Source organism: Balaenoptera borealis (genome assembly GCF_965194805.1).
Source record: "Balaenoptera borealis genome assembly, chromosome: X".
NCBI lineage: Eukaryota > Metazoa > Chordata > Mammalia > Artiodactyla > Balaenopteridae > Balaenoptera > Balaenoptera borealis.
The window spans coordinates 85,147,182-85,291,360 of NC_138881.1; the positions used below are offsets into that span (position 1 = coordinate 85,147,182).

A 144,179-nucleotide genomic window follows, 5' to 3' on the forward strand; every position below is an offset into this window, starting at 1 on the left:
TTATTAGGAATTTATCCATGTTTCCCTCTAGAAGTCTTATAGTTTTAGCTTTTATGTTTATGTCTATGGTACATTTTGAGTTACTTTTTGTATGTGTTGTAAAGGTCAAATTCATTTTTAGTGTATGGACATATAAATTCTGCTATTAATTCTTGAAAATATATTTTTTTCATATTGGTTTTCCTTGAAGCCTTTGTCAAGCATCAATGGGCTCATCAATATGTGAGCTATTCATAGTCTCTCTATTCTGTTATCTTTATTATATGTCCATCACAGGGCTGGTTTTCAAGTCTTCTGTGTAGCTGGGCTAGTGGGGATGGAAATAGAGCAAGTTAAAATGCCACACATCTCACTATTCTTATCAGGATTAAGCCAGTTTTCTTGAGTAAATATTTCATGGATTGTTAATTCTTTGGTTAGTATCCAGAGTTCTAAAAATGTTGACTCATACCTTTTTCCAGTGTTAGTTTTTTTATGGAGCGGGTTTTCAGAGGTCCTTAATTTGCTTTTCCCTGTGCTGTCCACTGGGGCCTTTTTTTTACATGCCTCCCCTCCCCCCGCATTCTTATCTCCACTTACCTAATCTATCACCAAATCCTGATGACTATTTGTTCATAGTATTTCTTGTATTACTTTACTTTTCTCTATATCTTCTATCAAAACTCTAATCCAAGTAATCAGAATCTCTGGCCTGGAAGACAGCAGTGGACTCCTATTACTTCCCCCCACAATCCTTCTGTGTGCCCTCCCCAGTCCACCTTACCACTGTGGCCAGAAAAAATATTTTAATGCCAAGTCCCTGCTTAATACCTGTTCATTGCTTCCCATTACATCTAGGAATACAATATAAAATCCTTAATATGACCTACAAGATGCTTAAGGATCTGGCTCTAACCTACTTCTCTGACCTTATCTAAAACTACTGTTCATCTTCATGTTCTGTCCTTCAGTCATATTAATAATCTTTCAATTTCCAGAATATGCCAGATACTTTTCCACCTTTGTACCTTTATTTACGCCAAATGTCAACAGCACATTTTCTCTCACTGTTTGGCTGGATAAATCTTACTTATTTTTACTAGTTTCAGTTTACATATCACATCTTCATAAGAGACCTCATATGAGTTTTCAAACAAAAGCAGGTGTCCACTATTATTCTTTCTCTTTCCCATAATGAATCTTCAGGGATATTTTTTCCGTTTATAATAGCTCAGAATATAATATTAATGTTGAAGAACTAACTCAATATCTCCTCTAGAAATTCATCCAAACTGGCCACAAAGAATGCAATTTGCACACACCTATTTCCAGGGTAAGGTACTGTAGCACACCTATATAGGTTGCACTTTAATAATAGTACAGAACAAGTTTAGAGAATTTTAGAAATCATGTAACACAATGTACTGTTACTTCCAATAGTTTCTGGTATTTTATTTTTTTCATTCCTGGGCTTTTATTTGAGTCCAATACATAAACAGTAGGGATGGAAAGGAAGAGCTTGGATAGGCTGGATAGTATTCTTAAATGTTTGTTTTTATGTTTCTTTTTATAAGGAATCTGAACTTGAAAAGTCATGACAATTCTGCATGGATATTACTCCAGCAACCCACCATTCAACTTAGTTGACTTTGGTACGTTTTAGTATCAGTCAATCCAGTATGACTTTACTATTAATGGCAACATTCCATAAATTCTTGATTAAATCTCAGAGAGAAAAATGTTAGGATTATTTTGTGTTCTTGGATTCAGATAACAGTTACTTTTTACTAGACGTTTCATATCAAATTACTGGATACTAACCTCTAAGACACGAAAAACAGCAGGAAATTAAAATGTTGAATAAAGAAACACTTTTTCATACATTGAGGTTTACTGAAAGCTGTGTTACAAGTAGTGGTTTGTGGTTATGGCATTCTTTAAAGCACCCATATTTAAACTTCCCTTGGTCAGAAATGCGAGAAGCTTTTATATTTGAGTGGTATCAATGGATAATGTTAAATATATTCATCTTTTTCTTTGTATCTATCTATCTATCATCTATCTATTTATATAGATTGAAAGGTCTATAATATTTGTATAATTCTGCCAAGAACCAAAAATGAAGTAATGCATCTGAGTCCTAATCTGCCAGAATGTGAGTCTTCAGAGAAAAAGGAACTCCACAAACCTGGAGGATAAGCTAGGCTTAAAAGGCAGAATCTCAAGAGATATCATGATATAAAAGTGTAGTCCCTTTCATTGATTTGTAAGTTAACAGGAGCCCAACACTAAATGGTATGAAAGGTCAAAGAGAGACATATACTTCTTTGTGTTTAACACTTAATTTTCAGATGACAACTAAATATATACATCATTGTACCTAATTAAATTAAAAGTAATATAGAATGCTTTATAGGGCCAAATTCTTCCCCCACGTACCACTTGTGATTATTGAAGAACTAATTTTGGCTCATTGTTTTCAAATGACAATATTTAAATCAATTTTTGTAATCTTAAACAATTTAAAAAATATAAAAATTTTATTAATCTCATTTATTTTAGATTTGAAAAATAGAATGATACGTTCCAAGGGGCATGGAAGAAAGAATTCACACTCTTACAAACACACACTAGCTCTTCCAGCCTGGACTTTACATGTAAAACAGGAACACAAATAGAGATATATTGCCATTCAACCAACACTCATTTTCAGTGCTAATCTGAATATTTCTCATATAAGTGGCTTGGAGGACTGTCATATCACCACCGAAAAATATTCAGGAAATGTGTATGGCTTTCAAAAGCCCTGTGTTCAGTGAAATTTAAACCGGAGTCTTCTTTCATTACCAGCTTCCTTTCATTTCATATATTGATGCATAAACCCAAGAAAATCTTCCCTCAGGTTTGTACTGGTCCAAGAATGACAATTATTAATGCTGAATGCAAATCATCCACTAATTATATACCACAAAAATTGAGCAAGAATCTGCTAGATGAGGAAGCTACTCCAAGGATACTCAGGGGGCACATTGGGCTACTAGGAAAGTATGTAGAACAATGTAGAATCAAGCTAATAAAAAGGTGATGTGTGAAAAGATATTTCAATGGCTAGCATCTGGCTTCCAAATGTGTTAATCCTCCTTACATATTTATGAAAGAAATGAGTAGAAAGCAGTGTTTCCCTACTTTGTGAGCTGAAAAGCAGATGTGCAGAGACAATAGAAGATTGTCTCCCCATGACTTAGTGACAAATGCAGGGGTAGAATTCATGCCATTTATTTCTCAATCTGAACCTCTGTGGCTAGGCTGAGCAACTTCGGAATAATGAAGGAATCTGAGAGCACCTGATTTACTCTAGTGACAATATTCACATTAAAAGCATTTTGGATGCAATTTATAGCCTCTGCCTGGGCTATGAAATGAAAAAGAACAAGAGGTGAAAAGGATCATAACCTGAATCCTGCTGATCACAATGACATTGGTTTATATTATTTATTTTTCTTTCTCCCTGGTGTGCATACTTGAGTGAACCCTGGAATAGCTCCAGCTAATGTACAATAGAGCAGTCTACTTGAAGAGCAATATGAGCTATAGGGATAAAAGCACTGTACTGTATTTGCTCCATTAAATTTAACACAACTCATAGACTGTTATGGAGGAATTTCTATGTTCACAGCACAGTGCTAGATATTGAGGTAGGTACAATAATCACTGAAAAATGGCCCTTGCTCCTACAGGAATACTGACTTCTGAGTAAGCTAAAGATTTGGGATCCTCTTAGAATAATGCTTTTCTGATATTTATCCCACTCTGGCTCTTGTCTTCAAGCAGAAATATTCACTGAATGATTTCAGTCATCTATCCATCCATTCATTCACTCTAAATCATTTCTGTGGCACCCATCATGTTCCAGGGTCTCGGTGATGTGCTGGGAATGAGAAGCACAGACACTGTTCTAAAGATACTCAGTCTATTAGAAAAGGTCAGATAACATAAAAAGTAACCTTACACAATGTATTAAATTTTAGAACACATTATATACATAAACATTTGCACGTATATTTGATCAGAGAATATGCTATCCATTATATATTGACTTCTTCATAAATAAATTAACTAGATCATTCAATGTGTGTGTTATTTTCTTCTTATCAGATTGAATTCTGAAAAAAAAGACAGTTTAAAAATAGATACATTCTGATATTTTATTTGGAGTAAGTCCAGATAAAATCCTCATGATTGGCCTCCCATGGACCACATCTAATTTTGCTCCCAAACAGCCTTATCTTTAATAATCTTTTTTATTTATTCTGACTTAGACTATAAAGGGGATAATTATTTCTCCAAAAATATAGTTGGTACACATTTGGCATAATGATATCATATTAATTCAGTAAAATCTACTTCTAAGTGTTTATAATAACCCACAGAGGAGCTTTTCTATATATATGCCACTTTGCCATATTTGAAAAGAAACAAATAATAGTTGAATAGATGTAGTGCCTTATAGTTTTCTTTAAAAACAATTTTTTATAATTTTGAAATATTTAAAAAACATATAACAGTAGAATAATTTATTGAATAAGTTCCATTCAAGAAGATCTCTCTCCTTGAACAATTTCTTCAGATGATCTCCTAGCTTACATGGTAAATTTCACGTATATTAAGTCCAGCTTAATCTGAATAAAAAGCTTAAATCTCACAATAAATTCAAAGTGTATTCCTACAGTGAGAGATATTGCCCCGAATCAGGTTCAACAACTTAAAGTAAAAAGAGAGAATGGCCTGTATCTAACCATCCTGCTACACCCCTTCTACAACTTGATCTGCTATTTCTGTTTTCTCCAGGTTCAGGGTGGAGAGGAAAGGGAAGCAGAAAAATTGAAAAAGTATTATCTGACTAACTGTAATCTATATTTGTGATTACAGGCATACCTCATTTTATATTGCACTTCACTTTATTGTGCTTCACATAGACTGTTTTCTTTTTACAAACTGAAGGTTTAGGGCAACACTGTATTGGGCAAATCTCTGGCACCATTTTTCCAACATCATTTGCTCACTTCGTGTCTCTGTGTCACATTTTGATAATTCTTACAATATTCTAATGTGATTCATTATTATTACATTTGTTATGGTGATCTGTGGTCATTGATCTTTGGTATTACTATTGTAATTGTTTTGGGACACAATGAAGCATGCCCATATAAGACAGCTAACTTAACTGATAAATGTTTGTGTTCTGACTGCTCCACCAACTGGCTGTTCCACATCTCTCTCCCTACTCTCAGGCCTCCCTATTCCCTGAGGCAAAAAAAAAAATTGAAATTAGGCCATTTAATAACCCTACCATGGCCTCTAAGTGTTCAGGCAAAAGGAAGAATCACACATCTCTCACTTTAAATTAAAAGCTAGATATAATTAAGCTTAGTGAGGAAGGCAGGTTGAAAGCTGAGATAGGCCCAAAGCCTGGCTTCCTGTGCTAAACAGTTACCCAAGTTATGAAACCAAAGGAAAAATTTTTGAAGAAAAGTCAAAGTGCTATTCTATGAACTCACAAATGTTAAGAAAGCAAAAAAGCCTTATTGCTGTTATAGAGAAAGTTTTCATGGTCTGGATATAAGATCAAACCAGCCACAACATTCCCGTAAGCCAATTCAGAGCAAGGCCCTAACTCTCTTCAATTCTGTAAAGGTTGAGATAAGTGAGGAAACTGAAGAAGAAAAGTTTGAAATTAGCAGAGCTTGGTGCATAAATTTGAAGGAAAGAAGCCATCTCCATAGCATAAATGTGCAAGAGGAAGCAGCAAGTACTAATATAGAAGCTTCAGCAAGTTATCTAGAAGATCTAGCTAGGACAATTAAGGAAGGTGGTTAAACTAAACAACAAATTTTCAAGGTCGTTTAAACAGCCTTATATTGGAAGAAGATGCTATCTAGGACTTCATAGACAGAGAGAAGTCAATGCCTGGCTTCAAAACTTCAAAGAACAGGATAACTGTCTTGTTAGGGGCTGATGCACCTGGTGACTAAGTTGAAGACAATGCTTATTCTGAAAACCCTAGGGCCCTTAATAATTACACTAAATCTACTCTGCCTATGCTCTATAAATTGAACAACAAAGCCTGGACAACAGCACATCTGTTTACAACATGGTTTATTTTAAGCCAACTGTTGAAACCTACTGCTCAGAAAAATAATTTTTTCTTGCAAAATATTACTGCTCATTGACAATCCCAACTAGTCACCTAAGAGTTCTGGTGAAGATGTACAATGAGGTTAATGTTGTTTTCATGCCTGTTAACACATCCATTTGGCAGCCGATGGATCAAGGAGTAATTTCAACTTTCTAGTCTTATTATATAAGAAATACATTTTGTAAGGCTACAACTGCCATAGATAGTGATTCCTCAATGGATCTGGGTGAAGTAAATTGAAAACCTTCTCTGGATACAATTCACCATCCTAGATGCTATTAAGAACATTCGTGATTCATGGGAAGAAGTCAAGATATAAACATCCACATAAGTTTGGAGGAAGTTGATTCTAACTCTCATGGATGATGTTGAGGGGTTTAAAACTTCAGTGGAGGAAGTAATTGCAAATGTGGTAAAAATAGCAAGAGAACTAGAATCAGAAATGGAGCCTGAAGAAGGGACTGAATTTCTGCAATCTCATGATAAAACTTGAATGGATGTGGAGTTGCTTCTTACGGATGAGCAAAGAAAGTGGTTTCTTGAGATGGAAACTACTCCAGAGGAAGATGCTGTGAAGACTGTTGAGTTGACAACAAAGACTTAGAATTTTACATAATCTCAGTTGATAAAGCAGTGGCAAGGTTTGAGAGGACTGACTCCAACTTTGAAAGAAGTTCTATTGTGGGTAAAATGCTATCAAACAGCATTGCATTCTACAGAGAAGTCTTTTGTGAAAGGAAGAGTCAAACAATGTGGAAAACTTCATTGTTGTCTTATTTTAAGAAATTGCCACATCCACCCCAACATTCAGCAACCACCACCCTGATCAGTCAGTAGCCACCAATATTGAGGTAAAACCCTCCACCGGCAAAAATATTATGTCTCACTGAAGGCTCAATTGATGGTTAGTGTATTTTTAGCAAAGTATTTTTAATTAAGTATTTTTAGATACAATGCTATTGCACACCTAATATGCTACAGTATAGTGTAAACATAACTTTTATATGCACAATGAAATCAAAACACTTGCATGTGACTTGCTTTATTGCAATACTTGCTTTATTGTAGTGGTCTGGAAGCAGACCTGCAATATCTTCAAGGTATGCCTGTATCATGTTGTGATCTGGAATTGATGCTCTCTGCAGGACAGATGCCTGGACTCTGGCCTTTTGTTTATGTAGTGATTTCATTGGAGAAAGCCTGTGGGAGCGTCCATTATACTATTATTTGAAAAGGCAATTTGCTCTTTGTTTACTGTCACTAGCCCCCCTTAGATCCTGGTTCTGACAGTAAATTCAGATCAGATCTGTCTGTTGGGTTTATTACACTGTGGCAGATAATTTTCTTGGGGTGAGATGCTGGTTAAGATGGTGTATGCCCAGCTACATTCATTAATGCACAGTCTGGCCCAAGAGAGGCATGGACCACTCCTTATTCACGCCTTAACCCAGGCCCTGGCAACCAATAATTTACTTTCTGCCTCTGAATTGGCTTATTCTGGACATTTCATATAAATGGAATTGTACAATATGTGGCTTTTTGTTTCTGACTTCTTTCACTGAGCATACTGTTTACAAGGTTTATTCATATTGCAACATGTTTCAGACCCTCATGTTTTAAATTGCTAAATAGTATTCCATTGTATGGATTCACCACATTTTGTATACCCAATCATCAGTTGATATTTAGCTTGCTTCTGCCTTTTGGATATTATGAAAAATGCTGCTACAGATATCAGTGTACAAGTTTTTGTGTGGACCCGTGGTTTATATACGTACGAGTAGAATTGTTGGGTTGTTTAGTTAATCAGTTAAACTATTTGAGTAACCATCAATCTGTTTTCCACCATTTTGCATTCCCGTCAGCAATGTATGAGGGTTCCAATTCTACAATTTTGCCAATACCTCTTATTGTCTGTCTTTTTCATTTTAGCCATCCTAGTGGATGTGAAGTGGTATTTCATCATGTTTTAATCTGTTTCCCATTGACTAATGATACTGAACATCTTTTCATGTGCTGTTTGGCCGCTTGTATATCTTCTTTAGAGAAATGCCTCCTCAAATGATTTGCCTATTATTTAAACTTGTTATATTTTTATTGTTGAGTTGTAAGTGTTCTTTACATATTCTGAATACAAACCCCTTAGACATAAAATTTGCAAATATTCTCTCCCATTCTGTGGGTTGTCTTTTCACTTTCTTGAGGTATTTTAAAACACAGAAGTTTTAAATTTTGACGAAGTCTAATTTATGTTTTTTCCTTTTTCATTTGTGCTTATTGTATTATATCTAAGAAACTATTGCTTAATCTTAGGTCATGAAGATTTACTTCTATGTTTTCTTATAAAAGTTTTAGTTTTAGTTCTTACATTTAGGTGTATAATCCATCTTGAGTTCATTTTTGTATAGGATGTGAGGCATGGATCCAAGTCCGTTCTTGGCTATTCTGGGTCCAATGAATTTCCGTATGTATTGCAGAATCAGCTAGCCAATTCCTGCATAAAAGGCAGCTGGGATTTTCACTGTGATTATGTTGAATCTCTACGTCAATCGGGAGTATTGCCGTTCTAACAATTTGTGTTTCTGTGCATGAACATGGCATGGTCTTAGATTTAGTTAGGTCCTTAAAAATTAGCTCAAAGATGCTTTGGAGTTTTAAGGGTACAGCACTTATAATTCTTTTATTAAATGTATTCCTCATTTTATGTTATTGTAACTTAGATTATCATAATTTAATTTTTACATTGTTCATCACTAGTGTAAAGAAAAACAATTGTTTTTTTATACATTAATCTTTAAATATTATATATTTATACATTATGTTATATTATAATATGTATAGTATCTCTGCCTCTATATCTGTATCTATCCATCTATCTATCTATATACATACACATACACACACACACACAGAGGGAGGGAGGGAGAGGAAGAGAGAGAGAGAGATGAACTTGATTTCTTTTTCTTGCTTGTCTAATTGTTCTGGATAGATCTGCTAGTACAGTTGGCTCTCCATATCGGTGGGTTTCGCATCCATGGATATGGAGGGCTGAATGTAAGGGACTTGAACATCTGTGGAATTTGGTATCCAGAGGGTATCCTGGAACCAATCCCCTGTAGGTACTCAGGAAGGAGTGTACAATGCTGAAAAAAAAGTGGCAAAAATGAATATCCTTTTTTTTTTGAACTAATGAAGAAAGCATTGTCTTTCATCATTAACTATGATGTTAGGTGTGGGGTTTTTGTAGATGCCTTTCATAAAATTGCAGAAGTTGTCTTCTATTCCTAGTTTGTTGAATGTTTTTTAATCAGGAAAATTTGTTGTGTATGGTCAAATGCTTTTTCTGCTCCTATTGATATGATAAAGTGGAGTTTGACGTTCATTCTATTAAATACTGTATTACATTGATTGATTTTCAAGTGTGATAGCAACCTTGCATTCCTAGGGTAAATCTTACTTGGATCCAGTGTGTAATCCTTTTTATATGTTGCTAGATATTATTTACTCATATTTTGTTGAAGATTTTTTATCTATATAAGGGATATTGATCTATAGTTTTCTTGTGATAGCTGTCAGATACTGATATCAGTAATACTGTCATCAAAGAATGAGCTGAGAGATGTTCCTCTTCAATTTTGGAAGAGTTTGTGAAAGATTGTTGTTAGTGTTTCTTTAAACATTTGATAGAACTCAGCAGTAAAATCATCTGGTCCTTCACTTTTCTTTGTGGGAGATTTTTTATTGCTAATTTAATATCTCTGTACTTATAGATCTACTCAGATTTTCTTTTTCTACTTGAGCTAGTTTTGTTATTTTGTATGTTTCAAGGATTTCTTCATATCATCTAGGTTATCTAATATATTGAAATGCATTTTTTCATAGTATTTAGTTAGCATTTTGTCAATTTTTCTAATCTTTTGAAATAATCAACTTTTGTTTTATAGGTTTTCTTATTTTTTCCTATTCTGTCCATATTTTATTTCTTCCAAATCTTTATCACTTCACTTCACCTGCTTGATTTGTGTTTAGCTTGCTCTTTCTTCTCTAGTATTATGTTAGAAGATTAAGTTATTAATTTCAGATATTTGTTCTTTTAAAATATATTTATTTAAGCTACAAATTTTCCTTTGAGCGCAGGCTCTGCTGCATCCCATACACTTTGTATATGATGTTTCCATTTCATATCTCTGAAAATGATCTCTTATTTATTTTGTGATTTCTTCTTTAAACCACTAGTTATTTAACAATGTGTTCCTAAATTTCCACAAATTTGTGAATTGCCAAAAATTCTTTGTTATTAATTTCTGGCTTGATTCCAATATGGTTAGAGCTCATACTTTGCATTATTTCAATTCTTATAAGTGTATTTAGATTTGTTTTCTGGACTAACATATAGTAATTTTGGAGAATGTTATATGTGCATTTGACAATAACCTGTGTGTGCTTTCTACTGTTGTTGGATGGGGTGTATATAGGGGTCTGTTAGGTCTAGTTGGTTATAGGATTGTTCAAGTATTTTATTACTTTGTTGATTTTCTGCCTAGTTGTTCTAATCGTTATTGAAAATAGGGTATTAAAATGTCCAAACATTCTGCATGAATGTTCTACTTGCACCTTCAATTTTGTAAGTTTGGGTTCTTTTTTTAAAAATGTTTATTGGAGTACAGTTGCTTTACTATATTGTGTTAGTTTCTGCTGTACAGCAAAGTGAATCAGTTATATATATATATCTCCACTCTTTTTTAGATTTCCTTCCCATTTAGGTCACCACAGATTATTGAGTAGGATTCCCTGTGCTAAACAGTAGGTTTTTATTAGTTATCTATTTTATACATAGTAATGTATATATGTCAGTCTCAATCTCCCAATTCGTCCCACACCTGTCTTCTCCCCTTGGTAACCATAAGTTTGTTCACTACATCTGTGACTCTATTTCTGCTTTGCAAATAAGTTCATCTGTATCATTTTTCTAGATTCCACATATATGCATTAATATGTGATATTAGTTTTTCTCTACCTGGCTTCACTCTGTATGACAGTCTCTAGGTCCATCCACATCTCTGCAAATGAAACTGGTTCTTTTTTGTCTGGTACAAAGATGTTTATAATTGTTAGGTCTTCAAGATTGATTGATTCTTTTCTGGAGGGTGTTAAATTATTTTGATGTCTGATTTACACACTCATTTATTTATTCATTCATTCATTTTTAATTGAGATATACTTGCTATATAACATTGTGTAACTTTAACATGTACAACATGTTGATTTGACAAATTTATATATTGCAGTATGATTTTAACTATAGTGTTAGCTAACATCTAGCACATGTTCATGATGGGAACATTTAAGATTTAGTCTCTTAGCAATTTTAAAGTATATGATACCATTTTTTTACTATAATTATTATGCTGTGCATTAGATCTCCAGAACTTATTCATCTTCTCGTTGCAACTGTGTATTCTCTGACATAATTTGCTCTCTGTTGTTCAGATTGTGTAATTTCTATTGTTCTATCTTTAAGTTTACTCTTTCCTATGTCCTCTCTAGTCTGCTGTTGAGTTGTTTTAGTTTGGTTAAAGTATTTTTCAGTTTTTAAATATACATTTGGTTTTTCTTTATATCTCCTTTTTCTTTGCTGAGATGTTTCTTTGTTGAGATTTACCTTGTCACTTAATTTCAGTCTTGCTCAAATTCATATTGAAGCATTTTTATAACTGTTTTAAATTTGTCAGATAATTTCAATATTTGTATTATCTTCATAGTTCAAAGCATCTTTTGAATTGCTTTTCTCCTTCAAGTTGTGACTGGTTCTTTGTATGACAATTGAGTTTGATTGTATCCTGGATATTTTGGATATTACACCATGAAACACTTAATATAAATCCTCTGTGTTAGTAGGCATCTTCTAAAATAACACTGGCTAAGAAAGGAAAGAGGGAATGTTGTCTCTTTACTTCCAAGTGGGAGTGAAAAGTCTGGATTCCTCGTTCAGCCTTCACTGATACTCCAGGGTGGGAGGAGCACCTCATTACTCCGGGGTGGGGTTGAAGGTTCAGGCACTGTTTTAGGCCTCTGATGACACTACCCTGTCTTGTTGAGGGAGAGATACTTATTTACTGCTCTCCACATGGCCTCCATTGGCATTGCAAAAAGGGGAATCTCATTACTGCTTAACAGTGGTACATGTTATAGCTCTTCTTTATGCCCCTTCTGACAACACAATGGTGTAGAGTGGTGCCTCATTACTGCCAATTGTGGTGTGGAAATCCAGGTTCTCCACATCTTCTCCACTGATGCCATAGGCTGGGTGGTGAAGGTGCTCCATTACCATCTGGCAGAGATGAAAGTTCCAGTTTACCACTAGTTCTTCTCTGACACAACCCTCGTGGAGTGTATGGTGGAGGAGATGTTTGCCTCCTTGTAGCAGGGCAAAGGTGGAATTCTAGTCCCCTTCTTTGTTTTTGCTGATTAATTAGGGGTAAGACTACTGGGTTTTTTTGTTTGTTTGTTTGTTTGTTTTGTTTTTTCTGTATTGTTTGGCTACAGTAGGATGAATGTGGTCTCAAAGTTTTCTTATTAAATTCTCCACCATGGTACTTTAGCTATTGAGAATAGACTTTTGTTGGGGCTATTTTTGTCATATATATTGGTGTTCCTGGGCTGCTGCATTCTCTAGCATACAGTCTGGGATATATGAGGTGAAAAAGAAAACCCAAGGATATAACAATAGTATTATTCTTTGTATTCGTAGTTCCTTAGCTACTTTACCTTTTTCTCTTATCCTTTAAGAGTCTCCTCATATCTCTTTTATATATAATATCCAGGGTTTTTTATAACTGTACTTGAAGAGAGGAATAAGAAGTATGTATACTCCATCTTGTCTATAACCTGTTGGATCAAAATATCTAATTATTTATTAAATACAAGACTAAACTCAGTCACAAGGATACAATTTTTATATAACCTATTTTTCCTTTGCTTTCCAAATATATGCACTGAAAAGTGTTGTGTGTCTGAACAGACAGATTATCTCTGGAAGAAAATCATTTTTACTATAGTATCACTTAGAAAATTGCTTGCCTGTTGCACCAAATTATTGTTAGAAAAAAATTAATGTTCCTTTAAGCTTCCTAATTTGCTCTTTAGAATTAGGTGAGGCTGTAAGATGTTCTCATTGAATAAAAATGAAAAAAAGGTGACTAAAGGTAAATTATAAGTTCACTTGCAGGCTAACTGTTCTGTGAAATATATATTTTCTTACTGCAGGATATTTAGGAAATGGGAAAAAGCATGAGAAACAGTACTGGAATAAAAGTATGTCCATCCTGGAATATTTACAACAAATCATAAAATCATTCTGCTTATCATGGATGTAATTAACTCCAACATGTTCTCTCTCTCTCTCTCTCTCTCTCTCTCTCTCTCTCTCTCTATATATATATATATATATATACATATGCATACATACACATATACAATATATATATATCTGAATAATAAAAATTGCTCTATAACTGTAACTATCTAAAAAATAAAATTAATACTTTTCCAATCATAAATAATAATAGATATTTACTATAAAACATTATAATACCTGGAAGGGCAAACAGAAGAAAGTATGAACTCACTGCAATCCCATTTTTGTTGTGTCCATCAGACCCTTTCACATGTATATTGTAAAAGGAAACTGAAATCATACTATGCATGCTATTCTTTTACTTATTTTTTAACTTAACTATGAGACCAACTTTCAATAGCTATAACCATATTTACATATATATTCCCTACAGATTGTGGATATTTTATTACTATTATTATTATTATTATTGAATAAATACTATGTTGTTGGACTTTAAGGTTGTTTCTAGGTTTTCACTACCATATACTACTGTACAACATTATTGAAACCATACCAAACCCTCTGAACCTGACAGCTGTTTTCCCTAAATACTATTTGGTATTTAATTAGCTTAATCTTATTAACAAAAGTTTCCAAAACTTTCTTCATGGTTTCCTTATTTACCAGAACTTTTTATTTGTAGGATATTATTCTTTTCTTTTTCTCAATTGTCTTGAACAACATCTATTTCATAAAGAGTCTTGGATAACATTATTTCCTCTTCTAATCCTCCTGTGTTCTTTCCTTCTACCTCATGTTTATAGGTAAACTTAAATTGACTTACTTCCTAGTGGATTCATGCTGATTACTAATGAAATCCCCTGTGTTATGTGTTTTACATGAATTAGTTGTTGAACAAATATTCATTGAATAGAAATCAATCAGTCACTATTTAAGTACCAATACTATTCAAGTTGGAACAGTGAATGAAGAGATTTACAATTTATACCCTTTCACTTTCATAGAGCTAACAGATTAATTGAAGTAGTAGCTAATAGCTTACATTGAAAAACCACTATGTTTCTAGTGTATTTTTAAGGATTTTATATGCATTAACTATTTTAATAATCATAACAATCTCATGAGGTAGAATCTATTATTTTCTTTGATGGATGAAGACATCAAAGCACAGAGAAATTAATTAATATGTCTGAGATCACACATCTGGTAAGTATCACAGCTGACATTTAAACCCATAAAAATCTAAGTTTAGAACCCATACTTCTCTCTTTATTGTACTTTAACATGATGTAGGATATGCCTACATAGAATAGTCATGTACTGTCTTGTATTTGTTTTAAGCATATTCAGAAAGACATTTAACAAGTTTTAATATAAGATGCTGATCAAGATGGAGAAATACACTCTGGATGACAGTTCAATTATGAAGTTTGTTTTTTGTTTTTAATAGTCTTTCTATCAGACTTACATAATATTCATAAATGGATTCCTATCACCCAGGAATTTGGTTTCTCAAGATATCTTTTGGCCTCAACATTTTTTATCAGTCACAAAAAGAAGATGTAACAAGCATAGTTTTTCAATCTGCTGAAGGCACAAAACTTGAAGAAAAAATAAATATACTAGAAATCAGAAATAGCATTGCAAAGTGATTGTAAATATTTATAATCTAAAATATATTTTATTTGGTTTTGGATTTTACTATTCAATTTGAAATGTCTAACAGATAGTTACACATTCAGATTACATCATTTGGCAGGTGTTCACTGTATGGATACACAAGAAAAATAAGGAGACGTGACATCATTGGTTATTCATTTCTTCAACAGCAACATAAGTCTCAGCAGTCACATAGTCAGGCTTCATAAAGATGGGAATGCTAGTCAAGCTACAACAGTAATCTCCTTGTCTGAAAACAGATCTTTGAGCCAGCAATAGCCAATAAAGTCATTCTTTTAGAAATGATACACTTAAAAATTAGAAATGAGAATCCATTGCTTTCTATATTAGAAAATCACCATACTTAATGATTCAGCTTATGCCTGTCTCTGATATTACTTCATCTTCCACTACAGGCTAACTTCTATCTTACACTTACAATTTCTGTTTTATCCATAGTACCTGTGATCTCGTGGACTCTTTTCATGGTTGATAACATAAGATAGAACAAGGATCATGGGTAAGTAAGATCATCAGAGATGCTCATTGTAACTTAATATGGGAAATAACTCTGTTGTGCTACACAAAGATGAAATTGACTGCCTCACAAAGTAGTGAGTTCCCTATGACTGATGGTGTCAAATAAAAGTTGGATGACTGACAAAATTTAAGCATGCTATAGAATTTCATGATCATCAAATAGATTATTAGACTAGATGACTTTTAAATTCCAACCTAACCACGTGATTCTATGACTGATTAAAAAGTCAGTAAAACACTGTATATGTTCAGAATAGGGTTTGAAAACTGTGGTATTGGGTTGGTCATGGAACAGGTAGAATTTAAAACTGTCCTTGAGAGGGATACAATTTTAGAGAAGTGGATAGTATTGTAGAAATTCATTTCATTAGAGTGCAATAATTTGACCAAAGGGAGTTCATCAGCTTATGCCAGAGTTTTGTTGATGCAAAGATACATTTTGAGAGTTGTTGAGAATTCTTTAACTGAAATTCTAGAATTGTTACTTTTAGTACAGTAAGTGTAATTCTGCACAGAAAGATTTTTGTCTTGGAAAATGGCATTCATGAGGAGTATTTAGGAATGGTCATTTATGGACTGTAGATAAGATGGGATGGGAAGAAGGAAAGATATGGACTATACTATACATAGGAAGACCTGTTAAGGAATATTAGAAGGTCCCTTCTTATAAAGGACCCAAATCAGTGCTGTGACAGTAGGAATGTAATGTAAAGAATAGGTATGTGAGGAAAAATTAAGCATCATTATTTGGAAACTGATTGGTTGTGAAGGTGGACCAGGATAATACATTTTAAATCCAGGTTTATCATTGATTTCTGGGTAACAAGGGAGGAAATAGGTCTTTGGAAAGAAACCAGCTCTGTGTTAGATGTTAGTACAAGGAGAGAGGGAAGATAAAACACAAGAGATGAGCTAATTCCATCCTCCATTGACAACCAAAAATTCATTGATCATGAGAGTTCTCACACATAAATCAAAGCAGGCCACAAAAGTAATTCTGAGTGAGCCAAAGACTGCTCCCATGCCTTTCAGTTCCATAAAAGCAAGAAACAGGATCTATTATTTTATTTTGTTTTATTTATTGGCTGTGCTGAATAACTTGCAGGATCTTAGTTCCCTGACCAGGGATTGAACCCGGACCCCTGGCAGTTAGAGCTAGGAGTCTTAACCACTGGACTGCTGGGGAATTCCAGGGTCTATTCTCTACTCAGTCTCTCATAGTAATATCTGCTTGTTCTACATGATATTCCACTTGATTATATTCTGCTGGGTGGGTCTCTAGTCCCATATTTCTGAGTAGATGCTTTTAGGACTGAAGTACAAGAATATAGTAGATCATAACTCAAATTCTAAAGTCAGACAGACTGAGTTTGAATCCAGGCTCTGCTACTTACTAGTTGTATGATCTTGAAAAAGGTACTTTTTTATACCTCAAATTGTTCATCTTTAAAATCAATATAATATTTGGTTCTACTTCATAGAGTTGCTTGAAAATAAAAGTAATAAGCTTAACACAGGGCCTGGCACACAATTAGTGTTAGTATTTTCATATTTCTTTTGGTTTCCCATGATTCTTACCATAGTATTAAATGTATACTAGAGGCTTTATAAAACCCTTTCTAATTGAATTATTATTTGAACTGACTTATTAACAAAATTTAATTGCTTTAGACCTAATTTTTATAAGAAGGTATACCTCTTTTTCTCAAGTTTAGAATCTATTGTTACACTGATGCTTCATCTACCCAGCAACCAACATGTAGATATTGCAATATAGCCAGATAACTGATGAAATTGTTTCATTTTATCCAGATGTTTGGCACCATGTGAGCACATTCATAGTCTATTGGGACAAAAGTCATGTTTTATTTCCACTGTAAAATCATATAACACAGAAGAATAAATATTCAAACAAACTTTGACTATAAACTGGAATTGCTTGTATGCTCAGTTTAGTTCAGATGCAACAGAGATAACAAGAAAAATAACTATCTTGGAGATTATAAATTTTCCTTATTTAAAAAGTGCATCTTTATAACAACACTTTTCTTGAAGAGTCTTGATAAAAAAGTAAATAATAAATGTTGTGCTGCAATAATCTCCATATATGTATGTGAATTAGTAAGAAAAGCAATATGGAAAATAATCTCATCAATAAACATAACAAAACTGACTGAGATGTTCACATTACTGTTTGGAAAACTAATGCCATTATTGTAAATCACTGCACATACAATACTGCTACAAAAATGGCAAATAGTTGCCTCAGATTTGCACTCTCAGTAGTACTGTTTTATCGTCATCCTATTTCAATGCAATATCATATTATAATTTTAGGAATGGGTAGAGTAGAAAGAATTTGAAATGACTTTAAAGGCATTTAACTTGAAAGACTCTAAAGTTTTCAATTTTAGAATCCTTCTGAAAGTCCGCTTCAAACATATCCAGCAGCCTTTAACAAAAACTTTGCGATTCAAATACACTCTCACCCAGCCACAGAAAAACAAACAAACAAACTTCTTCTGTTTCTTTAGTCTAATTTTGCCAAAAACATTTGAAAATTCTGTTGACCCTATTGGGGAACATGGCTTTGTAAAGAATTTCTAAGCCCCAAATTTTACTTAGCACAGACTTTCAGTTCCAAGCACATTCTTCTTGATGGCCATGCACTGATTTAGACTTATAAGAAATCAGTTGCAGAATCAAGGAAATGTTCTTCCATGTACTTATAAAAAGTTGACTACAGGGCTTCCCTGGTGGCGCAGTGGTTGAGAATCTGCCTGCCAATGCAGGGGACACGGGTTCGAGCCCTGGTCTGGGAAGATCCCACATGCCGCGGAGCGACTGGGCCCGTGAGCCACAACTACTGAGCCTGCGCGTCTGGAGCCTGTGCTCCGCAACAAGAGAGGCCGCGACAGTGAGAGGCCCGCGCACCGCGATGAAGAGTGGCCCCCGCTCGCCACAACTAGAGAAAGCCCTCACACAGAAACGAAGACCCAACACAGCCATAAATAAATTAATTATAAAAAAAAAAAAAAAAAAAAAAAAAAAAAAGTTGACTACTGAGTAACCCTGCTATTAATCAGTAATCTTGGTAGTTTACTTCATTCTTGAAGCATCTTCCAATATTCCTGATCTAGAAAAATGCTTTCCTTCATCCCCGCTTAGCTTCTTCTATTGTTGTTTTTTCCATTTCTCTACTTTTCAAATTTCTTGTTGTTATGGTTCCTTTTCTAAATTTTTTCTCTTTATGCATTAAATTTTTTGTCATATTTCCACCCACTACTGTAGGGAAATCATTCTATGTAACCTTATCAGTTATGTTTATACAATTAAAATAGAGTTCACATTCTATTTTAAAATAAAAAAGAAGTTACATGTATAATATACAATGGTTAAACATAACTAGTATATGACAGTTAAATAGATATGATAGAGGGAGGACCTTAGATAGCAGAAGAGTAAGACGTGGAGATCACCTTCCTCCCCAAAACTACATCAAAAATACATCTACATGGGGAACAAGTCATACAGAACACCTACTGAATGCTGGCAGAAGACCTCAGACTTCCCAAAAGGCAAGAAACTCCCCATGTACCCGGGTAGGGCAAAAGAAAAAAGAAAAACCAGACACAAAAGAATAGGGATGGGACCAACACCTCTGGGAGGGAGCTGTGAAGGAAGAAAAGTTTCCACACACTAGGAAGCCCCTTCACTGGTGGAAATGGGGTGTGTGGGGGGGGAATCTTCAGAGCCACAGAGGAGAGCACAACAGCAGGGATGCAGAGGGCAAAGTGGAGAGATCCCCACACAGACGATTGGTACCAACCAGCACTCACCAGCCTGAGAGGCTTTTCTGCTCACCTGCCAGGTCGGGTGGGGGCTCGGAGCTGAGGCTTGGGTTTCGGAGTTCAGATCCCAGGGAGAGGACTGGGGTTGGCTGCGTGAACACAGCCTGAAGGAGGCTAGTGCACCAAAGCTAGCCAGGAGGGAGTCTGGGAAAAAGTCTGGACCTGCCTAAGAGTAAAGAGACCATTGTTTCGAGGTGCACAAAGAGAGGAGATTCAGAACAATGCCTAAACGAGCTTCAGAGACGGGTGATAGCTGCGGCTATCAGCGCAGACACCAGAGACAGGCATGAAATGCTAAGGCTGCTGCTGCAACCACCAAGAATCCTGTGTGCAAGCACAGGTCACCATCCACACCTCCCCTCCTGGGAGCCTGTGCAGCCTGCCACTGCCAAGGTCCCTTGATCAAGTGACAACAACCCCGGGAGAAAACACAGCAGGCCTCAGGCTGTTGCAATGTCAAAAAGGCCTCTGCCCCTCCGAGCTTGCCCCTCCAAGCTCACCCTGCATTCCGTACCCCTCACTCCCCCTGGCCTGAGTGAGCCAGAGCCCCCTAATCAGCTGCTCCTTTAACCCCGTCCTCTCTGGGTGAAGAATAGACGCCAGAGGGGGACCTGCATGCAGAAGCGGGGTTAAAACCAAAGCTGAATCCCAGGAGCTGTGCAAGCGAAGAAGAGAAAGGGAAATCTTTCTGTGCAGCCTCAGGAGCAGCGGATTAAATCTCCACAATCAACTTGTTGTACCCTGCATCTGAGGAATACCTGAATAGACAATGAATCACCCCAAAATTGAAACTGTGGACTTTGGGAGCATATGTAGACTTAAGGTTTACTGCATGTGACTGACTAGTTTCAGATTTTTATGCTTATCTTAAAATAGTTTTTAGTGCTTGTTATCATTGGTGGATTTGTTTACTGGTTTGGTTGCTCTCTGTTGTTACTTTTTATTCTTTTTATTTCAATAATATGTATATTTTTATTTTAATAACTTTATTTTATTTTATTTTAAAATTTTGTTTTCTTTCTACTTTTTCTCCCTTTTCTTCTGAGCCGTGTGGCTGACAAGGTCTCGGTGCTCCAGCCAGTTGTCAGCCCTGAGCCTCTGAGGTGGGAGAGGCACGTTCAGGACATTGGACCACCAGAGACTTCCCAGACCCAAGTAATATCAATCAGTGAGAGCTCTCCCAGAGATCTCCATCTCAACACTAAGAGTCAGGTCCACTCAATGGCCAGCAAGCTCCAGTGCTGGACACCCAATGCCAAACAACTAGTAAGACAGGGACACAACACCACCCATTAGCAGAGAGGCTGCCTAAAATAATAATAAGGTCACAGACACCCCAAAACACACTACTGGATGCAGTCCTGCCCATCGGAAAGACAAGATCCAGCCTCATCCACAACAAGAACACAGACACCAATCACCTCCACCAGGAAGCCTACACAACCCACTGAACCAATTATCCACTGGGGGCAGACACCAAAAACAACAGGGACTATGAACCTGCATCCTGTGAAAAAGAGACCACAAACACAGTAAGTTAAGCAAAATGAGAAGACAGAGAAATACACAACAGATGAAGGAGCAAAGAAAGAACCCACCAGACCAAAAAAATGAAGAGGAAATAGGCAGTCTACCTGAAAAAGAATTCAGAATAATGATAGTAAAGATGATCCAAAATCTTGGAAATAGAATGGAGAAAATACAAGAACATTTAACAAGGAACTAGAAGAATGAAAGAGCAAACTAACAACGATGAACAACACAAAAAATGAAATTAAAAATTCTCTAGAAGGAATTAATAGCAGAATAACTGAGGGAGAAGAGGGGATAAGTAACCCAGAATATAAAATAGGGGGAAAAACTACACCAGAGCAGAATAAAGAAAAAAGAATGAAAAGAATTGAGGACAGTCCCAGAGACCTCTGGGAAAACATTAAACACACCAACATTTGAATTATAGGGATCCAAGAAGAAGAAGAGAAAAAGGAAGGGACTGAGAAAATATTTGAAGAGATTATAGTTGTAAACTTCCCTAATATGGGAAAGGAAATAGTCAATCAAGTCCAGGGACCACAGAGAGTCCCATACAGGATAAATCCAAGGAGAAACAGGGCAAGACACATATTAATCAAACTATCAAAAATTGAATACAAAGAAAAAATATTAAAAGCAGCAAGGGAAAAGCAACAAATAACATACAAGAGACTCCCCATAAGGTTAACGGCAGATCTTTCAGCAGAAACTGCAAGCCCCAAGGGAGTGGCAGGACATACGTAAAGTGATGAAAGGGAAAAACCTACAACCAAGATTACTCTACCCAGCAAGGATCTCATTCAGATTCGATGGAGAAATTAAAACCTTAACAGAAAAGCAAAAGCTAAGAGAATTCAGCACCACCAAACCAGCTTTACAACAAATGGTAAACAAAATGCTGTAGGCAGGAAAAACAAGAGAATGAAAAGACCTACAAAAACAAACCCAAAACAATTAAGAAAATGTTAATAGTGACATACATATCAATACTTACCTGAAATGTAAATGGACTAAATGCTCCAATCAAAAGACATACACTGGCTGAATGGATACAAAAACAAGACCTGTACATATGCTGTCCACAAGAGACCCACCTCAGACCTAGGGACACAACATACTTCTGAAAGTGAGGGGATAGAAAAAGATATTCCATGTAAATGGAAATCAAAAGAAAGCTGGAGTAGCAATTCTCATATGAGACAAAATATACTTTAAAATAAAGACTATTATAAGAGACAAAAAATGATACTGCATAATGTGCAAAGGATCAATCCAAGAAGACATAACAATTGTGAATATTTATGCACCCTACATAGGAGCACCACAAAACATAAGGCAAATGCTAACAGCCATAAAAGGGGAAATCAACAGAAACATAATAATAATAGGGGACTTTAACACCCCACTTTCACCAATGGACAGATCATCCAAAACGAAAATAAATAAGGAAACACAAGCTTTAAATGACACATTATCAAGATGGACTTAATTGATATTTATAGGACATTCCATCCAAAAACAACAGAATACACTTTCTTCTCAAGTGCTCAGGGAACATTCTACAGTATACATCATATCTTGGGTAACAAATCAAGCCTTGGTAAATTTAAGAAAATTGAAATTGTATCAAGTATCTTTTCTGACCACAACGCTATGAGACTAGGTATCAATTACAGGAAAAAAAGAACTGTAAAAACTACAAAAACATGGAGGCTAAACAATAAGCTATTAAATAACCAAGAGATTACTGAAGAAATCAAAGAGGAAATCAAAAATACTTAGAAACAAATGACAATGAAAACATGATGACGCAAAACCTATGGGATGCAGCAAAAGCAGTTCTAAGAGGGAAGATTATCACAATAAAATCCTACCTCAGGAAACGAGACAAATCTCAAATAAACAACCTAACATTACACCCAAAGCAATTAGAAAAAGAAGAACAAAAAAACCCCAAAGTTAGCAGAAGGAGAGAAATCATAAAGTTCAGATAAGAAATAAATGAAAAAGAAATGAAGGAAACAATAGCAAAGACGAATAAAACTAAAAGCAGGTTCTTTGAGAAGATAAACAAAATTGATAAACCATTAGCCAGACTCATCAAGAAAATAAAGGGACAAGACTGAAATCAACAAAATTAGAAATGAAAAAGGAGACATAACAAATGACACTGCAGAAATACAAAGTATCATGAGAGATTACTACAAGGAACTATAAGCCAATAAATTGGACAACCTGGAAGAAATGGACAAATTCTTAGAAAAGCACAACTTTCTGAGACTGAACCTGCAAGAAATAGAAAATATGAACAGACCAATCACAAGCACTGAAATTGAAATGGTGATTTAAAATCTTCCAACAAACAAAAGCCCAGGACCAGATGGCTTCACAGGTGAATTCTATCAAACATTTAGAGAAGAGCTAACACCCATCCTTCTCAAACTCTTCCAAAATATAGCAGAGGGAGGAACACTCCTAAACTCATTCTACAAGGCCACCATCACCCTGATACCAAAACCAGACAAACATGCCACAAAGAAAGAAAACTACAGGCCAATATCACTGATTAACACAGATGCAAAAATACTCAACAAAATACTAGAAAACAAAATCCAACAGCACATTAAAAGGATCATAGAGCATGATCAAGTGGGGTTTATCCCAGTAATGCAAGGATTCTTCAATATACTCGAATCAATCACTGCTATATAGCATATTAAAAAATTGAAGGATAAGAGCATATGATAATCTTAATATATGTAGAAAAAGCTTTCAACAAAATTCAGCACCCATTTATGATAAAAACCCTCCAGAAAGTAGGCACAGAGGGAGCCTATCTCAACATAATAAAGACCATATATGACAAACCCACAGCCAACATCATTCTCAATGGCAAAAAACTAAAATCGTTCCCACTAAGAAAGGAACAAGACAAGGTTGCCCACTTTCCCCACTATTATTCAATATAGCTTTGGAAGTTTTAGCTACAGCAATCATAGAAGAAAAAGAAATAAAAGGAATCTAAATGAGAGAAGAAGTAGAACTGTCATTGCAGATGACATGATACTATACATAGAGAATCCTAAAGATGCTATCAGAAAAATACGTGAGCTAATCAATGAATTTGGTAAAACAGCAGGATACAAAATGAATGCACAGAAATCTCTTGCATTCCTATACACTAATGAAGAAAAATCTGAAAGTGAAATTAAGAAAACATTCCCATTTACCATTGCAACAAAAAGACTAAAATACCTAGGAAAAAACCCACCTCAGACGACAAAAGATCTGTATGTAGAAAACTATAAGACACTAATGAAAGAAATTAAAGATGATACAAACAGATGGAAAGATATACCATGTTCTTGGATTGGAAGAATCAACATTGTGAAAATGTTTATACCAACAAAAGCAATCTACAGATTCAATGCATCCCTATCAAATTACTAATGGTATTTTTCACAGAAGAAGAAAAAAGAATTTCACAACTTCTGTAAAAACAAAAACGACCCTGAATAGCCAAAACAATCTTGAGAAAGAAAAATGGAGCTGGAGGAATCAGGCTCTTTGTCTTCAGACTATACTACAAAGCTACAGTAACCAAAACAGTATGCTACTGACACAAAAACAGAAATATTGTTCAATGGAACAGGATAGAAAGCCCAGACATAAACCCACACCTTTTATGGTCACCTTATATTTGATAAAGGAAGCAAGAATATACAATGTAGAAAGACAGCCTCTTCAACAAGTGGTGCTGAGCAAACTGGACAGCTACATGGAAAAGAATGAAATTAGAACAGTCCCTAACACCATACACAAAAATAAACTCAAAATGGATTAAAGACCTAAATGTAAGGCCAGACACTATAAAACTCTTAGAGGAGAACACAGGCAGAACACTCTATGGCATAAATCATAGCAAGATCCTTTTCGACCCACCTCCTAGAGAAATGGAAATAAAAACCAAAATAAATAAATGAGACCTAATGAAACTTCAAAGCTTTTGCCCAGCAAAAGAATCCATAATCAAGATGAAAAGACAACCCTCAGAATGGGAGAAAGTATTTGTAAATGAAGCAACTGACAAAGGATTAATCTCCAAAATTTACAAGCAGCTCATGCAGCTCAATATCAAAAAAACAAACAACCCAATCCAATAATGGGCAGAAGACCTAAATAGACATATCGCCAAGGAAGATATACAGATTGACAACAAACACACAAAAGTATGCTCAACATCGCTAATTGTTAGAGAAATGCAAATCAAGACTATAATGAAGTATCACCTCTCACCGGTCAGAATGGCCATCATCAAAATATCTACAAACGATAAATGCTGGAGCGGGTGTGGAGAAAAGCAAACCCTTTTGCACTGTTGGTGGGAATGTAAATTGATACAGCCACTATGGAGAACAGTATGGTGGTTCCTTAAAAACCTAAAAATAGAACTATCATATGAGCCAGCAATGCCACTACTGGTCATATACCCTGAGAAAACCATAATTCAAAAAATCATGTACCACAGTGTTCATTGCAGCTCTATTTACAATAGCCAGGACGTGAAAACAACCTATGTGTCCATAGACAGATGGATGGATAAAGAAGATGTGGCACATATATACAATGGTATATTACTCAGCTATAAAAAGAAAAGGTACTGAGTTATTTTTAGTGAGGTGGATGGAACTAGAATCTGTCATACAGAGTGAAGTAAGTCAGAAAGAGAAAAACAAATAATGTATGTTAACACATATATATGGATTCTAAAAAAAAAAAATGTTTCTGAAGCACCTAGGGGCAGGACAGGAATAAAGATGCAGCCGTAAGGACTGGACTTGAGGACACAGGGAGGGTGAAGGGTAAGCTAGGACGAAGTGAGAGAGTGGCATTAACATATATACACTACCAAATGTAAAATAGGTAGTGGGAAGCAGCCACATAGCACAGGGAGATCAGCTCAGTGCTTTGTGACCACATAGAGGGGTGGGATAGTGAGGGTGGGAGGGAGATGCAAGAGGGAGGGCATATGCAGATATATGTATATGTATAGCTGATTCACTTTGTTATACAGCATAAACAAACACAAGATTGTAATGCAATCATACTCCAGTAAATATGTTTAAAATATATATATATGATATTTAATGATTATATATCATATATATATACACAACATGGTTATATATGAGTTATATGTTAATGATCACATACCATTTAGAGTTTTAATATCATTATTCCATATCAATATGTAGGTTAATGTATTTTTTTAAATTGAACTATAGTTGATTTACAATATTGTGTTAGTTTCAGTGGTATAGCAGAGTGATTCAGTTATACATATATATATAATTAATACTCTTTTAAGCATTAATAAATCTGAAGTTGAAGAACACCAAGTAACATTTAAATCCTATATGACTATTGCAGTCAAGATGTTCACAAGCAGAGAAACAAAACCAGGTAAGTTGCCACCACATAGAATGTTGCTTTAGCAAGATTTATTTCTGTACAAGTAAACTATGCATGCCACTGTCACCTATATGATTAAGTTTAGAAGAAATAAATTTATCGGAAGATATCTAATAAAAATAGAGTCTGTTGTTGAATAGAGTCTGAACAACAAATCTTTGGGTTTTTCTTAAGCTTTGTCATTCATTTTGTACCTTCAATAAATACTCTATCCTCTAATATACAGTTGCCTTCTTGGTGTTTCCATTTGAAAGTTTCAAAGCATTCTCAAACTTAAAATATCTGAAGTAGTGGAAGAAGCCAAGATGACAGAGTAAGGAGTAGGAAGACTTTGAGCTCACTTTCTCCCATGGGCACAGCAAACTTACAACTATTTACAGAGAAACTATTGATAAGAAATGCCAGAATTTTAATTGAAAATATCTTCTACAACTAAAGGTATAAAGCATAAACCACAATGACACAAGTAGGAGGGGCATAGATAAGACCCATAACCCCTGGTGGGTGACTCAAAAACAGGAGAATAGTTACAATTGCAGAGGTTCTCCCCAAGGAGTGAGGAGTCTGAGCCTCACATCAGACTCCCCAGCCTGGGGGCTCTGTACCAGGAAGACAAGCCCTTGGAACATTTGGCTTTAAGGGTCAGTGGAGCTTACTTTCAGGAGAAACAGAAAGCTGTAGGAAATAGAGACTCCACACTTAAAGACCACACACAAAATCTCACATGCTCTGAGACACAGGGCAAAAGCAGTTATTTAAAAGAAGCTTTGGTCAGATCCACCTGCTGATCTTGGAGTGCCTTCCCAGAAGCAGGAGGAAAGGAGCTCACATAGATACTGGTGGCAGCCAATTTTGGAGCTCATTGTACCACAAAGCACAGGTGCTGGCAAGTGCCATTTTGGAATCCTCCCTGTAGCTTATTAGCACCGGCAACCAGCCCCACACTGTTACTGGGATGCCTCAAGCCAAACAGCTAGCCTAGGAATGAAACAGCCCCACCCAACAGCAGGACAGCTGCCTTGAGATCTCCTGTCCCACCAGCCACTCCATGATACCACCCTGTCCACCAGAGGGCCCAGGACACAGACCTGCCCACCAATGTACAGGCACTAGCCCTGGGACTACCTGGGTCCCACAGCCAGGCTTGGAGATCTTTCCCCATCCATAAAATGGCCAATACCAACTCTAGGACCCTGAGGGCCCTGCAGCCAGGGACCCTAGGATCCAGCTCTGTCGACCAATGAGCCAGCACCAGTACCTCTGCAACAAGTAGCCAGAGAACTCAGGACATGGCTCCACCAATGAGTGGCCAGCTCTCTCCCCACATGACCTCACCCACCAGTGGATGTACACCAGCCCCAGGATACCCTGGACACCTCCTCCACACAATGGTGGTAGGTTAACAGCACCAGAAACAATGCAGTCCCACAGCCTGCTATACCCCATCTTACTAATCAGCAGGCCAGCACAAACATGAGGACCCCCTGAACCCCAGCACCACCCACCAGCGGGCCAACACCAACACTGGGACACCTTGGGCCATTCAGCCAGCTGACCTCGGATCTGGCCCCACCCACTAGCAAGCTGACACAAGCTTTTGAACACCATGGACTTTGTAGCCAGTGATGTCAGGAACCAGTCCTGCACACCAGCATGTCAACTCCAGCTCTGGGATCCCCAGGGGCCTGCAGCCAGAAACCTCGGGACTAGGTTCAAACCACCAGTGAACCAGCACTAGCCATGGGACACCCTGGTGGTCCACAGCCAGCTGCCTTGTGACCTGGCCCCACTTACCAGTTGCTAGCAGGCCCCACAAGGCAGAGTCTAGCAATCAACTGGACCAGGGGTCAGCCACTCCTACCAGATTGCCCACAGTAGTGAGCCCACCATATCAGGAAGACACATGCAGCCCATATAAAGGGTACCCCTGGAACATATACCTCTGGTTATCAGAGAGGGGTATGCTGCTAGGACCCACAGGAATCTCCTACAAAATGTGACTTCTCCAAGGTTGGGAAATGTAACTGAATACACAAAAATAAAAACAACAAATTAGGCAAAATGAGGAAAAAGAGGAATATGTTCCAAATGAAGTAAGAAGATAAAACTCCAGAGGAAGAACTAAGTGAAGTGAAGGTAAGAAATCTACCAGATAAAGATTTCAAGGTACTGATCTAAAGATGTTCAAAGAACTTGGGAAAAAATAGATTAACAGAGTGAGAAGAAAGACGTTTATTAGAGTTAGAAAATATGAAGAACAAAACAGAGGTGAGGAATACAGTCACCGAAATGAAAAATACACTAGAAGGGAACAACTGTAGACTATGTAATAAAGAGGAATGAAACAGTGAACTAAAGACAGAGTACTGGAAATCATGGAAGTTGAAGAGAAAAAAGAAATAAAGAATTTTTAAAATGAGGACAGTTTAAGAGACCTCTGGGACAACATCAAGCACACTAACCTTCTCATTATGGGGGTCCCAGAAGGAGAAGAGAGAGAGAAAGGGGCAAAATACATATTTGAAGACATAAAAGCTGAAAAGTTCCCTAACCTGGGAAATGAAACAAACATCCAAGTCCAGAAAGTCTCAAATAGGATCAACCCAAAAAGGACCACACCAAGACATACTGTATGTAAAATGGCAAAACTGAAAGATAAAGAGAGAAGTGGGAGCTTCAAGGTGGCGGAAGAGTAAGACGTGGAGATCACCTTCCTCCCCACAAATACATCAGAAATACATCTACATGTGGAATAACGCCTACAGAACACCTACTGAACGCTGGCAGAAGACCTCAGACCTCCCAAAAGGCAAGAAACTCCCCCACGTACATGGGTAGGGGAAAAGAAAAAAGAAAAAAAACAGAGACAAAAGAATAGGGATGGGGCCTGCACTAGTGGGAGGGAGCTGTGAAGGAGGAAAGGTTTCCACACACTAGGAAGCCCCTTTGCGGGCGGAGACTGCAGGTGGAGGGGGAACGTAAGCTTCGGAGCCACGGAGGAAAGTACAGCAACAGAGGTGTGGGGGGCAAAAGAGAGAGATTCCCACACAGAGGATCTGTGCAGACCAGCACTCACAAGCCCGAGAGGCTTCTCTGCTCACACGCCAGGATGGGTGGGGGCTGGGAGCTGAGGCTCGGGCTTTGGAGGTCAGACCCAGGGAGAGGACTGGGGTTGGTTGCGTGAACAGAGCCTGAAGGGGGCTAGTGCACCACAGCTAGGCGGGAGGGAGTCCGGGAAAAGGCCTGGAGCTGCCGAAGAGGCAAGAGACAATTGTTTTGGGGTGCACGAGGAGAGGGGATTCAGAGCACCGCCTAAACGAGCTCCAGAGACAGGCGCGACCACGGCTATCAGCACGGAACCTACTTCAACATGATAAAGACCATATACGACAAACCCACAGCAAACATAATTCTCAATGGTGAAAAACTGAAAGCATTTCCTCTAAGATCAAGAACAAGAAAAAGATGTCCACTGTCACCACTCTTCTTCTACAAAGTTTTGGAAGTCCTAGCCACGGCAATCAAGAAGAAAAATAAATAAAAGGAATACAATTTGGAAAAGAAGAAGTAAAACTGTCACTGTTTGCAGATGACATGATACTATACATAGAGAATCCTAAAGATGCTACCAGAAAATTACTAGAGCTAATCAATGAATTTGGTAAAGTAGCAGGATACAAAATTAATGCACAGAAATCTCTTGCATTCCTATACACTAATGATGAAAAATCTGAAAATGAAACCAAGAAAACACTCCCATTTACCATTGCAACAAAAAGAATAAAATACCTAGGAATAAACCTACCAAAGGAGACAAAAGACCTGTATGCAGAAAATTATAAGACAGTGATGAAAGAAATTAAAGATGATACAAATAGATGGAGAGATATACCATGTTCTTGGATTGGAAGAATCAACATTTTGAAAATGACTCTACTACCCAAAGCAATCTACAGATTCAAAGCAATCCCTTTCAAACTACCACTGGCATTTTTCACAGAACTAGAACAAAAAATTTCACAATTTGTATGGAAACACAAAAGACCCCAAATAGCCAAAGCAATCTTGAGAAAGAAAAAAGGAGCAGGAGGAATCAGGCTCCCTGACTTCAGACTAAACAACAAAGCTACAGTAATCCAGACAGTATGGTACTGACACAAAAAGAGAAATATAGATCAATGGAACAGGATAGAAAGCCCAGAGATAAACCCACGCACATATGGTCACCTTATCTTTGATAAAGGAGGCAAGAATATACAGTGGAGAAAAGACAGTCTCTTCAATAAGTGGTGCTGGGAAAACTGGACAGCTACATGTAAAAGAATGAAATTAGAACACTCCCTAACACCATACACAAAAATAAACTCAAAATGGATTAGAGACCTAAACGAAAGACCAGACACTATCAAACTCTTAGGGGAAAACATAGGAAGAACACTCTATGACATAAATCACTGCAAGATCCTTTTTGACCTGCCTCCTAGAGAAATGGAAATAAAAACAGAAATAAACAAATGGGACCTAATGAAACTTAAAAGCTTTTGCACAGCAAAGGAAACCATAAACAAGACCAAAAGACAACCCTCAGAATAGGAGAAAATATTTGCAAACGAAGCAACTGACAAAGGATTAATCTCCAAAATTTACAAGCAGCTCATGCAGCTCAATATGAATAAAACAAACAACCCAATCCAAAAATGGGCAGAAGACCTAAATAGACATTTCCCCAAAGAAGATATACAGATTGCCCACAAGTACATGAAAGAATGCTCAACATCATTAATCATTAGAGAAATGCAAACCAAAACTACAATGAGATATCACCTCACACCAGTCAGAATGGCCATCATCAAAAAATCTACAAACAATAAATGCTGGAGAGGGTTGGAGAAAAGGGAACCCTCTTGCACTGTTGGTGGGAATGTAAATTGATACAGCCACTATGGAGAACAGTATGGACGTTCCTTAAAAAACTAAAAATAGAACTACCATTCGACCTAGAAATCCCACTACTGGGCATATACCCTGAGAATACCATAATTCAAAAAGAGCCATGTACCAAAATGTTCATTGCAGCTCTATTTACAATAGCCAGGACATGGAAGCAACCAAAGTGTCCATCAACAGATGAATGGATAAAGAAGATGTGGCACATATATACAATGGAATATTACTCAGCCATCAAAAGAAACGAAATTGAGTTATTTGTAGTGAGGTGGATGGACCTAGTGTCTGTCATACAGAGTGAAGTAAGTCAGAAAGTGAAAAACAAATACCGTATGCTTACACATATATATGGAATATAAAAAAAAAAAGAAAGAAAAAAAAAATGGTCATGAAGAACCTAGGGACAAGATGGGAATAAAGACACAGACATCCTAGAGAATGGACTTGAGGATATGGGGTGGGGGAAGGGTTAGCTGGGACAAAATGAGTGTGGCATGGCCATATATACACTACCAAACGTAAAACTGATAGCTAGTGGGAAGCAGCCGCATAGTACAGGGAAATCAGCTCAGTGCTTTGTGATCACCTAGAGGGGTGGGATAGGAGGGTGGGCAGGAGGGAGATGCAAGAGGGAAGAGATATGGGGACATATGTATATGTATAACTGACTCACTTTGTTATGAAACAGAAACTAACACACCATTGTAAAGCAATTATACTCCAATAAAGATGTTATTAAAAAAAATAGATAAAGAGAGAATATTAAAAGCATCAGGGGAAAAGCAACAATGGAAAACAGTACGGAGGTTACTCAAAATGTTAAAAATTACACTACCATATGATCCAGCAATTCCACCCTTAAGTATTTATCTGAATAAAATAAAAACACTAATTATAAAAGATATATGCACCTCTATGTTCACTGCAGCATTATTTACAATAACCAAGATATGGAAGTCTCCTAAGTGCTCATCAATAGATGAATGAATAAAGAAGTTGTAGTGTATATACAATGAAATATTACTCAGCCATAAAAAGAATGAAATCTTGCCATTTGCAAAAACATGTATAGACCTGGAGGGTATTATGCTAAGTGAAATAATTCAGACAGAGAAAGACAAATACTGTATGATATCACTTATATGTGGAATCTAAAAAACTAAACAAATAAACAAACATAACAAAATGGAAACAGAATTATAGATACAGAGAAGATGTAGATGTTTGCCAGAGGGGAGGTTCATTGGGTTGGGGGAAGCAATAGGTGAAGAATATTAAGAGTTACAAACTTTCAGTTGCAAAAGGAATGAGCCATGTGTATGAATTGCTGTTTGGGAAATATAGTCAATAAATATGTCATATTTTTTTATGGTGTCATATGTCATATCATAACTAGACATCGTGGTGATCATTTTGAAACGTATAGAAATATCAAACCAGTATGTTGTGTAACAGGAACTAACGTAGTTTTGTAGGTCAATAATATTCCAAAAACAAACTCATAGAAAGAGAGATCTGACTTGTGGTTACCAGGGGCAGGGTATACGAGGAGGGGGAATTGGATAAAGACAGTCAAAATGTATAAGCTTCCAGTAATAAGTTAAATGTAATCTACAACATGATCTATATAATTAACACCACTTCATGTTACATATGAAAGTTGTTAAGTGAAGAAACCTGAGTTCTCATTACAAGGAAAAATACTTTTTTCTGTTTCTTTAATGTTGTGCCTACATCAGATGATGGATATTCATGAAATTTATTGTGATAATCATTTCATGATGTATGTAAGTCAATGATTGTGTTGTACACCTTAAACTTATACAGTGCTGTATGTCAATTTTATGTCAATAAAACTGGAAAAAACCTTTTTTTGAGTTAAGCAACCCAAATGCCCATCAACAAATGAATGGATAAACAAAATATGGTATATACATGCAGTAGAATATTATTTAGCCTTGAAAAGGAAGGAAATCCTGTCACATGTATTGACTTTGAAAAGAAAATACTGTGTTATTCCACTTATATGAAGTACCTGAAGTAATCAAATTCATAGAAAAAAATAGAATGGTGGTTACCAGGGGCTAGGTGGAGTGGGATATAGGAAGTTGTTAAGTGGATTTAGAGTTTCAGTTTTATAAGATGAAAAAGTTCTAGAGATCTTTTGCACTAAAATGTTAATATACTAAATACTGCTGAGGTGTACATTTAAAAAGGGTTAAGATGGTTCACTTTATAATTTTTTCATAATTAAAATTAAAATATACATGAAATTAAATTTGTATTCGTCACTCCAAAGTTACTTTTTCTTTAGTCTTCTCCATCTCTCCAGCATGACCCAGCTGAACAAACCATACACTTGTGAGTCAAATGATAAATATCTCCCCTTTACTTCCCACAAGCAATCCATCATCAATTCCTGCTAACTCAACCTCTAAAATATTTCTTGAATATGTCCATGTGTTTTTAATTCCACTGCTCCAAACTTGATGTAAGCCATTATTATTTCTTATGTAGACTCCCAATCTGTTTCCTAACACTCAGTTTTGCTGTACTCCAACACAGTGTCCTTACAGCATATGATATTTTTAAAATAGCAGTAATTTGGAATACGTCATGTCACTCATTAAAATTCTTCTATGGCTTCTCCTTACTCTTGGGATAATGTTCATAATTCTTAACATGGTCTTCAGGGCTGTACATCAGCTTCATCTCATGTCATTCTCACTCTTAATCTTGACATTCCTGCCAGATTGGTCTCCTTTCATTTCCTCCAAAATGTCATTTTTTTTTTCTCTTCAAGGATTTCATGCATGGTGTTTCCTCTGCATTACTCTCTTCTGGTAAAATGTCATATTCATCTTTAGGTCATACCTAAAATGATGACTTCCTCAGAATGTCTTTGTTTAACCACTAAGCAATTGCTTAAAAACATGCATAGAAAAAGTGCATGTATCATAAGTGTAGAGCTCAATGAATTTTTAGATCCTTGAAAACAACCATATTACTAACAACTATATCAAGAAACAGAAGGTCCCTTATGCTCATTTCTGGTCATAAACCCTATCCTAAACAGTATAAATCAGTTTTGCCTGTATTTGAATTGTATATAAATGGAATGATAAAATATATACCCTCTTGTGGATAGTTTATGCTTAATATTTTGTTCAAAAATTTCATGCATATTGTTATTCTTGTTATTGTCTATTTTAATTGCTGCATTGTATCTTATTGTTTGGATAAACCCAAATGTATTAATCTATTCTACTCTAGATGGACTTTCCAGTTGTTTCCATGTTTGCCTATCATGAATAATGCTGCTATGCACATTTATAGCATTGTTGTGTGTGTGTTTGTGAACAAATGTACAAATTTCTGTTGGATATTTGCTGAGGAGTGAAATTCCTATTTCATAGTATAGGATGCCTCGTTCATCTTTAGTAATAGTGCCAAATAGTTTTCTTAAACAGTTATACCAATTTACACTCCCAGAATTATTAATGAGGATTACAATTTCTCCAGATCCACACCAACAATTGGTATTTACTGTCTTTTTCATTTTAGCAATTCTGGTGTGTATGTTGTTAAAGTTCGCATTCTTAATTTTTGAAGAATCTCCAATACTGGATAAAGAAGCTATGGCATATATATATATATATATATATATATATATATATATATATATATATATATATATATATATTCAATGGAATACTACTCAGTCCTTAAAAAAATGAACCTTGCCATTTGTGACAATGTGGATGAAATTTGAGGGTATTATGCTAAGTGAAATAAATCAGAGGGAAAAAGACAAAATACGTATCATTTCACTCATCTGTGGAATATAAAAAAATAAAAATAAATGAACAAATCAAACCAAACAGAAACAAACACATAGTTACAGAGAACAGAGTAGTGGTTACCAGAGAAGAAAAGGGGTAGGTAAAGGGGGTCAACTGTATGCTGATTAATGGAAACTAAATCTTTGGTAGTGAGCAAGCTGTAGTGTATACAGAAGTCAAAGTATAATATTTTATACATAAAACTTATATAATGTTATAAACCAATGTTACCTCAATAAGAAAACTAGTGTTTTCCTGTTGACTAGTGAAATTGAGCACCTTTTTATATGTGTATTTGTTATTAGGATGAACGTTTTCTGAAGGATTTGTTAAGGATTTTTCCCCTTATTTCTATGGGATTTTCTGCTTTTTTCTTTCTTTTTGAAATGTTCTTTTTCTTATAGAATTCAAAGAGTTTTTTTAAAATATATTTTGGATATAAGTTTTCTATTGAGTATAGGTGTAAAAATACCTTCTCACACTATACAACTTCCATTTTCACGATCTGCACAGTGTTTTTGATAAAGGAAAATTCTTTTTTATAATTTATTTTATTGAAGTATAGTTGATTTACAGTGTTGTGTTAGTTTCTGTTGTGCAGCAAAGTAATTCAGTTATACACATATATAATAGTTTGCATCTGCCAATCCTAAACTCCCAACCGATTCCTCTCTCACCCCCTTCTCCCCCCTTGGCAACCACAAGTATGTTCTCTACACCTGTGAGTCTGTTTCTGTTTCATAGATAAGTTCATTTATGTCATATTTTAGATTCCACATATAAGTGATATCATATGGTGTTTGGCTTTGTCTGACTTACTTCACTTAATACGATAATCTCTAGGTGCATCCATGTGGTTGCAAATGGCATTATTTCATTCAATTTTATGGCTGAGTAGTATTCCTTTATATATATATATCTCACATCTTCTTTATTCATCTGTCAATGGACATTTATATTATTTCCATGTTTTGGCTATTGTAAATAGTGCTGCTATGAACATAGGGGTGCATATATCTTTTCAAATTATAGTTTTGTCCAGATATATGCCCAGGAGTGGTATTGCTGGATCATACAGTAACTCTATTTTTAGTTTTTTGAGGAACCTCCATACTCTTTTCCATAGTGGCTGCACCAATTTACATGCTCACCAACAGTGTAGGAGGGTTCCCTTTTCTCTACACCCTCTCCAGCATTTATTAACTGTAGATTTTTTAATGGTGGCCATTCTGACCGGTTTGAGGTGGTATCTCACTGAAGTTTTGATTTACATTTCTTTAATAATTAGCGATGCTGAACATCTTTTCATGCACCTATTGACCCTCTATATGTCTCCTTTGGAGAAACGTCTATTTAGGTTTTCTACCCATTTTTTCTATTGGGTTGTTTGTCTTGTTTTGTTATTGAGTTGTATGAGCTGTTTGTATATTTTGGTAATTAAGCCCTTGATTTGATTTGTTAATGTATTGCTTAAAATATTTGCATTCATATTCATGAGAGAGAAATTTTCTAGAATCTCTTTTCTTCTCAAATTTTGGACTCCAATTTATACTGCCTCATAAATGAAATGAGAAGTAGTCTCTCTTTTTCTTTTCCTTTGGAAAAGTTTGAGAAAGATTGGTATAGTTTTTTACTAAAATGTGTACAAAAACTCACCACTTAAGCCAGGTGAGTATGGTGTGTTTTGTTTGTTTGTTGCTTGCTTTGTTTTTTTGTTTTTTGTTTTGTTTTTGGAGAGAAAGGATCTTATTAGCAGAATCGTTTCATTTAATAGACATAGATCAAAGTACTCTGATTTTCTATTTCTAATAGTTTAGTAAGTTGTCTTTTTAAGGACCTTACTCATGTTATTTAATTTGTCAAAATTATTGATATAAAATTTTTTCACAGTTTTGTCTTATCCTTTTCTTGTTTGTAGGATCTATAGCAATGTGCCCTTTTTCATTCATGAAATTGGTGATTTTTGTTTCCTCTCTTCATTTCTTGACTTATCTTGCCAAAGTCCCATCAATTTTATAAATAATATAAGGCAACTTTTGCTTTATTCATGCTATATGAGAAAAAAATAACAAACATTATATAATAAATATTTTTCTCTCCCTCATGTACTTGTAGATTGGCTCTATTTCATTCCCTGGGTCAGCTAGGCTTAGTCCAGTCTGCAAGTAGGAATTGACTTTGGTCCACATTTCTCCTCATTTTTCTTAAACTAGCAAACACTCTGGGCATATTCTACTTGTGTCAGAATACAAAAGTGCAAGTGGGAGAGTAGAGAATTGCTATTTTTTTAAAGACTTAGATTTGGAACACTCACAGTGTTGTTTCTACCCACATTCTCTTGGCCGAAGAAAGTAATAAGGCCAAATGCATTCATGTGGTGGGGAAGTAATACTTGCTCACAGTGGAAGGGGCTGTAAAATCACAAAGCAATGGATATGAATGCATAATTCTCTTACATGAGAGAGAGGAGTTAGCAGCAACAATGTAATTTATCACATTATTCTTATCAAAGAATTAAATTTTGGCTTTGTTTTCTCTGTTGAACATTTGTATTTTGTTTTATGGATTTAAAAAAAAATCCAATTTTTCAGCCTTTTATATATTCATGAATATGAAAATATATGCATGAAAGAACATAAATTTCCCTCAAAAAGTTTATCTGTATTCCATAACTTCGGATGTGTTGTATCATTATTATTACTCAGTTCAAAATATTTTCTAATTTCTCTTGAAATATTTTTAAATTTAATTTATTTTTTATACAGCAGGTTCTTATTAGTTATCTATTTTATACGTATTAGTGTATATATGTCATTGAAGTGCTTAATTTGCCTTTATTTGTTTGATCATTTGGGATGAGTATATAGCTCAATTTCCAAGCATTTGGTGATTTCCTAATTATGCTTTTCATTATCAGTGTCCAGCCTAATACTACTGTATCAGAGAACACTTTTGAATAATTTTACTTATAAGATGTGCTTTAAAATCCAGCACGTAGTTATTTTTAAATGTTCCATGTGGACTTGAAAATATGTATATTCTGAATTTGTTGGGTCCTGTGTTCTGTGTATTTCTTTATTGCAAGTTTGTTAATTGTATTGCTCATTTTTTCATCCATGTGTTAAAATATCCAACTATCATTGTGAATTTGTCTATTTCTTCTTTCATAGCTATAATTTATGTTTTTCTTTATCTATTTTGAGCTGTTATTGGGTGAAGTTTTAAAATTGAATCACTTTTCTTTTGAACTAATCATTTTATGATTACCGAATGTCACACCGTATCTCCAGTAATGCTTAAGTATATATTGTGTTATATTGAATAAGCATTCTTCTTTTATTAGTATCCTTTTCCACTCTTTTTTACATCTCTGAATCCCTATATTAAGGGTATGTATCTTTTAGGCAGCATAGGTTTTTAAAATTTTCTTTTGTTTTTTTCAAATTCTTTTTAATTTGATAATCTTAGATTTTACTTATTTAGTCTATTTATATTTAATAAAATTACTGATATATTTGGATTTATATCTAGTATCATACCATTTATTTTCTATTTACCATATTTGCTATGGCTTACCAGTCTACTTTATCTTGTCTTTTTTTTTTTTGCCTTCTTACAGTTTTATATTTTTCCTTTTTCCTTCTATTAACTTTATACCTATTTATTCAGTTAGTATTATTTTAGTTGCTATCCTAGAGATTACAACATGTACTCTGTATTTATTAGAGCCTAATACAAATTATTACTTTACTATTTTTCTGATAATGTTAGAACCTTAGAACACTTTATTTCCTTTTACCACATTCTTGCCTTTTGTATTATTTTTCATAGATTTTAATTCTACATATATTTAGTGGCTTTCAGTATAATGCACATAACATATAACTCACAAATTTAAAGTATACAAGTATATTCACAAACTTGTGCAAAAGTAAACACAAACTAAATTTAGAACATTATAATTCTCCCTCCCCAAATAAACCTTAGACCCATAGTGGTCACACCTGATTACCTCCCACCCCACTGCCAGACCTAGGCAACCATTAATTTACTCTCTCCCTCGACGTATTTTCCTCTTACCGCATTTTCATATGAATGATACCATGTAATATGTGGTTTTAATAGCTGGTTTTATTTCCAATCTCTCAATTCTACTCTGTTTATCTCTATGCCTATGCTTATACCAGTACCATGCTCTCTTGAATATTGTAGCTCTGTAGTAAGTTTTGGAATATGTGATATCTGAGTCCTACAAATTATTTCTTTTTTAAAATTGTTTTGGCTATTCTGAGTTCCTTGTATTCTCATATGTATTTAGGATCATGTTGTCCACTTCTACAAAAACCTGGCCCAGATTTTGATGGGGATTGTGATGAATCTGTAAATAAGTTTGGAGAATATTGCCATTTTAACAATATTAAGTCTTTATATCCTTAAACATGGGCTGCCTTTCCATTTCTTTGTCTTCTATACTTTCTTTCAATGATATTTTATAATTTTCAGTGTATAAGCCTTATACTCCTTGTGTTAAATTTCTTCCTATTTATTTTATTTTTAGGCTATTTTAAAAGGAATATTTTTGTTTTAATTTCCTTTTTGTATTTTTCATTGACAGTATATAGAAATATAATTGATCTTTATATATTGATCTTATATTCTGCATCCTTGAAGAACATACTTAATAGTTTTTAAAGATTTATTGTGGATTCCTCTATTGTAAGGCCTAAAATTTCAAGTGCTGCCTTTGACATCTTTGAGCCTCAGGACCCCAAATATATAACCACAACTTCTCCTACTCTCACCAGATATGCTCCACATCCAGTAGGAAGGGTCCCCCACCTGGCTGGTTCTCCTATCAACTGGACCAGATCCACCCCACCCAGTCCTCAACCTAATGTGTTTCACCTCCCTGCCAGCTCGTAAAAACATTCAAATAAGCCAATCACTTGCTCCATTGGGAATCAGGGACACCTCACTTCTTGGTTCCTATAAAGCCTGCCTTACATAGTTACTGCTGTTTCACTCTGCACCCAGGTATAACATCTGTGTGGCCCTGCATGGTGTATGGTGTCCTCCTTGCTCCAGCTGTGAGTATACTGCATTAATGAACGGCTGCCAATTTCATCTGTACAGTGTTTGGTGTCATGTGTTCAACTATCTTACACTGTTTAGGGCAGGGGATCCCTCCTTCACTAATGGAGTGAATAAGAGGTGGTTATAACAATTTTCTAAGATTTTCTATATACAAGATAATGTCAACTGACAATAGAGAGAGTTTTACTTCTATTCTAATCTGGATGTCTTTTGTTTTATTTCCTTGCCTAATTACTCTGCTTGGAACCTCCAATACAAAGTGGAATAGAAGCAATGAGAGTGGATACTTTTGTCTTGTACCTAATCTTAAAGAACATAATTCAACATTTCGCCATTAAGTTAGTTGTGGGTTTCGTAGATACCTTTTATCAGGCTGAGGAAGTCCCCTTGTACTTTTAATTTGTTAAGTGTTTTTATCATGAAATGGAGTTAGATTTTGTCAGTGCTTCTTTTTGCATTTACAGTAAGTCCCCTACATACAAATGAGTTCCATTCCGAGAGTGCGTTCATAAGTCCAATTTGTTCGTAACTCCAACAAAGTTAGCCTAGGTACCCAACTAACACAATCGGCTATATAGTACTTTATTGTAATAGGTTTAGAAAACTTTTCACACAAATAATACATTAAAAAAAAAACAAACACAAAAAATAAAGAAAACATTTTTAATCTTACAGTTCAGTACCTTGAAAAGTATTGTACAGTAGTACAGTATAGCAGCTGGCATGCAGGGGCTGGCATTGAGAGAACAGGCAAAAAGAGTTACTGACTGGAGGAGGGAGAGGAGGTAGGAGATGGTAGAACTGAAAAATCATCAGCAATATGAGATGGAGGGGAAGCTGCAATTTCACTGACGCCTGACGTTGATTGCACAGGTTCTGGTTCCTTGCTGGATTCAATTTTATCTACCCTCCTGAAAAAACAATCCAGTGATATCTGGGTAGTAGTTCATTTTTCCCATCATAGATGACACGGTAGCACTGTATTGCATTCTGAATGGCTGCTGCAACCTTCATGTACCGTTTTACATTCAGGTCCTGTGCCTCAATAACTAACAGTGCCTCCTCAAATAAAGAAAATGCCCTTGCCATTTCCTGAATCGTGAATCTCTTCAGTTCTTCAGTTACTTCTTCTTCCTCTTGTCTCTCTACATTCTTTCTCTGGGCCTCCAATTCCATCAGGTATTCATTAGTATGCTCCTCGTGTTGCACAGCAAGGAGTTCAATGAAGTCATCCTCTTGCAGATCTACCTCCAGGTTCTCGCTGAGGGTCACTAAGTTGCTGAAGACCTCTTTGGACTCCTCATCCACCTTCTCAAATCCACAAAAATTGTGAATAAACTGCAGGCAAAATTTCTTCCAAACCTCCTTCGTGGAGATGGCCATAACCTCATGCCAAGCAAAGTCAATGTTTTTTATGGCCTTGTAGATGTTATAGTCCTTCCAAAATTGTTACAAGGTTGTTCCTGATTCATCACTCACCTTTACTGCCTGACAAAAAGTGTGACGTAAATAATATTTCTTGAAAGTCGCTATGTTATAGTGACTATATTATATCCCTTGTCCATAGGTTGTATGAGCGATGTAGCATTCAGTAGCAGATGCATTACTTTGACCTTGGGATGAAAGTCGTCCATGAATGGAGGGTGGCCCAGAGCATTGTCGAGCAGCAAAAGAATGTTGAATGTAATGTCCTTCTCCAAGCAATATTTCTCTACCTCCAGGAAAAAGTGGTGGAAAAACCAGTACTGGAAAATGGCCCGTGTAACCCAGGCTTTGGGGTTACTCTTCCACACAACAGGAAGAGAGCCTTTGGCTATGTATTTAAGGGCTCTCGGGTTCTCTGAATGATAAACTAAGGGAGGCTTCAGCTTCATATCGCCGGAAGCATTGCCACCAAACCACAGTTAGCCTTTAGTTAGTATGCTTTATAGCCTGGTATCAACTTTTCCTCCTTACTGATGTAACTTTGGTCTGGCATCCTTTTCCAGTACAATCCTGTCTCGTCCACATTAAAAACCTGCTCAGGTAAATATGCGCCTTCATCAATAATTTCTCAAAGTGTTTCGGGAAATTCCTAGGCAGCTGCCATATCTGCACTCACTGTATCGCCACTTACTTTTACCGTGTGAAGGTTGGCTCTAGCCTTGACCTGATGAAACTAACCATGGCTGGCATTAAAAGATGTGCCCTCTGATTCTTCACTGTGTTTCTCCTTAAAGTCTTCATAAAGGCTTTTAGCTTTCTCTTGAATCAGCGTTAAGCTGAGTGGGACTCAACACTGATGCTGAGCCTGCATCCACACACTGAGAAGTTTCTTCACCTCCTTCATCACTTTTGATTGCTTCTTCGATATTATTGTCAACATCATTGGCACAGCAGACTTCACATGTTCCATGATCTTGTCCTTGTTCTTTAGCATCGTGCCAATGGTTGAACGATTCACATTATAAGAATGAGGACATCTACCATCTTTTCGCCTCACTCTAGTCTCTCAATTATTTTCACTATTGTTTCCATTGTTATCACTTGGCACTTCATAGCAGTACCAGCTATATCACCACTGATTTTATGTTTGCTTCCAGATACCCTGGGCTTGAAATAAAGATACTGTACTACTGCACTCTGTACAGAACTATACAGTAAAGTACACAAAAGCACAACCACTTGTATAGGATGCACGCCTGTGACAATGCATGCCAGAAATGTGAACTAACTTATGTGATTGGATATGCAAACACATGTTCGCATCTTTGAAAGCTTAAAACTTGAAGGTTCGTGTGTAGGGGACTTACTGTATTCAAATAACTGTGCTTTATTTTTCCTTTTAAGCTATTAATACGATGTATATTATTGATTGATTTTACCTGTTAAATGTTGTGTTCTGGCATAAATCCTATTTGGTCATGGTATAGGATCCTTTTTATATGTTGCTAGATCTGGATTGCCAATATTTTGTTGAAGATTTTTGTGTCTATGTTCATAAGAAATACTGTTCCATATTTTATTTTCTTATCATATCTTTATCTGATTAAGATATCAGAGTAGTATTTGTCTTGTAGAAAGATTTGTGAATGATTCCATGCTCTGTAGTTTTTTGGAAGTGTTTGTGAGAAATTGGTGTTAATTATTCTTTAAATATTTCTATAACACTATAAATACTTAAAAATTTCTGTACAACCATCTGAGCCTGCCCTTTTCTTTGTAAGTTTTTAAATTACTAGATAAGTTTCTTTATTTGTTATAAATATATTTAGATTTTATTTTTCTTCTTGAATGAGTTTCTATAGTTTGTATATACTAGCAATTTTTTTCATTACATCTAAGTCATTCACATAAAGTGTTCCTGGTATTCTTGTATAAACACTTTATTTCTGTAAAGTCAATAGTGATCTCCCTTCTTTCATTCCTGGCTTTAGAAAATTGATTTTTGTCTTCTTTTTCCTTGACCAGTCAAATTTGTTGATCTTTTCAAAGAACCACCTTTTGATTTCAATGATTTTCTGTATTGTTTTCTTTTTCCATTTATTTCTACCCATGCTTATTTCTTTCTTTCTGCTTGTTTTAATTTAGTCTTCTTATTTTAGTCTCTTATGGTGGAAGACTATGTTATTGGTTTGAGATATTTTTTTGAGAAAATTCTTTTGTAATATAAGCCTTTGAATCTACACATTTTCCTCTAAATACTGTTTTAGCTTCACCCATGTTTTGGTATATTGGGTTTTAATTTTCATTCACCTCAATGATTATTTTCTACTTTCTTTTATTATGTCCTCTTTGACTCATTGGTTATTTAGGAGAATGCTATGCAATTTTTACATCTTTGTGGATATTCCAAATTTACTTCTGTTATTGATCTTTAATTTTGTTACATCATGTTCAGAGAACATACTTTATATAATTTCAAACCTTCAAATTTTTGAGGCTTGTTTTATGGTCTACTATGTGGTCTACCTTAGAGAATATTCTATGTGCTCTTGAGAAAAATATCTTTTCTGCCATTGTTGGATGGAGTGTTTGTATAGGTGTTTGTTAGGTTTACTAATCTAGTTGGTTTATGCTCTTGTTAATGTTTTATTTCCCCTTGTTGAACTGCCTATGTCCTTTATCCATTATTAAAGTGATTTATTGACATCTAAAACTATTATTACTAAATTATTTCTTCTTTCAAGTTTGTCACTTATCACTTCATGTATTTTGAGGATTAGGTGCATATATGTTTATAATTGTTATGCCTTCCTGGTGGATTGATAATCTTATCAATACAAAACATTCTTTTTTGTCTCCAGTAAAAATTTTGTCTTAAAGCCTGTTTCATTTTATATTAATATAGCCACTCCAATTTTCTTTTGGTTGCTGTTGCATCAGTATTTTCTTCTTCCTTCTACTTTTAACCTATCTGTACCTTTTAAGCTAAAGTATGTCTCCTGTACCAGTATATAGTTGAATCTTAATTTTTTAATTCAGTCAGATCTCTGCATTTTGATTGGATTGTTTAAAACACTTACATTTAATGATATTATTGATATAGTTAGATAAACATCTGCCAATTTATTTTTCTTTACTCTATGCCTCATGGGTTTTTCTCCTCTTTTCCTTATTTACAGACTTATTTTGCAACAAATGAATATGCTCTATTGTGATACTTTAATTTGTTTAATTTTTTATAAGCCATAGTTGGGAGATTGTTTTTTAGTGGTTGTTCTAGGATTTACAATATACATCTTAACTTATCAAAATATATTTCCGATTTATACTGACATTCCATTGAAATATAAGTCTTTACTCTTAGTTACTCTATTCTCTCCCCAACTCTTGTTTTATGCTATTATTGTAATACATATTATGTCAATATATTTTATGAACCCAACAATACATTTTTAAAATTATTACTTTATATACATTTTTCTTTTAAATAACCTGAGAGGAGAAAGCAGGGCAAGTACATATTTATAGAGTTTTCTATTTTAACCTTCCTATTTACCATTTTTCTACATTTCTTCCTGTGGATGTGATTTATTATCTGGTCACATTATATTACAACAGTACAGCTTTGTTCCCAGCCCACATTTTTGTGCCATTATATTTAAATACATTACATTTATATGTGTTATAGACCTGACAATACAATTATATACACAGAATGTTCTCTGAAATCTTTTAAAATCAGTAAGAGAAAAAAGGTGAAATCATGCAATTATGCTGTCTTTTATTATTACCTACATGAGTACATGTACCAATAATTTTTATGTTTTCATATGGACTTGAAATACACTCTGATGTCATTTGATTCAGCCTGAAGAACTTATTTTAGTGTTTCTTCTAATGTGGGTCTGTTTGCAATATGTTTTCAGTTTTTGTTTATCTGGGAATGTCTTTATTTCACTTTCATATGAAAATTAGTTTTGGTGGATATAAGATTCTTAGCTGACAAGTTTTTTCCTTGCCACTTTGAATATGTCATTTCACTGCATTCTGAACTCCATCGTTTCTAATGATAAATCAGCTACAAATTTTATTAAAGTTCCCATGTTCTTGATGAATTGTTTTTCTCTTGCTGATTTCAAGAATTTTTATTTGTATTTGTCTTTCAATATTTGACTTTGTTTTATATGGTTGTGGATCTCAATGTTTATCTTACTTTAACTTTTTTTGGGTTTCTTGGATGTATACGTTAATGTTTTTCATTAAATGTGAGAAGTTTTAAGTCATTATTCTTTCAAATATATGTTCTGATTCTTTCTGTCTCTCCTCCCCTCTCCTGGAATTCCCTTTATATATATATTTGTACACTTAAAGGTTCTCCACATTTCTCTGGGGTGCTGTTCATTTTACTTCATTTTTTTCTCTCTTCTTCAGACAGCATAGTTTCCATTGATGTGTATTCAAGCTAGCAGATTCTTCTGCCAGCTCAAATCTAGCGTTGATCTCTCTACTGAATTTTCTATATTGACTATCACACTTTTTAACTCCAGAATTCCTATTTTACTCCTTTATATAATTTCTGTAACTTTATTGGTACTCTCTATTTGATGAGAAATTATCATCATACTTTCCTTTAATTCTTTCATCTTTGATCATATCTTTTCTAGTTGCTTTGACATCTTTTTCTGCTTAGTTCAACTTCCGGGTCCCTCAAAGATGAATTCTACTGCCTGCTGTTTTTCCTGTGCATGTGTCAGACCTTCCTGTTTCTTTGCATGTCTCATGATATTTCTTTGAAAACTAGAAATTTTAGAAAATATAATGTAGCCACTCTGGATACTAATCTCCTGTACTGCTCATTCAAACTTGGTTTTGTTGTCCTTTACTTGTTTATGTAATGACTGAGATGGACTAGTTCAGTAAAATCTATTTCTCTTACAGGGTGCAGTCTCTGATGTTGCTCCACAGAGGCCACAGCCTTGTGCATTTTCACAATCTCTCTGAATACCAGGAATGGCTCTCATTTTAGATAAACTTTTTTGACTGTTTTTTCTCTGACCTCCTGATTAAACTTCTGATCTATCTGCAATATTGGTATCATAACCATCTGTTAGATTTATCTAATTGATTGCTCTATTGTTTTTGTCCTCCTAAATTTATATATTGGGCATAAATTGTTCCATAGTTCTATTCAACTGAAGTTGAGCTTTTGACTTGCTCTGACCCTACCCTAGATAGAAAATCTGAGTGGTTTAGCTGGAGCTGGAGGAGGTAGAATGGGGAACTCACTCTTCATGGTGGACTCACCCAGGTCTTCTCTATGTAGCAGGATCTGTATGTGTGTGTGTGGGACGGAGGGGGTGAACTAGTGCTGTCACTGCCCTTTATGGATCTTCTGCAGTATAAAGCCAGGGAGAATGGGATCTGACAATGCTCAGTAGCTTCTGACTCTACCAAGAATATGTCTTCCAACTCAGGAAGCTGAGAGTATGAGAGCTGACTTCAGCTGGTAAGTCCATTGAAGCAGCTTTCCCACAACATATAGCTATGCAGGAAAAGAGGGACTGCAGTGTTCACCATCTACCCCACCTGTATCTTCATTACATAGTGGGCATTGGAAATGGGGGAACTGGTACTACCTGGCTGCTACTACTTGCTCAATATAGGTCATCTGCAGCATAAAGCCACAGAAAATGTTGATGTTGGCCAGCTAACAAAACCACCTAGAATAACTCTGAATGGCTCCCTGGCTTCTCAGCATGGCTTATAAAAGGCATTTTGTCTATAGGTTCTGGAGGTATAGATGATGAGGGCTGTGGCAGCTGCTTCAAGTGCAATGATATATCACTGTAAACTCGCTCGTCTTCTAGTAAAAAGGAATCATACAAGGATTAATTTGGGGAACTTGGCATAAAAGTTTTATAATTTTAAAATGAGCTGGCACCCGCATGTGTGTTTTTTTAACTCCCTTAGTTAAAATGGCAATTTTATTATTATTATTATTTTTTAACAACTTTATTGGACTATAATTGCTTTACAATGGTGTGTTAGTTTCCTCTTTATAACAAAGTGAATCAGCTATACATATACATATATCTCCATATCGCCTCCCTTCTGCATCTCCCTCTCACCCTCCCTATACCACCCCTCTACGTGGTCATGAAGCACCAAGCTGATCTCCCTGTGCTATGCAGCTGATTTCCACTAGCCATCTATTTTACATTTGATAGTGTATATATGTCCATGCCACTCTCTCACCTCATCGCAGCTTACCCTTCCCCCTCCCCTTGTCCTCAAGTCCATTATTTACGCCTGCATATTTATTCCTGTCCTGTCCCTAGGTTCTTCAGAACCTTTTTTTTAAATTAGATTCCATATATATGTGTTAGCATATGGTATTTGTTTTCCCCTTTCTGACTTACTTCACTCTGTATTACAGACTCTAGGTCCATCCACCTCACTACAAATAACTCAGTTTCATTTCTTTTTATGGCTAAGTAATATTCCATTGTATATATGTGTCACATCTTCTTTATCCATTCATCTGTCAATGGATACTTAGGTTGCTTCCATGTCCTGGCTATTGTAAATAGAGTTGCAATGAACACTGTGGTACATGACTCTTTTTAAATAATGGTTTTCTCAGGGTAAATGCTCAGTAGTGGGATTGCTGGGTTGCATGGTAGTTCTATTTTTAGTTTTTAAGGAACTTCCATACTGTCCTCCATGGTGGCTGTATCAATTTACATTCCCACCAACAGTGCAAAAGGTTTCCCTTTCCTCCACACCCCCTCCAGCATTTATTGTTTGTAGATTTTTTGATGATGGCCATTCTGACCGGTGTGAGCTGATACCTCATTGTAGTTTTGATCTGCATTTCTCTAATATTTAGCAAATTTAGGCATCTTTTCTTGTGTTTGCTGGCCATCTGTATGTCTTTTTTGGAGAAATGTATACTTAGGTCTTCCACCCATTTTTGGACTGGGTTGTTTGTTTTTTTGATATTGAGCTGCATGAGCTGCTTGTATATTTTGAAGATTAATCCCTTGTCAGTTGCTTCATTTGGAAATATTTTCTCCCTTTCTGAAGGTTGTCTTTTCGTCTTGTTTATGGTTTTGCTGTGCAAAAGCTTTTAAGTTTCATTAGGTCCCATTTGTTTATATTTTCATTAATCTAGGTGGTGGATTGAAAAAGATCATGCTGTGATTTATCTCAGAGAATGTTCTGCCTATATTTTACTCTAAGAAAATTATAGTATCCGGTCTTATATTTAGGTCTTTAATCCATTTTGAGTTTATTTTTGTGTATGGTTTTAGGGAGATTTCTAGTTTCATTCTTTTACATGTAGCTGCCCAGTTTTCCCAGCACCACTTAATGAAGAGACTGTCTTTTCTCCATTATATATTCTTTCCTCCTTTGTCATAAATTAGGTGACCATAGGTGTGTGGGTATATCTCTGGACTTTTTATCCTGTTCCATTGATCTATATTTCTGATTTTGTGCCAAGAGGGAATCAAAAAATACCTAGAGACAAATGGCAATGAAAACATGACAATTCATAACCTATGGGATGCAGCAAAAGCAGTTCTAAGATAGAAGTTTATAGCAATAAAATCCTACCTCAGGAAACAAGAAAAATCTCATATAAAAAACCTATCCTTACACCTAAAGCAACTAGAAAAATAAGAACAAACAAAACACAAAGTTAATAGAAGGAAAGAAATCATAATGGTCATAGCAGAAATAAATGAAATAGATGTGAAGAAAATAATAGCAAAGATCAATGAAACTAAAAGCTGGTTATTTGAGAAGATAAACAGAATTTATAAACCTTCAGCCAGACTCACCAAGAAAAAAAGAGAGAGGATTCAAATCAATCAAATTAGAAATGAAAAAGGAGAAGTTATAATGGACACCACAGAAATACAAAAGATCATAAGAGATTACTACAAGCAAGTATACACTAATAAAATGGACAACCTAGAAGAAATGGATGAAGTCTTAGAAAGACTGAACCAGGAAGAAATAGAAAATATGAACAGACCAATCTCAAGTGCTGAAATTGAAACTGTGATTAAAATTTTCCAACAAACAAAAGTCCAGGGCCAGATGGCTTCACAGGTGAATACTATCAAACATTAAGACAAGAGTTAACACCTACCCTTTTGAAACTCTTCCAAATGAAGGAACACTCACAAGCTCATTCTATGAGGCCACAATCACTCTGATACCAAAACCAGGCAAAGATATCACACAAAAAAGAAAATTAGAGGCCAACGTCACTAATGAACATAGATGCAAAAATCCTCAAAAAAATACCAGTAAACCAAATTCAACAACACATTAAAAGGATCATAAAACATGATCAAGTGGGATTTATCCCAGGGATGCAAGGATTTTTCAATATATGCAAGTCAATCAATGTGATACACCACATTAACAAATTGAGGAATAAAAAGCATATGATCATCTGAATAGATGCAGAAAAACCTTTTGACAAAGTTCAACACACATATATGATAAAAACTTTCCAGAAAGTGGGCCTAGAGGGAACGTACCTCAACATAATAAAGGCCATATATGACAATCTTACAGCTAACATCATACTAATTGTGAAAAGATGAAAGCATTTCCTCTAAGATCAGGAACAAGAGAAGGATGTCCACTCTCATGACTTTTATTAAACACAGTTTTGGAAGTCTTAGCCACGAATATCAGAGAAGAAAAAGAAATAAAAGAATGCAAATTGGAAAAGAAATAAAACTGTCACTGTTTGCAGATGACATGATACTATACATAGAGAATCCTAAAAATGCTACCAGAAAACTACTAGTGAATCTGGTAAAGTTGCAGTTTACAAAATTGATACACAGAAATCTGTTGAATTTCTGTGCACTAACAATGGAAATCGGAAAGAGAAATTCAAGAAACAATCCCATTTACCATCGCATCAAGAAGAAAAAAATACTTAGGAGTAAATCTACCTAAGGAGGCAAAAACCTGTGCTCAGAAAACTATAAGATACTGATGAAAAAAAATCAAAGCTGCCACAAACAGATGGAAAGATATACCATGTTCTTGGATTGGAAGAATCAATATTGTGAAAATGACTATACTACCCAAAGCAATCAACTGATTCAACACAATCCCTATCAAATTACCAATGGCATTTTTCACAGAATTAGAACAAAAAATTTTACATTTTGCTTAGAAGCACAAAAGACCCTGAATAGCAAAAGCAATCTTGAGAAAGAAGACCAGAGCTGGAGGAATCAGGCTTCCTTACTTCAGAGTATACTACAAAGCTACAGTAATCAAAAGAGTATGGTATGGGCACAAAGGCCATACATATTTTAAAAATATGTTTGTTTCTTCTTTTATCTACTAACTAATGTGGCTATCTCAGTTAGCTTTATTAAAATACAAATGACAGAACAGAGAAGAGTAGGCATAGCCATTCATTTGTACAATCAGAAGATGCTTTAGTCATAAAAGAAAAAAAAAAAAAAAGAACCAAGAAGAGTCTCAAATTCATGAGACTGTGGAAGTTTTCACCAATGAAAGGAAAACCTTTTACAAACTGGGACTCAGAGTAGTTCTTTATTTTAAGGTGCTGATGAAATTATATGTTAAGCAGATTAAGTGGAGACCATACAAAAATTTTAAGTAATAAGTTTTCAATGTCAAATGATTTCCCACATGTTAATTTTCTAACTCCAAATTCTCCAACAGACCCAATTCTTAGCGTGATAGAGTAGGCCTTTCCTCCCAGCTACTTATTCTTACAACTAAAACCCCCTCAGATGTAACTTAATAAGTAATCATAAGAAAATTCTAACAGGTAGAAAGAAAAAGTTGGACTACCTAGGGAGCTCAGGACTTCAGGTACGACATGGCAGTGGCTTCTCAAGCTTTGCTTATTGGCTAACACATATCCTGAAAATGTTATTGCAACAGGCTCTGACTCAAAACACTAACCAGTAACACAAAAGAAGCTTCAAAAAAGCTTATTCTTCCTAGTCTAGAAACCTGAAAAATGGTAGTCTAATAACAGAAAACCTTTTTAACAATAACTATTCTACTCCAATCAGACACCAGCAGAAATAAATTGCCTCCTCCCCATGATATCAATGGGGTGAATGAGGAGCTGATATGTAACCACACCACATGGAATCATGTTGTGACACTCCAATTTACCTGCATGGTAAAGCTGGTGAGTCCAGACAGGGAGCTAATTAATCCCTTGCTTGGCAGAAGCAGGTGATGCTCTGATTTCCCCATTGGATTGTGTTGGCAGGGCGGAGGAGGGAGCTATTTATTCATTCACCTCTCCTTGAAAGCAGGACACTCTTTGATTCCTTCTCTGGGGTAGTATGAATGAAGCTGAGTAGGAGCTGATCTTTCATCTCTCACTTAATGGAAGCAAGTGGTGCTAGATTTTCCTGCTGGAGTAGTGGCAAATAGAGTCCAACATCAATCTGAGCATCCACTCTCACTTGTCAGCAAAGAGAGTTAACAAGGCAGTGTGAGGTAAAGCTAGTATCTAATCTGCTTCATCCTCACCCCAGAGTCAGTGGATCTCATTGAGGGGCTGTGCCTATACCCCCACCTGGCATTACTATGAGACTCAATATGGTGGTGTGAAATGGAGCTAGGTAGCACTCCACTATCTTCCTGGTGTCAGCAGGGCCCCAGGGGGAACTAACCGGCCACAAACTTCTAGAAACAGGTCACTGAAAGAGGAGATGTGAAGCAAAGCTTAGTGGCACTCTATCTCCTACCAGTGTCAGCAGGGCCAATGGAAAGCTGGGCCTCTAGCAACATTCAATATCAGTTGCACAGAACAAGGTGATTCAAAATCAGGATAATGAGCACTCTGCTTCTCCACATCCCTTCAGTCAGTTGGGTCCAGTAGGGAGCTGATCCTCTATTCCAACCTGGCATTAATGGGGTAGAATGTGGCGGTGGCAGGTTGGGATAATTGGCACTCACCTCCCCCTTGCTCAGTTTTCATCCCCACTACAGAGCAACAAAGCACTACCTTACTCCCTTGTGTCAGTGGGGCCAAGCAAGAAGCTGATCTTACAACCTTCTCACTCAGAAGCAATGAGGGGGTGTGAGATGATGACCTCCTTTCATTGGGAAGGTGTCAGTAGTGCTGAAGGGAGAAGCTTAACTCCTGTACCCCCTGCCCCCTAGAGTCTACAATGAAGCAGCACTCCACTTTTTTGTTAACCAGCACTCCACTTTTCCTGGTGTGTGTCAGCAGGGCACAGAGGGAAGTTGAACACGTACAAAGGCAACAGTCCCTTGTACTGCACCTCAGTGGGGGATTAAATGGGACCACTGTCTCATAATATGATATCCAAAAATGTCTAGGATACAAGCATACTCACCTGTTATACCAAGAACCACAGATATCACAATATGAATGAGAAAATACAAATGGACAGATGCCAGTAAAAAGGTGAATCAGAATTTGAAATTATCTTAAAAAGATTTTAAAAGCAGTCATCATGAAAATTCTTTAGCAAGTACCTGTGAATTCTCTTGAAACAAATGAAAAAATATAAATTATCATCAAAGAAATATAAGTTGTAAAAATAATCCACTTTCAGTTCCAGAATAAGATGGGGTGGACCACTTTACCCCTCTTTTCTTTGAAACAAAAGTAAATATACTGAAAATAATTCAACAATCAATTATAAAATAACTTGAAAGGTGTGAAGAAGAAGGTTGACTGACTTTGGTCCTCCGTGGTTGTATAACAACACTGCATTATATTCCCTGTGCTTTATTTTTTTAATCTCTCATACATGCTGCAGTGGACAACAGAGCATCCTGAAACTGTCAACCACAATGGATAGAGAGACAAACACAACATAAAACAGGAAATGAAAAAAGAAAATCCTGACCGTGTTGGACAAGTCACTGGAAAGGGAAAGCCCAGTAGAGACTTGGGAGGCAGATTCATAACCAATGGCAGCAGTGGTTAATCCGCATACAGCAATATCAGTTGCAAAACACAGCTGGGCTATCCAATTTCCACCTAGCAGTGGTCAGCAGAAGTAGCACAATCTGCCATTAAAGCATCATTAGTAGACTCTACAAGGGCAAACCAATCACTGCCTCACATCAGCCAGCAGCAGTAGGCCTACCTGCCTGCATCAGAATCCCCAGCAGATCTTAGGTGGATAAAGCCATTTCCTGCCTGAAAACTTCTGGTAGTGGTGAGTATGATCTGCATGCAGCAGTGGCAATAGTAGAAACAATGAAGGGTCAGGTCACCTCCTCTCCACTCTCACTGACAGCCAGAGAAGTATTTGAAGAAATAATGTCTGAAAACATCCTAAACTTGGTGAAAGATACAATATGTTCACAGCATCATCACTGGTAGAGCCTGTGGACCAATCCATTTTCTTTCCTACAAACACAGAGAGTGGCAGGTCTGATCTACCTATAGTGGGGCATCAGGAAAGTCCAGGAGAGCTGCTAAAATATATATGCTAAAGCTTGAAAGAGTGACAGTTTGGCAAAATAGATAATTTAAATAGAATGAAGTCTCCTAACATAATATCCAAAATTGTATCCAGGTATAATAAAAAATCACTAGTCATATAAGAAAAATGATAATCACAACTTAAATGAGAAAATAAAATGGACAGAAAACTATTAGATACATCAAATATTGATATTATCTGACTGCAATTTTAGAGCAGCTATCATAAAATTATGTCAGTAAGTAATTATGATTTCCTTTGAAATGAATAAAAAGTAGAGAAACTCAGAAAAGAAATATGTTATGAAAAGATCCCAATATGAATTAAGAATTGAAGAATAAAAAAAACAAAATAAAAAATTACTGGAAAGGCTCACTAGTAGGGATGACAGAAGTTAAAATCAGTTAAACTGATGACAGTGGAACAGAATTTCCATGATATTAAGAACAAAAGTAAATAGACTGAAAAATAAAAATGAGCAGAGACTCAGGAACCTGTGAGATAATAATCCAAGATTTAATATTTATATCATTTGAGCCCTGGAAGTAGAAAAGAGAGTGATTGTGACTGAAGAACTATTTGAAGAAACAATAGCTGGAAACATCCAAAATTTGATAAAAGGCATAAACCTATAGATTCAAAAAGCCAAGTAAATATCAAACAAGATAAACTCAAATAAATCCATGCCAAGACATGTCATAATTAAAGTTCTGAAAACTAAATAAAAAGAAAATAAAACCTCAAAAGCAACCAGAGGAAAATGACTCATTACCAATAGGGAGATATTAATTTAAATGACAGTGGCACAACATTTTCTCAAATACTGATAGAAAAAACACTTACTGAGAATTCTATAATCAATGAAACAATTCCTCAGGAATAAAAGGTATGAAGAGATATTCTTAGATAAAAGAATGCTAACATAATTTGTCCCTAGTAAATCTTACTTTGACTAATGGCTAAAGAAAGCTTTTCAAACAAAATAAATAAGAAGGATTGGAAATTGAAAAAAGAAAGGAGAACAACAGAATGGGTAAGTGTAGAAGTAAATAAAAGAGATTTTTCTTCTTCCAATGAATTCCTTAAATCATATATGATTGTCAAAGAAGAAATTATAACATGCATTGTGGTGTTTGCTGTATGTGGAGAAAATAACAGAGACAATTATATTTAATAATTGGGGAGGGTAAAGGGACTCAAATGGAAGCAGTTTCAATACTTCACTTAAAGAGGTAAACCACTGAGTATCAGCAGTTTGTGATAAGCTACATATGTATATTGGAAAATCTAGAGAAGCCAAAAGAAAATTAAACAAAATGATTTACTCAAAACAAATATAATTAAAAAAAAAAAATGAAACCCTAAAAAATCAAGTAATTTACAAGAAGCCAAGAAAAGAGAAAAAGAGAGTAGAGAAATGTATAGAGTGCAAATAATAAAATGTCACACTTAGGTACAAACATATAATTATTTTTTTTAAATTTAACATCTTTATTGGAGGATAATTCAACTACAATTGTGTGTTAGTTTCTGCTTTAAAACAAAGGGAATCAGCGATACATATACATATACTCCATATCTCCCCTCTTGCATCTCCCTCCCTCCCACACTCCCTATCCCACCCCTCTAGGTGGTCACAAAGCACCGAACTGATCTCCCTGTGCCATGTGGCTGCTTCCCACCAGTGATCGATTTTACATATGGTAGTATATATATGTCCATGCCACTCTCTCACTTTGTCCCAGCTAACCGTTCCCCCTACTCATGTCCTCAAGTCCATTCTCTAGTAGGTCTGTGTCTTTATTCCCGTCATGCCCCTAGATTCTTCATAACATTTTTTTTTTAGATTCCATATATATGTGTTAGCATACTGTATCTGTTTTTCTCTTTCTGACTTACTTCACTCTGTATGACAGAATCAAGTTCTATCCACCTCACTACAAATAACTCAATTTCGTTTCTTTTTATGGCTGAGTAATAATCTATTGTATATATGTGCCACAACTTCTTTATCCATTCATACATCGATAGACACTTAGGTTGCTTCTATGTCCAGGCTATTGTAAATAGAGTTTCAATGAAAATTGTGGTAAATGACTCTTTTTGAACTATGTTTTTCTCAGGGTATATGCCCAGGACTGGGATTATTGGGTCGTATGGTAGTTCTATTTTTAGTTTTTTAAGGAACCTCCAGACTGTTCTCCGTAGTGGCTATATCAATTTACATCCCCACCAACAGTGCAAAAGGTTTCCCTTTTCTCGACACCCTCTCCAGCATTTATTGTTTGTAGATTTTTTGATGATGGCCATTCTGACTGGTGTGAGTTGATACCTCACTGTAGTTTTGATTTGCATTTCTCAAATGGTTAGTGATGTTGAGCATTCTTTCAGGTGTTTACTGACATTCTATGTATCTTCGTTGGAGAAATGTCTATTTAGGTCTTCTGCCCATTTTTTTATTGGATTCTTTGTTTTTTTGATATTGAGCTGCATGAGCTGCTTGTAAATTTTGGAGATTAACCTTTGTCAGTTGCTTCATTTGCAAATATTTTCTCCCATTCTGAGGGTTGCCTTTTCTTCTTGTTTATGGTTTCCTTTGCTGTGCCAAAGGTTTTAAGTTTCATTAGCTCCCATTTGTTTATTTTTGTTGGCCTGTGAAGCTATCTGGTCCTGGGCTTTTGTTTGTTGGAAGATTTTTAATCACAGTTTCAATTTCAATGCTTGTGATTGGTCTGTTCATATTTTCTATTTCTTCCTGTTTCAGTCTCTGATGGCTGTGCTTTTCTAAGCATTTGTCTATTTTTTCCAGGTTTTCCATTTTATTGGCATTTACTACTTGTAGTAATCTCTCATGATCCTTTGTATTCCTGCAGTGTCAGTTGTTACTTCTCCTTTTTCATTTCTAATTCTATTGATTTGGGTCTTCTCCCTTTTTTTCTTGATGAGTCTGGCTAATGGTTTATAAATATTGTTTATCTTCTCAAAAAACCAGCTTTTAGTTTCATTGATCTTTGCTACTGTTTTCTTCATTCCTTTTTCATTTGTTTCTGATCTGATCTTTTTAATTTCTTTCCTTCTGCTAACTTTGAGGATTTTTGTTCTTTCTCTAATTGCTTTAGGTGGAAGGATAGGTTGTTTATTTGAGATGTTTCTTGTTTCTTGAGGTAGGATTGTATTGCTATAATCTTCCCTTTTAAAACTGCCTTGCTGCATCCCATAGGTTTTGGGTCATCGTGTTTTCATTGTCATTTGTTTCTAGTGTTTTTTTGCTTCCTCTTTGATTTCTTCAGTGATCTCTTGGTTATTAAGTAGTGTTTTGTTTAGCTTCCATGTGTTTCTATTTTTTACAGATTTTTTCCTGTAATTGATATCTAGTCTCATAGTGTTGTGGTCAAAAAAGATACTTGATACGATTTCAATTTTCTTAAATTTACCAATGCTTGATTTGTGACCCAAGATATGATCTATCCGGGAGACTGTTCCATGAGCACTTGGAAAGAAAGTGTATTCTGTTGTTTTTGGATGGAACATCGAATAAATATCAATTAATTCCATCTTGTTTGATGCATCATTTAAAGCTTGTGTTTCATTATTCATTTTCATTTTGGATGATCTGTCCGTTGGTGAAAGTGGGGTGTTAAAGTCCCCTACTATGATTTTGTTACTATCGATTTCCCATTTTATGGCTGATCGCATTTGCCTTATGTATTGAGGTGCTCCTATGTTGGGTGCATAAATATTTACAATTGTTATATCTTCTTCTTGGATTGATCCCTTGATCATTATGTAGTGTCCTTCTTTGTCTCTTGTAATAGTCTTTATTTTAGAGTCTATTTTCTCTGTTATGAGAATTGCTACTCCAGCTTTCTTTTGATTTCCATTTGCATGGAATATCTTTTTCCATCCCCTCAAATTCAGTCTGTATGTGCCCCTAGGTCTGAAGTGGGTCTCTTGTAGACAGCATATGCACGGGTCTTGTTTTGGTATCCATTCAGCCAGTCTATGTCTTTTGGTTGGAGCATTTAATCCATTGACATTTAATGTAATTATCGATATGTATGTTCCTATTACCATTTTCTTAATTGTTTTGGGTTTGTTATTGTAGGTTTTTTTCTTCTCTTGTGTTTCCTGCATAGAGAATTTCCATTAACATTTGTTGTAAAGCTCGTTTGGTAGTGCTGAATTCTCTTAGCTTTTGCTTGTCTCTAAAGGTTTTAATTTCTCTGCTGAATCTGAATGAGATCCTTGCTTGGTAGAGTAATCATGGTTGTAGGTTTTTCCCTTTCATCAGTTTAAATATGTCCTGTCACTTCCTTCTGGTTTGCAGTTTCTGCTGAAAGATCAGCTGTTAAACTTATGGGGATTCCCTTGTATATTATTTGGTTTTTTTTCCCTTGCTGCTTTTAATATTTATTCTTTGTGTTTAATTTTTGATAGTTTGTTTAATATGTTTCTTGGCATGTTTCTCTTTGGCTTTATTCTGTATGGGGCTCTCTGTGCTTCCTCGACTTGATTAAATATTTCCTTTCCTGTATTAGGGAAGTTTTCAACTATAATCTCTTAAAATATTTTCTCAGTCTGTATCTTTTTCTCTCCTTCTGGGACCCCTATAATTCGAATGTTGGTGTGTTTAATGTTAGCTCACAAGTCCCTTAGACTGTCCTCAATTCTTTTCATTCATTTATTTTGCTCTGCAGCGTTATATCCTTTATTTTATCTTCCAGGTCATTTATCCGTCCTTCTGCCTCAGTTATTCTGCTATTGATTCCTTCTAGAGAATTTTTAATTTCATTTATTGTTTTGTTCATCATTGTTTGTTTGCTGCTTAGTTCTTCTAGGTCCTTGTAAAATGTTTTCTTGTATTTTCTCCACTCTATTTCCACGATTTTGGATCATCTTTACTATCATTATTCTGAATTCTTTTTCAGGTAGAATGCCCATTTCCTCTTCATTTGTTTGGTCTGGTTGGTTTTTTCCTTGCTCCTTCATCTGCTGTGTGTTTTTCTGTTTTCTCATTTTACTTAACTTACTGTGTTTGGGGCCTCCTTTTCACAAGCTGCAGGTTCATAGTTCCCGTTGTTTTTGGTGTCTGTCCCCAGTGGCTAAGGTTGGCTCAGTGAGTTGTGTAGGCTTCCTGGTGGAGGGGATTAGTGTCTGTCTTCTGGTGGCTGAGGCTGGATCTTGCCTTTCTGGTGGGCAAGTCCACATCCAGTGGTGTATTTTGGGGTGTCTGTGACCTTAGTATGATTTTAGGCAGCCTTTCTGCTAGTGGGTGGTGTTGTGTTCCTGTCTTCCTAGTTGTTTGGCATAGGGTGTCCAGCAATGTAGCTTGCTGGTCGTTGAGTGGAGCTGGGTCTTGGCATTGAGATGGAGATCTCTGTGAGATTTTTGCCGTTTGATACTACATGGAGCTTGGAGGTCTGTGGTGGACCATTGGCCTGAACTTGGCTATCCCATCTCAGAGGCACAGGCCTGACACCTCGCCTGAGCACCAAGACCCTGTCATCCCCACGGCTCAGAATAAAAGAGAGAAAATAAGAAAGAAAGAATGAAAATAAAATAAAATTATTAAAATAAAAATTAAAAATAATTATTAACAATAAAAAAATTAAAAAGTAATAAAAAAGAAACAAAGAAAGAAGAGAGCAACCAAACCAAAAAACAAATCCACCAATAATAACAAGCCCTAAAAACCATAGAAAAAATACAAAAACAACAAAAAAGGGCAGACAGTACCCTAAGACAAATTTTAAAAGCAAAGTTATACAGACAAAATTACAAACAGAAGCATACACATACACACTCACATAAAGAGAAAAAGGAAAATATATATATATATATCACTGCTCCCAAAGTCCACCACCTCAATTTGGGATGATTCGTTGTCTATTCAGATATTCCACAGATGCAGGGTACATCCAGTTGATTGTGGAGATTTAATCCACTGCTCCTGAGGCTGCTGGGAGAGATTTCCTTTTCTCTTCTTTGTTCGCACAGCTCTTAGGGTTCAGCTTTGGATTTGGCCCCACCTCTGTTTGTAGGTCGCCTGAGGGCATCTGTTAGCACAGACAGGACATGGTTAAAATAGCAGCTGATTAGGGGGCTCTGGCTCACTCAAGCCAGGGAGAGGGAGGAGTACAGAATGCAGGGTGAGCCTGTGGCAGCAGAGGCCAGCGTGTCATTACAACAGCCTGAGGAGTGCCGAGTGTTCTCCTGGGGAAGTTGTCCCTGGATCATGGGGTCCTGGCAGTGGCGAGCTGCACAGGCTCCCAGGAGGAGAGGCATGGATAGTGACCTGTGCTTGCACACAGTTTTCTTGATGGCTGCAGCAGCAGCCTTAGAGTCTCTTGCTCATCTCTGGGGTCCGCACTGATAGTTGCAGCTTGCGCCCATCTCTGGAGCTTGTTTAGACGGTGCTCTGAATCCCCTCTCCTCTCGCACCCCTAAACAGTGGTCTCTTGCCCCTTAGGCTGTTCCAGACTTTTTCCTGCACTCCCTCCCGCCTAGCTGTGGTGCACTAGCCCCCTTCAGGCTGTGTTCACGCAGCCAACCCCAGTCCTCTCCCTGGGATCTGACCTCCAAAGCCAGAGCCTCAGCTCACAGCCCCCACCAGCCTTGGCTGGTGAGCAGACAAGCCTCTCGGGCTGGTGAGTGCTGGTCAGTACCAATCCTCTGTGCGGGAATCTCTCTGCTTTTCCCTCTGCACCCCTGTTGCTGCACTCTCCTCCATGGCTCCAAAGCTTCCCCTCCACCCACATCCTATCTCCCCCAGTGAAGGGGCTTCCTAGTGTGTGGAAACTTTTCCTCCTTCACAGCTCCCTCCCCCTGGTGCAGGTCCCATCCCTATTCTTTTGTCTCTGTTTTTTTCTTTTTTCTTTTGCCCTACCCAAGTATGTTGGGAGTTTCTTGCCTTTGGGGAGGTCTGAGGTATTCTGCCAGCGTTCAGTAGGTGTTCTGTAGGAGTTGTTCCACATGTAGATGTATTTCTGATGTATTTGGGGGGAGGTAGGTGATCTCCATGTCTTACTCTTCTGCCATCTTGACGGTATCCCCTATAGTTACTTTAAGTGGTCCATATACACCAAATAAAACATAGAGTTTCTCCCAGGTGAGTTTAAAACATTACTATATGCTCTATACAAGAAATGCACTGCAAGCACGATAACATAGGAAGGATTGAAAGGAAAATAATGGCAAAAGATATATCATACTAACATTACTCAAAAAAAGCAAGAGTGGCTGTATTAATATAAGATAATGTAAACCTATTGAAAAAGAAAATTTCTAGTGACAAAGAGGCACATTGCATAATTCTAAAAGGATAAACCAACCAAGAAGACATAAAAATCCTAAATGTGTATGTACCAAACAAGAGGACTTCAAAATACATTGAAAAAAACTGATAAAGCTGAAAGGAAAAATAGCTAAATTCATAAATATAATTTGAGATTTCACCTTCCCATTACCAGTAATTGATAGAATTACTAGACAGAAAATTAGCAAAGATATTGAACTCAATGACACATCAATGAATAAGATCTAATAAACAGTTATAGAACATTTCACTCAATAACTGAAGAATACATATTCTTTGTAAGTACCCATGGGATGTTCACCAGGATATACCATACCTTGGGTAATAAACTTCAACATATTTTTAAAAAGTTGAAATAATACAAGTATATACTGTGATCATAATGGATACAACATAAAAATAATAACAGAAAGACAACAGGAAAATCTTCAAATACTTCGAAACGTTTTTAAAAATACAAATTTAAAGAATCCACGGTCAAAGAAGATGTCTAAAAAAATAAAGCACTAAATAGAACTGAATGAAAATGAAAATACAACATATCAAATTTCTGGGATGTAACTAAAACAATGTTGAAAGAAGTTATAGTACAAAACGCTTACATTAGTAAAGAAGAAAGTTTTCAAGAAAGGAGAAAAGAAGAAACTCAAAACTAGCAGAAAGAAATACATTAAAAAAATAAATAAGAGCAGAAATCAATGAAATTACAAACAAGAAAGCAACAGAAAAAATCAATTAAAATACTAGCTAGTTATTCAAAAAATTTAATACAATTGTCAAATCTCTATCAAAAGTGAAAAAGATAAGAACAGCAAAATCCAGTGTAAAACGGGGGCTGTCACTACAGATCCTGCAACCACTAAAAGGATAATAAGGGAAAAATATGAACAACTTTGTGCTCCTAAATTGGGAAGCTTAAAAGAAATGGACCAATTTCTTGAAAATTACACACTACCAAAACTCAACCAAGATGAAATAGTGTGAATAGTTCCATAACCATTAAGGACATTTAATTTGTATTTTAAAAATTTCCAAAATGGAATCTCATGTACCAGATGGTTTCACTGGATGGTTCTAACAAATATTTATGAATTAATTCCAATTAATTTAATTAATAACATTTGTTTTAATCACCTACTATTCACTCCATTGGTGAAAGAGGGTCTCCCACCCTAAATAGTAAAAGATGGCAGGACACCTGACACCCAAAATGGACAGATAACATTAGCAGCAGTTTGTTAATGACAAATACTCACATCCTGGGGAGGAAGACACTGCACATCATGCAGAAGTGCACAGGGGTTGGACTCATGAGTAGATTGAACCAACTGGGGATGTGGAAGGCAGGCTTCATAGTAACCAGAGGGTGAGGTGACCCTTGGTTCCCAAGGGAGGATACAGTTTGCTTGTTTGAATAATTTCAAGGGCACACAGGAAGGTAAAACCCATCAGGTTGAGGACCAGGTGGGTGACATCTGGTCTGGCTGATCTGGGAACTAGCTAGGTGGGCAACCTTTCCCTCTGGGTTGAGGACCTATCTGGTGAGAGCAAAGGAATGCATGGCTAGGCCTTTGCAGCCCTGTGAAGCTCTATGTTAGAAAGGTAGAATTTGAAATTTCAGGGGTTACAACAGCTTCTTCCAGAGAATAGCTGAAGAAAAAACCACTTCTCAACTAATTTTATGAAGTCATTATACATTAATACCAAAACCAGACAAGGAAAGAAACAAAAAGAAAACTACAAACCAATATCTTTCATGAACTTACATGTATAATGTAACCAACATTTTATATGCAAACTGAATCCTTCAATGTATAAAAAGAATTATGCAATATGACCAAGTGAGATTGATTCCAAGTATGCAAGACTGGTTCAATATTCAAAAATCAATCAATGTAATCTACCATATCAACATACTAAAGGAGAAATATTATATAGCCATACCAAATGATTCAGAAATGGCTTTTGACAAAATCTAAAACCTGTTGATGAAAAAAAATCTCAGAAAACTAGGAATAGAGAAAAACTTGCTCAACTTGATAAAGAACATCTACAAAAACCCTACAGCTAACATCATACTTAATGCTGAAAAACTGAATGTGTTCAGCCTAAGATCAGGATCAATAGAAGATTGTTTGCTCTCACCATTTCTATTCAACATTCTAATGGAGGTCCTAGTTAAGGCAATTAGACAAGAAAACAAAAGTCAAACATATAGGGAAGGAAAAAAATAAATCTGTCCCTATTTGTAGATGACATGATTTTCTATGTATAAAATCCCAAGATGTCTACAAAAATAACTTGTAGAACTAATGAATTCAGCAGGTTCACAGAAATTATGATCAACACACAAAAATCCATCATATTTTTATACACTAATAATTACCACATGAAAAATGAAATTTAAAAATAATACAATTTATAATTTTTCCAAAGAAATTGAAGTATTTAGGTTTTTTATAGCATAAAAACAAGCCTATTCGAAAATTTTATACTAAGACGTAAGACCTAGAATATCTAAAACAAAATCTTTAAATACTAAAATTAAGTGGGAGGAATTGCTCTACCTGATATTAGGGTGGCCTAGGTAGCTAGAGTAATCAAGGGACTGTGATATTGGTGGATGGATAGGCAAATAGATCTGTGGAACAGAAAAGGTAACCCAAAAATATAAAATCCATCCAAATTTGCCCAAATCATTTTTGAGAAAGGTGCAAAAGCAATTCAATGGAGAAAGGATATCATTTTCAACAACTGGTGCCAGAGCAATGGGACATATATAAGCAAAAAAATAAAAACAAACTAACAAACAAATAGATAATATGTGCACACTAGTGCTCATGTGCACACACATACACACCCCATAACCACCATGAAGAGTAAAAATCCAAATCAAAACAGAAAAAAAAAAAACAAAATAAAAAGCCACCCCTATCTAAACTTCACACCTTATACAAAATTTAACTTGAAATTTATGATGAACTTGACATCGACAGAAGGAAAAAAAATTACTAATTGGACTTCATCAAAAATTTTAAAGGTTGTTCTGAAAAAGACCCTGTTAGGAGGATAAAAAGGCAAGCTACAGGATGAGAACAAGTGTTTGCAAGCAATATATCCAACAACAGACTAATATTTTGAAAAGAATTATCAAAACTCAATAATAAAAATCCAAACAATCCAATTAGAAATGGACAAAGGACATGAACAGACATTCCACCAAAGAGGATATACAAATGACAACTAAGTACATGAAAATATATTCAACTTCATTAGCCATTAGAGAAATGTAAATTAAAACCATAATTAGTTATCACTACAGACACGTCAGAAAGGGTAAAATAAAAATGCAGTGACACCAAATGCTGGCAAGGATGCACTAAAATAAGATGACTCATACATTACTGGTGGGAATGTAAAATGGTACATCCACTATGGAAAAGTTTGGTAGTTTCTTATAAAATTAAACATGCAACTACCATAAGACCCAGCATTGCACATTTGGGAAATTAACCCAGAGAAATGAAAATTTATGTTCATACTAAAACGTTTATGGGAATGTTAATAGTAGCTTTATTCATGATAATACAAAACTGGGAACAACCCAACTATCTTTCAATGTGTGAATAATTAAACAAACTGTAGTACATCCATACCATGATATAAATCCCTTGAACAACTTGGGAGTTAGGGGCGCTGACTTTCCATGCAGTCGAAAATGCGGGTATATCTTATGGTTAGCCCTCCCTATACAAGGGTCCTTTGTATCTTGGTTCTTCCCTATACATGGTTCAGCATCTGCAGATTCAACCAATGCCAGATTGTGTAGTACTGTGTCTAGTGGAGAAAAGAAAGTGTTGTTCAAGGGTCCACTGTACTACTCAACAATAAAAATGAGTGAATTATTGATACAAACAGCAACTTAGATGAATCTCCAGGGAATTATGCTAAGTGAAAAAAACCAATCACGAAGGTCACATATTTTAAAATTGTGTTTATCTAACATTATTGAAATGACAAAGTCATAGAAAAGGAGATCAAATTAGTGCTTACCAGCAGTTGGGAATGAAAATTAGGGGTAATATTAATGCATGTGGTTAAAAAGGGTGGAGGATCCTCGTGGTGATGGAAGTTTTCTGTATTAGTATCAATATCCTGATTTTGATATTGAACAATGGTTTTGCAAGTGCTACCATTGTGGGAACTTGGGGAAAGGGCATAGGGATGGATCTCTGTGTTATTTCTTACAACTGCCCATGAATTTAAAATTATCTCAAAATAAAATGTTTAATTAAAAAAAAAGTTCTCCACCCACTAATAATATCCCAAAGTATGTTCTTCACAAAGTGGAAGAATCCATAGCTTTCATTCACTGAAATAGCTGCCTTTTGGTGCTCAAGGTTGGGCTGGAAGGGTCTTTTACCCTTTGTGATAATGTTCCCTTCTGTATACTGCTTTGTTTAACAAGCATGTAGCTAATTAAGTTTGTAAGCACAAATATATCTCAATTTCCTGAGCTCTTTATATTTCTTCCAGCTACATGCTCAGAATTTTATGTTGTTTTAGGATTATTCTTAATGCATATATTTCTCTTCAGTTGTTACATGATGCACTATTTTGTTATTATTATTTAACTCAAACTTTGTGCTTAGCAAATAGTAATTTGAGTAACATGAACCATGATAAAGAAACCATCAGGAACTTATGAGCTAGCAAATATTTTGCATAAAAGAAAGAGAATAGGCCAGATCATTCATGTATTATCTGTTTTGTGCTGCTGCAAGCAAACCTAGTTTGTACAGCTTCCACCTGCTACAATATTGTTATGCTATAGCTATAATGTTTCTGTGGATCTTTTAAAACCTTTTGCATAATTATCAGCAAGTAGTCTGTATCCTATCTCTTTGCTCTTTCTTGCATGCAGAACATGTTTCCTGCAATCTGTTCTCTTTTTGCTGAGTGTCTTTCTTAAAGAAATCATTTTACACTGACATGGAGTAGACAGTAAAAGAGTCCTGCTGGGTGCCCTCACCATAACCTGATTTCCTTCCTATTTGTTCCATCGGAAATGGTTACCTGCAGTGTTTAAACACAATTTTAGACTGCTGATTCAGAACTAAACAACTTAAAAAGCATATAGAAATGGGATTTGCAGGATCATTTGGAACATTAGAGCTTTTGCTCGAAGCATTTTTGAACAGAAGTAGTTATTTTTATGTAGTGACAGTAAAGTTTGGGACGCAGAAATTCAATTCTGTTGTCCTCGTCATGATTTACCATTCATGAATCCTAGATGCTATGCCCCAACATGTTGGCATGTGTAATTATTTTAAAATGTTCCTATTCACATAAAATTCTTCTCACAGTCCCTTAAATACTTAATGGATTTTATTTCCAAAGGCATTTCTAACTAATTCTACAGATACATACTTCAGTAAGCTCTGAAGAGCTCTTGAGATTGTTAAGCTTGGAATCATTTGGAGACGTGGTTGTGATTCAAGCCCAAAGTTCTCATTATCAGATGGTTCTTTGGTGACCTCTGTGAAAAGAGATCCCAGGGTCTTAGTCATGTTCCTGAAGTAGAGGCAATTGCTACAGAAAAATCACAAAAGGGTAATTGGTCCCATGTAGTGCCAAACTCAAATGAAAGTCCAGGTACTGAATGAATCACAAACACAATACAAACCGGCAGTGTGGTTAGCTCACATGGCTGCTCCCCATTCAAGATCGAGTTAAAAAGTAAGATTTATTTCATTATATTTTCATTTTATTTATGGTTACCTTTGCTGTGCAAAAGCTTATAAGTTTGATTAGGCCCCATTAGTTTATTTTACTTTTGCTTTTATTTATATTGCCTTGGGAGACTGACCTAACAAAATATATCTACTATTTATGTCAGAGAATATTTTGCCTATTTTGCCTATCTTATCCTCTAGGTGTTTTATATGGTGTCATGTCTTGTATTTAAGTCTCTAAGGCATTTTGAGCTTATTTTTGTGTAGGGTGTGAGGGGATGTTCTAACTTCATTGATTTACATGCGGCTGTCCAACTTTCCTAACACCACTTGCTGAAGAGACAGTCTTTTCTCCACTGTACATTCTTGACTCCTTTGTCAAAGATTAATAGACCACAGGTGTGTGGATTTAGTTCTGAGCTCTCTATTCTGTTCCATTGACAATGGACTGGGAGAAAATATTTGCAAGTGATTCGACCAACAGGGGCTTAATTTCCAAAATATACAAACAGCTGATACAACTAAATAACAACAACAACAACAAAAACAATCCAGTCAAAAAAATGTGCAGAAGACCTAAATAGACATTTCTCCAAAGAAGACATACAGATGGCCAACAAGCACATGAAATGATGCTCAACATCGCTAATTATTAGAGAAATACAAATCAAAACTACAATGAGGTATCACCTCACACTGGTCAGAATGGTCCTCATCAAGAAGTCTACAAATAAAAATGCTAGAGAGGGTGTGGAGAAAAGGGAACCATCCTACACTGTCAGTGAGAATGTAAATTGGTACAGACACTATGGAAAGCAGTATGGAGGTTCCTGAAAAATCTAAAAATATTGTTACCATATGATCCAGCAATCCCATTCCTGGACGTATATCTGGAAAAAATAAAAGTTCTAATTTAGAAAGATACATGTGCCTCAATGTTCATGGCAGCACTATTTACAATAGCCAAGACATGGATGCAACCTAAGTGTCCATCAACAGATGAATGGATAAAGAAAATCTAGTGTGTATATATATATATATATATATATATATATATATATATATATATATATATATATATAATGGAATATTACTTAGCCATAAAGAAGAGTGAAATAATGCCACTTGCAGCAACATGGATGGACTTAGAGATTATAATACTAAGTCAGAGAAAGAAAAATATGATATCACTTATTTGTGAAGTCTAAAAATAGTACAAATGAAAGTATTTACAAACTGAAGCAGATTCACAGACGTAGAAAACAAGCTTATGGTTACCAAAGGGGAAGTGGGGGGGAGGGACAAATTGGGAATATGTGATTAATAGATGCACACTACCATATATAAAATACATGAACAACAAGGATTTACTGTATAGCACAGGGAACTATATTCAACATCTTGTAATAAACTATAATGGAAAAGAAAAAAATGATTTATTTCAGAGGAGGTTGTCAATGTAGCAACTCTCAGCATTAACAAGGCCATTCGTTTTTTTTAAAGTCTTTGAGCAAGAAATATGTCATAGATTTCTAGGCCATGTAGCCAATACAAATATCCTGGAGTTCCAGTTACTAGAATACTAAATTTTCAGTTGATTAGAAAAGATTATGTGATGTGCCCATACCATAAACTAAGATATCAAAATGGTCTGCAGTGGTAATTTTTTTTTTCTGGGATTGTGATTATGGACTGAACATTTGTTCTTTGGGAAGTTTAAATAATTTTTATCACAAAGTCTAATAGAGATAGATTTACATTAGCCTATTTATTTTCCCAATACCACTTCATCTTAATACTTTGATTTTATAGTAAGCTTGGATTATCAGTAGGGCAAGACCCTTACCGCATGTTTTCTTAATAAGGCTTTTGTCATTTTTGGCCCACAGCTCTTCCATATACACTAGAATTATGTTGTCAGTTGCACAAACTGTACCCTTGGGATTTTATTGTAATTGAATTCAGTCTACAGATGAATTTGGGTAGAATTGGTATCTATTTTAATATTATCTTCCTATTAATGAACAGAGTATATCCATACATTTATTTTAGATCTGTTTAAAGTTTAATACTTTTCTACAAAAAAGGTCTTACATTACATTTCTTCCTAAATGCCTATGTATTTTTGTTGTTACTGAATGTGACAACTTTAAAATGAAATGTTCCAACAGTTACTGGTGTAAAGAAATAAAATGGACAGTGATATATTGACATTATATGCCACAAACATGCTGTATTTTTAATAAATTATAATAATTACTATATAGACTGAACTGGACTTATATGTATACATAATCATATTGTCTTTGAATATTGTGTCATTAACTTCTTGTGTTTTCTTCAGAGAATGTGTTCTTTATATTACAAATTTGTTGAATTTTTTAACACTTACATTATAGGCTTATAATATAAGGATTATATTACAAGATATAATCAAATTCATAATTTTGGGATGTGCATTTTTAAAAGTATGCCTTTTCATTTGGTGGAATTTCTTGTGATTTGTTGTATAAGTGTCTATTTCTATTCATTTAGTTTAGTATAAATGATATTCTCTATATTTTTCTTAACAAATTTTAAAGACAATATATACTCTTACCATCTTCATGAACAATTCAAGTGATTTAAGATATGTTATTTTCAATCATCTCTACAAACGTGTATAATATATTTGTCTTCTGTTCGAGTTCTAGCTTGTCTTTTAACTCCAGAAATTAGAAACTGTATATTATCCTATTCTTGAGATATTGAACTAATCTTACATTTCTGGGAGAAATCTATTTAGTCATACTATATCATCCTTTAAAAATATTGTTAGATTCAATTTGTTAATTAATCATTAAATGATTTGCATCTATGTTAATGGGAGATACTGATCTATAATTTTCTTTTATTGTAACAACTTCTTCAGGATAAAAAAATAAGATTATAAAATAAAATATGCTGGAAAGTGTTCTCATTTCCTATATTTTTTTGAGAAACTTTGTGGAAGATTGGTGTTATTTATTCTTAAATTTTTGATATGTGGTCTTGGAAGTCTCTTTGTGAGGAGATGTATGATGACTAATTCAATCTTTTAGTAGATGTAGGACTATTAAGATTTTAAATTTTATCTTGTGTCACTTTTAATGTATTGTTTTCAAGGAATGTAACCATTTCATCTGGATTGTCTAATCTGTTAGCATAAAGTTGTTTATAATATTCTTTTTTTTTCTTTTAATGGATGTAGAATCTGCAATGATAAGCCCTATTTCACCCTAACGAGGATTTGTATTCTCTTTCCTTATTACTTATTAGTCTAGCTTAGAGTTTATGAATTTTGTCAATCATTTTAAAGAACCATATTCTATTTTTTTGTTATGTAATTGATTTCTACCAATGTCTTCAATACTTTATTTTTCTTATTTTGGATTTAGTTTTTCTGCCTTTGTAAGGTAGAACATTAAATCATTGAATTAGACCAGTTTTTTCTTTATGTATTTAAGCTTTTAAGCTATAAATTTTCCCTTAAGCATTGCTTTATCTGCAACCCATAAATTTGACATGTATTAATTTCATAATTTTTAAGTTTGAAACATTTCTGATTCTACTTGTGATTTCTTCTCTAACCCATTGTGTACAGAATTTACTGAGTTTTTTCTAAATATCTTATTTTTCTTGTTTTCTTTAAAAATTTTTATTGGAGTATAGTTGATTTACAAAATTGTGTTAGTTTCAGGTGTACAGCAAAGTGAATCAGTTATACATATACAAATATCCACTGTTTTTTAGATTCTTTTCCCATATAGGCCATTAGAGAGTACTGAGTAGAGTTTCCTGTGCTATACAGTAGGCCCTTATTAGTTATCTATTTTATATATAGTAGTGTGTATATGTCAGTCGTAATGTCCCAAGTTATCCCTCCCCCCCCATTCACCCCTGGTAACCATAAGTTTGTTTTCTACATTTGTGACACTATTTCTGTTTTGTAAATAAGTGCATTTGTAACATTTTTTAGATTCCACATATAAGCAGTATCATATGATATTTGTCTTTCTCTTTCTGACTTACTTCACTCAGTATGACAGTCTCTAGGTCCATCGCTGTTGCTGCAGATGGCATTATTTCATTTTTTTATGGCTGAGTAACATTCCATTGTATATATTTACCACACCTTCTTTATCCATTCCTCTCTTGATGCATATTTAGGTTGCTTCCATGTCCTGGCTATTGAGAACAGTGCTGCAATGAACATTGGGGTGCGTGTATCTTTTTGAATTATGGTTTTCTCCAGATATATGGCCAGGAGTAGATTGATGGGTCATATGGTAGCTCTATTTTTATTTTTTTAAGGACCCTCCATACTGTTCTCCATAGAAGCTGTACCAATTTACATTCCAATCAACAGTGTAGGAGGGTTCCCGTTTCTCCACACCATCTACAGCATTTATTGTTTGTAGATTTTTTGAGGATAGGCATTCTGACTGGTGTGAGGTGATACCTCATGATAGTTTTGATTTGCATTTCTCTAATAATTGGTGATGTTGAGCATCTTTTCATGGGCTTTTTGGACATTTATTTGTCTTCTTTGGAGAAATGTCTATTTAGATCTTCTGCCTATGTTTTGGTTGGAGGAATCAAGCTCTCTGACTTCAGACTATACTACAAAGCTACAGTAACCAAGACAGTATGGTACTGGCACAAAAACAGAAATACAGATCAACAGAACAGGATAGAAAGTCCAGAGATAAACCCACACACCTACGGGCAACTAACCTATGACAAAGGAGGCAAGAATATACAATGGAGAAAAGACAGTCTCTTCAATAAGTGGTGCTGGGAAAACTGGACAGCTACATGTAAAAGAATGAAATTAGAACACTCCCTAACACCGTACAAAAAAATAAAATGGATTAAAGACCTAAATATAAGGCCAGGTACTATAAAACTCTTAAGAGGAAAACTTAGGCAGAACACTCTCTGATATAAATTGCAGCAAGATCTTTTTTGATCTACCTCTTAGAGTAATGAAAATAAAAACAAAAATAAACAAATGGGACCTAATTAAAGTAAAAAGCTTCTGCCCAGCAAAGGAAACCATAAGCAAAACGAAAAGGCGACCCTCACAATGGGAGAAAATATTTGCAAAAGAAGCAAGCAACAAGGGATTAATCTCCAAAATATACAACAGCTCATGCTGCTGAATATTTTCCTTGATTTTTATTTTAATTCTTTTGTGATCAGAGAATATATTCTGTATGATTTTACCTTTTTAAAATGAGTTGAGATTTATTTTTCTGGCCTAACATGGTCTACTTTTGGAAAGGGCTATGTCCTCTTGAAAAGAAAATGTATTGTGAAGAACTTAAGTATAGTGATCTGTAAATATTACTTAAGTCAAGGTGGTGAATAGTGTTATTTAGATGCTTTATATCTTCACTTTTTGTCTAATTTTTCTACAAAATAATGATGGGGATCAGAGAAAAAAAGAGAAAGATAGAGGTGAAGCTGTCCAATTATAACTGTGTTTTTGGCTTCAATTCTGTCAAATTTTTTTACATTTATTATGAGGCTCTGTTTTGAGGTGCCTACATACTTCTGATTGTCAACCTTCATGCTGGATTGACTCTTTAGTCATTACAAAATTGTCCCTCTTATCTCTTTACACTGAAGTCTATTTTGCCTGGTATTAATATAGCATTGATAGGCCTACTGACAGCATGATGTCTATTTTTTCCCATCCATTTATGTTGAAACTGTATCTTTATATTTCACATATGTCCATTTTATATAGTTATAGTATCTTGTACTTAGTGACTCAAGTTTATGCAGTCTTTGGAGTCTCAATATAGTATATTTTTTCTGTTGATTCTCACATAAGATGTCTTATTTACTTATGTGGGTTTTTTGGTTTTGTTTTTTTTATTTTGTTTTTGTTTTTACTATGAACTTATGTTTGGTGAAATGTTATCTGTGAGACATTTTGTTCGTGAGAGTTTAAAATGCTTTCCATTATAGAAGATATTGGTTATTCATGCTAGGTTTTGGGGGGCACTACCAATACAGGAAAGTGTAAACTAGGGGTTCAGCTTTGATTTTTTTTATTGTGATAAAATATGCATAACATAAAATTTATCATTTTTAAATGTACAATTTTGCAGCATTAAGTCTATTCACATCGTTGTGCAACCATCATCACTATCTATTACCAGAACTTTTTCATCATCCCAAACTGAAACACTTTACTCATTAAAAAATAAACCTCCATTCCCTCCTCCTCCTAGACCCTGGTAACCACTATTCTACTGTATGTCTATATGAATTTGACTATATTAAGTACCTCATACAAGTGGAATCGTATAATATTTGTCTTTTTATGTCTGACTTATTTCATTTAGCATGTCTTCAGTATGAACGTCCATATTCTGCCATGTATCAGAATTTCATTCCTTTTAAGGTTGAGTAATATTCCATTATATTTATGTATAATATTCCACTGAATGTATGTATGAATGTTTATAAAACATTACATTTATCCATTCATCTTTTGATGGATATTTGGGTTGTTCCCTTATTTTGGCTACTGTAATAATGTTGCTATGAAAATTAGTGCGCAGATATCTATTTGAGTCCTTGCTTATAATCCTTTTGTGCATATACCTAGAAGGAGAATTGCTGAATCATACAATAACTAGATGTTTAATTTTTTGAGGAAATGCTGTACAGCTTTCCACAGAGGTTTCACCATTTTACATTTCCAATAGCAATGCACAAGACTCCAATTTCTCCACATTCTCAACACTTGTTTTCTGTTCTGGGGTTTTTAAAATAGCCATTCTGAGTGGGTTCAACTTGCATTTCCCTAATGACTAGTGATGTTGAAGATTATTTCATGTACTTATTGGCCATTGGTGTATTTTCCTTGGAGAATTGTATAACAATTTTTAAATTGGGTTTCTTTTGTTGTTGTTCTTGTTGAGTTGTATGAGCTTTTTATATATTCTGACTATTAATCCCTTATCAGGCATACAATTAGCAAATATTTTCTCCTATACTGTGGCTGCCTTTTCACTTTCTTGACAGTGTCCTTTGATGCATATGTTTTTTTTTTTTTATTTTGATGAAGTCCTTTTTATCTATTTTCTTATGTTGCCTGTGCTTTTGTTGTCATAGCCAAATCCAACGCCATGACACTTTTCCCCTATATTTTCGTTTAAGTTTTATGCTTTTAGTACTTATATTTAGGTCTTTGATCTACTTTGCATACACTTTTATATATGGTGTAAAGTAAGTGTCCAACTTCGTTCTTTTGCACATAGATATCTGTCCTTTCCCCATTAATTTGTCTTGGCAACCTTGTTGAACATCACTTGGCAGTATATGTGAGATTTATTTCTGGACTCTCTATTCTATTCCATTGTTCTATGTATCTGTCTAAATGTCAACAACACAATGTTTTTATTACAGTAGATTCATAGTAAGTTTTGAAATCAGGAATTATGAGTCCTCCAACTTTGTTCTTTTTTTTTCAAAATATTTTTGGCTACTCAAGGTCATTTGAGATTCCATATAAATTTCTCTATTTTTGAAAAAAATTCATTGGAATTTTGATGGCAATTACATTGAATATGTAGATTGGTTTGGGTAATATTGCCATTCTTAACATATTAAGTCTTATAATCCATAAACAGGAGATGTATTACCAATTGTTTATGTCTTCTTTAATTTCTTTCAGAACTGATTGTAGTTTTAAGTATTCATGTCTTTCACCTTCTTGGTTAAGGTTATTCCTAAGTATTTTCCTTTTTCTTGATGCTATTGTAAATTGAATTCATTTCTTAAATTCCTTTTCAGATTTTTCATTTTTAGTGTATAGAAACTAAACTGATTTTTTGTATATTTATTTTGGATTTGCAAGATGATTAATTTGTTTATTAGTTCTAATAGATGTTTTGTGGAATCTTTTGGGAATTTCTACATATAAGATAATTTCATCTGTGAAGAGATCATTTCACTTCTTTCTTTCCAATTTCGACATCTTTATTTCCTTTTCTTGCCTTTCTGCTCTGGCTAGAACTTCCAGTTCTTTGTTGAATGAAAGTGGCAGAATTGGGCATCCTTGTCTTGTTCCTGATTTTAGGGAAAAACCTTTCAATCTTTCACCATTATGTTTGATCTTATCTGTGGGTTTTTCTTACATGGCTTTTATTATGTTGAAGAAATTTCCTTTCATTCTTAGTTTGGTGAATGTTTTCATCATGAAAGGTGTTGAAATTGTCAAGTGCCTTTTCTGCACCAATTGAGAAAATCCTGTGGGGTGTTTTTCCTTTACTCCATTAATGTGGTGTATTATACTGATTGATTTTCATATATTGTATTACCCTTGTATTCCAGGAATAAAATACATGCTCATGCTATATAATCCTTTTAATATGCTGCAAAATTTGATTTCTTGGTATTTTGTTGAGGATTTTTTTTAACTTATTTTTTATTTTGGTTGCACAGAGTGGCATGCAAGATTTTAATTCCCCAACCAGGGATCAAACCCATGCCCCCTGAAGTGGAAGCACCGAGTCTTAACCACTGGACCTCCAGGAAAGTCCAAGTTGAGGATTTTTTAAATCAATACTTAACAGTTTTATTATTATGTGTCTCAGCATGGGTCTCTGGGTTATCCTGCTTGGAGTTTGCTGAGCTTCTTTTATTTACATATTCAGATTTTAAAAATCAATTTTGGGATGTTTTCAGCCATTATTTCTTCAAGTAATCCTCTGCCCCTTTCTCTCTTCTCCTTCTGGGACTTCCATGGTGTGTATATTGGTCTACCTGATGGTGTTCTGTAAATTCCCTAAACTCTGCTCACTTTTCTTCATTCTTCTTTTTTCTTTTGGTTTCTCAGACTCAATAATTTCAAATGACCTATCTTCAAGTTTGCTGATTCTTTATTCTGCCTCTTTGAGTCTGCTGTTGAAGCTCTCTAGTGAATTTTTCAATTCAATTATGTTATTTTTTAGTTCTATAATTTCTGTTCAGTTCCTTTTTATAATTTTTATATTTTTTTTAATATTTTCATTTTATTCATATATCATTTTCCTGAGTTCCTTTCATTATTTGTATATTTCTTTAGCTCTTTGTGCATATTTAGGACAGTTGTTTTAGAGACTTTACCTATTGAATCTAATTCCTGTATCTCTTCAGGGAAGGTGTCTGATAATTTATTTTCTTCCTTCAAATGGGCAATATTTTCCTATTTCTTTGTATGCCTTTTGATTTTTATTGTCATTGAAAGTTGAGCATTAAAAAAAAAAAAAAACCAGCTGCTTCTCTCAGTCTTGGTGGACTAACTCTGTGCTGAGATAGTTCTTCACTAATTACCTTGGTGTGGTGCGATCCTTGCAAACAGCCAGAAGTTAAAGTCTTCTGAAAACTTTTCTGAGCATACATTTTGCCTGGGCCTGTGTGATTTTTTGATTCCCCTGTATTACATGGTTTCTTTTGAATGTTTAATTTCCCAAATAGTCTCCCTCTAACTTTTTCTGAGTTCCTTAGTTGGTCTCTGGTATGTTTCCACCTGCAATCTCTTCCCCCAGGTGTCTGTGGATCTTATTTTCCCTGTAGCTTTCCTGAGAAGTGCCTGCTGCTTCTTCTCACCTGATATCTGAGTTAAGTGAAATGGGGATAATTCTTTCAGGTATCCCTCACACTGGTTAGAATGTTGAAAACATGGTCTGTTCTACTCCCTCCTGTTTGAGGGAGTAAATTGGGAACTGAGTTGTTGTCTCCACCTGAACAATACTTTGCCATGCTAGGGACAGTGTGGGACATGGGTGAGTAAAAATGCCATAAAATTTCCTGCCATTGTTAATGTGGATTTTTCTTAATTGGGTGTTTTTAGGTTGCCAAAGACCTTTGACTGTTCATCAGAGTTCCTATGAGGTTATTTTACCCAGTTTTGTTATTTTTGATATTTTGATGGAGAAACAAGGTCCTGGGGCTTCCTAGTCCATCATTTTATGATATCATTCTTGTTTCTCATCTTTGACTTTTGGAGGCCACACAGTTTGATTCAAGCCTCAGATTCACATGAGGGCTATCTTGTGTTTAAGGATCCTCAGAGCATGCTTTTTCTTTCCTCAAAAAGCCAAGTTCAAGTTAATCAGGTGTTTTAAACTGCTTCTTTTAGTGAGAAATTAATCTTTTTTCTTATTCAATCAAACTGAGGGTATGGCTCTTAAGATATACCTTCTTTTTTTTTTAATTTTTATTTATTTATTTATTTATTTATGGCTGTGTTGGGTCTTTGTTTCTGTGCAAGGGCTTTTCTCTAGTTGTGGCAAGCGGGGGCCACTCTTCATCACGGTGCGCGGGCCTCTCACTATCGCAGCCTCTCTTGTTGCGGAGCACAGGCTCCAGACGCGCAGGCTCAGTAGTTGTGGCTCACGGGCCCAGCTGCTCCGCGGCATGTGGGATCTTCCCAGACCAGGGCTCGAACCCCTGTCCCCTGCATTGGCAGGCAGACTCTCAACCACTGCGCCACCAGGGAAGCCCGATATACCTTCTTTATATGAGGCCCTCAATTCAATTTTCTACCTTGCTTTGTTCCTAGGTTCTGTCTCTTCTCCTCTGCTTCTGACCCATGAAAACAAGAAATTGACAGATGACACAAGAACAGTGCTTGGCTTCAATATAGTTTTGGTGATTCATGTTTTCTCAGTAATTTTATCCTCTAACCACGTCCTTTACTTTCCTAACATTTGTACAATACATTTAACTGTTTAAAAATATTTTATCCAGATTTTTGGATATTTTGTAAAAGGAGATCTTTTCTAAAACATATAGTCCACCATATTGTCACACTCGTAAATCCTTCATGACTCACTTTTAACAGTTGTTCTTTACAGGCCATAAAAATAACTGTGATGATCTTATCTCCTGTAGCTCTTTTCTAAACAATGTATGAATTTACATAGCATCAAGGGATCAGTCTTTGATGATGAAAATTTCCATTTTGGTTAATAAGATATAGGTTCTAAAAATCCTAATTTGTGAATATTTTATAAATATTGGCAGCATGCCGAAAATGTTTAAACAGAAAATGTTTAACTCGTTGATTAAAAACTTAGTGCATGTTACATCACTGGTCTGATTATCTAAGATCTGCTGTTGGACTTGTAGCCATTCTTCAATTGTACTTTCCAAATGTCTCTTCCTTTGGAAACTTTATTTCTGGGGAGAAAAAGAAGGAGAATTCTGCAGATATAAAGTGGGATATCAATACAGAGACATTTGGTATACAATTGCAGTTAGAAAGGAACAGATAGGAGGAGGAAAAACTACAAGAAAAGATGTTAAGTGCTGGGCAGATAAGGTGACATAAGTACTGAAGATGAATAGGAAATAATGAGTAAAATGGAGGAAATGAAGAGTCAAACAGAAAAGGCAAAAGGAAATAAAACTGGGTAAAACTGATGAAGGGCTGAAAGTCTGTCTTAAAAATCCTCTCTATCTTTACAGGTCCCCAGTGGAAGTTAATAAATCATTTCTCAAGGTTGATAATATATCCTGTTACTATAATTCACAGTCTATTTCACTAATTTTATATTTTTTAAATGTATTTATCTATCTATACCTTTCTATCTTATCTATCTATCATCTATGTATCTATCTATCTTCTATCATCTATCTATCTATCTATCTATCTATATCTATCTATCTACCTAACATCTATCTATTTTGTCAAGAGGTGGCTCTCTTTCTCCCACAGAGTAAAATTCAGGACCTTTATAATATAAATTTTCTGATTAGAAGCTATTTTGTTTCTGATTTACATTTATGTTCCCAGTAGTTAAGGTTCCTAGAATTCTGACCTAGGATAAATATAGACCTGCTAATTTGGAAAATGGAAAACAGACACCAGATTTGTTACTAAGTGCTTCCATTATCACTATGACAAGCTTACAGCTCTTTAAATTTCCATCTCTTTGCCTTGATAGTTATTGTTCTTTATTCAGAAGCTTTCTATTCTGAGTTAAACCTCTCCTTTAGGTGCATTAGCCAAACTCTCACCTCAAGAAACTAAACCTTTCTCCTTGGATTGTAAGCTATTCATGACTATCTTAATTCCATGTTCAAGCCAATGGCTACACAGTCTACTTAAACTAGACTTCCTAGTTGAGAATGAGAGCATGAGAATATCTCTTTTTTCTTATCCCTAGGCCAAAAACTCTATTGTGTTAGTATCAACAACGTGCCAAGTCTATCTCCTTAATCATCCCCTGAAAGGACCGAGTTTTCATTGGGCCTGGGACATTTTTTATTATATCACCTTTCCATAAAAGAAAATGAAGACAGTAGTCGTTGGCTGTGGAATTTGTGAGACATCTTAAAAATGAAAACTCAATTTATGAATTTCATAAGCCCATATATAACAGTTTCCTTATGGGTATGTAGGATCTATTATAAGTACTGTATCTACCAATTTTTGTCTCTGGCTTAACCTGAATCATGAATTGCAAAAGCAGTAGAATAATGAAAATAAAACTATACTACCCCAAAAAGATATTGTCTTTGACACTTTTTCTTATTCCATTAACAGCTTGCCAGTTTTTAATGTTAATTAGACTTATTAATCTCTATTTTATATTTTAATTTTTTTTTCATGTAGCACAATTTGGAGCATATTGAATTTTCCATGGGTACCAGGTCTTTCTTTTCAATAGTTACTAAAGCACTGACCATGGTTAAGTTTTATAAGAAGTTACAAATTGATGAGCAGCTTTTAAAGATAAGCATATTTATGGAATGATACATACTTTTTGAAAAATCTCACCTTCATTTTCAAAAGCTTTTTAAAATGAATGATTCACACACCAAAGCCAGTAGTTTCATTAAAGAGTGAGGTTAGAAAGGATAACAAAGTACAAATTGATTCTGTAACAATGTGGGTTCTAGAATTTGAGTTCAAGTTAATAGTCCAAAATTTTAAACTCCTTAATCACCCTTTTATTGTTTCAATTTTGCATCGTCTTGTCATTTTCTCTTTACTCTGTTATTCTGTTTCTGACTTTAAAAACATATTACTGACAGTTTGCCACTTTTACCAAATATATGATATGAGGTATGAAAATTCAAATTATACAGTTTAGTTATTTAATTTTTTTAGCCTTGAGTAATACTTGGAAAAAGTTATGGGTAATAATGACATTATTTATTTTACTTTTCTGATATTGACTTTAAATTAATTAGGCATCTGTAACTTACAAATAATTAATTAACCTCTTTCAACAATGGGTATTAGGCACAGTTCCAATATATAGTATGCAATAAAAATTGATGAAGAGAATAATCTGTAATTCCATGTGATAGTTGATAAAATCATATTGGCCAAATAAAATCAAGCTATTGATCAATTTGTTGTGGTGTAACAGAGAAATTCTTCTAGCCATATGATCATTAGATGCTTAAGTCATCTTTGGGTATATCTTTTAAACATTTCAGCTTGAAAAAATATTTTTCTTTCTTCCAGCTTTATTGATATATAATTGGCATACAGCACTGTATAAGTTTACGGTGTACAGCATAATAATTTGACTTGCATACATTATGAACTGAAGACCACAATAAGTTTAGTGAACATCCATCATCTCATATAGATGAGATTTAAAGATACAGATTTATAGATACAGATTTAAAGAAATAGAAAAAAATGTTTTTCCTTGTTATGAGAACCCTTAACATTTACTCTCTTAACAACTTTTATATATAATATACAGCAGTGTTAATTATATTTATCATATTGTACATTGCATCCCTAGTACTTATTTATCTTATAACTGGAAGTTTCTACCTTTCGGCTGCCTTCATCCAATTTCCCCTCCCCCTTCCCCCACCTCTGATAACCACAAATCTGATCTATTTTTCTATGAGTTTGTTTGTTCCGGGTACACAATATAGTGATTCAATATTTCTATACATTTCAAAATGACCACCATAATAAGTCTAGTTACCAATCTGTCACCATATGAAGATACTATATAATAATTGACTGTATTCTCCACACTCTACAGTAGACATCTATTTTTTGCTCAATACCCTTTTGTTAAAACAAGTACCTAGCATTTTCTTTGAGGACTATCCTCTTCTTTACTCTCAATCCATATGGTCTGTATAAGACTGAGACCATCCCAGTCCTCCAAGGTTACATCCTGATTAGCCTAAACCATTTCTCTGTTCTCAGTCATCACTTTAAGGATGGATATCTGTCCTACTGTAGCCAGTCATATGCAATTAAAGTTTTGCTGATATTTTTGGAAAAGAGGCTGTTATTCCTTTTGCTTGGATAGAAAACTGAGATGATGTATGCACTGCAGTGTCACTACCTTCTGACTTCGTAGAGTGTGAGTATGAAGCCAACTCAGCTGAAGAGTCATAACATAGAGGTGAACTGAGACTGAGTCCTGATAACATCATTTAACCCTAAATATAGTTGTTCCTGAAGGCAGTTTTACCTTTGGAGTTTTCATTTGTTAAGCAACCTATATATTACTTTCTATCTCTCAGAAAGACTTTACTGACTCTAAGAGGTCAAATATAAATGAACAGGTAAAATGAGAGTAAATAGGCAAAGTTCCCCAAACTTGGAACATGTTACCATCTTTTTCAGGTCCTCTTAAAGTCTAAGACTTCAATAAATGTTACTTTGGAGTAAAGATGAGCACAAGGGTTAGATTTTACATCCTTAATACACCAATATGTGGATTCTTTGAAAGTAGTTTTTATTTGGTAAACTCTTTGCATCTCTTTGTCTAAGCTAGCTATAAAAGTGTTTATTACATTATATTTTAATAATTTAATATAATACTTCATTAATGTAAATTCTATATTTTGTCCCCAATATTTGTTTTAATGATAACAATATTAGTAATAATAACAGCTACTATGTATCATGTGTTTATGTGCCAAGCATTATGCTAAGTGAAAGGTACACAATTAATTATTTTAATTGAGAACACATATCTGTAAACTAAGCATTGTAATATCGATTTTATAGATGTGTAAATTGAGGGTCAGAAAGTTTAACTAATTTGTCTCAGATAACATAGCCGGTAACTAGCAGAGTAGGATTTAAACTTTTCTGTCTGACTCCACGCCTAGGGCTTTAACTATTATGCCATTGAACTCCAAAATCTGTACTCTTAAACACTGTTCAAAACTATCTTTAAACCAAATGGTGAAAATAAAACAAGCAAATAAAACACTATGGATCCAAGAAGAGGAGAGAAAAGATAGATAATAATGATGAACCAGAATATCAAGTGAAGAGAGTGAATAATAAAATATTTTCAATAACAAAAAATCCATTAAAAATAGGTACAGGAACTAAATAGACACCTTTCCAAGGAAGACATACAAATGGTCAACAAGTACATGAAAAGATGCTTAACACCACTAATCATCAGGGAAATGTAGAACAAAACTACAATGAGATATCACCTCACACCTATTAGAATGGTTATTATCATCAAGACGACAGATAATGAGTTTTGGTGAGAATGTGAAGAATAGGGAGCCCCGTATAATGTTGGTGGGAATGTAAATTGGTGCAGCCACTATGGAGAACAGTATGGAGTTTCCTTAAAAAATTAAAAATAAAACTACCATATGATCCAGCAATTCTACTTCTAGGTGTATATCCAAAGGAAATAAAAAATAGGATATCAAAGAGATGTCTGCATTCCCATGTTTACTGCAGTATTATTCACAATAGGCAAGATATGGAAACAACCTAAGTGCCCATCAACAAGTGAACGGATAAAGAAGATGTAATACACACACACACACACACACACACACACACACACACACACAATGAAATATTATTCAGCCATGTAAAATAAAGAAATCCTGCCATTTGAAACAACATGGATGGGGCTTGAGGACATTATGCTCAGTGAGATAACTCAGACAGAGAAAGACAAATATTGTATGATATCACTCATATATTAAAGCTAAAAAGCCAAATTCAAAAAAGCAGTGTAAAATGGTGGTTACCAGGGACTGGAGGGTGGGGAAATTGGAGACATGTTTCTTAAGTGTACAAACTTACAATGAGTAGTAAATAAGTTCTAGCAATCTAATGCACAATACAGTGCGTATTGACAATAATATTGTATTATAATCATCAAAATTGCAAAGAAATGAGATCTTAAGTATTACAACCACAAAAAATTAAATGATAACTATGTGATGTGATAAAAGTGCTATTATTACAATGGCAATCATATTACAATATAAAAATGTATCAAATCAACATGTTGTATACCTTAAATTCACAGTTATATATCAAATATGTTTCCATTTAAAAAATCTTCAGAGTATAATAAGAGAAATAAAGCATAATTCAAGTAAGACTTGGTGTTCTACATTTTAAATACAAAATACAACATAGAAAATACCTAGGGTTATATACAAGTGCATAAAATATCCCAAGTTGAGAATCAGATGTTAAAATAAAATTTAAAGTAAAATAGTCAAGATTCTTATAAAACATGACAGATTTTGCTCAAGAGTTACCTAGGGAGATAACACATTTTGGTGACATATGTTAGGCTGTGCACAAAGAACCAACATTTACAATAAAATACAACTCTCTTAAAAATAAGCTATGCTAGATTCCCCCATGAGACTTTTAAAGATTCTGTTACTGAATTCGCATACAGCTTGACAATATTTTTAAATTAAAAAATCAAGACTTTTAAAATGTGATTTTCAACTGGGTCAGTACAAATTTGCATGACAGCAAAGACAGAATTTACAGTTTCAATGATTTTCATATACTGATTAAAGTCATAGCAATGTCAGATAGTAGAACATGTTGACGACAAAATAATTCTACAATATGTTTTTCTTCGTGGAAATAAAGGTAGAATCATTTAGATGCAGCTAATTTACTGCTTCAAAATCTGGTTCTGTAACTTCTTGTGAGATTTTTTTCTCTATGTTCATCAATGTATCTTAATCTATGTTCTGTGATACTTCAAGGAGTAATCTAGTCTAAAAATATAATTAAAGTGGGCTGATAAATCTGAAAAAAATGGAGATCATATATGAGACTTCAATAGAGGAACCCTACTTCAAAGATTCCCAATAGTAATTCAGATTTGACCATTTTCATAGAATTTGGTGAACTTAGCCTGAGTTTGCCTGAGTTTGATCTATTGACCAAGAAGTAAACTGAATCAGAATGGGCTATATGTACTTGAAGGTGCAAAGAGATAATATGGCTCCAATTTGTTATTAAGTTAAATTTGAAATTAAAAATTGCCAAATAGTAGAAAATGGCCAGTGTCTTATGAGACCTGAGTTAGGATATAATACGTGGCGTCTTGAGTGGATTCAACAAAGACAATTGTAACCCATATTCATTTCCAAACCAAGGCTCATTCAGATCACTTTCACCATGATAATCATTCAGGGAAAGATTGAGATCTTTGAGTGATCACAATACACAGAAGATGAAATTGTTATTCATTAACTGGGAGGTCATAATGATATTTCAAAAGAATGTTGAACCATAACTTGAAAAGTTCATTCTTCAGGAGCCCTTGAAGAGTTGGAATCCCGAAATGACATTGATAGGGATAGACAGAGAAGCAGGCTACCTCTAGGTGAGTGTGGAATCATGGTAGCCAAAAGAAGAAAATGTTTCAAAAAGGTAAAGTAAGTTGAGGACTGATAAGTGGTCCTTGGTTTAGAGGATACAGATATTACTGATGATCTCAGAAACAACAGTTTTGTGAAGTGATGAGGGACTGTGGAAGCCAGATTAGAAAAGGATGATATAAAAGTGGACAAATGGAAATAGCTTTGAACTCTGTCTCTACCACTGACACAGACATTTGATCACTCAGCTGCCATTTCCCTATCTCTTTCTAGAGGATAAGAATTCATATTCACTACACATATAGGAAACATTAAAGAGCACACTTAGCACATTGATTTCACATGCTAAGAAATCAATTTTGTGGTTTAAGAAACCTACCCTTCACCCAAGATGTACCTATATTCTTTAACAAGTGTGATTTTTACCAAGTTTGCCCTGCACTGACAAGGGAGGAATTAACATGCACTTCTGTCTCACCAGTCACCCAGTAAACTTTATCCTCAAAAGTGTTGTGAGAATACTTGTCAAATGACTTAATGAACTCTTGATATGCTGTGTATAGAAATCCCTGAATCTAAGGACCTCTCAGAGAGAAGAGAGTGGTAGTTTTTCATTTTGCTTTGTATTGTTTCATTTTTACAGTAGTATATCTTTTAAAAGATATTTAATGTCAGGGTGAGATGCTTGAGATCGACATGAGTTGCTGATGCAATCAATATGGTACAATGAAAATAAATATTTACTCTGAATTCAAAATTAGTGAAGCAGTAGATTCCTGGACAAACTGTAATTTCCCCCTTTAAAACTGAGGAAAGCTGCCATATGACATATTGCTCTAATTTTGATCCACGATACATTACAGGGTAAATCAGTGTCTCAAACGCAATGAGGCTTTCAGCACGTCTCAAGATAGGTCCAAAGACAGGTAATGTAAGGTGCAGGATAGAAAGGTGTTTTGCAATATGATAGATAAGGACCCTAAAGGGGGAAAATGTGCAGGTCAAGCAAGTCCTGATGTTGCACATTTTACACTACCATAGATTGCAATATCATCAAAATCAAGAGATGGTGGGTATTCTGAGGACCTCTGCTAACACCTGTAACTGTGGATTATGATCACATTTGGTAGGGCCAGGGCCAGAGCCAGGGACAATCAGGCACAGTTCTTAGCAAGCTGCTCTTGTGAAAGAAATGCATAGCAGTAACATCTGGACACAGCCTGGAGAAAATCCATTTGTTATAAAGAACAGGTTATTTATAGGTGTGTTGTTTTGTTTGTTTATTTTTTGTCTGTGTTTACTCGCAGATATAACAAAATCCATTATAATAAAAGTGATTATTTTATTTGGAAAACAAAACAAAAGCAAATTAAAAATAAGCAAATATGCAAATCAATTTCATGTCTGACAGGTAATAAAAGAAAAAAGTAGTCTTTACTGACTTGTTTTTGACTCTATGGCCTATGTTGTTATTGTAGAGCATAGGAACGTTGCTGTCAAAGAAGAGTTATAAAAGATTTGATTGACATCTTCAAAGTTACAAAGGTGGGTAATACCATCTTGTCAGGCTCTCCTTTTAGTTCTGTGCAGTAATATGAAAATCAATGTGTCATTTGAAATTAATGGCTGTCAAATTTGGATATAATTTAAAAATTACTATTGCTGTGGTCAATATGAAGCAGGCTGCAGGACTGAGGAAGTTCACAGAGGCCAATTCTGTAGTCATTTCTGAGAAGGGCCTCATAATTTTATGACCACTAATAAAGTTTGTGGATTTCATGCAAGCTAAGCTAATGAAGAAGGTAGTCAAAGCATGCTGCAGTGTTTAAAATAGCTGTCCTCCATATGTTAAAGGAATAATTTCATTTTCACCTTGCACCATTAACTCCAAAAAAAGATTATTTTCTCCATCTGGGAGATTCTAACCTAGGCACTGTGGTGCATTGAGTCATCATATGACTTCATTTATGGCATTAATAGAGATCCTTCACATTTGTATAGTAATTAACAGTTTTTAAAATATTTTATATTAAATTATCCATTTATTTCTCATAATATTCCAAAGTAATGATAATCCCATGGGATATTATTCTTACCTCTTGTTTATTTATTTTTTAATTTTTAAAGATTTTTTTTTTTGATGTGGACCATTTTTAAAGTCTTTATTGAATTTGTTATAATATTGCTTCTGTTTTCATGTTTTGCCTTTTGGCTGTGAAGCATGTGGGATCTTAGCTCCCTGACCAGGGATCGAACCTGCACCCCTGCATTGGAAGTTGAAGTCTTAACCACGGGACCACCAGGGAAGTCCCTCATTTATTTTTTAACATGAATATAATCCAAGCCAGACATTTCCTAGAACTCAGCTAAAGTCCTTCATTATTGATAGCTGTAAAATCAGAGCACAGGGTTAAGGAGTTCAAGGAATCTCGCTGATATTGATCTCAGTTTTCTTATCAGTAAAATGAAAACGATGATCCTTAAGTTACACCCAGCTCTAATGTTACAGAAAGCTATAAGTCTAGGTTACTTTTAAGGCCAACCTCATTTTAACATTAAATCCTTCCAGCCTGAAAGCTTAATAACCCTATACCATCCTTGTAATGCTGAGGAACATGTACATGCACTGTTAGGAGTTGATGTGCGCATTTTTTCACTAATGTGTTTTACCCCTTAGGAGGCAGACTGTCAATCTCGTGCAGATTCAGACCTGTTTTCTTTTTCTTTTTTCATTTGATGCTAGTCTCTGTTAAAAATAAAATCTTATATGGAAAGCTGATATATTAACACCATGTTTAAATTTCATAGTACTATGAACTTAGGTGTGTTAAGTATGTAACATATTTTTCAAAACTTAAAATTAATTTCTACTGGAGCCTCCATTTGTTTGAATCAGAAATAGTTATCAAGTTACTTTCATACAAACTCAGTCACTTTTACTATTCTTCTCGGTCATTTTAATTTGAATGTGATTAAATTCATGGTATCACTGTCGCCCCTTCTTTCTCCCTGTGGTATATTCTAAGTTTACAGTAGAAGCTTATACAAATGCCACATTGACCTTACTCTAGATATTGATTTGTCTTGGTTTTATGATATGCAACTACTTCTAATACTGGGTTACATTCCCTTGCTTGCTAGCATCATTTTGACATAATGGTGTCCTTATCTGACTCCTTGCTGGATTATCCACTCTTGACCTCTGCTATAGCCTTCTCGCATACCACCGGAAGATCCCCTGTATGTCAGCTGACTTTCTTTCCTCCTCAGCTAACTACCGCACCTGCCTCCTGGGAACTATAGGATATCTGTATATTTAACCACTCCAGAGCTTCAGGAAATCCAAGGAACTATCTCTGATACTCCAACTGTTCGAAATGTCATACTATCAATTCTTATAACGTGATGTGTTCAAAGTAATAATTTTCTATGAGTCTTGCATGAGCCTCTGTGTTTCACCAGAGAAAGAAGTTCAAATATTTTCTCTTGGGGAAATCCAAACTCAAAATGTTCCCTACTTGCCCAGTTCTTAGACAGGGTTCCCATGTTATTTCTAACTTTATATTCTCTCCAAACCCTTATTGCCTCTTCTGTAGCCCAGAGAGTTCTTTTCTCCTCTTCTTGTGACAGGAGAAATGGCTAGCTAAGTATTCTTCTAAATACAAGATTTATGCTAGGACCTGGGACCTTGGAAGTTCAATATCAATATTATTTTCTTTACATTTCAGCTGTGGCTTCACGTTTCTGGACAATGGAGCCCAAGTTGAGTTTAAATCAGGAAGAAGGTGAGGCAAAGGGCGTCAGAGAGAAGTGGGAAGGGGTCCAAGTTAAAACAAATAAACTAAGAAGAGTGACCTCTCGATACACAGAGAGACAAAGTAAGAGCTATTCAGACCCACTCACTGTCTCTTGTTCCTGTCCTCTTGCAACAACCACTAAAATTTCCCAGAAACACTCGGAAAACTTGGAGCACAATTTGAAAACTGAGACATACTCAGAATTTTGGTTTAGTACTGGTTCTAACATTAACTAGCTGTATGACTTTGAAAAGGCTATTAATCTCTCTTGTGCTCTGCTTACCACATATTTTAAATAACAAGAAAACAAAAAAGGTGTAATTAGACCCTCTATGCCTAACTCACAGGCTAGTGCAATCAGCACTAGAATCAGAAGTAATATATATAAAGCATCACTATAGTCAAGCACTATAGTCAAGCGAAATATATATGTATGTACACACACACAACACACCCAGAGAAATACAGAGAGTATTTTTTTTTCATTTTGTTTCACTCTGGCTAGTACTTTCAAGATCTGAGCACTTTGCTAACGATTATTTTCCCTATAAAGAGCTATCTTATAATGAAATTTTGATGTGACTTTGGAATGCTTAAAGGCTTCATTGCCACAACTTACTATGTATGGTCTCCAAAATCATACCTCATCATATGACCCCAATAAAGCCTCGTATCTGAAAACTTTTCTGCTTCCCCTTCTCCATCAAAACTTACCATTCAATCAGGATCTTAACCTCTGCTGCTCCATTCCTAATCATGTCTGTTATCTTAGTAAGGATCACCTGGAGGCGATGATCCAACTTAGATTATTAACTATGCTTGTGTAAGTTGAACTCTAATTGTGGGTATTAACTATCATGGAAAGGTATTTGAAAAAGTTAATGGTGGCAGCAAGAGTAGGAGAAACAGGGTAGACAGGCAGGGAAAAGATCTTTTAGTATGTTACAAATCATACCAAATTTTATTAAGTTGAACTCAGCCTTTAAATACTAAAAAATATTTTGAGCTAGAAAGCAAGTTCTATTAGTAATCTTGAATATTCATCAAAGGGTTAAAATATGGGTCATAAGTCAGTGTGTGTGTGAAAAAAATTTGTGCACACATAGTGGCAATTGCGGGGATAGATATGGCTTTTTAATTTCCATCAAAATTCAGTCTTTCTCAATTCAGACAAGATTTTACAAACATTTAATAGAACAGGGGGAATGACTGATAGAACCTGCAAGACATGAAATAAAGGACAGCATTACTGAGCTATAAAGTGCAAAGCATTTTGGAACATGCCACTGTTTTCTTGTTTCAGTCATTTCTTGCTTCTGTTGTTTCAAGCCCCATGCACAGATTAGGAATGTCCCCAGCCTACAATTTCCTATTGCTTTATGTTTTAGACAGACTGAGGCATTGTTCAATGGAGACATAGGCATTTGATCATATTTCTTGACTGGCTCCATATTCAATTAGCTTTGCCATACTTTTCAAAAGCAGGCTTAGAGTTGACTTATATAAAATGTCTTTTGTGATAGCGGGTTAAAAAATATGGTCAGACACTGTAGGGTGTATGTAGTGTCTCTGCGCATGGCCCACCACCATCTTGAGGTGAGTGTCCTCTGAGGAGGTTCAGTGCACACCCCGAGCTGAAGTGTCAGCTCAGCCATTGCACGAGGATATCTGGCCTGAAGGGCTGGGGCAAGGCCTCTGCACAGGGTCCGTGATGAGTAAGTGAAACAGACAAAGCACAAAGGGAAAAAAAGTGAATGGGCTAGGCCTGAAATGAGATTGCCAGATTTATTTTCTTTCCAAATGAAATGTGGATCTTCTAGCAACACGAGCTGTGTGGCTGACAGGGTCTTGGGGATCTGGCCAGGTGTCAGGCCGACGCTTCTGTGATGGGAAAGGCGAGTTCAGGACACTGGACCACCAGAGACTTCCCAGCCCTGTGTAATATCAATCAGCAAGAGCTCTCCCAGAGATCTCTGTCTCAACACTAAGACCCAGCTCCACTCAATGACCAGCAGGCCTCAATGCTAGACACACCATGTCAAACAAATAGCAAGGAAGGAACACAATCCCACCCATAAGCAGAGAGGCTATCTAAAATCATAAGAGGTTCAAAGACACCACAAAACACACCACCAAATGTGATCCTAAACACCAGAAAGACAAGATCCAGCCTCATTCACCAGAACAGAGGCACCAGTCTCCTCCACCAGGAAGCATACAAAATATACTGAACCAACATTATCAACTGGGGGCAGACAACAAAAACATTGGGAACTATGAACCTGTAACCTGCTAAAAGGAGACCCCAAACACAGTAAGCTAAGCAAAATGAGAAAACAGAGAAATATACAGCAGATGAAGGAGCAAGGTAAAAACCCACCAGACCAAAAATATGAAGAGGAAATAGACAGTTTACTTGAAAAAGAATTCAGAGTAATGATAGGAAACATGATGCAAAATCTTGGAAATAGAATAGAGAAAATACAATAAACATTTAACAAGTACCTACAAGAACTAAAGAACAAACAAACAATGATGAACAACACAATAAATGAAATTTAAAATTCTCTAGAAGGAATCAATAGCAGAATAACTGAGGAAGAAGAATGGATAAGTGTGCTGGAAGATAAAATAGTGGAAATAACTACTGCAGAGCAGAATAAAGAAAAAAGAGTGAAAATAATTGAGGACAGTCTCAGAGACTTCTGGGACAATATTAAATACACCAACATTCAAATTATAGGAGACCCAGAAGAAGAAGAGAAAAAGAAAGGGGCTGAGAAAATATTTGAAGACATTATGGTTGAAAACTTCCCTAATATGGGAAAGGAAATAGTCAATCAAGTCCCAGAAGCACAGAGAGACCCATACAGGATAAATCCAAGGTGAAACATTCCAACACACATATTAATCAAACTATCAAAAATTAAATACAAAGAAAAAATATTAAAAGCAGCAAGGGAAAAGCAAAAAATAATATACAAGGGTATCCCCAAAAGGTTAAGAGCTGATTTTTCAGCAGAAACTCTGTAGGGCAGAAGGAAGTGGCAGGACACATTTAAAGTGATGAAACAGAAAAACCTACAACCAAGATTATTCTACCCAGCAAGGATCTGATTCACATTTGAGAGACAAATTAAACCCTTTACAAATAAGCAAAAGCTAAGAGAATGCAGCACCAGCAAACCAGCTTTGAAACAAATGGTAAATGAAATTATCTAGGCAAGAAACACAAGAGAAGGAAAAGATGTGCAAAAACAAACACAAAACCATTGAGAAAATGGCAATAGGAACATACATATGGAAAATTACCTTAAATCTAAATGGATAAAATGCTCCAACTAAAAGACATAGGCTTGCTGAATGGATACAAAAACAAGACCTGTACATATGCTGTCTACAAGAGACTCACTTCAGACCTAGGGACGCATACAGACTGAAAGTGATGGGATAGAAAGAGAAATTCCATGCAAATTGAAATGAAAAGAAAGCTGGAGTAGCAATTCTCATATCAGACAAAAAAGGCTTTAAAATAAAGACTATTGTAAGAGAAGGACACTACATAATGAACAAAGGATCAATCCAAGAAGAAGATATAACAAGTGTAAATATTTATGCACCAACAAAGGAGCATCTCAATACACACGGCAAATATTAACAGCCATAAATGGGGAAATCAATAGAAACATAATAATACAAGGGGACTTTAAGAACCCATATTCACCAATGGACAGATTATCTAAAATGAAAATAAATAAGGAAACACAAGGTTTAAGTGATACATTAAACAAGATGGACTTAATTGATAGTTATAGGACATTCCATCCAAAAACAACAGAATACACTTTCTTCTCTAGTGCCCATGGAACATTCTCCAGGATAGATCATATCTTGGGTCACAAATAAAGCCCTGGTAAATTTATGAAAATTGAAATGATGTCAAGTATCTTTTCTGACCACAGCTCTGTGAGACTAGATATCAATTACAGAAAAACAACTGTAAAAAATAAAAACATATGGAGGCTAAACAATACGCTACTAAACAACCAAGAGATCACTGAAGAAATAAAAGAGGAAATCAAAAAATACCACGAAACAAATGACAATGAAAACACGACGACCCAAAACCTATGGGATGCAGCAAAAGCAGTTTTAAGAGGGAAGTTTATAGCAATTTAATCCTACCTCAATAAACAAGAAACATCCCAAATAAACAACCTAATCTTACACGTAAAGCAATTAGAGAAAGAAGAACAAAAAACCACAAAGTTAGCAGAAAGAAATCGTAAAGATCAGCTCATAAAAAAGTGAAAAAGAATTGAAGAAAACAATAGCAAAGATCAATTAAACTAAAAGCTGGTTCTTTGAGAAGATAAACAAAATGGATAAATCATTAACCAGACTCATCAAGAGAAACAGGGAGAAGACTCAAATCAAAAGAATTAGAAAAGAAAAAGGAGAAGTAACAACTGACCTTGCAGAAATACAAAGGATCATGAGAGATTGCTACAAACAACTATATACCAATAAAATGGACAACCTGGAAGAAATGGACACATTCTTAGAAGAGGTCAACCTTCTGAGACTGAACCAGGAAGAAATAGAAATTATAAACAGACAAATTACAAGCACTGAAATTGAAACTGTGATTAAAAGTCTTCCAACAAACAGAAACCCAGGATCAGATGGCTTCACAGGCTAATTCTGTCAAACATTTGCAGTAGAGCTAACACCTATCCTTCTCAAACTCTTCCAAAATAAAGCAGAGGGAGGAACACTCCCAAGCTCATTCTACGAGGCCACCATCACCCTGATACCAAAACAAGACAAAGGTGTCACAAAGAAAGAAGACTACTGGTCAATATCAATGATGAACATAGATGCAAAAATCCTCAACAAAATATTGGCAAACAGATTCCAGCAGCGCATTAAAAGGATCATACACCATGATCAACTGAGGTTTATCCCAGGAATGCAAGTATTCTTCATATACACAAATCAATCATTGTGATAAACCATTTTAACAAATTGAAGGAGAAAAACAAAATGATCATTTTAATACATGTAGAAAAAGCTTTTGACAAAACTCAACAGGATTTATGATAAAAAACTTCCTGAAAGTAAGCATAGAGAGAACCTAGCTCAACATAATAAAGACCATATATGACAAACCCAAAGCCGACATCTTTCTCAATGGTGAAAAATTGAACCCATTTCCTCTATGATCAGGAACAAGACAAGGTTGCCCACCCTCACCTCTACTTTTCAACATTGTCTTGGAATGTTTAGCCACAGCAATCAGAGACGAAAAAGAAATAAAAGGAATCCAAATCGGAAAAGAAGAACTAAAACTGTAACTGTTTGGTGATGACATAATACTATACATAGAAAATCCTAAAGATGCTACCAGAAAACTACTAGAGCTAATCAGTGAATTTGGTAAAGTAGCAGAATACGAAATTAACGCACAGAAATCTCTTGCATTCCTATACACTAATGATGAAAAATCTGAAAGAGAAATTAAGGAAACACTCCCATTTACCATTGCAACAAAAAGAATAGAATACATAGGAAAAAACCTACCTAAGGAGACAAACACCTGTATGCAAAAATATACGTCACTGATGAAAGAAATTAACCATGGTACAAACAGATAGAGAGATATACTATTTTCTTGGGTTGGAAGAATCAACATTGTGAAAATGACTATCTACCCAAAGCAATCTACAAATTCAATGCAATCACTATCAGACTACCACTGGCATTTTTCACACAACTAGAACAATAAATTTCACAATTTGTATGGAAACACAAAAGATCCCAAATAGCCAAAGCAATCTTGAGAAAGAAAAACAGAGCTGGAGGAATCAGGTTCCCTGACTTCATACTATAATACAAAGCCACAGTAATCAAGACAGTTGGTACTGTCACAAAAACAGAAATACAGATGAATGGAACAGGATAGAAAGCCCAGAGATAAACCCACGCACATATGGTCACCTTATCTTTGATAAAGGAGGCAAGACTATACAGCGGAGGAAAGACAACCTTTTCAGTAAGTGGTGCTGGGAGAACTGGACAGCTACATGTAAAAGAATGAAATTAGAACACTCCCTAACACCATACACAAAAATTAACTCAAAATGGATTAAAGACCTAAATGTAAGGCCAGACACCATTAAACTCTGAGAGGAAAACATAGGCAGAACACTCTATGACATAAATCACAGCAAGGTCCTTTTTGACCCACCTCCTAGAGAAAGGAAATAAAAACAAAAATAAACTAATGGGACCTAATGAAACTTAAAAGCTCTTGCACAGCAAAGGAAACCATAAACAAGTGGAAAAGACAACCCTCAGAATGGGAGAAAATATTTGCCAACGAAGCAACTGACAAAGGATTAAACTCCAAAATATACAAGCAGCTCTTGCAGCTCAATATGAAAAAAACAAACAACCCAATCCAAAAATGGGCAGAAGACCTAAATAGACATTCCTCCAAAGAAGATATACAGATTACCTACAAACACATGAAAGGATGCTCAACATCACTAATCATTAGTGAAATGCAAGTCAAATCTACAGTGAGGTATCATCTGACACCAGTCAGAATGGCCATCATCAAAAAATCTACAAACAATAAATGCTGGAGAGGGTGTGGAGAAAAGGGAACCCTCTTGCACTGTTTGTGGGAATGTAAATTGATAGAGCCACTATGGAGAACAGTATGGAGGTTCCTTAAAAATCTAAAAATAGAGCTACCATACTACCCAGCAATCCCACTACTGGGCATATACCCTGAGAAAACCATAATTCAAAGACTCATGTACTGCAATGTTCATTGCAGCTGTATTTACAGTAGCCAGGCTATGGAAGCAACCTAAGTGTCCATCAAGAGATGAATGTATAAAGAAGATGTGGCACATATATACAATGAGATATTACTCAGCCATAAAATGAAACAAAATTGAGTTATTTTTTAGTGAGATAGATGGACCTAGAGTCTGTCATACAGAATGAAGTTAAGTCAGAAAGAGAAAAACAAATACCGTATGCTAACACATATATATGGAATCTAAACAACAACAACAACAACAAAAATGGTTATGAAGAACCTAGGGGCAAGACAGGAATAAAGATTCAGACCTACTAGAGAATGGACTTGAGGATATGGGGAAGGGGAGGGGTGAGATGTGACAGGGTGAGAGAGTGGCATGGACATATATACACTACCAAATGTAAAATAGATAGCTAGTGGGAAGCAGCCGCATAGCACATGGAGATCAGCTCGGGGCTTTGTAACCACCTAGAAGGGTGGGATAAGGAGGGTGGGAGGGAGGGAGACCCAAGAGGGAAGAGATATGGGGATATTTGTATATGTATAACTGATTCACTTTGTTATAAAGCAGAAACTAACACACCATTGTAAAGCAATTATACTCTAATAAAGATGTTAAAAAAACAAAACCATAAACAACAATAACAACAAAAAAATTATCCTCCAGGTTTATCCATGATGTCACAAATGGCAGGATTTCCTACTCCTATTTTCCATTTTATAAGACTAAAGAATATATATATATATATATATATATATAATATTTCTTTATCCACTCATCTATTGATAACAGGTTGTTTCCATAATCTAGCTACTGTGAATAATATAGGAAAAAACATAGGAGTGCAAATTTTTAAATTTCAATTCCAATTGTTCATTTCTTTCATATAGGAAAATAAACTGACTTCTGTATTTCAACCTTGCATCCTGCAACCTTGATACACTTCTTTTTAGTTCCTGACATTTATTTTTTTATAGGTAGGCAATTGAAACGTGTCATCTGCAAATAATTACTGTTTTATTTCCTCCTTTCCAATCTATTATACATTTTTAAAATTATTATCTTATTATGCTACCTAGGACTTCCAGTAAAATGTTGAAGAGAAATAGTGAGAGAAGACATCATTGCCTTTCCCCATTCTCAGGAGAAATCCTGTCTATCACCATTAAATATGATGTGAGCTGTAGTTCTTTAGAGTTGTCCTTTATCAAGTTGAAGAACATTCTTCTTATTCTCAGTTTGCTAAAAGTTTTTACTATGCATGGGTGTTGGATTTTGTCAAATGATTTTTCTGCACCTATTAATATGACCACTTAACTTTTCTACTTTAGTCAACTGATTATTGAGTGTTGAACCAACCTATCAAATCTGGGATAAATCTCACTTGTATAATTATTTTTATACATTGTTGGATTCTATTCGTTAATGATTTGTTGAAGGTTTTTGCCTCTGTGTTTATGAGAGACATTGGTCTGCAGTTTTCCTTTCCTGTAATATCTTTTTTCTGGTTTTGATAATGCTGATTAGAGTAATGCTGGCCTCATGGTATGATTTAGGATGTACACATTCTGATTCTATAATCCAGAAGAAATTGTGGAGAAATGGTGTTATTCTTCCATAAATATTTGATAAATTCAACTGTGAGATAATCTGAGCTTAGCATTTTCTTTTTTGGAGAGTTAATATTCATTGTTTCAATTCCTTTAATAGATTTTGGGATATGCAGGTTATATATTTCTCCTTCTGTGGATTTGGGTAGTTTGTGTATTTAAAGGAATTGGTCCATTTCATGAAAGTTATCAAATCTGTGGACATGTAGTTGTTCATAGTATTCTTTTATTATACTCTTAATATCCTTGGTATGAGTAGTTATATCTTTTCTCTTTCATATATTGATTATTTTTGTTATCTTTATTTTTTCCCAGTTAGCATTATTAGAGCTTTATCCATTTTATTGATCTTATCAAAGAACAAAACTTTTGCTTACATTTATTTTCTGTATTTTTCTTGCTTTTAACTTTATTGATTACTGTACTACTTTATGTTATTCCTTTTCTTCTAATGTCTAGGTTCAAATTACAGTTTTCTCTAGTTTCTTAATGTGAAGCTTATATTACTTGATTTTATATCTTTCTTCTTTTCTAATATGTACCTCTAATATTACACATTTCTATAGAACAGTTTTTGCTGCACCTCAAAAATTTTGATATATATATTCTTTTCATTCTCACTTACTTCAAAATATTTTTTAATTTCTCTTGAGAATTTTTCTCTGACCCCATGGGCTATTTAGGGGTTTGCTGTGTAATCTCCAAATATTTAGGGATTTTCCAGCTATCTTTATGTTACTGACTTCTATCTTATATTGTGATCTAAAAAATATACTCTTTGTGATTCAAATCTTTAAAATTATTTTAGTGTGTTTTATGAACCAGAATGCAGTGTGTCCTGGTGAATGGTCCATGAGAGGTCAAGAAGAATGTGTGCTCTGTTGTTGTTGGATGGAGTATAATATTGATATAAATATAAAGTAGATCAAGCTGATTGATAGTGCTGTTCAGGTCATCTACATTATTACTAATTTTCTGCATGCTTAGGTCTATAAGTTATTGAAAGAGGGGTGTTGAAGTCACCAACTGTAATAGTGGAGTTGTCTTTATCTTTTTTCAGATTTATCATTTCTACCTCATGTATTTTAATATTCTGTTGTTGGGTGCATGCATGTTTAGAACTGTATGATGTACTGGAGAATTGAACCCTTTAATATTATGTAATGTCCCTCTTCATCACTGATAATATTCCTTTTTGGAAAGTCTGGGTTTTTTTCTGAAATTAATATAGCTACTCCAGATTTATTTTAATTAGTATTAGCATGACATATATTCTCCATCTCTGTACATTTAGATTTCTGTGATTTTATACTGAATGAGACTTTTTTGTAAAAGACATATAATTGGGTTTGCTTTGGTATTCACTCTACTTTACTTCATATACTTAGATCATTCACATTCAAAGTGACTATAGATATAGTTGGATTAATACCTACCATTTAGGTAATGGTTTTCTATATATTTATCCCTTATTTCTTTTTCTGCCTTCTCTGCTTATAACTGAGCATTTAATATTATTTCATTGTATCTCTTCCTTTTATGTGTCAATTATACTTTTTAAAATTTTCATACTGCTTTTTCTAGAGTTTACAATATACATTTTAATATATTTTATTTTTATAGCAGTTTTAGGTTCACAGGAAAATTGAGCATAAGATACAAAGGTATACCTCCTGCACCCCATGTATGCATAGCCTTTCCCATTATCAACATCCTTTACCAAAATGGTGCATTCATTATAATTGATGAACCTACAATGACACAACATTATAACCCAAAGTGCTTAGTTCACATTAGTGTTCACTTCTGGTGTTGCACATTCTATGGATTTTGTCAAACGCATAATGACATTTATTCACTCTTACAGTATCATACAGAGTAGTTTCACTGCCCTAAAAGTTCTTTGTGCTCCACCTATTCATCCTTCCCTCCCCCGAAGCCCTGGTAATCACTGATCTCTTTAGTGTCTCCATAGTATCTCCATTTTTGCCTTTGCAAAAATGTCATGTAGTTGGAATCATACAGTATGTAGCTTTTCAGACTGAATTCTTTCACTTAGTAACAGGCACATAAGTTTCTGTTGTCTTTTTTTATGACTTGATAGCTCATTTCTTTATGGTACTGAATAAAATTCCATTGTCTGGATGTACTACAGTTTATTTATCCATTAACCTACTGAGGGGCATCTTGGTTGCTTCTAAGACTATGGCAATTATAAAGAAAGCTGCTATAAACACCCGTGTGCAGTTTATTATGTGGACATAAGCTTTGAACTCCATTGGGTTAATACCAAGGAGTGCTATTGTTGGATCATATGTGTCTTAGTCTTTTCAGGATGCTATAACCAAGTACTATAGACAGAGCAGCTCATAAACAACAAGAATTTATTTCTTATAGTTTTGTTATGACAAGCAGTTATATCTTTTTCACCACTTCATCATTGTGTACGACCTCACTTCATCTCTGGTAACTTTTCTTTCTCTAAAATTTCTGCTGTATTTAGGGGCTTCCCTGGTGGTGCAGTGGTTGAGAATCTGCCTGCCAATGCAGGGGACACGGGTTTGAGCCCTGGTCTGGGAAGATCCCACATGTCGCAGAGCAGCTAGGCCCGTGCACCACAACTACTGAGCCTGCACGTCTGGAGCCTGTGCTCCGCAACAAGAGAGGCCGCGACAGTGAGAGGCCCATGCACCACGATGAAGAGTGGCCCCCTCTCGCCACAACTAGAGAAAGCCCTCGCACAGAAATGAAGACCCAACACAGCCAAAAATAAATAAATTAATTAATTAATTAATTTTAAAAAATGTTATAATTTCCACCTGAGTTTTAGAAAAAAAAATTCTGCTGTATTTGAAATTATTATAGCTACTCCCACATTCTTTTGACTAGTGTTAGCATGATACATTTTTCGTCATCCATTTATTTATAATCTATATGTGCTTTTCTATTTAAAGTGCATTTCTTTTAAACCACAGGTATTTGTGTCTTGCTTTATGATCCATTCCAAAAATCTTTGTCTTTCAATTGGTGTATTTAGACTATTGCTGTTCAAAGTAATTCTTGATGTAGTTGGACTTACATCTACCATATTTGTTACTATTTCCTATTTGTTGTCTTTGTTCTCATTTTTGTCTTTTTTCCTTTTTCTGCATTTTGTGTTTGTATTTGGGCATATAATTCCATATTCTCTCCTTTCTTAGTATATCAGTTTTAGTTTTTTTGCTTTTTTTTTTTCCTTTTTTTTACTGGTTGCCCTAGAGTTTGCAAAATGCATTTACAACTAAGCCAAGTACAGTTTAAAATAACACTATACTACCTCACAGGTAGTACAGGTACCTTATAATAACAAAAAAATCCTAATTATTCTCTCCCTTTCCTTGTATCATTGCTGTCATTCATCTTATTTATACAGAAACATATATAAGTATATATATGTATAAATATATATAATGCATTATTGGTATTGTTAATTTGATTGAAAACATTATCAGTTAGATCAATGAAGAACAAGAAAATAAAACTTTTTATTTTACATTCACATATTCCTTCTATGATGCTATTTTTTCTGTGGATTTAAGTTTCTTTTTTTATTGATGTTTTTTTATTGATGTTATTTAATTGACTTATAATATTACATTAGTTTCAGATGTACAACATAGTGATTCAATATTTTTAAACATTACAAAATGATCACCATGATATGTCTAGTTACAATCTGTCACCATACAAAGTTATTACAATTATTGAATATATTCTCTACAAGGTACATTACATCACTGTGACTTATTTATTTTATAACTGGAAGTTTTTACCTCTTAATACCCTTCACCTATTTCATGCAAACCCCCACAACCCTTTTTTCTGGCAACAACCACTGTGTTCTCTGTACCTATGAGGAAGTTTCTGTTTTGTTGTTTCTTCATTTGTTTTCTATTTAGATTGCATGTATAAATGAGATCATATGGTATTTGTCATTCTCTGTCTGAGCTATTTCATTTACCATAATACCCTAAAGGTCCATCCATGTTTTCACAAATGGGAAGATACCATTCTTTTTTTATGACTGAGATGTGTCAGTTTTTTTATGACTGAGATGTGGCATATGACTGAGATGTGTCCATTCATCTATCAGTGGACACTTAGGACACTTCCATATTGTGGCTATTGTAAATAATGCTACAGTGAACAATGGGGTACATATATCTTTTTAAGTTAGTGTTTTCATTTCATTTTCTTTGGAAAAATACCCGGAAGTGGAAATGCTGGATCATATAGTAGTTCTATTTTTAACTTTCTGAAAAACCTCCATGACGTTTTGTATACTGGCTGTACCAATTTATATTCTCACCAATAAAGCACAAGTGTTCTGTTTTCTCCACATCCTTGCCAACCCTGGTTATGTCTTGTCTTTTAGATAATAGCCGTTGTGACAAGTGTGAGGTCATACCTCACTGTGGTTTTGATTTGCATTTTCCTAATGATTAGTGATGCTGAGCACCTTTTCATGTGCCTCTTGGCCATTATTTTGTATTCTTTGAAAAAATGTCTATTCAGATCCTCTGCCCATTTTTGGATCAGATTAATTGTTTTTATGATATTGAATTGTATGAGTTCTTTGTATATTTTTGATATTAACCTCTATTGGATATATCTTTTGGAAATATCTTCTCCCATTCAGTGGGTTGTCTTTTTCATTTTGTTGATGGTTTTCTTCACTGTGCAAAAGTTCTTAGTTTGATGTAGTCTCATTTATTTTCACTTTTGTTACCCTTTCGTGAGGAGACAGATTTTAAAATATATTGCTAAGACCAATATCAAAGAGCTTACTGCCTAAGATTTTTTTCTAGGAGTTTCATGTTTCTGATCTTACATTCAAGTCTTTTGTCCATTTTGAGTTAATTTTTGTATATGTTGTAAGATCATATATGGTTCAGTTTCATTATTTTCCATGTAGCTGTTCAATATTCCCAACACCATATGGAAGAAACTGTCTTTCTCTCCCTGTATATTTTTGCCTCCTTTGTTGTAGATCAATTGACCTTATAAGAGTTGGTTTATTTCTGGATTCTCTCCTCTGTTTCACTGAACTGTCCATTTTGGTGCCAGTACTGTACTGTTTTGATACCGTAGATTTGTAGAATAGTTTGAAACCAGGAAACATGATATCTCCAGATTTGTTCTTCTTTCTAAAGATTTCCTTGATTATTTAGGGTCTCTTGTGATTCTATACAAATTTGGGGATTATTTGTTGCCTATAAGAGACTCTCTTCAGATCTAAAGACACATACAGACTGAAAGTGAAGGGATGGAAAAATATATGTCATGCAAATTGAAATGAAAAGGAAGATGAGGTGGTGATACTCATATCACACAAAATAGACTTTAAAGCAATAACGGTAACAAAAGACAAAGAAGGGCACTACATAATGATAAAGGGGTAATCCAAGAAAAATATATAACATTATTAAATATTTATGCACCTAATATAGGAGCGCATAAATATACAAATCAAATATTAACAGACATAAAAGGAGAAGTTGAAAATGATAGTAGGGAATTATCATACCACACTTACATCAAGTAATAGATCATTGTGACAGAAAATCAATAAGGAAATGTTGCCCTTAAACAGCACATTAAACTAAATTGAACTGGTAGGTATATATGGAGCATTCCATCTATAACCAGAATAATACACATTCTTTTCAAGTGTACATGGAATGTTCTCCAGAATAGTTCACATTTTAGGCCACAAAATAAGTCTCAATAAATTTTAAAATATTGAAATCCTATCAAGCAGTTTGTTCTACCACAATGGTATGAAACTAGAAATCAATTACAAGAAGAAAACTGGAGAAATCACAAGCATGTGGAGACTAAACAACATGCTACTAAATAATCAATGGGTCAACAAAGAAATCAAAGAGAAAAAAATACCTTGAGACAAATGAAAATGGAAGCACAATTTTCCAATATTGATGTGACCCAACAAAAGCAGTTCTAAGGGGGAAGTTCATAGAAATACAGGTCTACCTCAAGAAATGAGAAAAATTTCAAATGAGCAATCTAACACTTAATGGAACTAGAAAAAGAAGAACAATCAAAGCCCAATTTAGTAGAAGGAAGGAAACAATGAGGCTCAGAGTAGTAATAAATAAAACAGAGACTAAAAAATCAATAGAAAAGATCTATGAAACTAAGAGATGGCTCCTCGAAAAGATTAAAAAAAAAAAAAAAAAAGATAAACCTTGAGTCAAACTTATCAAGAAAAAAAAGGCTCAAATAACTAAAACCAGAAATGAAAGATGGGAAGTTACAAACAATACCACAGAAATGCAAATAATCACAAGAGGATACTACAATTATATGTCAATATATTGAACAATCTAGAAAAAAATGATAAATTTCTAGAAATACACAATTTTCCAAGACTTAATAAGGAACAAATAGAAAATCCAAATAGACCAATTACTACTAATGAAATTGAATCAGTAATTTAAAAAACAAACTCCCAACAAAAAAAGGCCAGGACCAGATGGCTTTACAATTGAATTCTACCAAGATTTACATAAGATTACCTAAAAATCCTCCACAAACTATCAAAAAATTGAAGAGGAAAGAATACTTCCATGCTCATTTTATGAGACCAGCATTACCCAGATACCCAAACCAGACAAAGACATTACAAAAAAAGAAATGACAGGCACATATTTCTGATGAACATAGATGCAAAAATCTTCATCAAAATATGAGCAAAAGGAATTTAGCAATACATTTTAACAATACCTTAAAAGTATCAAGTGATATTTATTCTAGGGATACAAAGATGGTTCAATATCTGCAAATCAATCAATGTGATACATCACAATAACAAAATAAAGAATAAAACTCATGATAATCTCAGTAGATGCAGGAAAAACATTTGACAAAATTTAACACCCATTTAAGATAAAAATTCTCAACAAATTGGGTATAGAAAAAGCTTACCTCAACATAATAAAGCCCATATATGACAAACCCACAGCTAACACCATATTCAATAGTGAAAACCTGAAAACGTTTCTACTAAGATCAGGATACCCACTCTCATTATTTTCATTCAATGTAGTATTGGAAGTCCTAGCCATAGCAATCAGACAAGAAAAAGAACAACAGGCATCCAAACTGGAAGGGTAGAAGTACAAACATCACCATTTTCAGAAGACAAAACATTATACATAGGAACCTCTAGACTCCACCAAAACTGAACTAATAAATCACTTCAGTAAATTTGCAGGACAAAAAATTAACATACAGAGATCTGTCATGTTTCTATACACTAATAGAGTTTTCAGAAAGATAAATTTTAAAAAAATTCCATTTACAATTGCATCAAAAGGAATAAAATACCTAGGAATAAACTGAACCAAGGAGGGGAAAGACATGTACTCTGAAAACTATATGACACTGATGAAAGAAATTGAAGAAGACGCAAATAAATTGAAAGATATACCGTGATCATGGGTTAGAATAATTAATATTGTTAAAATGTCCATACTACTCAAAGCACTTTACAGAGTCAAATCAACCCCTATCAAAATACCCATGGAATTTTTCACAGAACTAGAACATATAATACTAAAATTTATAGATCCAAGTTTCTGACCTGTATCATTTTCCTTCTTTCTGAAGAATGTCTAACATTTTTTAATAAGGCACATCTACTGGCAACAAATTCCCTCAATTTTTGTTTGTATGAGAACATCTTTATTTCTCTTTCCCTTTAGAAGGATAACTTTGCAGGGTACAGAATTCTAGCTGGGTGAGTTTTTTCTCTCGACACTTTAAATATTTCACTCATTCTCTTCTTGCTTGCACAGTTTCTGAGAAGTCAGATGTAATTCCTATTTTTTCTCCTCTATTGGTATAGTATTTTTCCCTCTGGCTTCTCTGAAGATATTTTTTGCCTTTGATTATCTATAGTTTTAAAATTATATTCCTAGGTGTAGTTTTTCTGGCATTTTCCTGTTTGGTATTCTCTGATCTTCCTGGATTTGTGGTTTTATGTCTTATGTTAATTTGAGGATATTTTCAGTCATTATTGTTTCAAATACATCTCTTCCTTTCTCTCTTTCCTCTTCTGATATTTCCATTATGAGTACGTTAGAACTTCAGTCGTTGTTACTCAGTTCTTGGATATTCTGCATTTAAAAAAATAAGAATCCTTTTTCTCTTTACTTTTCAGTTTCAGAGGTTTCTATTGAGATAGCCCCAAGCTCAGAGATTCTTCTCTCAGCTCTGTCTAGATTACTTGTAGGCACATTAAAGGCATTCTTCATTTCTGTTACAGTGTTTTTGATCTCTAACCATTTCTTTTTTGTTCTTTCTTAGAATTCCATCTCTCTACTTACATTGCCTATATGTTATTTTATTTTCTCCATCCATTAGAACTCTTAGCACATTAATCATAGTTGATTTAGATTTTTGGTCATATATGAATCTGGTTTTGATACTTTCTCTGTCTCTTCAAACTGTGTGTTTTGAATTTTAGTCTGCCATGTAATTTTCCCTTGGTAGCCATGCATGATGTACTACATTAAGGGAACTTGTAAATAGGTCTTTAGTAATATGGTGATAAGGTGTGGAGGGAGGGGTATGTTCTATAATCCTATGATTATGTCTCACTCTTTTAGTGAGCCTGTACCTCTTGATTGTAAACTTCACATTGGATTTTCAGCCCCCTTTACCCTTAGTGGCACAGGATGTCTAGATTGGGCTAATGTTGAATATTTCCATCCCTTCAACTCAGTTTGGTTCTGATAAAACCCCAGCAGATTAGGGTCAGGTTAAATAATTTCTCCTGAAGGAAGGTCTTGTTGAGAAGAATTAATGCTTTCTGGCCTATATCAAAATGGCTTATTTCCCCCTCTCCCTGCTGGAAGCATAAGGGGAGGGGAGTTCTCTCTGATATTCACTGTGAATACCTGGTAGTATTCCAAGAGGAAAAACTCACAAAATTGTACTGGATATATATATATATATATATTAGTGGATATATAAATATATCTAGTATATATTAGCAGATATATGTATATATATATTAATAGTGGATATATATATAAATGTAAATCTACTTTCAAATAACACTCTACTGCTTCAGGTGTAGTGCACTTGATGTATAACAGATTACTCCCAATTATGTCTTTTGCCATTTGTGATGTTGCTCCATTCATTTGACTTATGCAAATTGTATAATTACCCAATACATTATTTCTCTTATTCCTTTAATCAAATAGTTATCTTTTAAATAAATCTCCTATGCTTTTCCTTTCTTTGTGTAGATACAAGTTTATGACATGGCATTTTCTTTCTTCCTGATGATGTTCTGGGCATAAAGGTTTCTTTGTCTGTTTGTTGTTTGTTTTGTCTTAGTTTGTTTTGCTTCTTTTGTCTTTATTTCTCCTTCACTTTTTTTTCTTTTTCTTCCTTTCTTTTCTTCTCTCCTCTCCTCTCCCTCTTCCCCCTCCCCCCCCTTTTTTCATCTTATAATCCAGTTGTCCCAACACCATTTGTTGAAGAGACTATCCTTTCCCAATTTTGGGGTCTTGGCAACCTTCTCAAAGATCAGTTGAACGTATATGAATGGAATTATTTCTGTGCTCTCTATTGTGTTCCATTGACCTATATATGTCAGTCTTTACCCAGTACCATACTGTTTTAATTACTCTAGCTTTGTAATATATTTTGAAATTAGGACGTGTGATACCTCTAACTTTGTTCTTCTTTCTTAAGATTGCTTTGGCTACTCTAGGTCTTTCAAGATTTCACATAAATTTTAAAATTCTTTTTTCTATATCTGTAAAAGTGCCTTGGGATTTTGGTGGGGCTAGTATTAAATCTGTAGATCACTTTGGATAGTATGAACGTTTTAACAATATTGATTTGCTAATAGATGAACATGGATGTCTTTCCATATATTTGTGTCTTCTTTAAATTCTTCTATCAATGTTTATTTTTAATTTTTAGTGTATGTGTATTTACCTCCTCAGTTAAGTTTACTCCTAAGTATTTTTTTCTTTTTAATGCTACTGGAAATGGAATTGTTTTCTTAATTTCCCTTTGGAGTAGTTCAATGTTAGCTTATTGTAACACAACTGATTTTTACATGTTGATTTTGTATGCTGCAACATTCCTGAATTCATTTATTAGTTATAACAGGGTTTCTCATGGAATCTTTAGGATTTTCTACATATAGAATCATGTCAGCTATTAAAAACTCATTTTTTCTTCTTCCTTTCTGATTTGGATTCTTTTTATTTCTTTTTTCTTTTCAAATTGTTCTGGCTAGGACTTCCAATACTATGTTGAATATAAGTGTTGAGAGTGGGCACCCTTGTCTTGCCTTGATTTGAGTCAAAACTTTCAGTTTTTCACCATTGAGTATGATGTTAGTTGTAGCTGTGGGTTTGTTATTTATAGCTTTTATTGTATTAAAGTACATTTCTTCTATACCTCATTTCTTTATTGTCTTTACCATGAAATGGAGTTGATTTTGTCAAATGCTTTTTCTGCATATATTGAGATGATTACGTGATTTATGTCCTTTTTTCTGTTAATGCAGTGTACTGCATTGTTTTGTATATAGTCATTTGTATCAGAGGGCTAAATCCCTCTTGATCATGGTGAATGATCCTTTTAATGTGATGTTGAATTCAGTTTGCTAGTATTTTGTTGTGGGTTTTTGCATAAATGTTCATCAGCAATATTGTCCTGTAATTTTTTTTTTTTTTGGTAGTGTCTGTCAAGCTTTGGTATCAGAATAATGCTAGCTTTGTAAAATCAGTTTGAAAGTGTTCTCTCCTCTTCAGTGTTTTGGGAGAGTTTGAGAAGGATTGATATTAATCCTTCTTTAAATGTTTAATAGAAATTACTAATGAAGTGTTCTGATCCTGGGCTTTTCTTTTTGGAGCATTTTTGACTACTGATTCAACCTCCTTATTCATTATTAATCTGTACAAATTTCTTACTTCTTCATGATTTACCATTGATATCATATTCCTATTATATTATTATTATAAATTTTATTTATTGTCTCTAGGTTATGCAATTTGCTGGTTTATAATTACTTACAGTAGCCTCTTATAATCCTTTTTATTTCTGTATCTTCAGTCGTAATGTCTCCTCTTTTGTTTCTGATTTTATTGATTCTCTTCTTTCTTTCTTAGTCTAAAAAGAAGTTCCTCATTGTCAATTTTATTTTTTTTAAACAAGCTCTTTGTTTCATTGATTTTTCTATTATTTTCCTCGTCTCAGTTTCTATTATTTCTGCTCTAATATTTACTATTTCCTTTCATTTGTTAACCTTCAGCTTAACTTGTTCTTCTCTTTCTAGTTCCTTGTAATGTAAAGGTAAGTGGTTTATTGAGATTTTTTTTTCTTTTAATGTAGATGTTTATTACTATAATCTCCCATCTTAATACTGCTTTTGCTACATTCCCCAAGTTGTGGTATGTTTTGTTTTCATTTTCATTTGTCTCAGGATATTTTCTTATTCCCTTTTTGATTTCTTATTTGACTCATTGGTTGTTTAGGAAATTGTTGTTTAATTTCTACATATTTTTGATGTTTCCAATTCTCCTCTGTCTTTGATTTGTGATTTCATACAATTCTGGTCAGAAAATATGCTTGGTATAATTTCAGTCTTCTTCAGTTTGCTAAGACTTGTCTTGTGACCTAACGTGAACTATCCTAGAGAAGGTTTTATTAGTACTTGAGAAAAATAGTCATTATGCTGCTGTTGGAAGTAATGTTCTATAAATGTTCTGTTAGGGCCATGTAGTCTATTGTGCTAAGTCCTATGTTTCCATTTTGATTTTCTGTCTTGATGATCTATCCATTATTAAAAGTGGAGTATTGAAATTCCATACTATTATTTTGTTGCTGTCTATTTCTCCTTTTAGATCTGTCAGTGTTTGTTTTATGTATCCTAGTACCCTGAGGCTGTGTGCTATGTACTTCAATTGTTACATCTCTCTGATGAATTGATATTTTATCATTATATAAGGTTCTTTGTTGTCCCTCGTGACAGTTTATGATTTGAAGTCTATTCTGTCATATATATATATATATATATATATATATATATATATATATATATACATATATATATATATATATAAAACCACCCTACTCTTTTTTATTTGCAATTTGCATGAAATTTATTTTTGATCCCTTCACTTTCAGCCTATGTGCATCCCTAAATCTAAAATGAGTCTCTTGTAGACAACATATAGTTAGTTAATCTTGTTTTATTATCCATTCAACAGCTATGTCTCTTGGTTGGAGAGTTTAACACATTTACACTTAAAATAATTATTAAAAACAAAGATTTAACTTATTGCAATTTTGGTATTGGTTTTCTGACTATTTTGTAGTCCTTTTGTTCTCTTTTCCTCTCTCACTGTCTTTCTTTGTGTTTCACTGAAATTTTTAGTAGTGATATTATTTAATTCCTTTTACTTCTTTTTCTTCTCTGATTGCTGTGGCTAGGACTTCCAATACTATGTTGATTAAAAGTGGTGAGAGTGGGCATCCTTTTCTTGTTCCTTATCTTAGAGGAAATGCTTTCAGCTTTTCAAAATTGAATATGATGTTAGCTGTGGGTTTGTCATTTATGGGCTTTTTTATGTTGAGGTATGTTCCCTCTATGCCCACTTTCTGGAGAGTTTTCATCATAAATGGATACTGAATTTTATCAAAAGTTTTTCTGCATCTATTGAGATGATCATATGGTTTTTATTCTTCAATTTGTTAATGTTGTGTATCATACTGATTGATTTGCAGATATTGGAAAACTCTTGCATCCCTGGGATAAATCCCTCTTGATCATGGTGTATGATCCTTTTAATGTATTGTTGGATTTGGTTTGCTAGTGTTTTGTTGAGGATTTTTGCATCTATGTTCGTCAGTGATATTGGCCTGTAATTTTCTTTTTTTTGTCGTATCTCTGTCTGGTTTTGGTATCAGGGTGATGGTGGCCTAATGAAATGAACTTGGAAGTGTGAAGCTATAATAGTACAGTATAAGATCTATTATATGCAACAAGAAAATGAATCCCTTTCCAGAAACATAATTAGAAGTATAAATACTGAAAAGGAAGAGGAAAGTTGTAAATATTTGCAGAAAATTTATTGTCTACCAAAAATATGTAAGTGAATCAACTAAAAAACTACTAAAATTAATACATTTATTAATACATTTGGACAAAAATTTTACATACAAGTCTATTTATATGAATTTAAGTTTTTCAGAATTAAAATATTGTTTCTTCACTTTCGTGTGTAACTTAAAAGACATCATATATCAAGTTATATTACAAAGTTACTTCATTGAAAAGAAAATCATATTGACACAGGAACATCCAGACAAAAATGTAACAAAATAGAATATAAAGAAATAGACACATAAGAATACTGGTATTTACTATATTATCAATGTGACATTTAAATTATTAAAGGTAATTTACACTGAAAAAGAAGCCTAGTGCCATTCCGATTTTGTTATTTGTTATTAATATATTTTTGTCTCTCCAAAACCTGCATAATTTACTACTTAATCATAGAATATGAAATATTACCACAATATATTAAGATATTTTTCCTTAACCATCTTTTTTGGCACTCATTATGCCCTTTACATTTAAAAACGTTCCTTTCTCTAGTACTAAGAAAATTACTTTTTTAATTACATCCTCCCATTAATTTCATTTTTCTCTCTTCTGGAACTCCTATTACATTATGTTGGAACGAATTCTTGTATGCTAAATGCCTCATATTTTCTGTCATATTTTGCATATTTTTATCTTCTTATCTTTTATTTCAAAGAATATCTTTACTTTATTTTAAGTTATATGCATTTTGTTAATTAGCCCATCTTAAAAGTCTCTTTATTTTTTCCATTTAATTTTTTATTTCAATCAGTTTTTATTTTTTCCCATCCCTTCTTTTATGGAGTGTCCTGCTGTATTTTTATGGATACAATATCCTCTTGAATCTCCTAGATTTCAATATACACACTTACTTGCTTTTTGCCTTTATATTTCTAAAATCAGCCTGCACTTTTTTATGGACTGGATTTGGTCCCCAGAAAATTCATAGCTGAAGTCCTATTTCTCAGTGTTATGGTAATTTGAGATAAGGACTACAAGGAGGTAATTCATTTAAATGAGTTTATAAGTCTGGGGCCCTGACATAGGATTAGTGTCCTAATAAGAAAAAATACCACAGAACTCACCTTCTTCTCTCTCCATCATGTGCGGATACAGCAAGAAGGTGGTCCTCTGCAAGACAGAAGCAGAATCCTCACCAGAACCCAACCATGCTGGAGTCCTTGTCTCAGACTTCCAGACTCCAGAACTGTGGAAAAATTAATTTACTTCGTTTAAGCCACCCAGTCTATGGTACTTTGTTATGGCAGTCTGAGCTGACTAATACATACTTTTAACCAATTTGTACATATTTTTCTTTAAAAATTGATTTGATGTTATGTCTTAAATACTTTTCAGAATCGAGGAAATATATTACTTATACTTTTGGAATCCTTTTCTGTTCCTTGAATCTTTTTCTCTTTATTTTTCCAGGGACAATTTTTCTGCTTGCAATATTGATCCTTCCATTCAATGCTATTTGTTTCCATCAAAAGCCTAGTGACTTTCTTCACATATATAAATTAAGGACTATATTATTCAGTATAAGTTGCTATTGTCAGTTGTTATGGCCAGTTTTCTAATAGAAGTTCACAAGAGGGCTTTGCAGTAACAAACCTATGAAGGACAGAAATTGCCGAAACTTTCATTTCTCTTCAGACTGTGTGAACAGAGGAGAATCAGGACAATTGAGGATATCTAATGGTAAGAAAGCATTCATCCTTTTTTGCTATACAGAAACCTATGAATTACTGTAGTCACTTCACTCTTCTTCAACCACTTGTCTAATGCCTGCTATTGCTGGAATATCTCTTGAATCTACCATTACTTTCTGCTACTGCATGCATTCTACTTCATCTTTCCCCTTGAATACTACAATTTTGGTCATATTATCCACCCATTTAAATCTTTTCAATAGCTTTCTGTTGCTTTTAAGGAAATAAACAGAACTTAAGAACATACAAAATCCTCTATGATCTAACTCTAATTTGGCTTCATTTCTATACATTCTCTCTTGCTGTCCTTGATGCAACCAAGCTACTCTACTTTCTCTCTTTTGTACTAGTAATGCTTTCTCCCATCACTGGGCTTTTAAACATGCTTCCCCCTTTACCAGCCACATTCTTTCACCTTTGCTTTTAGTCACCTTTATGATCTCATCTCAAATATCACTTCCTCATGAACTACTTTTCTTAACTTCCTAAAGAAGTAAAATCCTTTTTCCCAGTTCTCTATTGAACCATGCATCTTTATGTCATAGACATAAGTGTGAGTTTTTGATCAATATCTGTCTCCCCCAACAAACAGTCAATTTAATGAGGACAGATAATGTGTCTGTTTTCACTCACCATATTACTCCTGGCATCTAGCAAAAAAAAAAAAAAATCTGCTCATAGTAGGAACTCAATATACATTTTATTAAAGAATATACAAATGAATAAATGAATTAAATACTTTAGTATATTTCATACCTCAATAATTGCCATTATGTTAGTTTGTTTGTTTTCTTGCTTGTTTCTACTTTTCCACTGGTGATGTTCAAAGTACCTTGGACTTTGCTCTGCTTCTTTTTCTAGCCTGATCTTTTCAGGCTCATGTATTTCCTCTGATCTGGAGGATTAATTCTTACTTTTTCAGCAGCCTACTTTTTTTTTTTTTCAATTTTTTTTTAACATCTTTATTGAAGTATAATTGCTTTACAATGGTGTGTTAGTTTCTGCTTTAAAACAAAGTGAATCAGTTATACATATACATATGTTCCCATATCTCTTCCCTCTTGCATCTCCCTCCCTCCCACCCTCCCTATCCCACCCCTCTAGGTGGTCACAAAGCACCGAGCTGATCTCCCTGTGCTATGCAGCTGCTTCCCACTAGCTATCTATTTTACATTTGGTAGTGTATATATGTCCATGACACTCTCTCACCCTGTCACATCTCACCCCTCCCCCTCCCCGTATCCTCAAGTCCATTCTTTAGTAGGTCTGTGTCTTTATTCCCATCTTGCCACTAGGTTCTTCATGTCCTTTTTTTTTTTTTTTCCTTAGATTCCATATATATGTGTTAGCATACTGTAATGAGGTGGATGGAGTTAGAGTCTGTCATACAGAGTGAAGTAAGTCAGAAAGAGAAAATCAGCAGCCTACTTTTAAACCTGTTTGGATTGTAGATCCTCTTCCACTATTTTGTTTATTTTATTCATCATCATACCCAAACATGCTTTAGGGTTAGCAAGTATCCTCTATTTGTGAGATAACTAGGGACAATAATTTATCTTATTGTGAGTCATAGTAATTGGATGGTTTACAGACAAGAACCTAGCCAAGTTCTTAAAAGATGAATAATAAGAATTTTGAATGTTAGATATAAAAAGAGTGGACATGTAGTTGTGGAGTATGAATCATGCTAGGCATAAGTACTGATCAGTGGGGCACTATTGTTGGGGAATTAGCAAAAGCAAAGGCAGCGTGAGAGCACTGGAAAACAGAAATAATGGAAAAAGAGGGGCTCCAGAATACATACAAAATACCCAAGGGTACCAAAGGCAAAGTATGGTTATTGCACAATTTATCTAAGAGCTACATGAGGAATAGAGATATTATATTAACTCATTCTTGAAGTGTAATGCCTCAAAAAAAGAATATATTCTAATCATTACTAACTTTAGCACTTAATAGTAAAGAATTAAAAACCATCCTGCTTCTATTAATAATGGAAAGCTTGACCCAATTGTATAATCAAGAACTCTACTAAGTTATCAAAAGTGCAACATGTGTGAGTATGATACTAAGATCCAAGGAGTTAGCCACAAGCCAAGGGACTAAAGTCCCTAAATGTAGTCTGAGTTAGGAAAATACCCTTTAAATTACCTCCCATACCTGACATGTACAATTTATTTTGCAATTAATACATCATAGTAAGTGATAGATACTTTTGACACCTTTGCTTTCCACAATATTTTTAACAGCTCAACTGTTGAAGTTATTTTATACCTTAGAGGTCCTTAATTTCAACATATCATTTTCCCCTTAAGAGTTCATTTTTTTTACAAGTTTAATGAAACACATTTTAAATTAGCAACACACTAATGAATAAATATAAACAGATCTATGTCCCAATGCACAACCCTAGTGAAGGATTCTATAAGCTTAAATATAAAAATTTAAACCTTCATATGAAAGTCAAATATTATGAATAAATAGATAGCAAACACTCACGTAAATAATATTATCAAAACTAAAGCAAAACAGTTATTTCTTTAAAAATTATTTCAGAGGCTCATAATTTAGGAATTGATTTTTATTAACTTTAATCATTCCTTTAGTTAGAAGAAAGTGATTTTCTTAAACTCATGAACATAGTAGCAAAAACAGTACGTATAAGGAGACATTAGCCAAGAACTACTGTTCCTCAATACATGAAGTATATTTCAGCAAGTTAGAATATTTGTGTTAAATTTTTGATTCTGTGACTAATTAGCTGTGTGATTAGGAGAAAACTTTCTTTCTCTTAACCTTAATTTTCCTCTTTGTATAATGAAGAAAATAAAACTTTTCTCAACAGATTTTTGCATGGGATAACTGAATTCAAGAACAAATGATTTGGGGATTCCCTGGTGGTGCAATGGTTAAGAATCCACCTGCCAGTGCAAGAGACACAGGTTCGAGCCATGGTCCAGGAAGATCCCACATGCTGCGGAGCAACTAGGTTCGCGAGCCACAACTACTAAAGCCCGTGCACCTGGAGCCAGTGCTCCACAACAAGAGAAGCCACTGCAATGGCAGGCCCACACACTGCAACAAAAAGTAACCCCCGCTCGCCGCAACTAGAGAAAGCCCGCACACAGCAACAAAGACCTAACAGCCAAAAAAAAAAGAACAAATGATTACTGTTTGAAACTATAAAGTATTGATACTATACAGATAAGCAATTTTTCTATTTCGTTTTCTGGTTTTTTGAGTATGTTTCCATTCTTATTCCCCAAATATATAAACTTACAACATAGGTTTCAAGTATGGAAAATGGTTCCAAAGTCCAAGACATTATATATTCTTGCAGCTGCTCTTCCAAATATCAGACTCTAACCATTTTTCATTTTATTATTTTTAGCTTTATGTATTGAAATAATTTTAGACATAAAAAGTTGCAAAGATAGTACAACGAGCTCCTGTATACACTTCATCTAAATTCCCCTAACGTTAGCATCTTACATATCTATAGAACAATTACAAAAACTAACAAATTTGTACTATACTATTAACTACATGGCCGACTTTATTCAGATTTCCTCTTTTTTTTCACTATTTTTGTTTTCTGTTACAAGATCTAATCCAGGATCTCACATTGCATTTCGTGGTCATGTTCCCTTAATCTCCTCCAAGCTATGATAGTTTCCCTGTTTTCCATTGTCTTTTATAACCTTGACATTTTGGAGTCCCGGTCAGTTATTTTGTAGAATGTCCCTTCATTTGAGTTTCTCTGATGTTTATGAATGATTAATAGAGATTATTCATTATGGTGAAGAATACCACAGAGGTCATGTGCCCCTTTCAGTACAAGAAGTAGATGTCTTATTACTGGTCACATTAACTTTGGTTAAAGTGGTATCAGCCAGGTTTATCTACTGTTAAGTTTCTGTTTTACAGTTTGTAATTAAAAATATTTTGAGGGAGATACTTTGAGGCTATGCCAAAATTTTTTTCTACCTAAATTTCTGCTCAATTATTTTAGCATATTTTTGTGGATCTTGCATCTAGCAATTATTACTGTAGCATTCTGGTGATGATTTTCCCCATTCTTTCTACATTTATTAATTAGGATTCTTCCATAAGAGTTTTCAGGCTTTCTCCACTTATTTATTTAATCATTTATTTACACTGGTGTGAACTCATGGATATTTACTTCATTATTTGGGTTATAATCTGTTAGTATCCTTATTTAAATAGTTGGTCAAATTGTTCTGTTTCAGCCCTTGAGAGTTATTTCAGGTTGCCTCCTGTGTCAATTTTGGTATGCCTCTATTCCCCCTTCCTGCCATTTTTTTTCTAGCATTTCCTTACTTTCTGGCACCACAAGATATCCCATGCTCATCTTGTATTTTCCTTGCCCCAGTTCTGTGATTAAACAGTTCTACAAGGAGTACTGGTTCTTTTTATTGGAGAATGGTATTTAGAAACTATGATCTGGGTGTTAGGTGTGCTCATTGTTAGTGGGGTGTCCACAGGTTATAGGCCCTCTCAGCAGACAGAGCTAGTATGTATATTAAGCCAAGTGTGCACACATATCTATATTCATTTCTCTATCTCTCTACAGTTGAGCCTTGAACAACATGAGGGTTAGGGGTGCTGACCCTCTGTGCAGCTGAAAATCCAACTTTAATGTATGGTCAGCCCTCCATATAGGTGGTTCCTCATTTGAGGATTCAATTAAACACAGATTGTGTAGGAATGTAGTATTTACTATTGAAAAATATGCACATAATTGGACCCATGCATTTCAAACCTGTGTTTTTCAAAGGTCAACTATATTTTAAAATATGAGTTTTTACTATGTCCATCTTCATTCCAGCTCAACAGAGTTCATTCTAGCCTTTCCTGTGCTTATCTGCAACTTTCTTCTCTGATAGTGAGATACTTGCCTCTCATTATCTTCAATATACTTATCTGTTCAACCCTACAGTGTTTTTTGTTTGTTTGTTTTTTGTTTTTTTGTTTTTTAAAAATTACTTATTTATTTATGGCTGTGTTGGGTCTTCGTTTCTGTGTGAGGGCTTTCTCTAGTTGCGGCAAGTGGGGGCCGCTCTTCATCGCGGTTCACGGGCCTCTCACTATCACGGCCTTTCTTGTTGCGGAGCACAGGCTCCAGACGCCCAGGCTCAGTAATTGTGGCTCATGGGCCTAGTTGCTCTGCGGCATGTGGGATCTTCCCAGACCAGGGCTCGAACCCGTGTCCCCTGCATTGGCAGGCAGATTCTCAACCACTGTGCCACCAGGGAAGCCCCTGTTTTGTTTTTCTGATACAAGTAAAGTAGTTTGAGAATTGCTAACCCCCACTCTTGTCAGAAAAAATTTTACCAACTAGAGTGCCATGTTTGTGTAGAGTTATTTTTGTCCTTAGTCTTACAATGTTGAGACCAAACATAGTTTCAAAGTTACTTAGCCCATTGCTTTTATTCCTCAGCCCTTTCAGTAAGATCGTGCCATACATTTTTTTTAATAGATCTTTATCGGAGTACAATTGCTTCACAATACTGTGTTAGTTTCTATTGTACAACAAAATGAACCAGCCATATGCATACATATGTCCCCATATCCCCTCCCCCTTGAGCCTCCCTCCCATCCTCCCTATCCCACCCCTCTAGGTCATCGCAAAGCACCAAGCTGATCTCCCTGTGCTATGCTGCTCCTTCCCACTAGCAAACTATTTTACATTCGGTATTGTATATATGTCGATGCTACTCTCACTTTGCCCCAGCTTCCCTCTCCCACCCTGTGTCCTCAAGTCCATTCTCTATGTCTACGTCTTTATTCCTGCCCTGCATTTTTATTATAGTTATGCTTATTTGAGACAGTCTCCATTCCATCTTGGGCTCTGCTGATATCCTAATTGATTTTTAAATTTTGCATTTAGTATAATTTACTTTTTATAAGATACAGGTGTATGGAATTTAACAAATGCATACAGTCATGTATCTACAACCACAGTGTCATACAGATCAGTTTCCTATATTTTGCCTTTTCTAGGATGTCATTTAAACAATCCATGCAATATGTAGCCTTCTTGGTCTAGCTTCTTTTGCTTACCAAAATACATTTAGGGTTCATCCATGTTGTTGAATGAACCCATAGTTTGTTTCTTTTTATTGCTGAGTAGTATGTATGATGATTTGTTTATCCATTCACCTATTGAAAAACATCTGAGTTGTTTCCAGATTCTTACTATTATGAATAAAGGACTAAAACCATTGACACACAGGTTTTTAGTGTGAATATAAGTTTTCAGCTCACTTGGCTAATATCTAGCAGTAGGATTGTTGGGTCATTTGGTAACCTTCTAAGAAATTGCCAAACTGTTTTCTGAAGAGCATGTGACACTTTGTACTCCCACCAACAAGAGAGTTGCAGTTATTCCATCCTCACTTGGTATTATCAGTTTTTATTTTATCCATCCTAATGTATGTGTAATGATATCTCATTGTGGTTTTACTTTGTATTTCCCTAGTAAATCATGATGTTCTGCATCTTTTCCTATCTTCATTTGCCATCCATACACTTTCTTTAATGAAATGTCCATTTAAATCTATTTAAAGTGAGTTGTTTGTTTACATATATAGATTATGAATTCTTTACATATTCTGGATTCGTGTTCTTTTTTTGGAAATGCGATTTGCAAATATTTTCCTCAGTCACTGACTTATCTTTTCATTCCCTTAATAGTATCTTTCTGAAAGAAGATGATTTAATTTTGATTACATTCCTTTTCTCATTTTTTTTAATGAATTGGGCTTTTGCTATCACATCTAAATGCTCTTTGCTGAAACAAAGCAGTGAAGATTTTCTCCCATGTTTTCTTCCAGAAAGTTTGTAAGTTTATGTTTTATGTTTATGTCTATGATACATTTTGAGTAAGTTTCGTATAAAATATGTAGTATGTTTTGAGGTTCATTATTTTGTATGTGAACCACCAATTATGATCTCAGCACCATTTGCTAAAAAAACTAACATTTCTCCATTGAATTCCCTTTGCAATTGCTTTTATCAAAAATCATTTGACTACATTTGTGTGGATATATTTCTGGAATCATTATCCTATTTCATTGTTCTGTTTCTGTACATTTGCCAATACCAAACATTCTTGATTATTGTAGCTTTAAAGTAAAACATGAAATCAGGTAGTGTTAGTCTTCCAACTGTGTTTTTTTTTTCAAAATTTTTTTGCTATATTAATTCTTTCACCTTTCCATATAAATTTTTTAAACAGTTTGTTGATATCTGCAAAACAACTTGCTGGTATTTTGATTGGGATTGCATTGTATTTAGAAATATATCTGGAAGACTGACATCTTAACGATATTGAGAATTCCAACTCATTCATCCAAAATAACTCCCCAATAATATAGGTCACTACTGATTTCCTTTATTAGTGTTTTGTAGTACCCAGCATACAGATCCTTCACATATTTTCTACATTTATGCCTAAATATTTTAATTTTTGTGCTATTAATGATTTTTTTATTTCAAATTGATTACAAGTACATAGAAATGCAAATTACTTTTATATTGCTCTTGCATCCTGCAAACTTACTAAACTCACTTAGTAATTCTTGATGATTTAGTTTCCTTGTTGATTCTTTTGAACTTTCCCATTGGTGTACTTTTCTTTTCTGTCTTATTTAACTGGCTAGAATATCAAATATATATTGAAAAAGAGTAAGAAGATAGGAGATTTTTTAATATTTCTTGCTGTTAGGGCTACAACATTCTGTCTTTCAGTATTAAGTATGAAGTTTGCTGTAGGCTGTATTTTGTAGATACACTTTATTAGGTTAAAAAGTTCCCTTCTAGTCTAGCTTTTGAGAGTTTTTTTTTTTTAATTGTGATTGTATGTTGAATATTGTCAAAGAGTTTTCTGGCATCTATTGAGGTATGTTTTTCTTCTTTAACATGTTGATCTGGTAAGTAAATTTTATTAATTTTCAAATGTTGAAACAAGTTTCCATTCTTTAGAAGAATCCCACCTAGTCTGACATTTTATCCTGTGTATATATTACTGGATTCAATTCATTAATATTTTGTTGAGGATGTTTTTGTCTATTTTAATGAGGAATATTGGTTTTTGGTTTTCTAGTTTTAAGATGTCTATTACTGCTATCAGGGTAATGTTTATTTTCTAAAATGTTGGGAAGCATCTCCTCTTCTCCTATTTTCTGAAAGAGATTGTTTAGAATTGGTATCATTTCTTCCTTGTTGGATAGAATCTGATGGTGAAACCACTTGGAGATGGAGTTTTATTTTGCAGAACGTTCTTAGGTAAAGATTCAGTTTTCTTTAATAGATGTAAGGGTGTTCATATTATCTATTTCTCCTTGAGTGAGGTTTTTGTGTGTTTGTGTGTTTCAAGAAATGATCAATATAATCTAAGTTGTCAAATTTAATGGCATAATGTAGCATTTCCTTAATACTTAAATTTCTTTATGGTTAGTAGTGAAGTTTTCTTCTTCTTTTCCTGATATTGGTGATATGTATCTACTCCTTTCTTTTGTTTCTTGGTCAGCCTGATTAGACATTTGTCAATTTTATTGATCTTTTCAAAGGACCACATTTGTTCTCATTGGTTTTCTATATTTTTTCTCTTTTCCTTTTAATTTTTTTCAATTATCTTTATTATTTCCTTCCTTGTTCTTGCTTTGGATATAATTAACTATTTTTTCTCCAGTTTCTTAAGGTAGAAGTTTAAAAATCTGGCCTGATATGGTTCTACTTTTTTAATGTAAACATTTAATCTTATAAATTTCCCTCTAAGCATGTATCTACTTGCATCATGAAAATTTGATATTTTGAATTTTCATTTTAATTCAGTTCAAAATATTTTTTTAAATTTCTCTTGAAACTTCCATTTTGACATGTGTTATTTGGAAGTATTTTTTTAATTCCAAATAATTGTGGATTGCCCTGCTATCTTTATACTATTGATTTTTAGTTTAATTCTGTTATAATTCAAAAATAAACTTTATATGATTTATATATTTAAGAAAATTTCAAAGCTTTGTTTTATGATTTAGAATACATATTACCTTGGTGACTGTTTCATATTCACTTGATAAGAATCTGTAGCCAGTTTTTATTGTGTGGATTGTTCTCTGAATATCAATTAGGTCAATGTGGTTGTTAATGTTGTTCAAATCATGTGTATTCTCACTGATTTTCTGCCTCCTTTTACTATCAGTTTTTGTAGGGGGGAGGGTAGAACTTTCCAACTCTGTGGATCTTTCTACTTTACCTTTAAGTTCTTTTTTTTTTTAATTTTTATTGTAGTATAGCTGCTTTACAATGTTATGTTACTTTCTACTGTACAGAAAAGTGAATGAGTTATACGTATACATATATCCCCTCTTTTTTGGATTTCCTTCCCATTTAGGTCACCACAGAGCACTGACTAGAGTTCCCTGTACTATACAGTAGGTTCTCATTAGTTATCAATTTTATACATAGTATCAATAGTGTGTATATAGCAATCACAATCACCCAATTCATCCCGCCCCCTCTCTTTCCCCCTTGGTATCCATACGTATGTTCTCTACATCTGTGTCTTTCTTTCTGCTTTATAAATAAGATAGTCTATACCAATTTTTTCTGATTCCACATATATACATTAATACACGATATTTGTTTTTCTCTTTCTGGCTTACTTCACGCTGTATGACAGTCTCTAGGTATATCCACATCGCTACAAATGACCAAATTTTGTTCCTTTTTACGTCTAATATTCCATTGTAAATATATACCACAACCTCTTTATCCATTCCTCTGTTGATGGACATTTAGGTTGTTTCCATGTCCTGGCTATTATAAATAACACTGCAATGAACATTGGGGTGCATGTGTTTTTTGAATTATGGTTTTCTCTGGGTATATGCCCAGTAGTGGGATTGCTGGGTGACATGGTAGTTCTATTTTTAGTTTTTAAAGGAACCTCCATACTGTTCTCCACATTTGCTGTGTAAATTTGCATTTCCACCAACAGTGCAAGAGGGTTCCCTTTTCTCCACACCCTCTCCAGCATATATTGTTTCTAGATTTTGTGGTGATGGCCATTTTGACCAGTGTGAGATATGAGGTGATATCTCATTGTAGTTTTGATTTGCATTTCTCTAATAATTAGTGATGTTGAGCATTTTCTCATGTATTTGTTGGCCATCTGTATGTCTTCTTTGGAGAAATGTCTGTTTAGGTCTTCTGCCCATATTTGACTGGGTTGTTTGTTTTTTTGATATTGAGCTGCATGAGCTGTTTGTATATTTTGGAGATTAATACTTTGTCAATTGCTTCATTTGCAAATATTTTCTCCCATTCTGTGGGCTGTCTTTTCATCTTGTTTATGGTCCCCTTTGCTGTGCAAAAGCTTTTACGTTCCATTAGGTCCCATTTGTTTATTTTTGTTTTTATTCTCATTACTCTAGGAGGTGGGTCAAAAAAGATCTTGCTGCAATTTATATCAAAGTGTGTTCTGCCTATGTTTTCCTCTAATAGTTTTATAGTATGCGGCCTTACATTTAGGTCTTAAATCCATTTTGAGTTTATTTTTGTGTATGGCATTAGGGAAGGTTCTAATTTCATTCTTCTACATGTAGCTGTCCAGTTTTCCCAGCACCACTTATTGAAGAGGCTGTCTTTGCTCCATTGTATATTCTGGCCTCCTTTGTCATAGATTAGGTCACCATAGGTGTGTGGGTTTATCTCTGGGCTTTCTATCCTGTTCCATTGATCTCTAATTCTGTTTTTGTGCTGGTACCATACTGTCTTGATTACTGTAGCTTTGTAGTATAAAGTCAGGGAGCCTGATTACTCCAGCTCCATATTTCTTTCTCAAGATTGTGTTGACTATTCAGGGTCTTTTGTTTTTCCATACAATTGGTAAAAAATTTTTTCTAGTTCTGTGAAAAATGTCATTGATAATTTGATAGGGATTGCATTGAATCTGTAGATTGTTTTGGGTAGTGTAGTCATTTTCACAATGTTGATTCTTCCAATCCAAGAACATGGTATATTTCTCCATCTGCTTGTGAGTTCTTCGATTTCTTTCATCAGTTTGTTATAGTTTTCTGCATACAGTTGTTTTGCCTCCTTAGGTAGGTTTATTCCTCAGTGTTTTATTCTTTTTGTTGCAATGGTAAATGGGATTGTTTCCTTAATTTTTCTTTCCGATTTTTCGTTTTCATTGTATAGGAATGCAAGTGATTTCTGTGGATTAATTTTGTATCCTGCAGCTTTACTGAATTCGTTGATGAGCTCTAGTATTTTTCCAGTAACATCTTTAGGATTTTCTATGTATAGTATCACGTCATCTGCAAACAGTGACATTTTTACTTCTTCTTTTCCAATTTGGATTTCTTTTATTTCTTTTTCTTCTCTGATTGCCATGGCTAGGACTTTCAAAACTGTGTTGAATAATAATGTTGGGAGTGGGCACCCTTGTCTTGTTTCTGATTTTACAGGAAATGCTTTCAGTTTTTCACCATAGAGAATAATGTTTACTGTGTGTTTGTCATGTATGGTCTCTATTATGTTGAGGTAGGTTCCCTCTATGCCCACTTTCTGGGGAGGTTTTATCATAAACATGTGTTGAATTTTGTCAAAACGTTTTATGCATCACTGAGATGATCATATGGTTTTTATTCTTCAGTTTGTTAATATGTTGTATCGTGTTGATTGATTAGCATATATTGAAGAATCCTTGCATCCCTGGAATAAACCCCACTTGATCATGGTGTATGATCCTTTTAATGTGTTGTTGGATTCTGTTTTTTAGTATTTTGTTGAGGATTTTTGTGTTTATGTTCATCAGTGATATTGGCCTGTAATTTTCTTTTTTTGTGATATCTTTGTCTGGTTTTGGTATCAGGGTGATGATGGCCTTGTAGAATGAGTTTGGGAGTCTTCCTCCCTCTGCAGTTTTTTGGAAAAGTTCGAGAAGGATAGCTGTTAGCTCTTCCCTAAATGTGTGGTAGAGTTGGCATGTGAAGCCATCTGACCCTGGACTTTTTTTTGTTGGAAGATTTTTAATTACACTTTCAATTTCATTACTTGTAATTGGTATGTTCATATTTTCTATTTTTTTCTGGCTCAGTCTTGGAAGGTTGTACCTTTCTAAGAATTAGTCCAGTTCTTCCTGTTTGTCCATTTTATTGGTTTAGAGTTGCTTATAGAAGTCTCCTATGATCCTTTTCATTTCTGTGTTGTCGGATGTAACTTCTTTTTCATTTCTAATTTTATTTATTTATTTTTTTTTCATTTTTAATACATAAAATTTTTTATTGATAAAATATGCATAAGATTTATCATTTTTAAATATACAGTTCAGTGGCATTAAGTACATTCATATTGTTGGGCAACCGCCAGCACCATCCATCTCCAGAACTTTTTCATCTTCCCCAGACTGAAACCCTATCTATGAATTTGACTGTTCTAGGCACCTCATATAGGTGGAATCATACAGTATTTCCTTTTTGTGACTGGCTTATTTCACTTAGCAGAATGTCTTCAGGGTCTACCCATGTTGTGGCATGTGTCATAATTTCCTTCCTTTTTAAGGCTGAATAATAGTCCATTGTACATACAGACCACACTTTGTTTACCTACTCCTCCATCACTGGACACCTGGGTTGCTTCTATCTTTTGGCTCTTGTGAATAGTGCCACTATGAATATGGGTGTGCAAATATCTGTTTGAGTACGTGCTTTCAATTCTTTTGGGTATGTACTCAGAAGTGGAATTGCTGGAGTATATGGTGATTCTGTGCTCAGTTTTTCTGAGAAACTGCCATGTTGTTTTCCATAGCAGCTGCACCATCATACGTTCTCACCAGCAATGAGTGAGCGTCCCAGTTTCTCCATATCCTTGCCAATGCTTGCTACTTCCTTCCTTCCTTCCTTTCTAATAATAGTCATCCTAATGAGTGAGAAGTGGTATCTCATTGTGGTTTTGATTTGCATTCCCCTAATAATTAGTGATATTAAACATCTTTTCATGTGTGTATATCTTCTATGTCTATTGAAGTCTGTTGCCCACTAAATATATAAAATAAGTTTTACTGTCATTCAGGAAAACTCACTTGTAGCTTTTTAATATATATACCAAATATTTTCATCCTATAATCAAAGGCTAATGTCTCTTTTTTTTTTTAAACATCTTTATTGAAGTATAATTGCCTTACAATGGTGTGTTAGCTTCTGCTTTATAACAAAGTGAATCAGTTATACATATACAATATGTTCCCATATCTCTTCCCTCTTGCATCTCCCTCCCTCCCACCCTCCCCATCCCACCCCTCTAGGTGGTCACAAAGCACCGAGCTGATCTCTCTGTGCTATGCGGCTGCTTCCCACTAGCTATCTATTTTACATTTGGTAGTGTATATATGTCCATGACACTCTCTCACCCTGTCACATCTCACCCCACCCCCTCCCCATATCCTCAAGTCCATTCTCTAGTAGGTCTGTGTCTTTATTCCCGTCTTGCCACTAGGTTCTTCATGGCCTTTTTTCTTTTTCCTTAGATTCCGTATATATGTGTTAGCATACTGTATTTGTTTTTCTCTTTCTGACTTACTTCACTCTGTATGACAGACTCTAACTCCATCCACCTCATTACAAATACCTCCATTTCATTTCTTTTTATGGCTGAGTAATATTCCATTGTATATATGTGCCACATCTTCTTTATCCATTCATCTGTCGATGGACATTTAGGTTGCTTCCATGTCCTGGCTATTGTAAATAGAGCTGCAATGAACATTGTGGTACATGACTCTTTTTGAACTATGGTTTTCTCAGGGTATATGCCCAGTAGTGGGATTGCTGGGTCATATGGTAGTTCTATTTGTAGTTTTTTAAGGAACCTCCATACTGTTCTCCATAGTGGCTGTATCAATTTACATTCCCACCAACAGTGCAAGAGGGTTCCCTTTCCTCCACACCCTCTCCAGCATTTATTGTTTGTAGATCTTTTGATGATGATGGCCATTCTGACCAGTGTGAGATGATATCTCATTGTAGTTTTGATTTGCATTTCTCTAATGATTAATGATGTTGAGCATTCTTTCATGTGTCTGTTGGCAATCTGTATATCTTCTTTGGAGAAATGTCTATTTAGGTCTTCTGCCCATTTTTGGATTGGGTTGTTCGTTTTTTTTGTTATTGAGCTGCATGAGCTGCTTGTAAATCTTGGAGATTAATCCTTTGTCAGTTGCTTCATTTGCAAATATTTTCTCCCATTCTGATGGTTTTCTTTTGGTCTTGTTTGTGGTTTCCTTTGCTGTGCAAAAGCTTTTAAGTTTCATTAGGTCCCATTTGTTTATTTGTGTTCTTATTTCCATTTCTCTGGGAGCTGGGTAAAAAGAATCTTGCTGTGATGTATGTCATAGAGTGTTCTGCCTATATTTTCCTCTAAGAGTTTGATAGTGTCTGGCCTTACACTTAGGTCTTTAATACATTTTGAGTTTATTTTTGTGCATGGGGTCAGGGAGTTTTCTAATTTCATACTTTTTCATGTATCTGTCCAATTTTCCCAGCATCACTTAGTGGAGAGGCCGTCTTTTCTCCACTCTATATGCTTGCCTCCTTTATCAAAGATAAGGTGACCATATGTGCGTGGGTTTATCTCTGGGCTTTCTATCCTGTTCCATTGATCTATATTTCTGTTTTTGTGCCAGTACCAAAGTGTCTTGATTACTGTAGCTTTGTAATATAGTCTGAAGTCAGGGAGTCTGATTCCCCCAGCTCCATTTTTCGTTCTCAAGATTGCTTTGGCTATTCGGGGTCTTTTGTGTTTCCATACAAATTGTGAAATTTTTTGTTCTAGTTCTGTGAAAAATGCCAGTGGTAGTTTGATAGGGATTGCATTGACTCTGTAGATTGCTTTGGGTAGTAAAGTCATTTTCACAATGTTGATTCTTCCAATCCAGGAACATGGTATATCTCTCCATCTATTTGTATCATCTTTAATTTCCTTCATCAGTGTCTTATAATTTTCTGCATACAGGTCGTTTGTCTCCTTAGGTAGGTTTATCCCTAGATATTTTATTCTTTTTGTTGCAATGGTAAACGGGAGTGTTTTCTTAATTTCACTTTCAGATTTTTCGTCATTAGTGTATAGAAATGCAAGAGATTTCTGTACATTAATTTTGTATCCTGCTACTTTACCAATTTCATTGATTAGCTCTAGGAGTTTTCTGGTAGCATCTTTAGGATTCTCTATGTATAGTATCATGTCATCTGCAAACAGTGACAGCTTTACTTCTTCTTTTCCGATTTGGATTCCTTTTATTTCTTTGTCTTCTCTGATTGCTGTGGCTAACACTTCCAAAACTATGTTGAATAATAGTGGTGAGAGTGGGCAACCTTGTCTTGCTCCTGATCTTAGTGGAAATGGTTTCAGTTTTTCACCATTGAGGACAATGTTGGCTGTGGGTTTGTCATATATGGCCTTTATTATGTTGAGGAAAGTTCCCTCTATGCCTACTTTCTGCAAGGCTTTTATCATAAATGGGTGTTGAATTTTGTCGAAAGCTTTCTCTGCATCTATTGAGATGATCATATGGTTTTTCTCCTTCAGTTTGTTAATATGGTGTATCACATTGATTGATTTGCGTATATTGAAGAATCCTTGCATTCCTGGGATAAACCCCACTTGATCATGGTGTATGATCCTTTTAATGAGCTGTTGGATTCTGTTTTTTAGTATTTTGTTGAGGATTTTTGCATCTATGTTCATCAGTGATATTGGCCTGTAGTTTTCTTTCTTTGTGACATCTTTGTCTGGTTTGGTTTCCAGGTGATGGTGGCCTCGTAGAATGAGTTGGGGAGTGTTCCTCCCTCTGCAATATTTTGGAAGAGTTTGAGAAGGATAGGTGTTAGCTCTTCTCTAAATGTTTGATAGAATTCACCTGTGCAGCCATCTGGTCCTGGGCTTTTGTTTGTTGGAAGGTTTTTAATCACAGTTTCAATTTCAGTGCTTGTGATTGGTCTGTTCATATTTTCTATTTCTTCCTTGTTCAGTCTCGGCAGTTTGTGCATTTCTAAGAATCTGTCCATTTCTTCCAGGTTGTCCATTTTATTGGCATAGAGTTGCTTGTAGTAATCTCTCATGATCGTTTGTATTTCTGCAGTGTCAGTGGTTACTTCTCCTTTTTCATTTCTATTTCTATTGATTTGAGTCTTCTCCCTTTTTCTCTTGATGAGTCTGGCTAATGGTTTATCAATTTTGTTTATCTTCTCAAAGAACCAGCTTTTAGTTTCATTGATTTTTGCTATTGTTTCCTTCATTTCTTTTTCATTTATTTCTGACCTGATCTTTATGATTTCTTTCCTTTTGCTAGCTTTGGGGTTTTCTTGTTCTTCTTTCTCTAATTTCTTTAGGTGCAAGGTTAGGTTGTTTATTCGAGATGTTTCCTGTTTCTTGAGGTAGGCTTGTATTGCTATAAACTTCCCTCTTAGCACTGCTTTTGCTGCATCCTATAGGTTTTGGGTCGTCGTATCTCCACTGTCATTTGTTTCTAGGTAGTTTTTGATTTCCCCTTTGATTTCTTCAGTGATCACTTCGTTATTAAGTAGTGTATTGTGTAGCCGCCAGGTGTTTGTATTTTTTACAGATCTTTTCCTGTAATTGATATCTAGTCTCATAGCGTTGTGGTCGGAAAAGATACTTGATACGATTTGAATTTTCCTAAATTTACCAAGGCTTGATTTGTGACCCAGGATATGATCTATCCTGGAGAATGTTCCATGCGCACTTGAGAAAAATATGTATTCTGTTGTTTTTGGGTGGAATGTCCTTTAAATATCAATTAAGTCCATCTTGTTTAATGTATCATTTAAAGCATGCGTTTCCTTATTTATTTTCATTTTGGATGATCTGTCCATTGGTGAAAGTGGGGTGTTTAAGTCCCCTACTATGATTGTGTTGCTATCGATTTCCCCTTTTATGGCTGTTAGTATTTGCCTTATGTATTGAGGTGCTCCTATGTTGGGTGCATAAATATTTACAATTGTTACACCTTCCTCTTGGATCGCTCCCTTGATCATTATATAGTGTCATTCTTTGTCTCTTGTAATATTTTTATTTTAAAGTCTATTTTGTCTGATATGAGAATTGCTACTCCAGCTTTCTTTTGATTTCCATTTGCATGGAATATCTTTTTCCATCCTCTCACTTTCAGTCTGTATGTGTCTCTAGGTCTGAAGTGGGTCTCTTGTAGACAGCATATATATGGGTCTTGCTTTTGTATCCATTCAGCCAGTCTGTGTCTTTTGGTGGGAGCATTTAATCCATTTACATTCAAGGTAATTATCGATATGTATGTTCATATTCCCATTTTCTTAAATGTTTTGGGTTTTTTATTGTAGGTGTTTTCCTTCTCTTGTGTTTCTTGCCTAGAGAAGTTCCTTTAGCATTTGTTGTAAAGCTGGTTTGGTGGTGCTGAACTCTCTCAGCTTTTGCTTGTCTGTAAAGGTTTTAATTTCTCCATCACATCTGAATGAGATCCTTGCTGGGTAGAGTAACCTTGGTTGTAGGTTTTTCTCCTTCATCACTTTAAGTATATCCTGCCACTCCCTTCTGGCTTGCAGAGTTTCTGCTGAAAGACCAGATGTTAACCTTATGGGGATTCCCTTGTGTGTTATTTGTTGTTTTTCCCTTGCTGCTTTTAATATGTTTTCTTTATATTTAATTTTTGACAGTTTGATTAATATATGTCTTGGCGTGTTTCTCCTTGGGTTTATCCTGTATGGAACTCTCTGTGCTTCCTGGACTTGATTAACTATTTCCTTTCCCATATTAGGGAATTTTTCAACTATAATCTCTTCAAATATTTTCTCAGTCCCTTTCTTTTTCTCTTCTTCTTCTGGGACCCCTATAATTCGAATGTTGGTGCATTTAATGTTGCCCCAGAGGTCTCTGAGACTGTCCTCAGTTCTTTTCATTCTTTTTTCTTTATCCTGCTCTGCAGTAGTTATTTCCACCATTTTATCTTCCAGGTCACTTATCCGTTCTTCTGCCTCAGTTATTGTGCTATTGATCCCATCTAGAGTATTTTTAATTTCATTTATTGTGTTTTTCATCGTTGCTTGGTTCCTCTTTAGTTCTTCTACGTCCTTGTTAAATGTTTCTTGCATTTTGTCTATTCTATTTCCAAGATTTTGGATCATCCTTATTATCATTATTCTGAATTCTTTTTCAGGTAGACTACCTATTTCTTCTTCATTTGTTAGGTCTGGTGTGTTTTGACCCTGCTCCTTCATCTATGTGTGTGTTTCTCTGTCGTCTCATTTTGCTTATCTTACTGTGTTTGGGGTCTCCTTTTCACAGGCTGCAGGTTCGTAGTTCCCATTGTTTTTGGTATCTGTCCCCAGTGGCAAAGGTTGGTTCAGTGGGTTGTGTAGGCTTCCTGGTGGAGGGAACTAGTGCCTGAGTTCTGGTGGATGAGGCTGGATCTTGTCTTTCTGGTGGGCACGTCCACATCTGGTGGTGTATTTTGGGGTGTCTGTGGCCTTATTATGATTTTAGGCAGCCTCTCTGCTAATGAATGGGGCTGTGTTCCTGTCTTGCTAGTTGTTTGGCATAGGGTGTCCAGCACTGTAGCTTGCTGGTCGTTGAGTGAAGCTGGGTCTTGATGTTGAGCTGGAGCTCTCTGAGAGATTTTTGCCGTTTGGTATTACGTGGAGCTGGGAGGTCTCTTGTGGGCCAGTGTCCTGAAGTTGGCTCTCCCACCTCAGAGGCACGGCCCTGATGCCTGGCTGGAGCACCAAGAGCCTTTCGTCCACATGGCTCAGAGTAAAAGGGAGAAAAAATAGAAAGAAAGAAAGAAAGAGGCTATAATATAGTGAAGTAAAATAAAGCTATTATAAAGCAAAACTATACAGACAAAATCTCACCCAGAAGCACATACATACACACTCACAAAAAAAGGAAAAGGGGAAAAATTAATATATCCTGCTCCCAAAGTCCACCTCCTGAATTTGGGATGATTTGTTGTCTATTCAGTTATTCAACAGATGCAGGCACATCAGGTTGTTTGTGGAGTTTTAATCCGCTGCTTCTGAGGCTGCTGGGAGAGATTTCCCTTTCTCTTCTTTGTTCGCCCAGCTCCCAGGGTTCAGCTTTGGATTTGGACCCGCCTCTGCGTGTAGGTCGCCTGAGGGCGTCTGTTCCCCGCCCAGACAGAACGGGGTTAAAGGAGCAGCTGCTTCGGGGGCTCTGGCTCACTCAGGCCAGGGGGAGGGAGGGGTACAGAGGAGGTGGGGTGAGCCTGCGGCGTCAGAGGCCAGCGTGACGTAGCACCATCCTGAGGCGCGCCGTGCGTTCTCCCGGGAAAGTTGTCCCTGGATCACGGGACCCTGGCAGTGGCGGGCTGCACCGGCTCCTGGGAGGGGCAGTGTGGAGAGTGTCCTGTGCTCGCACACAGGCTTTTTGGTGGTGGCAGCAGCAGCCTTAGCGTCTCACGCCCGTCTCTGGGGCCCACCCTGATAACCGCAGCTTGCGCCCATCTCTGGAGCTCATTTAGGCGGTGCTCTGAATCCCCTCTCCTCACGCACCAGGAAACAAAGAGGGAAGAAAAATCTCTTGCCTCTTCGGCAGCTGCAGACTTTTTCCCGGACTCCCTCCCGGCTAGCTGTGGTGCACTATCCCCTTCAGGCTGTGTTCACACTGCCAACCCCAGTCCTCTCCCTGCGATCTGACCAAAGCCCGAGCCTCAGCTCCCAGCCCTGCCCACCCCAGCGGGTGAGCAGACAAGCCTCTCGGGCTGGTAAATGCTGGTCAGCACCGATCCTCTGTGCAGGACTCTCTCCGCTTTGCCCTCCGCACCTTTGTGGCTGCGCTCTCCTCCGTGGCTCCGAAGCTTCCCCCCTCTGCCACCCGCAGTCTCTGCCTGCGAAGGGGCTTCCTAGTGATTGGAAATATTTCCTCCTTCACGGCTCCCTCTCACTGGTGCAGGTCCCGTCCGTATTCTTTTGTCTCTGTTATTTCTTTTTTCTTTTGCCCTACCCAAGTATGTGGGGAGTTTCTTGCCTTTTGGGAGGTCTGACGTTTTCTGCCAGTGTTCAGTGGGTGTTCTGTAGGAGCAGTTCCACGTGTAGATGTAGTTCTACTGTATCTGTGGGAAGGAAGTTGTTCTCCGCATCTTATTCTTCTGCCATCTTCTCTCCTCCCCCAAAAGGAATGTTTTTAATGCAAACATTTAAATAATAGGATTTTTCCTGTGCTAATTATATATTTTATATATATAATTATACATATTAAACTAATATTGGTAAGTTTAATATTATATAAAATTAACTCAAATGACTCACAGAAGTAAATGTAAAATTTTATAGTATAAACTGTTAGTAGAAAACTTATGAAAAAACCTTTGTGACCTTAGATTAAGCAAGGAGTTCTTAGGTTTGAAACCAAAAAAAAAAGATATTGTAAAAGAAGAAAATGATGAATTGTACTTTATCAAAATAAAAACTTTTGACCTTTGAAGAACACTATTAATAGAATAAAAATATAAGCCACAACCTGGGAGAAAATAACTGTGAATTCAGTTTCTGACAAAGGCTCTATATTAAGAATATACTAACCTCAACAATAAGAAAACAATTTTTTAAATGAGCAAATCAGAAGAGATATTTCTCCAGAGAAGATATATGAATGAAAAATAAGCATATTAAAGCAGTGATCAGTATCATTAGTCATTAGAAAAATGCAAAATAAAAACATGATGAGATACCACTAGACACCAATCAGAATGGCTTTTAAAAAAGAAAAAAAAGAAACGAATTGACAATACCAAGTGCTGACTACAACATGAAACAGCTGGAAATCTCAAACACTGCTGATGATTATGCAATATGCTAGAGCAACTTTGGAAACATTTGTCAGTTTTTTTATAAAGATATATATAAACTTATCATATTATCCAGAAATTCCACTCCTAGATATTTTTCTTAGAGAAATGAAAATCAATGTCACACAAAATATATGTGAATGTGTACAGCAGCTTTATGCATAGTCTCTAAATCCTGGAGGCAACAAATATTTCCTTCATAAGTGGGTGAATGACAAACTCCGGTACATCCATACAATGGAATACTATTCAATGTAAAGAGAAATTAGCTATCAAGCCCTACAAAAATATGGATAAATCTCAAATGCATTTTACTAAGTAAAAGGAGGAAGACCCTAAAGACCACATATTTTATGATTCTATGTATAGGGAATTTTGAAAAAGGAAAATTGAAGGAACACAGAATGGATCTTTGTTTGCTAGGAACACAGGGTGGGCTAAGGGGTTATTTATAAAGAGGCAGTATGAAGGATTTGGGGAGTGATAGAATTGTCCTATGTTATGAATTTGGTGGCAGATTTGCATTTACTAAATACAGATACATTTACCAAAATTGAGAGAATTGTACACCACAAAAGTTGAATTTCACTGTATGAAAATTAAAATGTAAAAATTAAGTTTTAATATCTTTTATTTTTAGTATTTTCCTGGAATATCTTTTTAATTACATATTTTGTTTTCAACATTATTGCTATTATGTTTTAAGATTGTCTCTTACAAACTGCATATATTTAGATTTCTTTAAATGTGAAAATATCTGTCTTTTAATAGAAGTTTAATCAATTTACATTTATTTTTTGAACAGCTAAGCATATAAACTTATACTTTTATCTGCCTCACAAACTCTGAAATGTCTTTCCATTCAATCTTTACTCTCCATTTTCTAGTTTTTTAAGATTATCCTGGATTATAATCTCCTAAAATCAATGAATGGCATATTATAAAAGCAGGAACGACAATGGAAAGATTAACAGTAAGTTAACATTACCCTTGTTAAGTTATTTTGGCAGCACAGTGTGCTGTGGTAGAGGCGAATATTATGCTACTGGTGTGCTCTTTTTCATTGTATGCTAACACCTAGACCTATTTTACATTGCAGAGGGATCAAAAATAGTTTTATTTTCCCATGTAACTTAATAAAATGGTCGAAAATAATGTGATTTCAACTTTGTGTTTAGAAGGAAATTATAACCACGTATCAGGAGGAGATATATGGGGTAACATAGCTACATTCAGGAGATCATCATGTGATTTTAGACTGCTAAAGGTAAGTACATGATGAAGCTGCTTCTCAAAGACTGATTTATGGGAACGGATTATGGATAAAACTTGCCTAATAACTACTAAACTTAACCTAAGACATAGGTATAACAGACTGCTGAGGTTGATAATTCCACCATTCCTGGTTCTCTGCTCCCCTTATTATTAATTCCTAGGAAATTAGAATCTCTTTATATGTTGCCAAGGAGGTCTTCTGATTATCTCACCTCACATTCAATTGGCAATTAATCACCCTCAGTCTGTCACTATCCTTCTCTAACACATTGAAAACCCCTGACAGCTACTTATTCCATATCTCACCCCACCCTAATCTATCTCCCCACCTTTCCCACTTCCATGAATTTCTAAAACAGCAGAAAGATTGCATAAACTAGTGTGTTTCCTTCTATAAGTACCTTTTCATAGTTTACCATTGTTGAAAGTTTTAATAATTGCTCCACTACTGCACTTAACAAGGGACTATCAGTTCTACACCTACCATCAGTGATGAGGTCTTTGTTGACACCTGAATGGTGGGTAAACAAGCTCCAAAATCCCATTTTAGAATCTGCTTCCTAGGAATACCTCTGGTACCAGCTGTCATTGATTCTGTTCCCTTAGAATCTGAGGTGACTTATTGGAGAATTTTGAGGAAAAACAGCTGTTAGTAGTGAAGGAAAGAAGGATTGGACAGATAGAGGTGTTAAACTGTGATGCTGGGTCAAGCTTTTAGAAATGTTCCAAATTGAGGCAAGAGGGTCAGACTTCTGTATTCTACCATTAAACAGTTTTTAGATAAAGGCTTCCCCCAGGGAGGGTCTTTCATCTTGACCAATGCAGCTCTCTTGGGCAAAGGACAATTCCCAGAGAACCATTCAGCAGGCAAAACTCCTAGCACCTGGGGTAATGAGTGACTCATTCCTGAAGGGAAAACCTTACCAGTAAGGTACAACATCCACTGATATGTCTTACTTGGGTAAGTAACTGTCCTGAGCCTATAATTTTCATCTTGCAAGGTTTCAAGTACCATCAAAATAGTCATCCTTCTCTGCAAATATTATAATTGCCATTTACCCCATAATGATTACCACTGTATTACTTAATTTCCCAATGCTTCACCCTCCATGTGATCTTATTCCAAATAACCATAGGTGAAGGCTTAACTAGACGTGATGTCACTGCATGTTAGGGGTTACTATATCATTTACCACCAGCAATAGAGTATTTATTTTATTCAGAAGGGTGGACAGAAGAAATCCAAAATCTAGTCCTAAGGGTTTGTCTTTAGGAAACACCTCCACTACCAATTATACTGGCTTAGATTCCCTAGAAAACAGAGCCTGAGATAATTAGTAAGGTGGTATGTTTTATTAAAGAAGCAGGAACCCAAGACAGTAAGAGTAAAACAAAATAAACAAACAAAAGGAAACAGAGAAGTAGGGGAAACTATGCAAGGTGATATTCGTGAACAGCCCCAAGAGACACTGCTGGTCATTTGGCTGATGCTTTCACTTAGTCACCCACAAGGGCTCTGGAGCTCATCATGGAAGGGAGGAAGGAGAGGAAAATTTTGCCCATCTCCTTTCCTTTTCCTGTTTCCCATTGGCCAAAATTCATCCCACAGGGAGTTAATTCACCTGTAGTTCCAAATGACATAATACAACACAACCAGTGCTTACTCAGGAGGCCAAATCTCAGTAAAATCAGGATTTGTGGTCATCAGACTGGCCATATAACAGCAATTGAAAGAAGGTCCTTCTGGAAAATGACTTAACAGCCCCAGGTTGCAGAATCATGTGGGCCCAAGCAAAATAGACTGGCCACTGTATCACTGCATCAAATGGCTGAGGCTCCAGGAGATTATGGTACAGAGGTATGGAAGCACACAAAATGTAGCCAATGTTATATCTAAGTAAGGTTTATCTTGAGAACCTAAGATAGGATTAATAAAATGAAAGCAGTGAATTTCATTCAACTTGAAGTAATCCAACACACAGTCAACAAATAAGCAAACAAAAATTTGTATGTAAGAAGTCAGAGGGAAAATCCTGAGAAAATAAATTAAAAATATGTAAACTGTTACACAACTTATTGAAATTCCTGACATGAGAGATTGTAAAAAAGACTTCAACAGAGCCACAACATTAAAAACAAATAATTTTGTTGTAATACATGATATGCCTCTGTTCTTGATTTTTCTGTGATCCGAGACTAATATATTTCTTGGGGAGGAATGGAATTTTTTAGGCAAACAGGCACTACACACCATAAACACTATTGTTTATAACTATTCAAATCTCCCTATCTAAAAAACCCCATAATTTCATACAAGAATGCAATTTTCAGATGCAATTTGACAAATATGCAAAGCACATGATTTCTGATGGGATTTATACATGAGGAAATACAAATAAACCATAGTAGGGAAAGTGCACAGCTTTCTTGCCAATCCTACTGATACAAATTAAAATAAAGGTGATATGAAAAATTTGTTTTCAAAAAGGTTAATCAGAGAGATCAGATCAAGATGGCAAAGGAGTAGGATGTGGAACTCACCTTCTCCCACAAATACATCAAAAATACATCAACTTGTAGAACAATTCTCACAGAACATCTACTGAAAACTGACAGAAGACCTCAGACTTCCAAAAAGACAAGAAAATCTCCACATAACTAGGTAGAGCAATAGAAAAAAGGAAAAGAAAAAGGAGAAAGGAATCAGAAAGAGACCTGCACCCCTGGGAGGGAGCTGTGAAAGAGGAAAGTTTCCACACAGTGGGAAGTCCCCTTACTTGTGGGGAGGTCAGCCAGGACAGAGGAGGAGCTTCAGAGTCTTGGTGTAGGGTACAGCAAATGGTTCACAGAGGGAAAAGCAGAGAAAGACCAGCACAGATCGTCAATACCACCCAGCACTTCCCAAGCCTGAGATGTTTATCTGCTGGGGCAAGCAGGGGCTGGGTGTTGAGGCTCAGGCTTTGGCGGTCAGACTCGGGGGAGAGGACTGGGGTTGGCTTCATGGAACCAGCCTGATGGGGTTGGGGTGTGGTGTGGGAGGAGGCCTGGGCCCACCAGAGAGGCAGGGTGCCATTGCTGGGGGAGTACGAGGAGAGGGCCGGGCCTGCCAAAGGAGCTTTTTTCTCCACATGCACTCTCAGGAAGCAGTGCACCACCTACACAAGCTCCAGAGACAGTCTAGAGCAACCACTGCCATCTCAGACTGCAGAGGCAGTCACAGACCATGGCCACCACCAAGGGTCCCATGACCAGGAGCCAACCACTGTCGCTGCCTTCCCTGGAACACACATGGCCCACCACCACTGCAGAGGGTCCTGTTACCAGGCACCAACTGCTGCCCCAGACTCCTTGGGAGGGTGCATGATCAGCCACAGCCACCAGGGTCCTGTGACCAAGAGGAACTGCTGGCCCTATCTTCCTGGGAGCATGTGAAGATCACACACCTGCACAACCCCTATCAAGGAGATAAAGGCCAGCACATCTGGAGGAAAGAGATGGCAAACATTCAAACCAAAAACAACCCTCAAACCAAGAAATATGAAAAACACACAAGATACACAGTGATGCTCCTACATATAAATAGCTCTCCAGGAATACAGTAGATAATTATTTCTCCTAAACTCACACAGTAAGATAAATATAAGCAAAATGAAGAAGCAGAGGAACCACTCCCAGTTAAACACCAAAAGAATTCCCCTGAAAGACCAAACAATGAAACAGACCTCTTCAGTCTAATAGACACTGAGTTCAAAAAGGAGGTAATGAAAATACTGAAGGAATTAAGAAAGGTTATTGACAGAAATGCAGATTATTGTAAAACAGAACTAGAAACTATAATGAGGAGCCAAAAAAAAAAGAGAAAAAAAAACTAGAAAATTCATTTGCTGAGATAAAAGGTAAGCTAAAGGCAATGAATAGCAGAATGAATAATGCAGAAGAAAGAATAAGTCATCTGGAAGATAGAATAATGGAACATACCCAACCAAAACAGCAGACAGAAAGCCAAATGAAAAAAAGAGAAGGCAATATAAGAGACCTATGGGATGATATAAAACGTCCCAATATATGCATAATAGGGATTCCAGAAAGAGAAGAAAGAGGAAAGGGGATTGAAAATGTATTTGAAGAAATTATGGCTGAAAACTTCCCAAACCTAAAGGAGGAAATAGATATCCAGATACAGGAAGCACAGAGGATCCCAAACAGGATGAAGCCAAACAGACCTACACCAAGACATATTATAATAAAAATGGCAAATTGAAAGATAAAGAGAGGGTTCTAAAGGCAGCAAGAGAAAAACAAAGAGTTAATTACAAGGGAACCCCATAAGGCCAGCAGCTGATTTCTCTACAGAAACACTGCAGGCCAGAAGCGAGTGGCAAAATATATTCAAAGTCTTGAAAGGGAAAAATCAGCAACCTAGGATATTCTACCCAGCAAGATTATCATTTAGAATAGGAGGAGAGATAAAGAATTTCTCAGACAAACAAACAAACAAAAAGAATACAGCAACACTAAACCTATCCTAAAAGAAATATTGAAAGATCTCTAAATAGAAAAGAAGCAAGAAGATATATGAAGGCAGAAATCATAATTTGAAAATAAGTCACTTAAATTAGCCAGTACACAGATCAAAAAGAGAAAAAAAAACCTAACCTATTTTTACAAGTGATGATAAACACAAGGAACAGCAAAAGAATAACCATGAAGATGTAAAAAAGGACATCAAAATCATAAAATGTGGGGAAGGAGAGTAAGAAAATGCAGATTATTTTGTGTTTTTTGTTTGTTTTTCTTTGTTTTGTTTTATGAATGTGTTTGAGCCTATATGACTATCAGTCTAAAGCAAGCAGATATAGGAAGGGGTTAACATAACTTGAAGAACAGGGCAACAATAAATCAAAAACATACAGTAGATTCACAAAAACTAAAAAGAAGAAACAAGCATAAAATAAAAGGAACTCATCAAACCACACACACACACACACACACACACACACACACACACACAAAGAAAGGAACAAAGAGGAAACAAAAAATCAACTGAAGAACAAGGTTTAATATGACAATAAATACATATGTATCAATAATTACCTTAAATGTCAATGGACTTAATGCTCCAGTCAAAAGGCATAGAGAGAGTGGCAGACTCGATAAAAAAAACAAGAGCTTACAATATGTTGCTTACAAGAGACCCACCTTAGGGCAAAGGAAACACATAGATTGAAAGTGAGGGGATAGAAAAAGATATTTCATGTAAACAGAAATGACAAGAAAGCAGGAGTTGCAATACTCATATCAGACAAATTAGACTTTAAAACAAAGCCCATAAAGAAAGATAAAGAAGGACATTATATAATGATAAAAGGATCAACACAAGAAGAGAATTTTACACACATCAACATATATGCACCTAATATAGGAGCACCCAAATAAATGAAACAAGTACTAACAGACATAAAGGGAAAAATTGATGGAAATACAATATAGTAAGTGACTTTAACACCACACTCACATCAAAGGACAGATCCTCCAGACAGAAGATAATAAGGCAACAGAGATCCTAAATGATGCAATAGAACAGTTAGGCTTAATTGATATTTTCAAGACCTTATATGCAAAGAAAACCGAATACACATTCTTTTTAAGTGCACATGGAACATTCCCTAAGATTGAACACATACTAGGGCACAAAACTAACCTCAACAAATTTAAGAGTATAGAAATTTTTTCAAACATCTCCTCTGACCACAACAGCATGAAACTAGAAATTAACCACAGGAAAAGAAATGAGAAATAAATGATTGTATGGAGACTAAACAACATATTACTAAAAAACCAATGGAACAATAAGGAAATCAAAAAGGAAATTAAAAAATACCTAGAGAAAAATAACAATGAAAACACAACCATACAAAGTCTATGGAATGCAGCAATAACAGTTCTCAGAGGGAAGTTCATAGCGATACAGGTCTTCCTCAAAGAATAAGAAAAATCTCAAATACACTACCTAAGCTACCACCTAAAAGAATTAGAAAAAGAATAACAAACAAAACCTAAAGTCAGCAGAAGGAAGGATAAAATAAAGATCAGGGAGGAAATAAATAAAATAAATATTTAAAAAAATAGAAACAAATCAGTAAAACCCAGAGCTTGTTCTTTGAAAGGGTAAACAGAATTGACAAGCCTCCGGCCAGGCTCACCAAGAAGAAAGAGAGAGAACCCAAATAAAGAAAACAAGAAAAGAAAATCGAGGAATCTCAACTGATACCACAGAAATACAAAGAAACATAAGATAATACTATGAACAATTATATGCCAACAAATCTGACAACCAGGAAGAAACGGTAACTTTCTAGAAACATACAGCCCAACAAAATTGAATCAAGAAGAAATAGATAATTTCATCAGACCAATCACTAGAAATGAAATAGAATATGCAGTAAAAAAAATTCCTACAGGGCTTCCCTGGTGGCGCAGGGGTTGAGTATCTGCCTGCTAATGAAGGGGACACGGGTTCGAGCCCTGGTCTGGGAGGATCCCACGTGCCACGGAGCGGCTGGGCCCGTGGGCCACAGTTACTGGGCCTGTGCGTCTGGAGCCTGTGCCCCGCAGCAGGAGAGGCCACGGTGGTGAGAGGCCCGCGCACCGCGATGAAAAGTGGCCCCCGCTTGCCACAACCAGAGAAAGCCCTCGCACAGAAACGAAGACCAAACACAGCCATAAATAAACAAACAAATAAATAAATAAAATTAAAAAAAAATTCCTACAAACAAAAGTCCAGGACCAGTTGGCTTCACAGGGAAATTCTACCAAACATTCATAGAATATCTTATACCAATTCTTCTCAATCTTTTCCAAAAGATTGAAGAGGAGGGAACACTCGAAAAGACCTTCTATAAAGCCACCATCACCCTGATACCAAAACCAGACAAAGATACTACCAAAAAAGAAAATTACAGGCCAATATCTTTGATGAATATAGATGTAGAAATTCTCAACAAATTATTAGCAAACCAAATCCAAAAACACATAAAAAAGATCATACACCATGACCAAGTGGCATTCATCCCAAGTTCACAGGATGGTTCAACATACACAAATGGATCAATGTAATACACCACATTAACAAAAGAAAAGTCAAAACCACATAATCATCTCAATAGATGCAGAAAAAGAATTTGACAAAATTCAACATCCATTCATAATGAAAACGCTTACCAAAGTGGGTATACAGGAAACATATCATAATAAAAGCCATTTATGACAAACCCACAGACATTATAATACTCAATGGTGAAAAGCTGAAAGCCTCCCCACAAAAATCTGGAACAACACAAGGATGCCCATTGTCACCTCTTCTATTCAACATAGTATTGGAAGTCCTAGCCACAGCAATCAGACAAGAAAAAGAAAAAAGAGGTATCCAAACTAGAAGGGAAGAGAGAAAATCGTCACTATATGCAGATGAAATGATACTATATACAGAAAACCCTAAAGACTCCACACAAAAAAACTACTAGATCTAATAAATGAATTCAGCAAAGTAGCAGGATACAAGATTAACATTCAGAAATCTGGTGCATTTCTTTACACTAACAATGAAATATCAGAAAGGGAATGTAAAAAAGCAATACCTTTTAAAAATGGACAGAAAACAAAACAAAACAAAAAACAAAAAACCTAGTAATAAACCTGACCAAGGAGGTGAAAGATTTATACATTGAGAACTATAAAACATTAATAAAGGAAATTAAAGCGGATTCAAAGAAATGGAAAGATATCTCATATTCTTGGATTGGAAGAATTAAAATTGTTAAAATGGCAATACTACCCAAAGCAATCTACAGATTTAATGTGATCCCTTTCAAATTACCCATGACATTTTTCACAGAACTACAACAAATAACCCCAAAATTTATATGGAACCATAAAAAGACCCAGAATTTCCAAAGGAATCCTGAGGAACAAAAACAAATCAGGAGGCATAACTCTCCCAGACTTCAGACAGTATTACAAAACTACAGTAATCAAAACAGTGTGGGATTAGTAGAAAAATGACATAAGGATAAATGGAACAGAATAGACAGCCCAGATATAAACCCACACACATACGGTAAATTAATCTTCAACACAGGAGGCAAGAATATGAAATGGGAAAAAAGACAGTCTCTTCAGCAAGTGGTGCTGGGAAAGTTTGACAGCTACATGTAAATCAATGAAGTTAGAACACACCCTCATGCCATGCACAAAGATAAACTCAAAATGGCTTAAAGACTTAAACATAAGACATGACAATATAAAACTCCTAGAAGAGACCATAGGCAAAACATTCTCTAACATAAACTGTACAAATGTTTTCTGAGGTCAGTCTCCCAAGGCAATAGAAATAAAAACAAAAATAAATAAATGGGACCTAATCAAATGTACAAGCTTTGGCACAACAAAGGAAACCATATAAAAAAAAAGAAAAGACAACCTACAGAAGGGGAGAAAGTATTCACAAATGATGTGACTGACAAGGGCTTAATCTCCAAAATATACAAACAGCTCATACAACTCAACAACAACAACAACAAAAATAAACCAATTGAAAAATGGGCAGAAGGCCATAATAGACATTTCTCCAAAGAAGACTTGCAGATGGGCAACAAACACATGAAAATATGCTCAATATCACTAATTATTAGAGAAATGTAAATCAAAACTACAATGAGGTATCACATCACACCAGTCAGAATCGCCATCATTAAAAAGTATACAAATAAGAAATTCTGGAGAGGGGGTGGAGAAAAGGGAACCCTTCTACACTGTTGGTGGGAATGTAAATTGATAGAGCCACTATGGAAAACACTATGGAGGGCCCTCAGAAGACTAAAAATAAAACTACCATATGATCCAGCAATCCCACCTCTGGGCATATACCCGGAAAAAGTATAATTCAAAAAGATACATGCACCCCTATGTTCATAGCAGCACTATTTATAATAGCCAAGACATGTCAGCAACCTAAATGTCCATCAACAGATAAATGGATAATGAAGATGTGGTACATATATACAATGGAATGCTACTCAGCCACAAAAAGAATGAAATAATTCCATTTGCAGCAAAATGGATGGACCTAGAGATAATCATACTAAGTGAAGTAAGTCAGAAAGAGAAAGACAAATATCATATGATATCACATATGTGGAATCTAAAATATGGAACAAATGAACCTATCTACAAACCAGAAACAGACTCACAGACATAGAGATCAGAATTCTGGTTGCTAAGGGTGAAAGGGGGAGGGAGAGGGATGGATTGGGAATCTGGGGATGGTAGATGCAAACTATTACATACAGAATGGATAAAAACCAAGGTCCTGCTGTATGGCACAGGAAAATATATCCAATCTCCTGGGATAAACCATAATGGAAAAGAATATTAAAAAAATACTGTATATATATATATATATATATATATATGTGTGTGTGTGTGTGTATAACTGAGTCACGTTGCTGTACAGCAGAGATTGGCACAACATTGTAAATCAATTATACTTCAATAAAAAAATGTTTAAAAGTTAATCAATATATATAAATAAAAAGAGTGGTAAGGCTATAGGAAAACATTCTTATATTGAGGTTTATACTATAAATTAGATAAACTTTCTGGATAGATATATATTAAATTGTACCAAGAGCCATCAAGCTGTTTATATAGTTTTATGGAGCCATCAAAACGAGCACAGTTAAGGGGCCCTGAAAGAAGGTGGCAGAGTAGAAGGACGTGCTCTCACTCCCTCT

At 35.1% G+C, this 144,179-nt stretch overlaps 1 protein-coding gene across 1 annotated transcript; it reads right to left on the reverse strand.

The window, feature by feature from the left end:
- Window positions 1-37,082: 37,082 nt before the first annotated feature.
- On the reverse strand, window positions 37,083-107,023 carry LOC309620732 (tigger transposable element-derived protein 1-like). Its single transcript, XM_082377598.1, has 2 exons — window positions 77,980-107,023; window positions 37,083-77,666 (listed from the first exon to the last, which is right to left on the reverse strand). The coding sequence occupies exon 2, from the start codon at window positions 41,854-41,856 to the stop codon at window positions 41,377-41,379; it is 480 nt and encodes a 159-aa protein (XP_082233724.1). The 5' UTR covers window positions 41,857-77,666; window positions 77,980-107,023; the 3' UTR covers window positions 37,083-41,376.
- Between the last annotated feature and the right edge of the window lie 37,156 nt (window positions 107,024-144,179).

Bases quoted from the DNA above. Each gene is read 5' to 3' on its own strand.
- LOC309620732 (XM_082377598.1), bottom strand. From the start codon at position 41,856: ATGGCCATCTCCACGAAGGAGGTTTGGAAGAAATTTTGCCTGCAGTTT.